General features: G+C 41.3%; 1 protein-coding gene and 2 long non-coding RNA genes across 3 annotated transcripts; 1 reads left to right on the top strand and 2 right to left on the bottom strand.

Moving 5' to 3' along the window:
• Positions 1–25,347: 25,347 nt before the first annotated feature.
• On the bottom strand, positions 25,348–56,096 carry LOC139679493 (uncharacterized). The gene is made up of 3 exons (XR_011699201.1): positions 56,033–56,096; positions 26,622–26,674; positions 25,348–25,507 (listed from the first exon to the last, which is right to left on the bottom strand). It is a non-coding gene; the product is annotated as an uncharacterized lncRNA (long non-coding RNA).
• A 257-nt stretch (positions 56,097–56,353) lies between these two features.
• Positions 56,354–93,508, top strand: LOC139671358 (uncharacterized). The gene is made up of 5 exons (XR_011697721.1): positions 56,354–56,469; positions 58,549–58,680; positions 82,718–82,843; positions 85,980–86,127; positions 91,064–93,508. It is a non-coding gene; the product is annotated as an uncharacterized lncRNA (long non-coding RNA).
• FGF9 (fibroblast growth factor 9) lies at positions 91,285–120,065 on the bottom strand. Its single transcript, XM_071554084.1, has 3 exons — positions 118,996–120,065; positions 112,516–112,619; positions 91,285–94,395 (listed from the first exon to the last, which is right to left on the bottom strand). Exons 1-3 carry the CDS (start codon positions 119,270–119,272, stop codon positions 94,150–94,152), a joined length of 627 nt encoding a protein of 208 aa, XP_071410185.1. The 5' UTR covers positions 119,273–120,065; the 3' UTR covers positions 91,285–94,149.
• Between the last annotated feature and the right edge of the window lie 21,866 nt (positions 120,066–141,931).

Genomic DNA, 141,931 nt, shown 5'->3' on the forward strand with positions numbered 1-141,931 from the left:
GAACTTCACAAAATGAGACAGACAAACACAAAGTGTAGTATCTGGGAGAATAAACCTGAGGAAGGAAAACAGGTAGCAGAGGGCAGCAGCTCTGCAAGAAAAGTGCTGGACTGGTCTTGGACAACAAGTTAAGCATGAACAATCAGTGCACCCTTCAAAGACTAACCATGCATTGGCTGCATGAGAAAGGTAGTAGCAAGAAGACTGAAGGAAGAGGTTGCCCACTGTATTTGGCACTTGTGTGGCTCCATCTAGAGTATTGAGCCCACCCCAGAACTCCATGATATGAGAGATGTTTTGTCCAGGAGGGACTATCTCCAGCAGAAGTGTGGAGGTTGAAGAAGCTGATATTTGAGGAGAGACTGAAGGAGGTGAGTTTTTAACCCGGTGAAGACTAAGGAGGGTTCTAATTGCTGTCTTGAACTACATAGATGGAGGTTTTAGAGAAGACAGACTCACAGTCTTGTCAGAGGATTACAGGAAGGAAAAAGAAGCAACAATAACAGGCTGCAGCAAGAGAAAATTTGACCCAATCTGGTAAGGGTACAAAACTGGATCAGAGGCTCAGAAAACTGGTGGCATCTGCATCCTTTGAGGCATTGAAAATGCATCTAGACTCCTAACAATCAGACCTAGCTGTAGGTTAGAATCACCAAATCACAGAATACCTCAAGCTGGAAGGGACCCATAAGGATCATTGACTCCAACTCCCTCCTCCTCACAAAACTACCTAAAAGTAAACCATATGATTAAGAGCACTGTCCAGATACTCTTCCTACTTTGTTAGTCTTGGTGCTGTGACTGGTTCCCTGGGGAGCCTGTTCCAGTGACTGACCACCCTTTGCGTGAAGAACCTTCTTCTAATATTCAGACTGAACTTACTCTGACATAGCTTCATTCCATTTCCTCATGTCCTTGTTAGCCCTGACTTCAGCAGAAGTTTTGTCTGGATGACCTCCAAGGTCCCTTGCAACTTCAGTTACCCTGTGTCCATATCTCTAAGAATATTTTAGGACCTGTTTCTCATAGTGCAATATGGAGCAGAAGCTGCCACAGCCAGTACCCCAAGGACTATTAAGACACAGAATCTAACAGCTTTCCTGTCTATAGAAATGTCATATTTGAAAATATGCCTGCTTCTTTACTGCTCTTGGAAAACACACAAAATCCATTTTAACAGCCTAACTGGGAAGGACTGGAAGACAGGATTTCTCAGGGTAGAAGGAAGGACCCTGGTGTGTCACAAAGCCAGTAAAATGACCTTTATCTCTTCCCTATCCTCTCATGGAAGAGGATGTAAGTGTGGTGGAGTGTGGAAGGCGTGGACTCCCCCTTGACCCAGGGACTAGTGCACAAACCAGGTGACAAGCAGAGCTCTTCTGCAAAGCCACCTGGTGTACACCACCCACAGCCACAACCAGGCAGCTTAGGTCAACCCAGCCCCTTTCTACCATCACTATGCTTGCTCCCAACATAATAAATAGAAAGGCTATTTTGTCAAGCCCAGCTGTTTTGATTCAAGGGCTCAGAGGAAGCCTGAGTGCGTAAACAGGAAAGCAGGGGCTGTTTTTACTTCACCCATCTATAGCCAGTACATGTGGGTTGACATCACCAAGGTTGACACCAGCTGCACCGAGTGCACCCGACAATTTGCTCCCTAGGCAGCAGTACCAGCACCAGGGCAGGCACAGCTGGAGGGAAGTGCAGACAAACACAACGCCCCACCAGAGCCACTGCTGTCCTGGTACCCCTGTGCCCACCCTGGCTGCCCCTCAGGTCCCTGTCCATGCTAGGGACAGTGGGTCCTGGAGGAGCATCCTCACTCCTGAAATTCACTGATAAGACGTTTTTTTCCTGCAATAGTGCCAGCCTCTTACTGCAGCTTGCTGATCATGGGGGGCCTCACCACAGTCCCCCAGCACTACCACACTGTGTGATGTGAAGTGCTGCAACCGGGAACCTATTTTTAGCCCTCGTGGACTGGAATTGCAGGCTGCACTGCGGATCTCCCTGCAGAAACACTGGTGGGAGGGAAAAGCGGCACCACACTGTAATTTTGTCTCTAGTGATGGGATTTTCTTTCTAAATCCTGAGTATCAGTTTCACTCACTGCTCTAGGCTACAAGAAATACACTTCATCTACACCTTTAATGTCCTCTCTCCTGCCTATATATCACTACATAATAAAATGTGCATCAGTTTTATAGTCACTGTAGAGTTATTATATGACATAAGTGTACAAAGCCCTCTGGCTTATATGACCCCCCAAGATATTAATAAAACATGTCTGCTAGAAGTGGTCTTTAAGTAAAGGTTGAACAAAATTGATCTGAAACCTTGAGATAACTTGGAGTTGTTGTTTAAATCACAGAGACACAAAGTCTGCAGGAGGTGGATCGTCATGCAGCTTTCATCATTAATGTTTTTTCTCTTCATGGTCTCAACACCTTTAAATAGAACACCCTACCAAATAATATTTATGTTAATTTGTTTATTTGCTACCATAGAAAAAAAACAACTGCAACAACAGTGCTAAGGGAACAAGTGTGAATAGTAGTGAAGAAGTGCCTTGGTTATGAGTAATTTCTGTCCCTATTTTAAATATATTCAGCACATTCTGCTCAGTTACACCAGCCTAAATTAGAGAAAGGTGGATTCTATGAAAACTGAGGACAAAAATCTAGCCCACAAGTTCAAATTACCACTTCAGAAAGTAACAAGACGAAGTTATTAATTTTATTAACCACTCTCAGCTTATTTTGCACTTTCCTTATAAAATTTTCCTAACATGTACCTTCGTTACATGCATAAACCGAACATGAATTAATTTTTGCATGTGTTTTACTGCTTGTTATTAACTTGAAAGCCACAATAGTACTGATCTTAACTTATATCAGAGAGTAAAACTACCATTAGCTCTGCAACAGAAAGGATAGGAGGTGTAGAAACAGCAAGTCTGCTCTGTCAGGTCAGTGCCACCTTTTGCTCGGTTTCTGTTGTACAAATCAGTTTGTAGTGAGGAGTGCAGACAGAGACCTCAAACAAACAGATTTACCCTATGGTTTTCTGAATCTTCAGCTTACTGTAATTAGAACCACACTAAGACTTTTTGGGAGACATTAGTTGTTCTGCATTTATCCTATCATTGAGGGGGCTTACTCATTTTCTACCATCTTTAATCTGGAAAAGATCAAATTAAGAAAACAGCAAGTTTAGGCTAGATACTTCTCTGCTATTGTCCAGTTGAGTTCATGTCATACTCACTCCCAGTTAATGCTCAGCTGCCTTTTCTAAATTATTCTTCTGCTTCAATTCCATACAGTCCATCTGCCAGGCAGAAATCATATACAATGTCCACCTAGGTACTGGATAGATTTCAGCATTTACTAACTTTATTTAAACTCATCAGGCATCACTATAAAGAGTCATACAGAACTAACATAAGTCTCAGGTATTTGATCCAGGGTTTAATGTTACAGTTTTCAGCAAATGCATAGGGATTTGGTGTTACATTAAGAGTAAAAAGGCAGAAATTTCTGACAATACAAATGGAATAGGTGACAGTAGACATTGACTGCTCCAGATGTGTTTGAATTTGTTGAATTTATATCATAGACATAAGCCCCCTAAGACATCTCCTCCTAGAAGTTCAAAAGGTATAAACCAGGTATAAACCATACAAAGTCAATGGAGTTACCTTGATGCAAATGAGAGCAGGGCCAGACTCTGCATCTCTTACAAGCAGTGCGGCAGTGATCTTCAGCATTCCACCAGTATGTAAAGGAGATGCCTCTGTCCATCCTTATTGACATCCACTGAGTTTCTGGTAGGTGTTTCCCAGGGCAACTGCTACTTCATGGTTCTCTCAAGTCAGAATGGAGTGATTTCATAGATTTTCTATTTAGTTTTGCGCATGTGTCAAAGTGCAGGTGAAGAAAGTGAAAAAGTCCATGCTGCCTGTGTTGCAGTATCCTTTCCAGCCTCCTACATCAGCCTTTCAGAAGGGCAGTTATGGAGCCTTTTCTCATCCCAGCACAGAGAGACCTGTTGCAGTGACCAGAATCTCTTTTTCCTCTCCTACAAAACAACATGATACAACAAGGTTTCAAGAGCATCTGCCCTGACTTCCAAAAGCCTAAGGCATCTCATGCATCTCTTCTCTGAGTATGGAAGGGAGGAAGAAAATGTCATTTTACCATTAAAAGTCAATATTTCATTTTAAAAACTAAAAACACTAAGGCAGATCAATAGATCTTGCCTAGTGCACTTTTATGGAGGCAATCAGTTTGTTTAGGAGAAAAAGTTGAGAGGCTGAGCACTGAGACCACAGACTAAGAAAAAGGACTCCAAGACAGCCTTTGTTTCTTCAGTCTGTAAATTTTAACATTTCATAAAATCCTGTCCCTCCAGCAAAATCAGCTCATATGTAGGTAAATAAGAAGACAGCAGCACATGACAGGAGACAGAATCAGCTCATCCATACTCATGCAGGATGAAATTTGGAGCATTTCAGTTGCCAATTCATGCACTAGGAAATGAGAGTCCTGTGGCTTTTCTGGGTCTGGGAATGAGAGAGTCACCGGTATGAAAACAAAGGAAGACACAGTAAAAAGCTAGGAGCTACTCAAAAAGTCTTAAGGTACCTGTTTTCAGAAAACAATCAATTCTGGGATGCAAGGAAAGAATTAGAAAGCTCTCTGGAGCTCCACTGAAGTGTTCAGTGCTGTTCCTCATGTTATCCAATGCAAATAAAATGTTAACTCAATAGGCCCATGGAAAGTATATTCAAACTCCCCTTTTCTTTTCCTTTAACTTTCTCTTTCATGCTTTTTTCTTTGATTTCTGAATGAAATTTATGCCTTGCCTTTGTGGTCAACCATGCCAGCCATCTAACTGTCTCTTGAGAAAGAAACTCTTTTCAAGAGTTAGTAATCATGTGCAAAGAATTTTGGTCATAAATACTTCAGGGATGTTGTCAAGAATAAAATACAACAGAAATAGACAAGTTTAAAAAAAAAAAAAAAAGGAGTAGTCCAACAGAGTCAGCTGCACTTCCTTCTGTCACATAGTTCTCCATGTATCCTTCAACACGGGACATTTCATATCCTCAAGAAATACAGATCTTTCTATGTTAGTGGACATAATGCTAAAACTGACATTTTAAAGACACGTATAACCAAACTCCATGACGTATCATCAGTACCACAGGTTAATTATCAAAGGGGTTGAAGAGACATTTCCTGGCTAGGGACATCACCGACTTAAGCCTCTACTTGCAGTTTCCGAAACTAATATATGCCTTCTCTAGCTGCAATGAAAAGACATCTTCATCTGCACTCAAAAGGAAACCATAACTTGGAAGACCACAGCAACACTGTGCTTAGATGAACAATAACAAAACCAAATCCTCATCTTCCTTTGCTAGTAGTCTGGTATTCTGTGGCTCACTCATCAATACAAACACTGATGACATCCCTAAACCACCCCTTCTTCTCTACCAAATAGGCTGTGGGATTCTTTGTCACAGATAGCATCCTACAGCCACTTCACCAACACCCCCTGCCTGGGGAAAACGCAGTATGGTCAGGCAGAAGGACTTTTGTGGGAATTCAGTCAGCCTCACCACAGTCCAGTACAGCTACTGACAGAGGCCAAAACCACGGAGATGTTACATCTTGTTTAAGATTCACCACCTATGAAAGAGCACTTACTTTTTAACAGCAGAGGTTCCTCAGGGAAGAGAAGCCAATTGCTAAGACCCTCTAAGAAAGTATTTAGTATTCTTTTCTACAGTGCAGGTGTCCTTTTCTAAACAAATGTTATTTTATTTCTGGAATCTGTTATATTTCTGCTTTGTATTAGCCTACAGAGACTCATGAAGTATCTCTAGGCAATTTTGAAGTGATGAGTTTATAGGAAGTTTTCTCTATAGCTGTGGTTCTGTCTGCCAGTAACAGATGAAGCAGAGAGATTTTTCCCTCAGTTGTTTGATCATACCCAAAGTTCTGGCTAAGTATTCTACCTAAATAAAGCAGTCCTGTATCATGGGGGTTTTTTTCCTTTTATCTATTGTTATGATGGAGCAGAAATTCATTACTCCTGCCAAGGCTCCATTCAGCATATCATGACTGAAGTCATAGGCAACACCTGTGTTCAAAAGTGGGTTTTGTACTAGACTCTGACTGTGGCAAAGCAGGCAGTCACTACTGTGAGAACCGATGTCTGGAGGGCAGAGAGTTCCTTTCCAGCAACTAATGATCAGAGTATCCTTGAAAGCAATCTGGGAGACCAAATGAAGTGAAAATCCAAAAAACAAATTTACAACATCCAATGCATTTCCAGCTAATCTGGTTCATACATCAAAATCTGAAAGCAGAGCAAAGCACTCAGAAACTATTTTGCTCAAACAAATTACTTTTCTCAAGGTTTGGACAAATAAATAGATGCTCTTATTACATGTTTATATGAATCATTTGATATGATTTATTGGTTTGATTTGTCATTAAAACTACAGACTCTGAGAATCTCTCAACTTCTGTTGTATGTGTTAAATTTTATTAGTCACATGTATTTTTAATTTGGCTCCATAAATGGCTCCAGCTTCTTGAGTTTGAAGAGACCATGGGGGAAAATGCAAGAATCTATTTTAAGCCTATAACCATTTTCTGTTCTGCCAAAGAAATAAGTGACAGCAAATAAATATCACACCATTGGTTAGATACATGTGGATGTTTCTGGAGGACCTTACAGAGCTCAACAAAATAGGAAGCAAAAGACATCAACAGCCAAGATAAAGAATGTGAAAAAATAAGCATAATACCATTAAACTGATAGTAAATGAAAGCAAGGCTGTATTAAGATAAGTTGAATGAACTATTTGATTATACCTTTTCATAGTTGAGAACAAGTTTGTTACTGCTGAATTCACTCCAGATCCATGATCTGCTTCTTGAAATAAAATTATTCCTGATATTCTATTCACAATAGAGAATTAGGCCATTTCTGTATTTTTTCAGCATACTTCAGTTACTAATATCTGAAGTATATGCATTTGTAAATATGGATCTTTGTACATCACACTACACCTTTCCCTTTGTCCTATCCTTCTAGTACAGAGATGCACAGTGTCCCCATCTCCACTCTGATAGGAAAGAACAGCTGTCAAATATCTCTGCTGCTCATCTTCTGTGCTGTCTCAGACCTTAAAAGCAGCCACAATCATTAAGGCCCCTAGCAGTGCCCAGGAACAAACACCTAGTAAAAATCTAGGAAAAAAGAGTGGAGTGCAACCCCACAAATTGTTCTCTTAATTTGGAAGCCACCACTACCTTAAAGACATCATCAGATCAGGAGGTGGCATTTGGTTCTTGTGTTATAAGAAATGCACCCTTTGTGATGTTATAGACACTCTCTTGTTTCCTCCTAAGCATCACACTCAATAATTAGTACTCTTTAAAACACAGAGAGAAGCTCCCACCTCTCAAACAAACCTATCATATGCCACCACTTTCTTCTTCCTCTGCCTAAACCAGTCCCTGTGGTCCCACAACACAAAACTACAGTGCCAACACAACCATGGCCTTCTCAGGTCCACCTTGCAACATGTATCAGCAGTATCATGTATGTGTGGTAAAAATGTGCTGACAGCCAAACCCGTTTGTGGTGAGACATCAACCAGACAACTTAAAGGCTGAATCTTGGTTTACACGACATAAGTAGATATCAGCTTGTGTGTATGCCATTTGGGCTGAAGATTTCACAGCCTTCAAGGTTTCGTCTATCCTTTTTTTCTGATTAGACCACTCTGTGGTCCTCACATGATATGGATGCATGAGATAAAGTGCTGCTATAGTCTTTGAAAGCCTTCTTGTGATGTGTGATGTTATTTTCCTTCAGACCATCAAGCTCCATTCTATTGTTATTTCCACAGAGGTCTTGAACCCCTACTTCACTAGAAACCCTTTATAAACATGGAAAAGTATGAAACTCTGAACAAGTATCTTGTTTACCACTTACAGATAACTAAATCAAACTTGGTGCTTTGTCTCTTCAAAATTTGCCTCATCTGCTGGCAAAGTAAAAAAAAAATAGAAAATAAAAGTCTTACTTCTTTCCATGCCACTTTTATGACCCACTAGCAGAGAAATAACCAGTTTAAAGACACACTCTTGTAAAGGTGGATGTATGAAGCAGCATATTAGATGGGGGATGGGGGAATGTATTTGTTCTTTTTGCACAGTTTTTATTTCATTCAGTTTCCATTTTGTCCCTATCACCACCAAAGTTACATCAGACTTTACCCTACTAGGAATTGGGCTTTCTTTAGCTGGTAGTGCTCCAATTACTGTTATCTTTATCTCTAGAATTGCTAGAATTTCTTAGAAATCCTGTGTGGGATGATATTAGCTTATTTGGCCAATACTTTTTGAATATTTGTTTGTTTTTCTCAGGCAAAAATATTCAGGCCACTCCACTATCTATTGCATGAGAGCTGAGCTCTCCATGGCCTTTGTTCCAGAAGACATTAGGAATGACAACGGCTACCCACAGGACAAACCACCTCCTCCTGTTCTGTCCTGGGTCTATCACCACTTCTGTCATTGATGGTGCCACGCAGTTCCTGTCTCATGACAGAGTAAGCTGTAGAGATACCTGAACAAAAAAGTTTAGCTCTCATTTACATGAGATTGTCCAATGATAAATGCAGAAGCCACTTAGACTCTTCTTCTTCTGCTCAGCTTCCCATTTCATCTTCTTTGCTCCATTTGTCTACTTAAAGATATTTTACTGGATCCACTGCTGTGTCGTACCATGGAGAAAATCTAAGTATTTAGCAGTAGTCCAAAGAGCTGAAGGTCTTGAATACAAACCAAGAGTTAAACCTGCAGCAGGTACAAATTGATATATCTCCATTGATTCCTTTGGATCTACGCCACTACTCTGGTTTTCATCAGGATATCTAGTGGGAAAAATTTCAGATGGGTTGTTTTTTAATACTAAGACATAGCTAAATAGTCCAGCCGTAGATCTCTTCCTTGGAATAGTCTTCATTTGAAACACAAGTTGTCAGTTTGCTTTTTAGAAAAATAATACAACAGCCTTTAAGTTCACTCACAGGTTACTTTTTTTTTGCCTCTGAGGTTTTGGGTCATTAGGTTGTTTTTTCATTCGTGGGATTTTTTTACAAGGTTCATAATTCATATATATCCACACCTTTCAGAAATCACTCTGTTGTTCTAAAGGAACTTGCTTTCAAAATAAATAACTCATCCACATGTCCTGTCCTAGTGCTGGAGCTGCTGGAGTGGAAATCAGAGCTCCAGCCAGTACACTTTAAAGCTTTTTTCACTTACCAAACCACTTAGTTTACACGAATTCCATACTTGCTGTTTTCACCTGTCCAAATTGCAAAAACAAACATCTACAAAAGAGCCAAAGTAAAATCCAAGCATGCATTCAGAAGATAAATGGCACCAAAATGTAGCTGTTTGTGGATGGAGAGCATTTATCCTTGCATTCAGTGGAGAATTATCAGTGTGACAGCTTCCTTTTGTTACTGCTATGTATTGGCTTTGATTACAAACCACCACAGAGCTGAGGACTAAAAAAAAACCTTCCATATTTCCCAAATTATTTCTGAAATACATGAAGGTCAAAAGGTCAGATTCTGCTCCACACCACACCCACCAGCCTGACACCAGTGAAGCAGCTCTCTTGTGAGAGGGCAGGCTGGCCAGTGCCCAATTCACTGAGAGATTTTAAAGGAAACTTTTTGATAACCAGGTTACACCAGCTCATCTGAAGCTACAGGTTGAATAACAAACAAACACACCCACCAAATTCTACTTACGCTGGGTAAAATCTCCCAGTAGTTTAGTAGTCATGGGATTGAGTGCTACAGGTAATCCTTTTAACAATGAGCATGTTTTCCTCTATTAGTTAGACCTCCTATATCTCTGCTCTGATGAAACTGCATCTCCTCTGTAGTCTCAAAAGACCATGTGTTCTTTCTCTTCAGCCTCCACCACCTAATTTCAGATATTCCTCTCCTACTGTAACTGTGGCTATCAAAGCAGCTCTGCAGCAACATCCCAGGTAACATCACAGCTCTGGAATCCCTCAAGATACTACATATGCAGTTTCCTTAATCCTACTGCATTGTTTTTATATTCTCCTCACATTTCCCTAGGTTTTCTCCTTTCATATTTATTGCAAAAACAACAGTCTTTCTATAATAAAGCAGGAAGAAAACTGAATCCATCACTAAATGTAAGCACTGGCTTTATTTCTCCTGCCACTGGACCCCATATGTGCTTTGCATTTCACGCTCCCGTGTAATGGAGGGTTCAGGTGTTTCTGATGTTGCTGCCAGGCACTAAAAGCAGAGTGATACAAATGTGAGGTAAAAATGATCCTTCGATTGCTAACTGCAATTGCAGATAAAGCTGGGAATTCTCCAGCACACACCAAGCAGCTGCTGCTGTGAACAGGCTCCAGGGATGTACTTTGGTGCATTCTTGGCCTGACTTAGTACCTCATGCTAACTCAGTTTTCAACCACAGTCATCCTTGTTCTGGCTTATTACTACAACACTATAAAAATAAAATGTTTGGACAGAACTGAGACTTCCTCCTAGCTGTCAGTCTCATTTGCATAGCTGGCTATCATCCTGTAGAAAGGCTGGCAGTTGTTTCAATCCTATGGTTTCTCTGATTTTCTCTCAGATTATGTTTCCATCTAATGACCTTTGTGTACCTCTACTACAATTAACAGGGTGGTTACTTGATGCCTGAATAGCAAAAGTCAGATTCAACTCAGCAGGAGTCAATCAAAAGAAGCATAAGGTCTTCTGGATTTGATCTGATTAATTGACTTGCTAACTGAGACAACACTGAATTTTAATATTAACAGTGCTCCTAAGTATTTCTCTTGTGTTTTTATGTTTCTTAAAAAAAACCATATTCTTTTAATTTTTAAGAAAATACATGCTTTCATGTGATTAACAAATTTGTAAGTATTTGTGTACTGAAAGGCAATGAATTTGATATGTGTTTTAATTTAAGTATTAACAGGCTTTTCATCATTTAATGGAGTGAGTTGTATCTGCTAAATAAAATGAATGGGAAAAGAAACAACTACAAGCCAGCGATTACAGTCCTTACAACTACAAAGCTCTGTAGCTTGTGAAAATGCTCAGAAAATATGGGTTCCTCATTCTGAATCTTTCTCAGCAACATCCTTCCAAAATATATTCATTCTTGTTAAAGCCACTGTTTCCAGACACTCCAGTGAAGGTCTTCTGACCAAAATATTATGTAAAACTTATTCCTTCATCTTTATTCAATGTTTGCATTACAGCTCTGGATCTTAATGCCACCTCTGAGGCAGCTGATACTTTCCAGAACCATCTTTAAGCAAAAAACAACCAAAAGGCTTCCACAAACAGAAAGCAAAATACAAAGTTAGAAGAGAACCTGTGTGGGAACCATGAACATCTTCTGCAATATACAATCTTTCAGGAACAGTTCTCAATGATTCCCAAGCTACCCAAGTCATCCTGCCTGAACGTTCAGTTCCCACACAAAGGACACCTGGGTGCGTGTTGGAGGACACTCCCACAACCCTACTCTGACCAAACCTGACAACTGAGATCCAGGCTTCAGGTCAGCCTATCCAGTCTTGATTAGGATTTCAGACAACGTCCTCAATAGCCCCATGACATTAATTGTCCAGATGTGCTGCAGTACAGTAACATCTTGATTTTTCCATCCTCACTGATCCAGAACAAAAGATACTTTACATATTATCCACATTGTCTTGGGCAGTCCATATCAATAAATAAATACAGCAACGAAGGTGCTTACAAATAATGTATTGAAAAATTTCATAGCTAGTTGGCTTTCACAGTGACTGGACTACAATGGAATTAACTGCATTTAAAAAGAGAAACATGGTGAGAGTTCAAGTGAGATATGGCCTGAGCTTTTTGGCCTGGACTGCTTTTGTTTTCAAATAATTGTGTTTGCCTCTCAGAGCAGAGGAGGAATAGGAATGTGGAGAGGAGTGATCAAATTTCGTCAAAAAAAATACTGAGGAATAAAAGCAGCCATTACATTAATCCTCATCTTCAGAAAAATTCTATTTCATGTCAGCAGTTGGTAAAAGGAGTGGGTAAAAGGTGACAACAGGGTAATCTGCCCTTTCCATGTCCCTAAGCCTCATGAAAAATCCACTATCCTTGTCTATGCCAAGATTCAGACTTTTAACCCTTCAGCTAATGTACAGGAGTTCCACGTTCTTCAAAGGAGAAAACCATGCTTTCCCCATCTGGAAGCCGCCTTGGCGCCCTGTTAACATCCTGACAACCATTTGTGTCAATGATTGCACTCATCCACACTTTTGACCTGCAGGTAAAACCTCTGAGTGTCTGGTCCAGAATCAATTCTCTTTTATCTTAGTGGGAAGATTTCTGTCAGCCATCTAAAAGTTAGGCACCTCATCCAAACAGGTGGCCCAGCCATATGTGATGGGGTTCATCTCACCCCAACGTAAATGACTAAGCTGGCTTAATTCCAGAGGGGTCTCTCTCTCTCTCTGCACTCGTTATAGAGCAGGCTAGACCACTGGCTTAAACCAGACTTGCAGCATTTTGACAGCTAATGCAAGGTTAAATGGATCCCACCTCCCTGACTTGTGTGGGTTTTGGGCAGCCTCCAGCTGCAATAGCTCCATTTCCTCGAGTGTCCTGACCACTGTATACTGGCCAGAGCAGATTGTACCTACATTTTTTGAGAAGATGCCATGGCATTATAGACCAAACTGACAGCAGTAACATTTGCTTATTGAACCATGCTTGAAGTGGTCCTGAGGCAATTTGTAAACCCATGTTCCCTTTTTAGTCTATTTTTATACAAAATTTGCATCACAGTAATTCTAACACCTTCATTAATATTATCTGACTTGTTGAGGTTACTCACACCCTTTAGTAAAAGGAGCAGAAAGCCAAAAATTTTTAAAAGGGAAGCTCAGATGAGCCTGTTTTCATGCAAGTCATATCTACAAAATCTCTACTGAAAGCAGCACTCACTGACTTGAAAGCCATCTGATTCTGAAACAAATACCTGTCCAAACAAATTGATATTTAAACTGGACCTTGCTATTCCTTTTGCAAAATCAGCCTACCATTGAGTTACATCTGGTGAGCATGAAGTCAGATTATTTTTTTCTGTTCATGAGTATTCCAGTAAGTTTGCAGGTGAACTCTGGTGCAATTTAAAAGCTGTACACTGAATGCACTCTTTTCAGTCCCTGCCAAACTCCAGCTCTCTGAAAGATTAACATATACACAGCATTGAAGTTGTAGGATGTGTCTGAAAGGACAATTCACTGCAGCCCTCAGACCACAGTAGTGCCATAACACACCTTCCAATCAACCCTAAAATTGCCCACAATTAGGCACAAGTAAACAAAGATTGAAGAGAGAGTGGGCTAGGGCCCCAGTTGCTACAGCCTCTCCAGATACAATAGAGAGAGATGAACCCTGCTACAGGGTAACAAATCTTGGATAGAACAGAATGGAATGGTAAGAATCACCTTCTGGAAATGCCTATTCGCTGTTCCCTGTGTAGGGATTGAAGACAACTATTTCAGGATAGACCTCTGACTTTTAGATGGCTAAAGTCTGTCAAGATGAAACCCATCCATCCCTGGACAGGAGAAGCACACATTCCTGTTTTTTCAGCCAGCTTGTTTGTCTTTGCCCTGAAATGAACTCCCATTAATCTCAAAGTAAGTTGTGGCTGAGAAGTAGTTTGTGAATCTGTTTTTTATCTTTACCACCTTTCAGCTCCCATTGACCAGCTTCCAGCTCAGTCTGGGTGCCTGGCCACGACCATGTGCATAGGCATGTTACCAAGCATGCCAGGACTCTTCTCAATATAGGGAGCTCAGCCACCAGTCTGCACAGACACAGCCTTTGGCATCTCACTAAACAAAGGGCAAGAGAAATGTTATATTCCTGGAACAGCCTTGCTTCCTTGTAAGAATATCTCAAGTGGTACATATTTTCTTGGTTTTTTTTCTTCCTGGAAGACTGCTCACTCCGTCTTTATTCACTCATGAGAAAGGGAAGGGAAACAAATGCCATAGGGATAGGACATGAAAAAGTGTATATAATTTGGTGAAGGCTGTATGAGTGCAGAATACAAGTACTACTGGAGCCATAACTTTTACTAAACTTTACATTCAGGGCAATACCCCAAGCTCTGTTTTTAATGTATTATGTTCGTCCTGGATATTAATAGCCTATATGACACCCATATGACCAAACAAATCCGGCCACTGTGGAGAACTCCATGGAAGTGGTTGATTGTGCTGTGTGTGGGCTGAGTTTATGAGCAGGCTTCAAGGAAGCTGTTTGGGGGTTTCATCGCCCTCCAGGGAGTGTCTTGCACAGCAGTTTTCAGGGTAGGAGGGAGAGAAGGGAATTGAGACCCCCTCTGTAGTAGCAATACCTCTGGCTGCTGCCAGCCCAGGGCCAGAGTGGGTGAGGGACCCTTGCAGTCCACCCCTGGTGCTTAAAATACCTGGCCAAGGGAAGCAGTCTCCACCCTTGAGTAAGAATTTAATTCTTTGTTTGCAATTTTATTTCATTCCATTTTGAAGCAGTGAAAGAGTAAGACAAGCTGGAGTTGCTTATTTAATTTTATTTCTTTTCATTTTGCCTCCTAAGCCTAAGGGCCACTCAGTTTGTGAAGACCAAGGGCTTAGATCATCAGGCTTTTACAATTTTTTTTCCTTAGGAACAGTGTAGATGACAAAGTATTAATAATAAGATTAAAAAAAAATTTTTTGCAGTTAAGCAATGCACTGTTTTAAAATCATTTTACCTGGTTATTGAATTAAAAAATAGTCTGTGCTTTGCCTTCCCCAAGAGACCTTGGCTAAGTACTACCTCAGTGACAAAACACACAAGCTGGTAAAGGGACTATCCCAACACTGAATTTACTGCAGAACAAACAAAAGTGACATAAGCAAATAGGTGAACTCCTGAAAAGAGGCCAGGAAGGGCAAAGACTCCAGGGTTTTTTAATTGGTTACTCTGATTCAAAAAGTTTGATTTCTCAACAAAAACTAGCAGTTCATGGCCAGGCAGTAGCAACTAGACATGTTAACAAAAGAAGCAATTTTAAACCATCTGGTCAAGTTATCCAAAGGGAGTAGATGAAAAAGATATTTTTAAAATATATTCTTTTCACTTGTAATGTCTTTTTTCATTCATCTGATCTCCAGATTCCATCCAGGACAAGTCTTTGCATGTTACTGAAATCTAGATGAAATTTCAAAGACTGAAATACTCTGCTGGGGGCTTAGAAGGAACTTGAGTGGTCATAAACCTTGAATGGGCTGCTACATCAGAGGAATTTCATTCACAGAGTTCCTTTGCCATTTTATTAAGTATCTTTTATTTACATTTTGTAACTATATCTTCTGCCTGCACTACAAAACCTCTTATCAACATTTCAACAATAAATCTTCTGTATAATGTGCTTTTTAAATCTTTCTGAAATGAATTCTTCACACTGTATATATTAGATAACTAACATTGTACTAAAACTCTCTTGACTGCACATTTTTCGACGGGGCAGAATAGTTAATTCTTTGTATGCATCTCATTGGAATGTATGTCAGAATCATCCATCATGTGCAGATCAACAAGGTTGTCATGAATGAAGAAATAAGAGTTTTAAATTGCAGTCCTACCACCTGAGAAATATCCTGGCTTTAAGTCTTAGCAGGGTGTTTGCATTCCTGTCGTGAAACCTTGAACATCCTTTTAAGGTTAAGGCTCTGTCTGAAATATGACATTCTGTGGGATTAGCTATATGGATCACAGCATGGCTGATGTATGGATGAAGTGGCATTTTCTTTATACCTTTTATGTTAGAACACTTTGACTCTGGAATTTTACCATCTGAAGTGTATTTTGTTCACAGTTCAGATGAGCAGCATTCATGTCCTGTAAGCAGAAAGTTGTCAGAAGATAAAGGCACAAGGGTGTGCCACGATACTGTTCTATGCAGATAGGCTTGGCTGGACTGACTGCATTTCCCCAGGATGGTCAGACTGTACCCACTACTGTTATAAATGTAAAAAAAACCACAAGCAAACAAACAAAAAAAGCCCCACAACCACCCTAATTTCCTAAGGTGATCAAAAGGCAAATGTTTCTGTGGTACAATAATGGTTTATTATGGTGTGTGCATGACTTACTAAAAAATTTCCACCTTTAGAAGTGGTGTGTATGGGAAGTATGTGAAGATGTCCTGCATAGGTATTTCAGATGAAATTAAGGAAAAATACAAATCTACACACATGAACAGAACAAAATTTAAACAGGGAGTTCTGGATATCCCCAAGAAATGGTATTCCCTCTCTGTATTAATTTTAATTTGTATTCTGAAGTAGGTTTCTTAAAGGCTGCCACAACCAGCAGGGTCAGTAGCAGCCACAGTTAGGCTCCTCAGGTAGAGAACTATGCCATGTTCAGGCAGATTTAGATGCATTCTACCCAGCTCTGTTCTTGCCATCTGGTGTCCTGAGAGACATTATTGGTCCTTTTTGAGGTTTCCTCTTCCTTCTTCTTTTAATAACTTTTAATGTCCTTTTAAGTGTTGGCTTTTTCCAGATGCAAGGCAAAGCATCTCTTGAATTTGGCAGAATAGAATGCAGTAGCTGGTTTTACTTTAGAGTGTTTTGTCTAGCTCTAGGAAGGAACAAGCAGTATAAAACTGTTCTGTTTGAAACTTAGTGTCTCTTTTCTTTCTTATAAGCATGTACCTATTCCTGCCATCCCACAAGACCCAATATGAAAGTAGATGGCACTTAAAAAACAACACCTCTAAACACGGTTTCTGTACAGTAGCTGAGAGGCAACTTGTACCAGCAGATGGACTCAGATATGCTGTTTAGTGTAGTACTTGATGATAAATATTTATAAAACTAATCCTAGACACAGGATATAACTGTAATATTTCTTGCTCTTGCTTTTATCTGTACTCTCCCACTGTCTCAAACACATCCTTCACTCCTCACGGATTTTCAGGATCCTGTTCTAACCTGCTTGCTTCCTTTGCACTTTTTGAAGAGGGTTGAATTTCACCCACTTCATGTGACACTTTGGTTGCTATAATAGAAGATGGAAAGCAGGCAATGCATAGTCACAGCTCCTGAAACAAAAGAAAGCAGTAAAAGACATTAGAATTGCAAAACACGGCAAGAAAAAAACACATTTTTCTCCCCAAGGGAAAGGAAGTACTATTTTTATCCTTATGTGGAAGAAGGTGATACTGCAATCACCTAACACAATGGTAATATTAAAGGTGCATGATACTACTCTTAGGCAGCCTTGCAAGGGTGAAAAAAGCACCTGACAGTCATATGAGAAATAGAGAATGATGGCAATACAAACATCTGCATGGCTTCCACCCTAGCTTGGAAGTCTACTGGCAAAATCCAGAAGACTTTTTACACTAGGTTACTCTTAAGCTATACTCTGCTCTGCTACACCTCCATAAGTCCCATTGTTGAGATAGCTGCTAATTATTTGCACTTCTGTAAGCCAAACTGGAACCGCAAATGTGCATTCACAGTGTTACCTAAACAAGAACCAGTAAAATCCCCCCAAAATGACAAAGAAGCCAAAGGCCATTGTTCAAGCATTGGGGGCATAAGGAGCCATTGGAAATATTCTTAAAAATTTGTTCTATATCATAAATAAATCATAAAGATATGTTAAGTAAAAATGATTGCATTGAAAATAGACTAAAACATGTCTGTAAAATACTGTTATTATGCTACATTTAAATATCTAAAAATAAAGCCTTGTTTATTCAGATTTGATGATAACATTGACTCATCTACCACGCAGCAAACCAAAGATTTCTCTAATGTGTTTGTTTTGCAGAAGTAACTTGCAAAACAAGAAGTTCTTTTAGTGGCAACAACATTCTATAATCGCAGGAGGGCTGTCATTTTTTGGATTGGGAACACAAAATAGCACTTCATGTTTACCATGTTCATAGTCATCAGTCTAAGTACCCTGGGAGTGGATGACTTGAAAGGCTTTACATATAAGCTGCCTTGTATGGCACCACATGTGTTTCCTCATTTGATATAAATAGCTTCTGCTTTCCCCTGGGTTGTTCTTTCCTCTACTTGGCTTCACCCCTTTTGAGGTCAGGGATGTATTGTGCCGAACTCTGCATGATGAGGGAGGTCAGTCATGGCCATTTTAAGATGCATAAACTGGGTCATTGCATGAATCACATTACAAAGAAGAAGACAGTCTGTCTCTCATTTATTAAAAATTCTCACTAACTTTGGTGAAGCTTCTTGTTAATAGCAGGCACTTTAGAAAATTGCAACTGGACTAAACTTGTCACTTCTACTGAGAGTTCATTTCTTTAAGACAGTGAAATATATCCCTCAGGTGCCTGGTGTTATGCTTTAGCTGTATAGCCCTGGACTTCCAAACATTTCTGAATAGTAATTTAGAGGTTTTTTAATTTCTTCTGATTTCATGTGGGAACAAGTGCAGAAGCAAATAAACTGAGCTGATAGAAGGAAGATCATCACACTCCTTTATCCCTTCCTAGACCAAACTAAAATGGCCAGCCAGCCATAACTAAGAGTTGCATGACTGTAACTGTACAGCATCTGTCCCACGATATGGGATGACGCATGGGAAGAGCCAAGCACACTGAAAGAAAAGAAAAGGTTTGGAGATACACTTAACCTGAGACCAGGAGAGATGGATTCATTTCCTGACTTTGCCACAGGCATCTTCTGTGACACCAGATAAACAATGCAATTTCCCTGTGCTCCAGTTCCTAGACATGACATCAGGATAATGCATGAGGACGTTCACAAAGAGAAGGGGCAAGCACAGCATGGTTTCCCATTAGCATCTTGTTGCCCTGCAGCTCACACACAGCAAGTAACACTGCACTTGAGTTGAGCTCTATTTTTTTCTGTTCTGCAGTCTGCTTGTTTTGTTCACTCAGCAGCAGATCCACCTGTGCAGTGGTCAGCCCTTTCTATATGCAGCGCCAAGGCAAGGTCTTGCAGGAAACAAAGAGGACACGCAAAGGGACCCATCTGAAGGCTACGTTGTTATGTAGGCACACACAAGGGCCATGTTTGAGTTGTGATGTACCAAACTGATGGACAAGTGTCTGTGCTAAGGGTGACTAGAACAGTGTCCACTGCACAGTGTAGCACAATGAAATAGGTTATTCGAGTTTGCCTCATGTCACTACACAAGCATCGCTGCATTAGTGTCATTAGTTGTTAGCACCAGGCAGGCAGCTCCCTTCTCCTGGCTCAATTATAGCACAGAAAAGAGGTGTGGGGGTGTAAAATGAGCAATTGAATCATAAAGTGACAGCAGCTACCCCAAATTTGCAGGTTTGAAGAGGCATTAGCCAAAACACCTTCCTTAGGAAAACTGCAGCCTGAGTGCTCAGAAGTGGAGGGTACACACACTCCTCCCCCAGCTCATGGAATGGGGCTTGCTTTGCAGCCTACACAGTGGCAGCAAATACGTGGGACTGAAATTCAATTGTTAAACACCACAATCATCTCATTCAGTCAGAAAACCAGCCTTCAGACTAATACTCCTCAGAGACTAGTTACAAGGAAAGTTTCAGCTTGTAATGTCATTTTGGTTACACACATGAAGACTAGAAAAGGAGCAGCTTGATTTGAAGTGTTCAGCACCTGCAGCTCCTGTTGATTTCACTGGGATTTCTGACTGCTTGACGCCTCTGAAAATGAAACTCATCATTTCATAGCAGAAAAGGATTATTTTCTTCTTCATTGTAACCAGAACTCACATATAAATCATATACAAAGTAGAGGGGGCCGGGGGGGGGGGGATTCTTTAGAGCTGAAATCAGGCAGATAATTTGTAGCCCAAAAGTACAGTTGCCAGCACACAGAGATACAGATAATCCACTTATAGTGCAATGTGGGGTTCCACTGCAGTACAAAAAAAGAAAAGATACAAGTATGATTATTATTATAAGAAGCTATTGTAGCTGCAGAACTGTATACAACATTTAGAAGATTGTTAAATACTTATTTTAACTTCATCTTCTCACTAGTCTCTCTGGGATTATTTGCTTTTTTTATTCTTTCAAGGGTTTTTTTGCCTTTTACAGAACCTAATGTTCAACTCCATTTTTGTACCCCTCAAAAACAGCAACTTCTGATTGAAAAGGCTCTGAGCAGGCATTCATAATTGAATTCCAGTATAATTTTTGAATAAAACCACAGATAGGCTGTTTGTTTTTTCAGGCTAAAATTAGTTAGAGCCACCAATACAAATGGTCTGCATACATGCAAGTCTGTGTAGTGGGCTGCCCACAGCACCCACATGGTGCCAGATATGAACTTAACCTAGTAATTTGGAAGGATTTCAACATCAGACTTCCCGATTTCCCTGTCTAGGGGCTTTCTGAGTAATTAAAGATTGCCTAGCTCTTGCTGGAGGCCACCAGTGCATTAGCTAGTATCAAAACTGAGCTTTGGAAAAGTGTGGGTACCTGTAATTAGTGCCAAGATTCCATAAGCTGTGAAAGAGTGACAGGACTCATGGCAGGGAAGAAGCTGTTGCCACTAACAGGTGCCACTAGCAAAGCTTTGCAGCTGCATAAGGGCATGCTCTCACCCAAAATGGGAAAATGCCAGAGGAAGCTATTGGAAGATGTACACAAATTTTATTAGAAATGCTACACAGTTTTCAATACTGCTTTATCAAAATTAAGGGACATCCTACAGCAAGGTCTGGTACTGCATCATATTACCATAAGACATGTGGGAAACTGTGTAATGTGTGTTTGAGTCTGCAGATGATCTCCAACTAATGATGGCTGCATGTCAGTTAAAGGATAAACATTCAGAATATCTTGAATAATGTGGGGGAAAGTAGTCTTAAAAGAATAGGATGCAGTTCCAGAAGATACAAAATGTTAGAATTAGGGACCAATAGCAAAACCTCAGAAAATAAAAGCCTGATGGGTCATGGCAGTTGAGACAAAAGTTCCTCAGAAGAGTATCTGCAGCCTAGAGTAGAGCACAAGGTGAGCAGTAGCACATCAATGTAAAAAATAAATACACTGAAAGACATTGCTAAATTATGTGTAAAACCTTAATTACTCTTTTGCAGACCTCAGAAAAAAACTAAACGAGAATGTTCTGTATAGTTCTCAGACAGAAAAATCAAGGTAAATAGAAAGCAGTAGAAAGACATCAAGAGAAGGCAATGAGAATTTCCAGAGTCACACAGACTCTGATGGATAGTTGAAGGAAATCATGCTCTTTAGGACAAGTCTGGAGGGAGATCTAATAAAGATGTTCAAAAACAAAGAGATGATTGGAAATAAAAAAAATTGGGTTGATTTCCTTTTCCAATATGGGAAAATTAGGAAGAAAAGCCAAAGAATGTCTGATAAAAGTCTGGGAAGATCTTTCTCATGAGAAAGTTGCATAAGTCAAGAGCAGAATGTCCTGGACACACGTGTAGGATCTTCACCACTGAAATGGTTGAGAGGAGATTGGACAGATGTTTTCTGACCAGATGGATTCTGTCCTTGAATGAGAAACAGAGCTCTTCATTGTGTTCTCCATGGTTTCTGTGGATGGCTAACGCATTCCCAGTCAGCTGACAACACACAGGCAAGAGTTAGAAACTCAGCTTTCATTGACTTTTAGATGTATGTTACCCTCTCAAGCCTGACAGAAACCCTTGAAATTATACCTTGCTGCTTGATATTCCACTCCCTCTAGTGTGGATGTCTTCATTGCAGCAACTTCGCAATGCAGTTGTGGTCCAAATGTCCCTGAAAATACGTTTGTATTTGACTCTGAAGATCCTTAATAAAATAAATCCATATTTTTTCATGAATCCATGGAGCAAGCCTTGGTCTAGCATCTTCCTTGATCTAGCGTCTTCCTTCACTTTATCGATATGACTTTATTTTGTCTAATTTTTAACATGATAATTGAAAGCATAGTTCCTTGGACAGATGGATTACCCTAACATGATTACCCTAACAAACCATTCATTATTGCTTATAAAAATTTAGGTGAGAAAGAAATTCTTCCAGGAACTCAGATGCCTTCAGACTGCAATAAAACAATAATAACATCAAAAGAGAGAGTGTAAAAGCTGGGAAATTAACTGCACAGGGAGAAGATAACTTACACCCACTTCACCGCTTCTGCTGTGAGTGAAACTAAGCATAGACTGGCATGAAAATCCTCTTGCATCAAGGACACTGGGGCAACCAGGGAAAAAAGAAGAATAAAGAGTGCCAATATTGCAGTGGGAACACAAGAGCACAAGAAAATGGAAATTGGGCCAGTACCATTTATTATTCACATATTTTCTTTTTAAAAAATACTGCCTTCTTATGTGGAAAGAGCCTGAGAGTCAACAGTAGTGCTTGTGACCCTAGAGCTGCAAGGAACAGAAAGTGAGGAATGGAACCAATCTGGAAAGGTGGGACAAAGTGCTCAACAGGAACATGAGAGTCATATCTGTGACTGGGTTGAGGCACACACACCTCTGAGGGGGTGATGGCAAGGTCCCCCCTCTATCACTGTTGCTAGGTAGCCGGATCAGGGCTGGACAGGTGAAACTGAAAAATAAAATGAATTCATCAACATAATTTTCCCTTAGCAACTGATACACTGCTCGCTAGAAGAGTGTGGTGCATAAGGTACTTACATAATAATTATAAAGACTTATCTAAATTATTACCAATAATTTTGTTTTCTGGCAGGAAATTACAGATAACTATTAAAGTGAGAAACTACGAGCAAATTTTCATGACGATATCCTCATGCAAGTTGAGTAATGCTTGCAAAGATACACTCGACATCTATTGCAGATGGTGGTACTGCTGTGGAGGGGCTTAATTCTCTGATCAGTAGAAACAGCCATTTCTTATCCTAAACTGATATAAACACGATATCATGGAAGCACAGGTTTTAAAAAATCCTGTGCTGCCATGTGTGTTATTTTCTTTGAATTTCTTCTGAGAATACAGCTGAATTCCTACAGAGGTATAAGCTCTTACCCATTTGGACTTCTGCAGTAAAGAAGGATGTGTTAACATGACATGCACTTTCTGCTCAGGTTAGTGGGGGACTACACCTATTCCTTCTTCAACTCATTGGTGGCTCCCAGCACAGAACACCGTTTATTATCAGTCCTGAGTCATTTGGGGAAGGAGTTTTGGGAGTATTTTCTTACAGACCTCTCAGAAGACAGATACATCTTGCAGGTACATCTCACAGTTACCACTCAGTGGTCATTGTGCAGAGGCACAACCCAGGGACAGTATATACAGCTACAGCGCAAATGGGACCAGTGGGTATCTAAGACCCTGGTGTGCTGCTTCCCAGTAAGGAAGAACAAAACCCATCACAGGTCTCATGATTTCCCCACCTCAATCTCCTTAGCAAAGACACTTTGGTAGCACTTTTCCCCTTCAATTCCTCATCTTTGCTATTCAGCTCCTTCACAACAACCTGGAGAGTCTTGGTGCAAGAAGGCAGCTGCAGGGGCACCAGGTGGGACCCTTTTGGATCAGGCACCTCAGTCACACCCCAAAAGGTGCTTGAGGGCCACCTTGGTGGGCTGGACACCAAGAACACAAGCTCTTTTAGCCCCTAGCAATGGTTTGTCAGCTGCAGGACAAGAGCTCATGTTTTAGCCCTGGAGCTGCCTATAAGCATTGTACATTAGAGAGACAAATCCCGGCATTATAGATGTTATTCTGTTCTGGCTAATGAGAGAAGAGCCCAAATAGCTTCTTTTTAAAAATACAGAACTCTCTAAAATCCATGTAAAAGGGCATTCATCAGTACTTCATATTAGCATAAGTGGATTTTCTCAGTAGTTCCATTAATGAGACCAATATCATGATATTTTTTAATTGCCTCAGAAAGACTTGCTCAAATATTGCAAAAGTTAGCCAAAATCATTATGAAAATCATCACATGCTTACTTCTTTCTGTACATCCATACTATTAGTTCTCCACAATTAGTCAAGATCCTTCTGTTTGTTTTCATGGCTTCCATGAATGCCATGCTGTGTAAGATGCATGAGCTGTTCAGCTATAAGGATATGTTTTGAGATAGTGCTACTCATTATGCTGCAGCATGAAATGTTCCCATTGTCTTGCCTGGCTATAGAAGAGAATCAGCTGATATGGATAATCAATACTCAGCTGTCCAATGTTGGATATATTAGTGACAGGTAACAAATAATGTCTAAACAGTCTATTAACACAAGCCATTAATAACTAATTGGAAAAGAGAATCAGTTCGTAAATGATTCATAGGTAGAAATAAGTTTTACTTGCAGTTTCTAACGTTTACAAGAGATAATGTGAGTTCCATTCTCAGCCACTTTCCAGACTCTGGATTCCCACCAATTCATAGCACAATGTCTGGTTTTCAAATTTTTTTGTAAGAACCACAAGAAATGGGTGTTTATGTGAGATAAGACACCAAAAGGTTACAATCTAAGTGGTTTTCTGCCCTGTACTGAACACTAAGTGGAGGCTAATTTTCAAAGACTCCAAACAAAATATTCCATATTGAACGAATTGCTCTGCAAAATGCAATTTATGCAACAACAACAAAAAAAAAATTGTTGCTGCTACACCAGTTTTTTACAGAGTCCTGCAGTTGCTCTCCCTTCCTCTTTCAGATACAATGCATGTAACTCCTGAAAGCTGAGACAGCAAGAGACACTACCCTTTGGCAAACCTGAAAAGAGTAATATGGAAAAAGTATTCATACCTGAATATAAAAACCTGGCAAACCTGAGAGCAAATTCTGAACACTAACTCAGGGAAACCTCATGGTGTATTAATTTCATGTGATGGAATTGTACAGAATTTTAATGAGCTTCTACTGGGAACACAGGAACCCCCATTTAGTCCTGGGTTGAGTGAATGGTCTGTTCTGCCCATGTATCTGACCCAGCAGACACAGCCTGGAAAGAAGCAGTAGCAAATATATCAGAGGCAGGTACAATTAATCTTATGATAAGTAGCTGTGAAGCAAAACACCAAAAAGAACATTCCTTTCTAGCCCTAAACATATTTATAAAACTTAAAAGACTTTAAAAGACCTGAAATCCAGTACCCACAGCAATAGGGAAACATTCCTGGTAAGATATGCTTTAAGCATTTAATATTTTGCAAAGATGACAACATTCTAGAATTATTTTTACAAGGATGTAGAGGTGATTACTACTTACTGGAGTCTACAGGATTTTTCCACAATGGGATCTTTGGCTGAGAAAATCAATTTCAAAGTCCAAAGTTTGTAACAAGTGATTAAACAAACCAGTGCAATGTCACTATGAGACCAGTGTTGGCATTAGGATCATCACTGATAAATCCAGCTTTAACATGCTTCAAACCTCTTAAAGAAAGCAGAACAATGATTATTTTTCAAATATTTCTATAAAAGTGAGTATTTCATGGAGAAAATTGTTTTGTTAATTTATAATTTATTCCAGCTTGTAAAATCCCCTAGGTATTAAAATATAAATATTTACCTTGCCAAAAGTGCTTTTCCTAAGTTTCTCTTTGGAAAATTAAAAAAAAAATTGCTATATAAAAGTAGGAAGCACAATGGAATAGTCAACAAACTGGTTCAGTTACCCCAGTGCAGCCCAATAGGTTTAGCATGAAAACTTTAGTCAGGAGCTAGTAGGAGATATTTCATTGCATTTATGTGACATTCTTTTACTGGTTTTCATACATTCCAGTTTCATGTAAATATACCCATGTAGACCTAATGCTGTGGTACAAGTAAATGTTTGAAACTACAAAGATTAAAGGCATACCATTAACCTCACTCTTGCCTTTAGCTAGGATATTTTGTGGATTTTTTGAAGCTTTAATGTATTTTTTTATATAATTTAAGAGCAAATATAATTTAAATGGTTCTTTTTCTGGTAATTCCTTGTCATTTGAAAGCTAGAAGCCACAAACATACTATAGCAACTGAGTAGCCATGACATTGTGATACTGAAAGTCTTAAAATAAAGAAGAAAGGAATAAAATTACCCCTTGAACCTCATTTCAATCCAAAAGAGAAAAAAATCCCAGGTTTGTTAACATAAATAATATGTGCAAATATGCATAAGACAACGGCCCCTTGGTAACACTTTTCCCACAGGAGGGAATTCCTGCAAAATTGTAGGCTATGTGCAGATACTTTATTTTCTAAACAAAAATTGCATTATGCCAAAAGACATATACATTTCAACTACTATTAGAGTGTAATTAAATTATGTTAGTTATCTTTGTTTGTAATACAAGAAACAAGAATTTCTGTTGAAAGCACAAGGCGCTCCTAAGTTAATATCCTTTCATCTCACTAAGTGTCACACTGTAGGTGGTCTGCAGTGCTTTCTTTATACAGAACTTTTCACAGGATTTGCTTAATTCAATGCTACTTTTTAGCTTTTGGGTCAAGTGAAAAAAAATAGCAGGAAAGCCACAAGAGGACAAATTCACCTTTCACTTACCCTGTGTAAATCCTGTTGAATGGGGAAAGCAGGACAAAAGCTGAATACTGTGCCTTTGACATAAGGAGAAATACAAATATTTCATGAATAGGGCAACAAATGTCTTTGAAAGTTGCAACAAAGTAACAATTTCAGTAAAAATGCAGAGCCCATTATTTCCTATTCATTGAAAACATATGTTGATGCTGTTGCACATCAGAAACAATCAGAAGTCACTTGATTTCTTCTTTCTGAGACTAAGACAGTAGCTTACCTTTTAATATACAATCAATTGTTATAAAATATCTGGTGAAGCTGTACCTTTCATAGTTTATAGAAAAATTCTTTCTTTAAAGGCAAATTGGAAAATTTTATGCTTTCTTTTCCCTATAAATGTTGCATTTTCTCTGCCCCTGTAGAACTCCTTTGCCTTGCTTACTCACTATTTCCATACTGCTGGTGTAAATGGATACTGTATGTAAGTCTTACAAAAAAAAACAACCAAGGTTTTCTAGGACAAACTCTTCCTCTCCCACTCTTCACTTCCCACCTCCCCCTTTCTCTTGCACCTCTGCATTACATTTTGCTGCCTCAGCTCATTGCCCAGGATTTGACACATCAGCATCAAGGGTTTGCACTCTATGACTATTAGCACAAAGTCTCCCATGCATAAAGAAGAAAACTAAAGCCATGTCAAACACTTCCCATGTAAAATGTGAGACTGCTTTTATTTAAGAAGGGGCCACAGAATTTCACATATTCAAAGGGTATAAATGCTAAGAAATGTAATCCAGATCTCTCTTACTGTATTAAATCTTAGATAGTTTTCTGCAATATTGCATTTGTCTCATTAATCTCATTCTAGAGCTAAGGATTCTCATACCAGATGACCCTAACATTATTGCAAAACTCATCTGTCGACTCTCTGACATACAGAATTTGAGTTTCCTAGAGGTTTGCATAATGCACTGAGGCCTGACGTGATGAAGTAGCAGACTCCAAACATGAAGAGAAAACTTTTTCATTGCTAATGATGCCACTAAAACTAGATTATCAGTCAATAACTCAAGACACCCAGACAAGTCTTCACAATGGCCAAGGCCAAAAGGTCCAGGAGATCCAAAATGGAAGGTCCGTCCCAATGAGAGGAGCTGCCATTGCAGATCACTGCAGCATGATGGGACACCTCATCAGAAGGCAGCAGCACATAGGGAAGCAAGGGAGAGAGAACACACTGTCCACCATCAATCTGACAGATAACCCTGAAGGGAGTAGAGGAAAGCAAATCCATGAAGAGAAAATATGGGCTCAGTGATTATCCCATAGCAGGAAGAAAAAAATTCTGAACAAAGATGTTAAAAATTATGCCTAAGCAAGAAAGTGCTAGTGGCACCAAATCCATGTTTAGCTGCAATAAGAGCAACGACCGAGGATGTGGTTTCAGTAAAGACAGACATTACGTAGAAGGATGAAGCAATGATTATCTAAATACAGCAAAAGAACTTATGGTTCCCAAAGGCCTGACATACACCAAGTTGCACTGTAACCCAAAGCAATTAGCAACCAGCTCAGATATGAAAGAGTTCCACTATTGACAATTTGCTCTTGGAACCATCTGCAACAGGTATACATCAAGTACTGGCAATAGATGAGAGAAGTAGCAACGTAATCTAGAATCCATGGACATATCACAGCTTGTAACAATATGGATAAATGTATGGTTTGCAGTAATATGGTTTTGATAGTTTTGAATGTGAAAACAAGGAAAATGAAAAAAGAAAAAGCAACAGGGAATTGTTATAGGAACCTGAATGTAAGAAGAATACCTTGGGAGAGGGAGTTCATCAGAGAAGGAAAGCATTCCACAGATGATGCCAAAAAGGATGTGTGTTTCATGCCTTTTTGCTTTTTGTTTTCACTAAAATGGCAACCAACACAGCTACAACAACAAAAGTAAAACAAAAAGACACACAAACAAACAAAAACATCGGCCCATGAAATTCAACAAGATGTGTCTAGAAAACTGGCTCATACAAATTCTGAAGGATTATCAATTACCTTTGGAAAGATATAGAGGACTGGTGACATTCCATGTGACTGGAAAAGGGAAAGTGTGGTACTTATTTTTCAAACAGATGTATAAGAGCAGCTTGGAAATAATACACCAGTTCAGCTTTTGGGTCCCCTTACAGTAATGGAACAAATAATTTCCCAAAAATACACCAAAGGATGAAAAAAAAAAAAGAGAGAGAGAGAAAGTGGTAGCAGATTTGTAAACTTTCCTGCAACAACTGGAAACCTGTTTTGTGGATGAGAGAAAGACTATGGGGAAAGAGGATAAGTAGTAAATGCCATATAGCTTGATGTTAGTAAAGCTTTTGACACTGTTTAACATAACATTCCCACTAGCAAGCTCAAAAGTATTGTAAGTGCTATAGTTCACATGCAAATGCAGAACCAGGCACTGAGCAATTTTCAGTGATTCACTGTCAAAAAAAAGAGGTATTGAATGTGGTCCAGTATTATCAAGTGTCTTCCTGAATTACATGTGTGATGGAGTAAATTTATATTGCTATATACATATACATACACACAGCAGAGAGACACATTGATACATTCTTATATATAGTGTGTATCTGAACTAACTGCAGGTGACAACAGTTGCCAAGAGCTGGAAGCTCAGTTAAGGATGGAACTCAAGTCCAGAATTATTTTTCAAAAAACTCAGTACAGATTGCAAAAGATCAGCATATGATTAAATAAGGACAATTACAAAGCTTCATAGGTAGGTAGAAATAACGAATTACAGAAGAGCAAATAGAGAATGAAAGGAAAACACAGTTACGGAAAAGCAAAAGCAGACCATAAGTCAACACATGGAACTTCTACTGAAACCCCAACCTCATTCTGGATATAGTGGCTGGAGGGGTCACTCCAAGGCATCTGAAGTCATTCTCCCACCCTTCTTGGCCCTGGAAAGGCATCAAGAGGAGTTTATGTCTAGTTTGGGGCATCACTCTTTCAAGGAAAACATGAGCTTTTGGTTAGATTGTGAATGGAGTTCTATCCACAGAAGTGGAAGAATTTGTGCTATTTTATCTGAGGGTGGACATGAGCAATTGTAAATTTCCACAGAGGAAATTTTGAAAAAAAATTCTTATGTTGTGGATTACTTTGAAAACTTGTACTACCCTCTCACTGGAATTAATTTGTGGGAGAAGTATCTGCAAGAAAAAATTAAGTGAATTGGTGCTGAGTTTGACCAAGGAAATGGACTAACTGACTTTCTGACATCTATTGCAATCTCACTGTCTGGGATTTTGTATCAACGTTTGACCATAACAATTTATTTATATTTATATCTTCTCCTTAATCTATGAGTGAGAGTCTGATCTCATCTGATTGTTCAATTGGCCCATTTCCTGGTAATTTTTTCTCTGGTGTGTCCATGTACCATGTAGACAACCTTATGGTCTTCCTTGTTCATGGAAGAGTAGCACCTTTTCTGACTTTTTCAACCCATTCCAAAAGAAGTCTGAAAAACAAACTAGATAATCCAAAGCACCTTCTACAGGGCTTGTGAGCCACCATCTGGTCCCCAGCCTTCCAAAGGGAAAGCAGACAGTTGCCTGATATGCCATGAGAGTGTTTGATGGCTCCATGGTCAGTACTCACTATCCCATTTCCCTCTTACTTCCTTGCCTGTGTTTGTTCAGCAGCTCCATTCCTGCCCAGCATGCAACAAGTTCTCTGAGGTGAAGTTGCATTTTCTTCTCTTTGTTCACACAGGTGCCAGCAGGATGAGAGAAATCTCCAGGCACTACATTTAATTCATTATTGTTGGTGATAGTGGCATTAACATTTCCTGATTACAATTCTACACATGTAGCAAATACATACATTCTTATTTTCCATTTGTACAAAATATACATTGGGAAAGAGAGATGATGTTTAATCCTATTTGCAAGATTATTTCAGATTTTAAGATATGAAATATTGTGTTCCTTCTGCATGAAGTACAACATTCATTTGGGGAAGGCAGAAATAAAGGAGGGATAAGTTGTTGTTTTTCTTAAGTCTTCAGTGAACTCTTCTAGGGAAATGTTACTGGGCTTGTTATTCTTATAGCAGACAGATATTAATTCCTATCTTGCATCCACCTGCTTATCTACACATTATAAAGGGGTCCTGCCCACGTTTAATCTACTGGTTAAATGCCAATTTAGTTCTTCTATGCTGTAGGCCACAAGAAGTGTGTTCAAAGGACAGCGCCTCATGTGCACACCACAGTATAAACATTTTAACGAAAGAGAATTTTTTGTAGGAGGAGGAAAAAGTTCCTTTGCTTTGAAAATAATGAATAAGCTCTCATTGAAATGAACCTTTTATGTATATCTTTATGTTTCTGATCTGGCAGCTTTGAAGAGCTGATATCATCAGTTTTAGAACCTGGAGTCTAGCCACTATTCTCTGAAACATGCTTTACAATGGAAAGGACCATTTGAAAGTACATGAAACAATACAGAAGGGAAAAAAATTCAGGTACTTTTCAAAGCCTGCAAACTTTTTATTCCTTTGCAACCTTTAGTCCTAACATACAAACTATTTTGTCTCTTACTTACCCATAACACTGCCCTGCTACTTTCCCACTGCATTAGGATACTAGAGGACCCAATGACAGAGTTTGACTGCAATTTTACTTTTCCATTGGAAGCTGTTTGTGTAATTCCCACTGTATGATGTTGTGCGCTTGTTCTTGACAGAGCTTCCACCGCATCCACCCAAGTAAGTACATACTACTTCAGTTCCTGTCATATGTAAGTATAAAAGAACACTCATGTAAGTCTGAGTGCAGTGAAATCCAAAGTAAACGCACATAAGGGGCTCAACAGAGATGGGAAACTTGGTCTAATAGTGCTGGTCATGCACACAGCACTTCTCACAGGAGTTATCCCAGTTAATAAAATCAACTCTTTTTTTTACAGACAGAGGAACTGAGGCAGAGACCACAAGGCTCAGAGAGCCTCAAATGTTGACCACTGACCTCAAGGGGAGCAAAGACAGTGCTTTTGAATCCTTCCCTCCCTTGACCCATACAGTTTACTTACCGACAGCTGCAGTGGGAATCAGAGCTGAAGTCAGGATCAAAGTATGAAATGTTTTTACAGACAAACTGTACACCATGACTTACTACGTGGACCCAGAGGGCAGCTTTCCAGATTTTGAGCCACAGCACTCTCCAGCCCACCACTTGCACTGATAGACCCTGCTGATCCCTGGCTGAGTTGAGGAGAGTCAGCCTGACCCCAGCCCTGCAGACCCCCAGTTCTCCTCCTCCTGTGGGAGCTCAGTCTTCTGTTACCACAGGGCTTCAAGGCAACCATCGTTCAAAAACTGCTCCAGGTAAAACCAGGGTCTCTAAACATAAAATCGAGCAAATATCCAAACTGAGCTGCCACACAGGTTTAAAACATCCAAGTATTAATAGGATATTTACTTTAATGAAAAGTTTATAATCAATTTCCTTCTCTTTTTATAATAATTTCACAGGTTTCCAAGAGAGTACAAACTGTATCAGATGTGCTGCAGATGGTCTTGTGACAGGAACTCATTTTGAGGGTCCTGAGCTCTGAAAGGCACAGATCCTTTTCTGTACATACTGGTCAGATACATGTCAGAAGACACATAGAAGCTTTCTAAAGCAGTTTTTAAATCTTCCATGGACCAAACAGGAGACAAAAATTGGATCAGATGTCTGAAAAAAAATCACAAGAGGCTGAAGAAAGACTTCTGGTATAATCCAAGGAGACACTACTGAGTCCAGCAAATAACATTCTTCAGTAAATCTCAAAGGCCCTGGGACACAGACTGTCTGCCTCTGCTGACAAACTGAGTTTAACAATACTGAAGGATTCTTCTGCTTTCTACAACCAGCCTTATGCTACTGGAGCTTGTGCAAGTGGAGGGTCATGCAGTGTGGAGCACAGATCTTCTAAGCTCATGCTTTAATTATCCCACTCTCAGCATATGCTTTCCTCCCACTTACACCAAAGGGGAGGGATCAGCAGGCAGAAGGTGGCTCCATAAATTCAGTAGATCAGAGCCATGGTAAATATTCTCTCAATTTATAATTACAAGCAGCATCTAGTCTTGGAATTAACAGTAATGAGTCTCTGGGGACTACAGTCCTCAAATTTCAGAAGTTTGTTGTGTTCACATAACTGTTTAGCATAATGGACACTGGATTATTTTATGTGCAATCAACTCTAATAACAACCTTCTAATCCCGAGAGCAGATGAAGAGATCACACACAGTAGATTTCAATACATAGCACTGTTCTCTTTTACCTAAGACTGTTTTATGTAACCAAGCTCAGCTCTGAGGCACTAGGATTCTGGTCTTGCCCACTAGTTTGGTAAGAATCCAAGGAGGACCCAAGGATCCCCATATAGTTTCTTTAGCTGCACATCCCACAGCAGTTCTGAAATTTGTGAAACTGTCACATACTCTGTAAGAAAGATAAGAGGCCAGGCGTGGCTGAATTCATCATGCTGGTCTCTCCTTCTCAGCCAATCCTGCCTACCACAGTGCTGAGAGCACCACTGGCACTGCCAGAAAGCTATTCCTCTCCTACATGGCATCTTAATCTGTCCAGATTTTTTCCTCTCTCATCCAGATAGAGAATCAGGCCTCAGATGTAGACATCAACATTTGGCCCCATGAACCCCACACAGTCTCTGAGTCCCTGAAAGCCCCCTATTTCCCTCATCCCTTTTTCTCCCCTTTCACTCACAGCGCCTTCAGCCTACAGAAGCATCAGGCCTCCAAACAAATACTGCAAGATGAAAAACACAAATGAACATGAAACCCCCACAGCTAACAACTACTTGGTGATATTTTCTTCCACCTCCCATGGATAATTCTTAGCAGGGCCACTTTGTGCTCTGTTCGGCTCCTGCACACAGTCCATGTTGCTCTTTGTGGGAGGATTATGGCCTTTGCTGGTTGCTTATTTGCTACATGCAACTCTGCTCCCAGAGTGGCTGACAGGATCCAAACAAGAAGTAAAATGGCCTGTGTGCATCAAAGTCTGCTGAACAGCCTCCAGTGTTTTACTTCAGTGTTGTTAGTTCATTTATCTTAAATCTCTCCTAAATGATCATGTGAGACCAAGTTATTCTCTCAGTTTCCGTAAGGCAAATTATAACAGTAATAGATACAGAGTGAAAAAGACAATGAAAGTTGTGGTCCCTCTTCTAACATCAATCTTATTTGCCACCCTCAGACGTTGGACCCCCTGCATCTCTGGTCCCTACAAACAAACAAGGTAGAGGAGCCCAAAAGGCAGCCCTGAAAAGCAGGCGCTAGACAGATGCAGTCCTTCTTACAAACATGGTCTAAGCAAGCATGGTCAGTCACTCCTTCACTGGAAGATTCTATGATTTCTGAAAAAGTGAAGTTTAAAAAGTCCATTATGATTCTGGGATTTCAATTCTATTGTTCCATTGGCCTCACTCAGACGCTCTCTTCTCCCAGACCTCAACTAAAATTGCTCAGCCATGCTTTTCCTTTAATAATACTTACTTATTTTCTATTTTTTTTAAGAGCAAAAGTCTGCTCTTTTTACACTTGTTTTACAAGGCAAATTTGGCATACAGTCCAGTTGCATATCCTGATGTCATCTTATTGAAAGCAGGTGCACACTTTAATATATATGGGCACAGAGACCCCCTTCTAGACCATAAAATAATACTGGGCATGTCCTCATGTGCAATATCTCTAATTTTTTGATTCATAAACCTAAAAGTATGAGATGTTCTTTTGCCTATACACATTAAAATTGAGTGCGAACAGGCAGAGATGGCGTTAAAATGGCTCCATTAACATTTTTTCTAGCATCTTTGTCTTTATGTGATAGTAATAAGAAAAGGAAATGTTGCTGTGATGTTGCACTTTCACTTCTGACAAGAAAGAATCATGCTAGAAAATATTACATGGCAAAGTAGCTTCAGTTAGCCCAACTGTCATCATTTTATTTAATCTGGAAAGAGGTGATCCAGCATGCAGTCAAACAGAAACCCTTCACTTACTATTTAACATTCTTATTGCATTAATAATATAAAATGGACAGTATTGAAAAAAAATTATTCTGTCTGTAATGGAATAGACATGGTCCACATGATGTTGCCCTCAGAGATCTATTGTATGGTGCCTTTTTTTTTATTTTGATAGATCTATATCTACAATGAGATGACCAGTGGAAGTTAGAAGAGCATTTTTTACTTTCTAAAAATGAGGGGGGGTGGGGGAGAGAACATCCCACAGATATTAAATTGTTCATATATTTTCATTCCTATTTTCTTTGTTTCCTCAAACCTTTCTAAAGGCCAAAACATTTCTATGCAGTCTGTAACCCTATTTAGCTGACATTGTGGCTGTGCCTTGTGCCAGGCCATCTCCTGGTCTCCTGGGTCTTCTGGAGCATGGAGCAGTTTGTCTCTGAAGCACTTGTTTACGTACCTGTCTGTGAAAAAAACCAATATATAAGGATAATGGAAAGAAGCTCCATGCAGGGCTTGCCTCAGTGTAGGATCAGGGTGCAGCTGGAAATGAGAAGAACCCCAAGCTCAGATATGTCTGAAGATATTCAGTAACGTATTTCTCACTGACTCACAGGACATCTAAATACCTTTGTAAGCCTGTAAGGACCTCTACACCAGAAATTGAAGCAGACCAGAGGTGTGCCCTTGGGCACTATAATTCAATTGTCCCATCTCTTAAACTGTTAGCAAGGTCTCTCATACCAGTCCGGCCTGTGCCACCTAGCTGTCCTCGAGAGGGCAAGAAAGCAGCTCTCAAGGTGTGGAGGAGAAGAGAGAAGAACCCCATTTGCACCTGCCCTTCAGTGACAGGTATCCTCAGGCCTAAAGGGTTGCTCTGAGCACAGTTACAGCTTGAGGAATTCAGGAGGAAGTTGATCTGGTACATAATATTTCTTTTTTTACTTTATTTATGGGGGTTTTTTTACTGAAAATATGTTTGAGAGCTAGGAGATGTGACTGACCAATAATGCCATATAGTGCCATAAGGTTCAGAGGTGATGGGCAAGGACAGTGTGCCCATGGAGCTCAGAGAATAATGACAAGCAGTTGACTTTATCTGAACAAAAAGGGGGCTGAAGGGGATCTTTGATAAATAGCTATCAACAGTTGAATGAATCAACTAGTGGTGTAAATGTCTCCCTGAGTTATCCAGATCAGTATGGGGGAAGTGAGCCCAATACAGAGTATAAAAAATAAACACCTAACAAAAGAATTTTGAAGAGAACAAGGAGTTGAAGTGATTTCAACACACTCATTCCTTCCTAGAATATGGGGATGTCCAGAGTCATAACAGAGTGTCATAGAATCACATAATCAAAGAATATCTCATATTGAAAGCGATCCATAGAGATCATTGAGCCCAGCTCCCTGCTCCTCACAGGACTACCTAAAACTAAATCATATGATTGAGAGTGCTGTCCAGACATTTCTTAAACTCTGTTCCAGGGATTGTCCACCATCTCTATGGTTTCCTTATGCCCAACCTGAGCCTCCCCTGACAGAGCTAATACAGTTAAATTATGGAGACCGGTGATGGTATTGCGACTGGTATGTGTATTGCAAGTGCTGTAATTAAAACTGTGATTTACATTAGTATTATGTTTTCGGTATATTTTATACCTTTCTACTAAATCAGAAATCCTGTGTAATATACTTATAACTAATTTGATATTAAACATTAGTCCCTTCATGTGTGGAATATCTAAGAGAAGCTGGTCAGAGAGTATTGGACTCTGCCAGGAATCATAGAATCATAGAATCGATTGGGTTGGAAAAGACCTCCAAGATCATCAAGTCCAACCCTTGGTCCAACTCCAGTCCATTTACTAGATCATGGCACCCAGCGGCACGTCCAATCTGTGTTTAAAAATCTCTAGGGATGGTGAATCCACCACCTCTCTGGGCAGCCCATTCCAATGCCTGATTACTCTCTCTGGAAAGAATTTTTTTCTGATATCCAACTTAAATTTCCCCTGGCAGAGCTTAAGCCCGTGCCCCCTTGTCCTATTGCTGAGTGCCTGGGAGAAGAGACCAGCCCTCACCTGGCTATAACTTCCCTTCAGGTAGCTATAGACAGTGATGAGGTCACCTCTGAGCCTCCTCTTCTCCAGGCTAAACAATCCCAGCTCCCTCAGCCTCTCCCCATAGGACTTGTGCTCCAGTCCCTTCACCAGCCTTGTTGCTCTTCTCTGGACCCGCTCCAGCACCTCAATATCCTTTCTGAACTGAGGGACCCAAAACTGAACACAGTACTCAAGGTGTGGCCTCACCAATGCAGGGTACAGGGGAAGGATCACTTCCCTGGTCCTGCTGGTCACACTATTTTTGATAAAGGACAGGATCCCATTGGCCTTCTTGGCCACCTGGGCACACTGTTGACTCATGTTGAGCTTCCTGTCAATTAGTACTCCAAGGTCCCTTTCTGCCTGGCTGCTCTCCAGCCACTCTGTGCCCAGCCTGTAGCGCTGCAGGGGTTTGTTGTGGCCAAAGTGCAGGACCCGGCACTTGGCCTTATTGAACTTCATCCCATTGGAATCAGCCCATCTCTCAAGTCTATCCAGATCCCTCTGCAGAGCCCTCCTGCCCTCCAGCAGGTCGACACTCCCTCCCAACTTGATGTCATCAGCAAATTTGCTGATGATGGACTCAATCCCCTCATCTAAATCATCAATAAAGATGTTAAACAGGACTGGACCCAACACAGGCCCCTGGGGAACACCACTGGTGACTGGCCGCCAGCTGGATGCAGCTCCATTCACCAGCACTCTCTGGGCCCGACCCTCCAGCCAGCTCTTAATCCAGGAGAGGGTACACTTGTCCAGGCCATGGGCTACCAGCTTTTTCAGGAGTATATTATGGGAGACAGTATCAAAGGCCTTGCTGAAGTCCAGATAGACCACATCCACAGCCTTCCCCTCATCCACCAGGTGGGTCACCTGGTCATAAAAAGAGATCAGGTTGGTCAGACAGGACCTGCCCCTCCTAAACCCATGCTGGCTGGGTCTAATCCCTTGTCCACCCTGAAGGTGCTGTGTGATTGCACTCAGGATGAACTGCTCCATAATCCTGCCAGGCACAGAGGTCAGGCTGACAGGCCTGTAGTTGCCAGGGTCCTGCTTGCAGCCCTTTTTGTGGATTGGGGTGACATTCGCCAACCTCCAATCATCTGGGACCTCCCCAGAGAGCCAGGACTGTTGGAAGATGATGGAGAACGGTTTGGCAAGCTCTTCTGCCAGCTCCTTCATCACCCTGGGATGAATCCCATCTGGTCCCATAGACTTGTTAGGATCCAGCTGGCTCAGTAAGTCGGTCACTATTTCCTCCTGAAATACAGGAGGGGTATTCAGCTCCCTCTCCCTGTCCACCAGCTCCAGAGGCCAGTTGTCTTGAGGGCCACCTGTCTTACTGGTGAAAACTGAGGCAAAGTAGGTGTTAAGTACCTCAGCCTTCTCCTCATCTTCCTTAACTATATTTCCCCCCAAGTCCTACAGAGAATGGAGGTTTTCCTTGCCCCTCCTTCTGTTATTAATGTATTTATAAAAGGACTTTTTGTTATCCCTAACTGAAATAGCCAAATTTACTTCAAATTCCACTTTTCTTTCCCTAATTTTTTTCCTGCATGACCTAGCTCTATCTGTAAATTCTTCGTAAGTAGCCAGCCCTTTATTCCATAGTCTGTAAACTTTCTTTTTATCCCTGATTTCTTGCAGAATCTCCCTATTTAACCAAGCTGACCGTCTTCCCCTCCGGCTGGCCTTTCGGCACACTGGGACAGCCTGTTGCTGTGCATTCAAAATCTCCCTCTTAAAACATGTCCATCCCTCCTGGACCCCCTTGCCTTTAAGGGTTGTTTCCCAGGGTATGCTCTGAATCAGTTCTTTGAATAGGCCAAAATCTGCTCTCTGCAAGTCCAGGGTAGAGGTTTTAATGGTGGCTCTCCTTACATCCCTGAGGACTGAAAATTCTATTATTTCATGGTCACTATGCCCCAGGCGGCCTCCAACCACTACATCATCTACCAGCCCCTCTCTGTTTGTAAACAGTAGGTCTAGTAGGGCCTTCCCCCTGGTAGGCTCATTTACCAGTTGATGAAGGAAATTGTCCTCTATACACTCCAGGAACCTCCTTGACTGCCTCTTCTCTGCAGTATGAAGCTCCCAGCAGATATCTGGCAGGTTAAAGTCACCCACAAGAACAAGGGCTGGAGATTTTGGGACATCTGCCAGCTGTTTGTAGAATAATTCATCCCCTTCATCATCCTGGTTGGGCGGTCTGTAACAGACACCCACAAGGGTGTCAGCCTCGTTGGCCTTGCCGCTGATTCTGGCCCACAGGCACTCAACCTTGTCACTGCTGACCTCAACTTCAACAGAGTCAAGAGACTCTCTAACATATAAGATCATATTTTTTCTTTGAGCATAACAAAGACTGCAGTGCCATGAAGCACCATCGGTGAATGTGGGCTTAGTTGTATCAGCTGTCAAGATGCATGCACTCCTTAATCCTTAAATCATACTAAATAGGGACCTATCTGGGATTTTAAGTTACATATGCATAAATGCAGGCTCACCAATGCCAAGTACAGAGGTGCAGTAACTTACCTGGTCCTGCTGGCCACACTATTCTTGATACAAGCCAAGATGCCATTGGCCTTCTTGGCCACCTGAGCACACTGCTGACTCAGAACAACCTACTTATCTAGAAAACAAATGGAATAAGGTGCTGGTGTATCACTGAAAACTTGAGGAGCACAGCCATGAGGCACCAGCTCACTTCCCTACCACATCATTTCTGTGCTTACAATTCCTTGCCTGCTGTACAATTCATGTGAACAATACTGGACTCTTCTGATAACACCTTGATAATATCAACTGTCAAATAATGAACTTCTTAAAAGAGCTCTGCAGTTCAACATTTGTTCTTCCATTAAAAGCTGCAGCTTTCCATCTCGTGCAGATAACACACAGAGCGAACAGCACAAGATTTTATCCCCTGCTTCATTACTATCATATCACAACAGTCAGGTGGAAATGTTTTACTCAAAAATCTCTGTTATCCCCATTTTTATTTTTCATCTTCTTTTCCAGCATCAGTTTTTCCCCTGGTAACAGAAGAGGTATGTGTAAATAATTTGCTAACTGCTCCGTTGTTAAAAAGTGCTATAGTTCTTCCATATTTTTAAGTGTAACAAAAGAAATAGCAATTATACAAAAATTAAAAATGTTTATTTCTAAAAAAACTATCTATCTGAGATGGAGTAAATCAAGATTGAAAAACCTGTTACTGTGTACATGCATAATTCATGAGACAGAAAAAGTAACATCCTTGATCTCTCACCATACCTTTTTGATATCTTTGCTTCTTAGCCATGGTAGAAACTCATCCTCTAAAATCCTGTGAATTTTCTATTTGAAATTTTATGCTATGTGAGAAAATGCATTAAAGTACAAACCTACTCAAAGAAATGACAGTAAAATCACCACCTTCTCACTCTGTTTATCTTCCCCATGCATGAGTTCAGAGACATCTCTTCTTCCATTACTGATAATGGGAAATTTTTTTCCTATGTTTTATTCCTTTTATCACTGCAGAGGTCATACTGGTAAGATAGCTATACATCATTAACAGCATTACAAAGTCAAGCACAAGCTCCCACATAGAGTAGGAAGATAGAAATATAAATGGAGACAATGGGGTGACATAACTCAGGAATCTGAAAGGAGAGTTTTGCCTGAGTAACATTTGTCCTGGAGCTGAGGAGGGTCAAGACAACAGTACTAGTTAGCTTTCACTCCCCTGGTTGATTTTACAGCTCTGAATGTCAGAGAGAGCAGAGAGAGCTTCTCTCTTCAGAAACTGGGAAGTTTTTGAAATAGAAATATGTGAGTTGCAGTAATAAAAAATACCAAGAAACCCCTTTAATCATTTTTCTGATGAAAACTGAACACTCCAAAGTTAGACCTGAGACTGTCCTGGTCAACCCAATTCTCTCTGTTTCCAGAGATGATCCCATTTCTGAACCCAGCAGAAGTGTCAGGCAACAATGTCATGGGCAGCTGCCTCAGTGTACCATCTCTCTTCCACCAAAAATAAATTAAAACAAAACCAAAAACAACAACAAAAAAGCATTTCACTCTTTCTTTCTGTTCAAACTCCTCTTTCTTCTCCTCTCCCTTCCCTTCTTTCCACCAGAGTGCCTGCTTAAGTTAGTTCACAAACAGGCCTGATGAGCCAGAACAAAGTAAACAGCAAGAAAGTGACCAGGAGTGATAGAAGAGGGTGGAGGAAGGAAGGACCTTACTCTTTCAGCAACAGTAAATGTTATAACATTCACTACCTCACAGGGAACCACAGCCTAAATTAGAACTGGACAGTGGCTATCCTTTTCCATTAACTCTAGGCAGATCCTAGAGCAATGAGTTAGCTCAGACATCCAGTTTTCAGACAGCTACTCTTGGGTGACATCAGTTCCCACATGGAGTATTTGATCTGCCAAGACAGGGTGGACTTGTTTTGGTTTTATCACATTTTGACCAGGGACAAATCTTTGGGTTCCTTTCTGTCTATCCTCAGTAGCACTGCAGTGGTAAAGAAAAGAGTAAAATATTTACAGAGGACCTTGGGATTTTAGCCTAATAATTCTAAGGCATTCTGAGTGCAATCCAGGCATCCCCAGGGGGACACATAGAGGTCTGACTGTGAAGTCAAATCTAGTTTCACTTATTTCTATTTTTATTTATATTTTTATGGGGAAATTAAGCCCATACATTCAACAGAGTTGAACAAGATCAGAGGAACACATCCACTGTTTCAAGGGAGGAGAAGGTTAGTGTCAGAAATGAAGGTCTGCTGACTGGCAGAGTATGTGGTACAGTCAGATAATCTGTAAGAGGTGGAAAATTGTCCTTTTGATTGCTCCCTTCAAGACCACTGGTCTGTGCCCATTGACCTGATTCAAGAGAGATTTCTATGGAAGTACTGGTGGAAAATAAGGCAATGAAATACAGCATCTTTTCTAAGTATACATTTGCATCATAGAGTTGGATTGTCTAAAAAGCAAAGCAGAAAAAAGAACTGCATGTCAAATCTGTACCTCTTGAGGCTGCCTCAGCATAACTGGCTCTAACTTTCTAAGCATCATGGGAACTTGGACTCATAAAAAGATGTTCAAGGTATTTTTATACTTAACAGTAGATGTACAAAAAGACCATTTTCATCATGCATGTGAAATAAAAAATACCAAGAGATTAAAAATTGAAAGTGATGGAGTTCAAGTGAGCAGAACCAGGAAAAATACTAGGTCCAGGAATTGCAACAAGTACATCTTGGAGAAATCAGTCTCCTTTTCTCTATAATCCAAGTTAGACTGAAATTTTGAGGAGGTTGCCAGATACTACATGGTAAGTGGATTGTCCTGCAAAGCCTCGTGTGGTATTTTCTGTGACTCTTCTATAAAAGATATTTGCAAAAAACTGACTGAAAATCTCCTGTGCTGTGGAAGATAGTGCCAGGGTTCCACAACTATGGGTCAATGTGCAAAAATTATTTGTGATTACCCAAATCAAAAGAGGTCATTCTTTCTGGAAACTATTGCATTTGTTGCTAATAAGCCATTGATGTCATTGAACACTGCAAATATCTTTACCTTCTAAGCACAAGCTTTTAAAGGAACCGTTCACAACATGTCTTGGTAAGAGAGATTTTTCTTGGGTTTTCTCCAACCATTCTCACTAATACACTAAGTTCTTCCATCCATTACTTTAGGAATAGGCAACAGGCTTTAATCTAGAAGGTGGTTTCCTGTCCCTCCATTATATGGTTCTTTAGCAAATCTTTCTGTGTTAAGCTTTGTTTTTATTACTAACTGACTACATTAGAACTTGAAAATTTTGTACAGCCAAAGTAGGTGTGGTTCTATTTATAAATCAAGGGCAAGTTATGCAGTTTTCATAAGGTGGTTTTCATTGCATATTTGAAATCTGGAGGTGTTTCAGGAATGTATCATAAAACCACCTTCCATAAACTGTCTCTCAGGAAACAGTAATGATAACAGAGGCAGACAGATCTCACTTTAAACAAGTTACCTTGTACCCTTGATATACTAAATTTCTGGAATTTTTTTTACCAGATTGAAAATCTTTCCAGCTTTTTGAAGTCTTATCAGCCTAGTTTTCAGAAGATTCACTTTACTGCTGAGATTTCCAAACACTCAACACTGTGAGGCTATACAGCCATATAAATCTTACCTCATAGGTTTTACAGATTTATGAAAATCCTAATTGTATACCATGTACTGGATAAAAGTAAAAATAATTCCATATATAAAATAATAAAAGTACATGTATTAATTAAGCTACCAGACCCCAAAATGGTGAACTTATAACTGTCAGAAAAAGATTTGACATCTGTGCATTTACCAAATGTGAACTGTAACTTTTCTGGATTTTACCTCACTTATTATTTTCACAGAAAAAACGTGTGCAAAGCTTCATGTCTGACAATGTGGGTGTCAGAAGCCTGAAAAGGGTGAAACAAATTGGAAAAGTAGAATGAAAATATATAAAAACCTGTGAAATTACTATGTTCCCTGACCGTAGGCAAGAGCTATATTTAGATCTGGTAACCATATAATGGGATACTGGTCAGTAGATGAAGGACAAATTTCAATACACACTCATTACTTTAAAGAAATTACACCTTGGAGTAAACCTTTTATATTGAAAAAGTAGAGAGTAAAAAAAAAAAAAAAGGCTTTTGTGCAGAAAGTAGTTTACTTAGCCTATATCCTTTTGTGTTCATTTTGCTGTTGTTGAATGTAACTGTATAAATAAGGAATGCCTTTCACAGCTGAGATTCTTCATTTTTCCATCCTTTGGTGAAGTCAGTTCACAGCATCATGACTGGTGCATATGTGAAGAAGCCCTGGGAAAGTTCTATTGTATTTAACTATACTGAAATATTTTTCTAGCATGTTAAATACCCAAGGTCTAATAAAACCTATTTACCATTTGACGTTTATCTCCCTTGGGTTTTTTTTTCTGGTGGGAGACCTTGACAGCCCAGAGGAATGGCTAGGATACCACAGATAAAACACAGATATTGATTTTTCACAAAGGAACATTTCTTCCAACTCTTTCTAAAGTATTTGACTTTAATGTGTGTTAATTGAAACACAGCACACATATAAAGTACAAACTAATTATATTCCTTTACATAATTCCCTCTTTTTACATTGATCTCATAACCATTCTGATTACACCAATATCTATTGGAAACCATCTGGATTTGTAACACTAAATACTAACATCTGTAAATCAGAAAATCTGAAGTAATAAAAGTAAATTTTCCAGATTCTTTTACAATGGACAGGAACTACTCCTTTGAGGAACTCTGTGTTACTGTTTAGAGAAATTGCATTTTGGACTTTATAATACATATATCAATACAGCTTGAAATTGGTATATTATGAAAGACACTATGTTATAGCTGCTTAAAACCACTAGTAATGAGACAGAAACATTATTAAAAAATATAATTCACTGGAACTGAATCTGATTCAACAGGGTCAGTTTCCAACATGATGCACTAAATGTGGAGACAACAACAAGCAAAATGTCGAAAAGGAGGTGGTTTATCTCCCCACCTCTCTCCCCCTTCTCAGCCCTGTCTGCCTTAGTCCAACTTGGAAAGTTGGCTTAATGAATTGACATGAAGGGCTCTGATAGGAGGCAGAGCCAGCTCAGGGTAAGAGTCAGGAGCAGACAGTGAAGAGCAAGGTGGCTGTTAGGAACTGAACTCTTGCCTTTTGGGTAGGGTAAACATCCTCCACTGTGAAGCAAGACCATCAGTTCTCTGACACAGTAATGCAGCTTACACACTACACCAGACCTGGGCCTTCAGAGCTTAGTTCCTAAGTAAAATCACAAAGACTTATGGAGGCATAACTTCATTAAATTAAAATGCATTTTTGTCTCAATGTGCCTTACAAAGAATTTGGTAACCTTATACTTCCTTGCAGATGGGGAAAATAGGGTAGAGCAGGGACCAGAACTCATGTCACACAAAAGCCAGTCCTGTCCTCTGACTGCCAGGCCAGAGGGAAGCTTAGACTGGATATTAAGAAAAATTTCTTCATTGAAAGGTTTGTCAAGCATTGGAACAGGATGCCCAGGGAAAAGATGGAGTCACCATCCCTGGAGGTGTTTGCAAGATACATAGATGTGGCACTTAGGGACAGGGTTTAGCGATGGACTTGGCAGCACTGGGCTAATGGTTGGACACACAGGGACCAGGGTGTGCCATAAGACAGCTCTATTATTACTGTAAAGAGAGAAAAGGGCAGAAGTGTGTCATGAAGTAGGAGTCGAGAGGATGCAGACTGAAGAACAAATATTTCTGCCATCTGAAGGACCAGACTTTTTCATGTGAACAGTGAAGAGATTTCTTCACCAAAGATTGATTCCATCAGCCACAGCTGATCATGTTTTAGACCTAAAAAAAAGCTTTTAACAGAAATTAGCTTGCAAAGCAGCAACCATGAGGTACAATGGGAGTTTGAAAGCAGGTTAACAGCTCAAGTGTGACGGAGTAGTAGGGAAGAACGACAAACCCCACAACTCAAGAGACTATAAAGCTCTATTAAATGTGCCAGGTACTTTAAGGTTGTTTCTAAAGGGTGCCCTTAGGAAAAGCTGGCACATGAATAGGCAACAGCACAGGCAGAGGGCTGGCAGATTGACTCAAGATAGATCCAAGCCACAGACAGAGAAGTAACATATGGAGAAAGGGCCTGAGACAAGATGAGGGCATTGCGTGGAAGAGGTGCCTGCTCACAGGCACCTCCCCTATGACTGTGGAGAGGGAATCAGCCCACACTGAAGAGCAGATGTGGCTGTTTAGTCATGTTTTCAATAAGGAAGCTGAAGGAATGCTGGGTTTATGTGTAAAGGACTAATGAGCCCTTGAGTATACCATCTACCAGGTTTCACATTTTGGTGGGACTGAAGGACAAATGGAACCCCAGTGACAGAGATTACAAAAGGCAGGAATACTAAATGCCAGCCAGGATCTATGAGGGGGTGCTGTGTCATCTGATGGAGACTGTGAGTCATCATGAGGGTTTTGAAGAACTAAGTTTGGGATACTAACTACACCAAAGGGAATAATGTGTATATGGTCATCACAGATGTTTTGATTATTTATAAATGAAGGAGAAAAAGGGAGGACTCTCCAGAAATCATATGCCAGAAAAAAAACATAAAAATTTAAACATTGAATAAGCACATTAGGATACTGGGAGCAAGTATGAAAAGGAGGTACAGAAACATAAAAGCTCTCAGAATAACAAGGAGATTGTGTAAGTGCAAGTTGAGTTTGACCTTGCAAAGAGAATGAAAGGGAATGGCCAGAACAATTTATTTCTATAGTAAAGAGCAGAGAATGAAGTAGTTCACTATGCATTGACAGGACAGACTCTAAATCTCTAAGTAGTCCATAAATTTCCCAGATCTATGTTAGTATCTTGTCTTTGTTTCAGTGCAGTTGACAGTGCAGATCTGCTCCATGATGAAATGGGGAGAGGCACATGGTCATAAAAGTGGTGACCTCTACAAAGGTCATGGCTCTGAGCACTGGCAACAGCCCTTGTTCTTGACTTAGGAGTGGGCAGGGTGGAGAACACGAAAAATCTATCTTCTGCTAATATTTTCATCTTCTTGAGAAAACTGGAACATAAGAATGCACAAATAGCATGGGATTCTGGCAAATTCATCATACCAAGAAGTCCAAGAAAGTAGAAAGCTTAGTACTTAATGTGAAGGGAAAGGAATGATCCAGACACTTGGAACCTGATGGTTTGAATTCAAAATGATGAACAACTTGAAAACAAAATGTATGAAGGGAATAATTAAAGACATGGTAAACAGAAGATGGGATAAAAGGTTACCTAAAGTATCATACCAGATTCAAAAGAACACTTGCTCTCAGAGATTAAATAAAAAAAAAATAGATTTATGTGGGAGATACAATCTTTTTTTGTAAAATTAGTCTGGAATAAGAGGGGATTAATACCAAGGTTGCAAGGTGCACCAGGAAGCAACTAAACACAACCAGTAAGTGGGGAAGTACCTTGCTACAAAAATGTTGGCTTGCTAAAGAAATTTTCTGATAACAGAAATTTGGAAAGCATTTTTATTAGGGAGGAGAATCTGAATAAACAGGAAGAACTAGATGACCTTAAGGAGTGAAGCAATTGAAATGGGATAATATTTAATGGTATCAAAAGGCATGTTCTGTACCTAAGGATTTATAAAACAGACTTATGCAATAAACTAGGAGCACATCCATTCTAAATGTGAGGAGCACACCCTGAATGTCCTAACTATCCACAGGATCTGTTGCCAACAGATGTGCAACATCATGCAACTATGACAAAGGCTGCGCAGATCTAAAATATACCAAGAGGCATCTCTAATATAGTTAGGAAAGTGTCAATGCTATTGCTAAAGTCCTGGGAGATCATGTTTGGGCTATTGTATGCTGTCACGAGGCAAGTCCTCCACCCTAGATTAGGCATCTAAAAACTAAATATTTTAGTATGAACAAGTCATCCAAGACTCCTTTATATATGGTGAAAAGAAATCCAGAAAGCCATTAATCTCAGGCTATAACAGTGTCTCACACAAGTCTAAAGCAATGGCTTCTGGAGGTTTCTCTCCTCTTTGAGTATAAGGTGTGAACACCTCACATGTGTGAAAACAGGTGAGGTGATTCAGAGTCAGGAACAGAGGGTAATGAGCACTGTCTGACCCTTTTCTCCAAGAACAAAATACACAAATTGACTAGACAAAACCTGAAAATATCAAGATGTTTTTTCACAGCCATGAATGTTTACAGCCATGGTGAAAGAGATCTAGCAGATTTTAGGATAAAGATCAGTGCCAAAGGAGACTAGCAAAGAAAGGAACAACATTGAATGACTTCATGCTGTCCTATGGTGCTACATTTAAACCTTGCTACTTATCCACTCATTGTTTAATCACATTTATGATTTGCCAGCTATTTAGAGATAGCCATTCAATGGTATAGACAACTTCATGATTTCATGGTACTTGCAGTATATTTATAGAGTTCTCCTTCCTAAAGTAAAACACTGTGTATACAAAATTGTCCTAGACTAGCCTATTCATGTTTGTCTGTGGCTGACAAACCACAGTGTTTGTCAGGTTGCTAAAGTCATCTTTGTTTTGCCGTTATCTTTCTATGTCCCTCCTCTAGACACAACTTGACTAAAATTCTGTCTGAAATATCAGTACCAAATTGTTGTGAAAAATACTGCTTAATGCACTCTAAACAGACATATTGCCCATGACAATAAACATAAATCTTTGAAAACACCCTGCTGAGTAAATGACAGAACTTCAAATAAAACTGTCCTGCTTGGTATAAGTTTAGTCCATTATTATGAATTGTGTACCAGCACATATGTTTCTCAAATACTCTGTTTCTGCACATATATTTCTCAAATACTCTTATGTTCCTGCATTATTTTGCAATCTTGTGACCTAGTCTAACATTAAATCAAAAGGTTCAGCATCTGAGTTTTATCCTTGCCTGTAGAACACACATACCATTCATTATCATGGCCAGGCTTCGCGAACGAAGATCTGGAAAGGGCTCTCCCCATGTGGGTTTGCCCTTCCAGCCTGCGCAGTGGATTTTTTAGGTGAGGCACAGCGTGCCCAGAATTGGCCCCACCTTTTGTTCCAAAAGTTCATCTGCTACAGTCGAGCGAGCCTGGACGGTGACAGTGAAGACCCCAGGACTAGAACCTACAGTCCCCAGTATCCCCAGGAGGTCTCCCATCCAAGTACTAACCAGGACTGACCCTGCTTAGCTTCTGAGATCTGAGGGGATCAGGCATCAGGGTGGCATTTAACTGCCTACATGTACCACTACTGTTTCACAAATAGGAATAAAACATTTAAACCCTCATGCTATATATCTACATAGCCACTTACATTCTGCCTAATTCTTAAATATGACATCTAACATGTGACATTAAGAATCATTAGATTCGTGTATCCTTTCAATATCTAATGATTTTCAGAAATAATAAAAGGGGACACTGGAAGATTTGGTTATGGTCACACCCTTCCCAAGCTCTTACCACAGAACTGTCCTTCTTTGGCCAAAAGACTGGGACTGAATCACATACCTCCTGTCCTTCTTTCTTGTTAATGCAAGCTCTGAGATATAAAACCAAGGACAAAGTCTTCTTTCTAGATATACAGCAGAGCCCTTATGAAGACCCCCATGGGAAGAAAAATTCCCAGAAAACAGACAATGTATTTGCTGTGGTAGCTTAAATATTCTGCCTGAGAGTGCCCATGTGCCATTTTGCCTTCCTGGAATGGCTGACCCATAAAATATCTGCCAACCAGTTACAACTGATGGATAGAGGAGCTATGGCATGACCTCAGCAGTAACAAATGCAAGGTATTTATCCTGGATTTTTTTAGAAAACCAAGCATATGTGATTGCAATGTCAGGCTCCCCTGATAACGCCTGAAGTCACTGGCAAATTTCAGCTAAACCTAGAAAAGCTTCAAAAACAAAGTTCCTGTAAGTCTATAAGGGAGTGGTGGTGAGATGAAGCAGGGAGAGAGCCCCAGCATCATCCCTCTGGAAGGGGAAGGGCAGGATGGCACTGCAGGAGAGCTGCAGCATTTTGTGTCAGTTGCTGGGCAGCAGCAACCTTTAGATGGGTATTCTGACATCCAAATTCCAGTACCACCTTTTACTCTTGGAAGCCAAATTCAGATTTGATCTGAAAAGATGTACAAGAACCAGTCAACCAGTGGAAAGATCCACTTGGCTAAAATACCCTACAGAAAGCTGCAGCCCAAGCACAGCAGGCGCCAGCACCTTCAGTGTGACCTGTTTCTCCTCCTTGGCAGCAGTGGAGGAAGAGCAGAGAGTGACCTCCCTGTGTTAGCATCATTCCTTGCTAAGGCCATCCAGCTGAACCACAGCAGGATAAATAACCAGATAATATGAATGTCACTTTCTCTTTCTTTGAAAGAAACAAAATTCATCCCCTGATGATGCTTCCCCTCAAGAAATAATTCTCAGTCACTATGATAATTGTAGTTTCTTCCAAAACTGACTTCAAATGCTACAACATACATCAGTGACATCATTTCAATAATGGCAACCATGGAAGACTTCTATGGAGTTCTAACTAAAAATAGACAAAATTGTTGTAAGTCATCATGGTCTAAATTCCAGTATAAATAAATTAATACTAAAGGGTAATCTTTCTGTACTTCTGTTTTTAGTGAACAGTCACTCATCCTTCTTTCATGAAATGCTATGAGTCTGCTGAAATAGATAAGTTTTCAGAGAATGGGGTACAAAATTTTCGCTAGGTCAAGGCAACCCTGTTTTACAGTATCATCTGTGAATGAGCAGATTCCAAGGAATGTTTGAAAGAAGAATCCTTAATTCCATCTCCAGTTTAATGTGACCAGCTCTTAGGTGTTTATGGGTATGTTTAAATTAATCAGAGTTCTCCAGACCTGCAGAAAAGGGAACACTTCTGTGTCATCTGGATTCTCATATGATCATATTCTCCGTGAAAGGAGGGAAAAAGTTTTATTATTTCATGCAAATATCTCTTTCTGTGGAAACTAAACATAAATGGTTTAGCAGACCAATATTGCTGTGACTATTTCCAGTTTGGAGCAGACTCCTGAAATTTAGTACATATACCAAAGGCCAAAGGGGGATGAGATGCACTGAAGAGGTGGAAGGAATGAATAACCCAAGTACAAGTCAGAATTAACATGTCATTTACACAAATTAATATCCCTACTCCCAGAGAGAGAATTTTTTTGCAAGAGAGGGAAAAGGGTGCTATTTTGATTTATAGAGATATTTCAGAATTCAGGGCTTTGTTGCACTTTAGCCGTGAAAGGTTGTTTAAGATATCACTGCTTTCAAATATTTCAGGCCTTTCTTCCTTGAAAGTTCACATCTTCATAACGATATCTAGTAATGCTTCATAAAGTATGTGAGAACCAACTGAGATAGAAGCCCAGACTGCAAACACTGAGATGAAGATCATTAACACAAAAAAAAAAAATAGAGCATATTCCTCTCCCAAACAAAACATTGATCCTTCTTACTTCCTGATTCACTAATCAAACATAACAGAGGGAAAACAACCAGCAATATTTATATCTGCATACTGGATGCTGCCCTCTGGGCAAAGGGCTGGCTCCTTCCCTCAGGTGCCACTTTCCTGGCCCCATGTCAGACACTCGAAGTAAACAAGGAAATCCTTAGGGAGAGGCAGCAGGGGGCAAGGACAGGGCTGGTGCTGTGCTGGCTCTGCACCTGCCTCACACCCGGCACCTCTCCCGGTCCTGCCCTTTGTGCACCCAGGCGTGACAGGCTGGGGTGTTTCTCTGGGCAGCTCATATCTTAGTTCTGAAGGCAGAAGTCTTTTCCTGCCTTGTGCTTGCACAGCACCTAGCAAACAGTGTCTGTGTTTCAGTAGGGCTACTGGAATAAAAACTTGAAAACAGCAAGTAGCAATGCAGCTGCAGACACTCATCCAGTGTGTTTACTCTCTGGGGCTGGTGATGTTAAAGTTCAGTGTGTTACCAGGGAGTTCCTCGAGTGTCACAGGTCCTTGTTTGAAAAATTAGTGTCTAATCCTAAAGGTGGCTCACTGGATTTCAGTATTAGGCCCTTAATCTCCTCCCCTAGCTCAGGAATCTTCTCACCCTACACCCAGAGAGATGATCAGTCATTCCTTTACTCAGAGTTACCAAATAACATCCAATTTTTTAGTAAGATGTCAAAGTGTCTGTCTAAACATCTTCTGGTTTTGGCCTGAAACTGATATGGGTTGAAAGTCTCCAGCTCTTCCCTAAATCCTGACAGTTAGCTAACAACAAATAAAAAACAGCCCAGTGATTTACTGTGTCGATCCTACATTGTTGTGCTCTGTGTTTCTTTAAGAAAGGTGCGAGTATATGTGTAAGAGTCTTGAAATACAGTGGTTGCCATGGCAATTATCTGTGTTTAGAGAGTGGAGGGGAGTAAAGTTCCATGTAAGTGGTCAGAGTAGAGTGCAAGTTAAACATGCCTCTTTGCAGGTCTAAATTATGTACTTTTCTCTCCCTGCCCCCTGCCCCAAATATTTGTGAAAATATGCATAGATTGCCTGATGAGCTCCAAACTATTCTTGCAACAATGCCAGCTTTTTTATTCCCCCCCTCAATATTCCCACTCGCCTGTAAATCCTGTGAGAATAAAGCCTAAGACTGCAGAATTGCCCTACCATGCTCCCTTCCAAGAGTTTGCTTATCTGGTTCATTTCACCTCAATGGGACTTGGGTGCATTACTCTTACAAAACTAACAAATCCAAAATATAGGCATTGCTAAATGACTGTAAGTTTAATTGGAAAGGAATGTTATATAAGTATAAATCATCTGGACAAATATCCCTTAGCATTTATACTGTGCTTTACATTCTCTAACTACTCTACAGATTTCTTGCCTTTGAATAAATGTGCATTGTGGCTGCAGCCAGATCATCTATTCTCTGTAAATCTTTGTCCTCATGTTCTCTCTTATTTTCATTTATCAACATAGATTTTTTCCCCCCTTTCCTCACCTACATGATAAGGATATGATTCCCAGCCTCCACGTGCATGCACACAGGTTGTGTAGTTATTTGCCGGGTATTCCACTCTCAGTGCTGACTCTAAGGCCCGGCCCTTCATATGGCTCTTTTGCTTTTGCATAGGAATATTCTAAAGCTTAAGGACAGTGATCGCAACCAAAATTGTATAGTTGATGGCTACCTGCTCTGATTTCACAGGAATAGTGTTCACCTCAGACTCCAGAAAATAAATGGTAATTTTCAAAGTATTCAGAGGTGAGACTCCATTCTGCCACTTCCTGCACCAACTTCTCACAAAAGGGTCTATGTTGGTAACAAAACTACAACATCTACCTTGCAGAAGCCCTTGTGTAAGTAGCAGCAGTAACACTAGGAATAAGGCAATCTTTAATCCTTATTTAGAATTCACATAAAAATACTGATGTGCTCCACTTGAACATCTAGCAAATTCAGCAAAGGAACTGACACCATGACAGTTTGACATAGCTGCTCTTGCAAATGTGTTGCTAGAGGCTTCTTTAAATATTAATAGATAAATTGCAAGATGGAAATACATTATTAGGTGCTTTGGAAAAAGTGAATCCTGAGGCTCTGCTGGTTCCCAAGCAGCTGCTAAGCAAATGAGCCATGGGTTCCAGCAACTTTGAACTGGAAATGGAGTTCTATTTACTCCTAGATCCAGCAGTGCCATATTTGATAACACTGAAGTCACTTCATCCCTCTGTTTCCCTCCTTACCAGTGTTTTACGAATTATAATAATCTTCCTCTGCAAAATAATAGTGCGTTGATTTAAGTTTTTTTAAGTGAAGTCAGGTCTAAGCTCTATAAAAGAATCAAATTATTTGGCCTTTGTCTCAATGTGTTCAATTCAGTTTTACACAGCAATTAGTGACATGGATAAACAATTCAGTTGACGAGGCAAGGAAAGCCAAAGATTACCAAAATATTATCACAGTTAATTAAGGTGTGTGACCAACATGATGCTTCCATAGCAAGGTGGGATTTTTAGGTAAATATACTGCCTTCTGGTAGGCAACATGGAAAGGGAAGCATTTTAGGAGAGATCTAGGCAAGAGGAGGGTGGTGAGCAGACTATAAGATGTGGGAAAGGTCTTTTATGATTATGGCTCTACTACTATCAGCAGAGTAAATATGCCATACTGGTAAATTATCTCATTTGCCACTCTGCCAGGGACTGTATTTCCAGACCCTGAAGAATGCAGGTCACAAGCATCACACCAACTACTCTCTTGCACAGAAAGCGCTGCACCAGTATGAACTTCTCTCTGAGCTAAACCGACCCAGTAATACAACTGGTCAATTGAAAGGCTCTCCCAAAACCATCATCTCAGAGAAATCACATTTTACAACTATACAATGCACTTTCTTCCCTTCCATCTGATTTACTGCTCAGCTATTGCTCTTCAGATTACTTTCTTTGTATATCTACCTGATTCAGTGAGCATGGGAGCATGATGCAGACTCAATGGACAGTCTGATGAAGCTTGGTGGAATTGTTTAGAGTATCTCAGAGTGCATTAGCTGCTTCTCAGGGTCAATAAAGACCCTGCCCCATAGATCCTGCTGTTTAATGGTTCTATAATTACAGTAACATTTGTGAAAGCTTAGCAATAAATAGCATTTTCCATGAGGCTAGTTCTGTTTCAAAAAGTAATCACTTGCATATTCAGGGTATGACTCTTTTCTCCATAAGCTGAAGTCACACCATGTCCTCCAATTTGTTCCCATAGCAGTATGCAGCAACCAGCCATATTCTAGTCTGTGGTTTAACCCACTTTCTGAGGACACAGGTTAAATCTGCATTGTTCTGCTCATGTATATGCACAGGGTCTGGAAATATTCAAGGAAAAAGGTGCAAGAGCATAAGATGGGTGGAAAAAGACAGTGTGTCAGAGAATAAAATCAGAAGAACACTGTCCTGGTTACCAGGCAGTCCTCCCACCAGCTGGGGGTACCTCAGACCTACCAGATCCATTTTAACAAGGCAGGTTAGAAATGCAGAAAGTGTCTTGGAAAGGGAAAAAGTCCATCTCGACTCAAAAGTATTCTGCACATTGATGTGATTCAGTGAAAACCTGTATGGCTAACAGGTTCCTTAGATTCAGGATGAAACGAACAATGATCATGTTAGCACCAGAACATGTGTTATCTGGTCCCGTCCACCATGTGCCCATGAATTCCATCCTCCCATGGTTGCCAGGGCTGTGGATCAGTGTTAACTTTAGTTTACCCTCACTCTTTCTCAGCACGCACAAACCAGGGATCAAACCTTATGTGAATTCTGTGCTGGCAGTTAAAACGCTGCTGGATAGACCTTGCTCCTAGGGGAGCCTTAGGAGCACTATTTACAGGTAGTTCAGGTCTCCCTACCACACTAGACATAAAGCTACACACAGCCTGAGTTTACCATTTACTGCTCTTTCATAAGCCTCAACAATACAGAAAATATTAGCTATTACAAAATAACCTGTAGATAAGACCACAACATGAAGAATATCGTATGATTTCATTAATTATCAGTTTTGTAGAGTCATGAGCATTTTGGGCCAATCTTGAAAAACATCTACAGTGTCTTCTGCAAGCATTTGCAGCCTTGCACAATAACTTCTCTTTTTTTCCAAGACTCTTCTCATGCTTGAAAAATGGTTTGCTGGATTGGGGTCCAGACACTTGGGTATTCTGTAGTTCATTCGTATGCTATATGAGGTAGTTTGTACTAGATTTTCAATTCAGTTGTAGAGCTTGGTTCATTTCAGTAAACTTTCTTCATGGAATAGGTAATATAAAGCCAGAAGCATTACTATACCATGACCATGAAACAATGAGTTCCTGCATTTCAGTCTACTTTAGAAAAGAAATTGCGTCTGTCATTTGTAAATTTTAAAATAAATTAAATGCAGGGAGGAAGGTATTAAAGAGAAACTCACTCTTTCATTCTGTGAAGAGAGTGTGACAGCATATGGTAGATAGTGGGTGGTTGTTCTAAACATAACATGTATGTGTCCAACCTAAAATGTTTTATTGGTTCCTACTTATGAAAGCAGCAGCTAAAAATGACTGATGACTGTTCTTTCTATATCAGCAGCATGTAAGGGCCCAAGGAAAAGAAAAATCGGACTTCAAATTCATAAACATTTTTAAACAGCCATAAAACTCTGTTTAAGATACTGTTTTAGCCAAAGTATCCCAAACTTAATTTTTCCTCTTTGTGAAACCATAAGACTACATTATTTTTAATTATTACTATTATTTCCAAATAATCCTAAAATATATCCAGAAATAACCTTCCCTTCCCCCAGGGTTACTGTAGATCTCACTGGGACAAAGCCCTTTGAGAGTACAGGTATCTAGTACTAAACTTACCCAGGTTAGTTAAATACCAGGGAAAGTGTAAGTCAAGACTACAAGACTCCCAGATCTATAGGAGAAAACAACTTTTCCCCATCATCATTGCAACCAAGTATCTTATAAATGTGAAGTTTTCACAAAAAGCAAAATCTCACCACTGTCCCTTACTTTTTACCCTCTGAGAGTTATTATCATGGAAGGAACTAAGGCTGAAACTGGGAAATTTTACACTGTGCTCCAAATAAGTCCAGTTTGTTACTAACCTGTCCTCCTGTGGCAGCGATTTCTGTGTCTGAGGCCAGCTGCCAAGCATGCTCCCTCTTCCTCCCACACAAGTTTCATCCCTGTGGTCAGCTGTTTCTTGGAAGCTGAGGAGTATAACTGATATTGCAACTATCAAGCTGCATGCAGAAATGAGCTTACACAACTTTGTGAACATGCTTTTCTTGCCCTCTCCACCCACCCTTCTTTAAAGCTATGTATCTGTTGGTAAAAACAGGATTCAGGTGTCAGTTATATGGGTGGAGCTCAGGTGTTTCTGCATACATATGTCCTAATCCCATTCCAGGGATCGGACTGTGCCCAGGTGACTATCTCCATTGAGTGATCTCAAGCCAGTGGCAGAAGGGGTTCTTCTGTTGAGCCTTGTACCAACAGCAACACTGTGAGGGACCTCTCAGCCTGAAGAGAGTCTCACCAGGTAACCTGCTTGCTGGGAAACCAGGATATTGTGCATATGCATTTTAAGCCTGTCTCATCTCTGAATTTCACATCCCACATAGCTGAGTTCCTTTGGAGACTTGGGGTTCAGAAAGCCAAGTCTGCTCCGGTGGGTGTGGGATAATTCTCTGAAGTGCTGGCTGTGAAAAAGGAGAAAGCCCGTTTTGTGACTGTTCCAAAGCAGCACAGCAAATTTAAGATGGACATGAGCTTTGGAACAAATTCAAAATTATCTGGGCTTTGTGGCTGGTTTTTGGGGATGTTTTTTCAGGTGGGTGGGTTTGGGTTTTTTCGTTCTTTTTTGTCAATATGGCCCAACCCCAAGCCTTTCCAATTAAAGGACTGCAGGGCCATTCATCAGATGGTGCCCCACCCTCAGTAGGACTGGCCTGAGAGCTGCATAAAAGGATTCTAGAGAAAAAATTCAGCTTTGTGTTTGTACAGTCTTACGCTTGAGAAAGGAGAAAACTCCCCTAACTTGCTGTAGTAATGACTTACATCAGAATTAGAGCATAAAAAAATCACTCATGTCTATGCTACCATGATTCGTCCAAGTTTGGAAAATGAAACACCTCTGAGGCACTGAGTCTTTTAATCATTATTCTTCTAAGAACCTCAAATCTTCATATTTGTTACTTTAACCTCTCCAGCCCCACACGTGAAATTTTTATTAAAACAATTTTTTATTATTAAATGTTGATCTGAAAAAACCTTCAGATATTTTGAGTTTTATGAATTCTGTGAATCTTAATTTAATTATTTATGAGGTATATAACCTCAAATGCCTGTGCATGTTGCTTAGAATGCCTGCAAGATTCTTGCCTCAAAAGATGCTAATCCATGTAAAACACAATCTCTAAGTGAAAATATGCTGATTATTGTAAGGGAAAAATGAAAGAAAAACAGTCACAACAAAGACAGGTGTGGAAATTTTGTTGCAATATCATTCTGCAATCCCTGGTAATACACACATCATCTTATATACTTCCCTCAAATGAATTAGATAACGTTAGTTTTATATAGCACCTTTCAATTATTTTACTGATGACAAATATGTTTACACAGGGGATTTCTATGGAGCTACTCGGGAAACTTTACACAGCATCGCAGTACACTAGGGAGATAAATCCTGAGTCTACAGAGCCAGCATTATCCCTACCTATTGCAGGAACTGGGAAATCAAGTCACTTAGGATGTAGAAGGAAGCATCAGGTCACAGAACACCTCAAAAGACTGAGAAGAAAAGAAAGGTCTTCTAAGAGTATTCATCTTCTTGGAAACTAATTCCCCAGTTACATAATATTCAGTGATAGGTAAAAGAATCTTTTCCCTATAAAATTCACTACACTTTGGCCCTTGGTAGTGCAATAATGAAAACAAACAGAATTCAAACTCACTTTATTATAACTCTGAGTGGTTAAGCACTAAATTTCCAGTAGGGTTAGAAAGATGGTTTTTTGAGAGTATCTGTATTTTTGGCAAAGAATTTGCTCCAGTGCTTTTCTTTAGTGGGATTAAAGGAGTTGTTCTATATTAAAAGTTTTGATGGATATTGAAATTAAAGTCATACTTTGTTAAATTATTGTAATATAGTACATGTAGTTAAATATGTTTTAAATTAAATGGTTTGGAAGGAAAATCTACAAAACTATTGTCAAAAAACATTCTCTTCAAAAGTAGAGTTGCAATTTTAATACATGATATTTTGCATGCCTTATATGAATTGTCCAGTTTTACTGTATTAAAAGACCAAAGAAAGCATAGAAAGTATTCATGTGGAAAGTATTCTCTTTCTTTGCTTTTAAGCATTTTTGTCTAACTAGTTCAAATACTAATTGAAACTGCATAAAACTGAAAGAAAAGCACTAAACACCTGTAAACAGAGTAGAACTTTAGAGGTGACATTTATTGGAGGTCCTCAATAAAGCAGAATTGTTATTATTTTCAATGGAAAGGTTATGAATCAGCATAAGTTGCCCAACTGAATGAATGTAGTCAGCTTCTCTCAAACCAGTAACAGTGGATGAGGCCTGACATATGTTTTGTTCCCTTTCAATAGGTTTCTCCAGCACCCAACCATGACTTATTTAAAGTGAGAGTACTGGCACAGTTACAACAAGAAAAAATAATTTCGTGGTTTTATTGAATGGACTCTATCAATAACACTTGGAGAAACAAATTAATATAGCAGGTATTTAAAAGCTAGTGATAACAAATAATGCACAAAGTCACAAATTTAATGTTATTTAATGATAAACTGCACAAAGAAAATGCATTTATTTCTTCTGCCTGTTTTCCATTGAGGCACCTAGTGTAGTGCCACACTGGAGATGCTACATGGGTGGGATTCAGATGGGCAAAGAGTAGGCCCATAGAGATGCCAGTGGTTTATGCAGGTCAAGGAAGCTGTAGATCCAAGGAAGATAAGGGGTGGAGTTTGGCAAGGCCTGCTTTTGGGAAACAACCTGATGCAGCAGTGTCATGGTTGCCTTCAGCACAGAAAGGAAGAGCACATTAATGAAATTCACTGCTGATTATGATGCCAGGAGTCATCTCACATGCATAGGAGAGACCTTCTCCTTAAATGGGCAGGGACCACTCAGAAGGTCTTTTCTCCAGCTATGAGAAACATGGACATCAGCATTTATAGTGGGCATTGTGGCAGAGTCAGTGGCTCAGCACTTCCAGTGTATGGCTAGCTGCTGCCCTGGAGAAGAGCTACCTCCTGCTCCTGCTTCTTTTCTTCTTTCTTTCTCCTGCTTGAGATTCTTCTTGCCACAGACTCTGCCTACCACAATATCAATTCTTCCTCTCATCTTTGCAGCCACTTTGGTCAAAGGGCTCTCAGACATAACTGACGGGCACTTAGAGGAGTATTTGTGTCAGTACTTCCCAAGCCCTCTCCTTTATCAGGTACTCAGAGTGAAGCACATGCTTAAGTATTTTATTGGATCCAGGCCCGTTCTCATGCACAGAAACCAGACAGGGCCAACTAGAAGTGGTCAAGAAATGACGGGACAGTGCTCACCAGGAAAGCATGTGAATTGCTGTTAAACAGGCAATAAATTGCAAAAATTCAAAAAACACCAATGCCATAATCCAGCTGTTAAGTGACCAGATTCCCAGTGTGCACACACTTCCAAGAAAAATTAAAATACGGACATGAGGCAAGCAGTTGCCTAGTGGACTGCTGAGTGCACACGATTTATGTCTGAGTAGTTAGTATTATATTACACTCACTAAGTAGTATTCAAATATCAGCAGCTGTGTCTTGTATCCATTATTTCCCTTCTCCCCCAAATATAAACCTTCCTCACCTTTTTAATTAGAAAAGCTGTTTATTGACTATGACATGGAAATATTTTATGTGTTGTTTTCTAAAAGTGTCATTATTGAATAAGCAGGAAAATATGTTTAGTGGTAAATAGAGATGACCTTTAAAACAATGTCAAGCCCACACACCCCATGATTTGTGCGTAGGTATGTGTTACTTTAAGTTGCTGTATATTACCAGTAACGTGACATAGAAAGTTGCTATGGAAAGTATCTTTGGTTAAAGAACTGTAGAGCAAATAAATAATTAAAAGCTAATATGCATAGCCAGTTTACCTAGTAAACTACTAAATACAAACCTGTTCATGGGAGGGCTGACTTTATATTCACATAAACATGTATAAAAATCAATTCTTTTTTTTAATCATGAAAAAAATTTTATAACAGTTAACTGAGGTCAGGACATCTCTTATTTTCTTGTCTGACTCATCCATCACTTGTACAGCAGCTTTCTCATGCATAACTGAGGAGCACCAGTGTCACGTAAGGAGAGAAGTTGCACCGAGAAACACAGGAAGAGAGACTGATTTCACCTTTATAAAATAATGTAATTTTTTAGAAAACATCTACAGAAGAAAGCTCAACTAGGTGTGCACACTAGCCTTTCCGCAGGCCATTCCAGTGAAATGTAGAGTCTGTGTGGTGTTACTTCAGGAAATCAGCAAATATTTTTGCAAGTTGTTGTTATTGATGCCATTTGTTTCAGTTTCATTTTGTATTTAGAGAGGAGGGAGGAAACACAGAAAAGGAAAAGTTGTCTTTAGGGTAAAATGCTTAAGTGATTAATTATTTCATAAGTGTCATAAATTTTTTCCCAAGAAGTCCCAGCAAGTTTCTTTAATATAGATGCAAATAAAACTGGGTAAGAGACCTTGAGTCACACATTTCACATGCTGGTGGCAATCCTTAATCTGTAAAATTTTTCCAAGAGTCACCACAAGGATATCCAGCCACAAAGTCTGTGCTTCTAGGCACCTCTGCCAGCAGAGATTTCTATCACTGTCAAGAATATAGCCATGTAACTCTATGGCCCTTTTGTTAGCTGCAATGGACAGTACCTGTTTTATTTGTTTTACTTTAACATATTTTAAAGATCTGTAGCTGGTTGGGGAAAGTAAGGTAGCATTTTTGCCTTAGATGTTGTATGGGGCTTAGGTAAGGGACGGGACTCTACCTTCCCAGGACCATGAGCATGTAAAAAGCATGGGGGAAACACAGAATGAGGCAGCGGAGAGGTCAGGAGAGCTATGGACTGGTATTCCTCATGTGATGACATTTTGCAAAGTCCTGTTTGGGAAAGTGCTACAAGCAACATGGAGCAGGCATACCCACCTAAGGTGCGTGATGGATGGATGGATGGATGGATGGATGGATGGATGGATGGATGGATGGATGGATGAGGCTCAATGTTGTGACACAGAAAGGCCATGTGGTGATACAGAAAGGCTGTGTGGTGACACAGGAAGGCTGTGTGGTGTCACAGCACCTCCAAAAGTTACCAAGCTGGTGGTATGTAACCAAGCCTGGAGGAGAAGGCTTCAAGCCTTACTTTTAATAATTTCCCTGTTATCAATCCTGTTCAAACCAAATTGGATTTTGAGTTTAGGAGCTGTTTCCATCATTCTGATGTGCTCTTTGTTAGTGAAGGCTTCTAGAAAACCTGACCCAAGAGCTCTGCCTGAGGCAGGGTCTGGCCAGAGTCCTTGGACTGTGCAGCAGTGCTCAGAAAGCACTGTAGGGATGATGATATGGGAAAGGAGACCAGGCTGAGCTCCAGCACACCTGGGATTTAACCAGATCCTTATGTAAGGAAGGGAGTGCCAGGGTGTGCAGGTCTGTGCAGACAGACTTCGAGCTCAATGTAGCCATGACGCAACAGCTCAATGTTTTACAGGATATTTGTACCATGGGAACTGCACACGGAGGGCAAGGGTTGATAGGAAGAGGTAACAAGATATAAATAAATAAATGTTCTTATTTTGTAAGTGTGAGATGTCTGCGGAAAGAGGGGCAGCAGGACTCTCTCATAAGGAATGTCCAAAGGGCAGTTCAAGGCAACCCTTCTCAGGCTCTTACCCAGAGATTTGGTGGAGAATTTTTCAACTGAGTAATTGTTTGCTGGAAAACACTGATTTTACAAAATCGCTATTTTTCACAGAAACTTACTTGTTCTGATTAAAGTTTACACAGAGAGGGGCTCTGAAGCACTAGATGAAATCTGGGGACAGAGGAAGGGAAAGAGCCCTTGCAACATGTTTATATTTAAAGCAACAAGTTAGCAGGAAAAAAAAAGTTTGGCAGTGTAGAGTAAAAGTTTGAGCATGAGTTTTATTCTGCATGAGTGAGTCCAGTGACAACTACGAGATCCAAGAGAGCTCTTTTTCTGTGCTTTTCCCAAGAAAATCAACAATCTATCTTGATGATATGTCAAACTGGAACTTCTTTTAAATTTCAGAGCTTCATGGGATAAGATCATTTCCCTGCAAAGATATCCAATCTCTGGTAGTTTTCTTTCCACGCTGCAGTGTGAGTGTATCTTCAACTGGGCACCCAAAAGCCACAAACAGACCATTCCCATGAGAGAGCATGCTAGCTGGGGGACACACAGACCCCCCACGGTGGGTGCCCCCAGGTCCCCACTACTCCCCGGAAGCACATAGTAGCAGTAATTTTCTGACAGCTCTGCTTGGTCATTTTGAATGGCTGCAGGTCACAAGGAGCAAAGGAGGAAGAATTTTAAGCTGTAGGCTGCATCTCAGCAGAGGGGATAGGAGAGCTGCTTGTACTAACCCTGAGACAATGTAAAATTGCTCCAACTTTCCCAAACTTAAGAAGAAAATTTGGAGGGGCGGTTTCTTGGTTCTACAAATTAGCTGCATCTTGAATTGCCCAGGTTTTCTGGTGGGCATCATGAACTACACTCAAATGCAGATGAGATGAGCAGAAATGAGTCGTAGGCACGTGGTATGCCTCTCTTCTCCTGCTGAACCTCTGCTCCAGTGGGAAGCAGCAGGAAGGGGCAGAGACGCAGGAGCAAAGTCCAGAAGCAATGGCCATACCCTCCAAAGTACAGCTCATGGGAAATTCAGCAACAATCTAGGAGTAAAGCTTGAACCTTGACTTCTTCAACAGCACAAGCTGTGAACAATGACACATGGACAGCAGCTCATCCTCCTGTGTCTGTGTGCCTGTTAATAGTTTTAAGCAGGCCCATGGCCAGACCATGATATTCTTCAGTTGATAAACAGAAGAGATCCACAAAACAAATTTGGAACACTGAAAACCAACTGGTCTGAAATTTTTCACTTGCTCCCCACCCAGACATTTTGTTCTTCATCATAGTTCTTGTCTCAGTCATACCAGAGATTGTGGACAACCCAAGCATGTCCTCCTATGACCTTTGTTGCCCTTGCTCAGGACTTTGCTTCTTGTGCCTTACACTCTGACTCCCCCAACTGACTTCCAAATACCACAGTCTCTGTCATTCTTTTCAAACTTCACTTCCCAGCAGAAAGGCCCACCACAGCCACTGAATGACATTGCTTTTCTTCTAGAAAAACAACCTCCTCTACAAGTCCTTCCTGTCTTAAGTTTCTTCTCCACTGCTGCTTCCACACCTAAATTTTTTGCCTGTTTTGCCTCTGCCTGTGCTAAATTATACACTCTGCTGAGAACAAGACCTCATTTTATTTGCTTTGTAAAGCATCCACATACATGGATGGAGCTGTATAAATAATTAATACATGCCTTAATTTAAAGATTATGAAGAAGAAGGTGGTGATTGCTGCAGAAAGATTAATGTGAAAAAATAACCGGACTATAATTTTCTCTGGCGACATATGAAAGAATTAACCCAAAGGAGGCCCCCTTAAGTACTTTTGCAGATAGTCCGATGAATTCCAGGTATGGCTTCGCTTTGCATTCTTCATTCCTCTTTCTTCTAAGATACATCTGCCTATCTTACATGCAAGTATACATATTTCCTTGCCTGATCCTCTGTGAATAGTTTCTCCATGCCATTTCATGCTGCAGCTACTGCTAAACAGTGTAATTCTTTTCACAGTGCAGGCAGGGTAGCTAAAGGGCTCTTGCAGAGATCTCAAGTGCTACAGTATATACCTCTTGAGCTGCAAGTTGATGCAGAAATGCTTGCTGGCCCTAGGCTTCTTATTTTCTAAATGTATCCTGAACCCTTGAGCTAGTTCCTGCTGGGAGGTAGAACAGGCAGATAAGAACAGGCAAGGTCTGTCAGCAAGTGACACAGACCTCTCCAGAATAATTTGGTTGCCCAGAGTTCTGGTCAAGTTAATGAATCTTGGAGAGGGACAGGACTCATTAACAAACAGTAGCCAGCCAAGCTACACTGCTTTCCAGATGCTAAACTCAGTACTTCTGTACCTACCAGTTTTCTTGGATCCAGCTTGGATCTGCTGGAACCTTATGAGACTTGAGGAAACTCAAGTGTGTGGGAGCGGTGTGTGTATCAGAGAGCGGAGATGATTTACCCTCCAACTAGAAAAACTCCAAGAACTCCTGGTGTGACTGTTCAGTGACCACTGACAGCAGCAGAAGACCCTTTGTTTCTTTTTTTTCTTGGGGTCAGCTCAGTGTTTCTTCTGTACAAGAAGCTCCAGGATCAGAGGCTGGATGAGCTGAAGAGACTGTGAAGAAGGGGGAACACAGAAAGGAAGCACTGCAGCTGGGGCAGTCAGATCCAGGCAGTGCAACACAGCTGGGAAATAAAAGGTCTCTGGTCTCCCTTCAGTCTTTCTAGCAATGCCTTATAGGGAAAAACTAATTTTATAATGGCTGGAGTTTTCCAGTGCCAAAGGAGAATGAAGGAAAATTACTTATAAGCCAAGATCAGGCTTGCACCAGACATCATGGTAGCAGCAGCTGAGTAGAGGTTGTATACTTTCCATCCATGGTAAAGCCTTCACACTGAGCAGGACACAAAAGGTCTGCACCTTCAGAGCTGGCAAAAGAGCACATACAAGCCTGAGGTTTTGTGCCTCGGGTGGTATGTTAGTCCTGGTACTCAGCTGGATTAGGTATCTCAGTGAGAGGCAGTTGTGCCTTGTTTGATGACTGTGATGAAAGTCAGAGGACAGGTGAAGCTGGCAACGAGAAGGGCCACATCTGGAAGGCTTCCAGGTACCCCAGCAAGGCCTTGCACCCGTTTTCCTCTGGTTCCCTACATGAGCACATCATTGCCAGTTCCTGTTTTCCTTCTGTTAGTGCCAGCTTGTTCCTGGTGGAACAGTAAAACGTGAAACTGAATACAATAGGGGAGTACAGGGAATCATGCAAAGCACTGGGGGCTGCTTCCAGCTTCACTAAAATTCATTTGTCTGTTTTCTGGGTGAGACCTCCTGCAAACTCTAATACGTGCAGATACATAGCACCTACACACACACCTTTCTGGACAGAACAGAGGAGCAGATCTTGCTCTAGGGAGCAGGGATGGGTGGCACCTGTCCACCTCCTTGAGACAATGTCACCACAAATCTGCCTGTTTCCTGCCTTTTTTGAGGATGGAAGGAGGCCCGGCACCTCACAGAGGGGCTTCTGTGAGCCATTATTTAACCAGGTGCTTGGTAACTCACCCTCTCCTTCCTAGCCCCTTTGAGGCTCTCATTATTCCAATGTCATAGCTTGCTTTTTTTCTTACACGGGATTTTGATCTTACTTCCAGATCTTTCTAAAACTTACCTCTAAAGTCACAAAATAACCTTCAGTATTTTGAATACAATAAATCATCTAGGACTGCTGACTCCACTTCTTGCAGAAGACATTCAACTTCTTTTGGTTTCAGCGGGAGCTGAGGATATTCAGTGCTTTGCAAAATCAAACCTTAAAAGCAGGCTTAATGGTAGTGCCTGAAGCTCGGCTTTCTCCTTTGGTTTACATCAAGTGATAATTACCATTCGTTCTCTTTTCTATATATTTGCAATTCTTCACCAAGGATATTGGTTTCCTTGCTGGTGTAATGTACCCCATTCCATTTATCAACCTATTAAGAAAAGATGGGTACAGTAATTTCTTATGTGGATTAGGTGTTTCAGATAACTCCCAGATACTGCTTTTCTATTTTGCTGATTTCTGTGCTCACCTGCAAGCTTTCCTTGATCCTTTTCTCTGCTTGGCTCCTGCACATAAAAAGGGAGACTCAGTTGCCCAAACACACATTCCTCAGTAACAGTTTACATTAACGTCTCTCTGCTTATCCTGTAATTGCAGTGTATGTACTCTGGCCTTTTGTATTTGTGTTTGAGGAAGTAGATGTATCTCGTGTATACCTGCTTTATCTATCATAACACCATGAAAACAGAGACACTTTGAAGTACATATTTGGAAAGTGTATAACCAAACTGTTCATATATATGATGGTTAATCACTTCATCCATGGGTGAAGAACACTGCCTTGAGAAATGTTTGGTGAACAGGGCATTCTGTGTTACTACTTTTCAAGATCCAGAAGACAGATTAAGCTATGAAGATTGTTCTTATGTATAATTTTTGGCCTTTTGGTTTACAATCAATGCCAGTGTTTGGGATACAAAAGAGTCATCAGCAGTAAGTAACGGTTTCTGATCACACAATTAAGTTCTCATGACTACACAATAACTGAACCGTGTTGCAGTTTCAATTAACATGATGGTCTCTGTCTCCAGTCCAAATATGTTGTCTAAATCATGGTGCATTAAGTTAACTAAATTGAATAAATAGATAATGGCATTAAATAACTGCTAGGGTGAACAAAATGCTTTTTAAATTAAATGAGAGGATCAATGCTCCCTATGTGCTTGGTATATTGTGCATTATAGCACGCCTATAGAACTGTTTAGTATAGAAAGGGTCAACTCTGCAATGTGCTATATGTTTTGGATGCTCTCCAGACAAACCCTAAGCTCAGTCTTGATTTCAACTAAATTAATAGGCCTCCCAAAAATGCATCTATGTGTGCACTCTTCAGGATGAAAACCATGGTTCCCATAACATTGAAGGATCCAGACCTTGACAAGGAAAATTTCAATATTGCGGTAGTAAGCACCACAGGCTAACATCACCTGGAGCCAGGGAGCAGGAGTGAATGAGGAAGGGACCTGCCCCCAAGAACAGTCAGTGTGCAGGCTCCTGTAGAAGTCAGAGATTTGGGATCAGATCAAAAGGGATTTAAGCTGTAGCTGAAAAACAGATGGGGAGTTGGTGAGGTGTGAGGAGAGAGAGTGCAACTAATCCAGACAGCTGGCATGGCAGAGAGGTGGGCCTGACCACCAGGGGTAGAAGGGAGAGAGGAGGGAGCCAAGGGGTGGCTACACAAGGGGTGCTGGTGGGCTCACATGAGTGTGCAAGGCATGGGCACAAGAGACTTCAAAGCCTAATTCTTAGGGTAGAAAATTAAATTGCTGAAGCTAATACTAATTCTGAAGACCTTATCAAGCTGGAGGTGAGAACCTCAGATCCCAGTGATCTTGTGAAGTAACATTGAGACTCCTGCTTGTGCACATGGCAAGGGACCCTGCAGCATCCACAGCAGCCCGGCATTTGTGGGGCTCTGGAAAAGTGCCCAGGAAGGAGCAAGAGTTAGGAAACCATGAAGTGTTCAGCATTCAAACAAGTGATCATCAGAGCATATGTTAAAGCTAGAGAGTGGATCTGCAGAAAGGCAGTTTGCCTTGTACAAACAAGATGTCAGTTAAAGAATCCTCCCGTGACCTGGGTGCAGTGAGCCAGTGTGCAGTGGCACAAGAGCCAATGATGCTGTAGCAGGGACATAGAAGCAGAATATATCTTATGCCCATGCTGGCATGGGGATACAAAACAGTGTGAGAAAAATCATATGCAAGAACTTCTCTGCCCACAGGGAGCTGCCTGGTGTGCCAGCAAGCTCCTGACACAAAGAGTAGATCTTACACAGCAGTCTTTCAGCCATCACTTTCATAAAGCAGCCTGGTCCCCTGTTGATTACGGAGAAAAGCTAGAATATTCTAAATCAAAAGCTTCAGAATTCCAGCCAAAAAAAGACAATATTTGCTTGTATTTGATGATGTTTATGGGTCTTGTGGTGGTTTGGGAGTGCTGGGGACAGACAATGCAGGAGCAGCAGACAGGAGGCTGAACCACAACCCCCTATCACAGGCATGTGGGCAACACGGCTGCACTCGAGGGATGGTGCCTGGTCATCTGTGCACAACACGAGCCGGCAAAGCAGCTCATGTCTTTGGCTGTCCTGGGCAACAGAGTAAGCTCAGTTAATCACATTTTAGTGGGTGGAATGACGGTTTCCACTATTCAGTAAATACTAACTTCAGTCAGCATGGACTTAAAATTTTTTTCCTCCTTTCCCTTTCGATCAGGAATTTACATGCCATACAATTAGTCTGAATTCAGTATCAAAGGCCCTGCAGAGTCAAGAAAGCCTTGTGAAGACTTATTAAACCCCTCTGAAGGGGACCCTGTACTATGGTTTCCTTCAGTAGTGAAGACTGGATTCAGTGACCTCAGAGGTTGTTTGTATCTCTGTCTATTCCTTTCTCATTCCATTCTATTTCATTTTTAAACACAAATTCTAAATAAGCTTTTGTCCAACAGTTAAAATCTGCTGAAAAATGTACGAAACCATACACAAATTAGATCACAGATTGTGATCTAATTTGTGAACAGGACTTCAAAATATGCACATCCCATCATCTGATCCACTAGCCAATTCTAGTCCTTCAGCAGTAGCAGCAGAGCACTGTAAGAACATGAAAAGGTATCTTCTTGCCCAATAAAGTAACACGCCAAAGCTATAAGGAATTGAAAGACAACAGTACTGTGAGGATGCAGTTGAACCTGACTTCGCCTCTCTAGTATTTATTGCAGCAATGATATAACATGTGTTAGCTCAAAAACTTCAGCTAAATCAAATCAAACTACCTCTTCAAGATTCTAGTTTATACTATTGCTTTTGATGAAACTTTCTAGAATTTCAGGATCCAAACACAGCTAAATCCATTCTAAATAAAGTTTTTGTTGGCTGAAACTCAGCATAAAAATTTAAATGTTTGCTTACATGTTATTTTAGCATTCTAGAGTATTTTGTTGGAAATAAACAAAACAAACCCTAAGAGTCTGAATTATTCATGGTTTATGGCAGTAAGATTGCTGAAAGCAGTATAATTAATCCAATTTTCACCAGTTGTGTGGTGTGAAGTAAAGCATGTATTCTAAGCTGTTAAATCCTTTTTAGTAGTATAAAAATCAAACTTAAGCAAATTTTCTTTAGTGCCACCTTGATGTAGAAATGTTCTTTTTAAATTAAAGCAGTTAAACTCAGCACTGAAGGGGTTTTTGATATGTAACTTTACTCCAATAAATTTTAATGGCTGTTACTTTTCATACATAGCATGTGGAACTTGTTAATTAAAAGCTACTTCCTTGTGTTAGGTCTTGATCATGTTCCAGCATCTCATACTTAATGTGCTATTAAAATCACTCTTTGACAGCCCAGACCTGGGAGGTGCTGAATACCATCAACTCTCAGTGAACTTTCTATGTTGCTTTGCACTTTGGAGGTTTTACATGGTTTAAAAGTCAGGCTGGACTGTTATGATTGTCCTGGCTGGATGAACACCTACTCCCTGCCTCTGCATATCCCTGAAGGGCTCAAGTCCAGGGCTGTTCCCTCACTAAAATTAAATTTTGATTAGTTAGGAGCAGACATAGAGTGCATACGTGTTAGTCACACTTACCTGATGGCTCACCAGTTTTGCTCCAGTATTCTCAAAGGAAGAACTGCAAATACTGAAATCAGACGCCAGAACTTTTGAAAATAGAAGTATTACTTTATCAGCTATAGGGAAAAATTTTGGGGGAAACAGGATACAGAGAACTGTGGTACTCTTACCTTCCTCCACTGGTAGGTTAACGACATTTATATACTTTGGCTACTGCAGTGACTTATTGACATCATCTTGGTACCCTCTGCACACATGTAGGTCCTCAAAGTATACTGCTCTTCTGCAGACACGGGTGCCCACGGTCAGAATGTCCTGTCCTTGACATTCAGATTTAGGTCCTGATTGCATAAACCAAGGGAGGAGACTCAGCACAAAGCATAGCCAAGTTCCCAAGATGCCTCTACCTCCTCACTGCTTTTCCAGCATTCATTGCTGCTTCTGCTCTTTTTGCACCCTTTCCTTTCATCTAGAAGCAGAGGGGAAGTCAGGCTCAGGTATTAGCTCATGTCAGTGTATGGAATTCCCAGACCATGCCAAAGTAACCCAGCTCTAGTGCTCTGGACATCTAGCTGGAGTCCCTGCATAAAGCTTAGTGCAGAATTTACCCTGATAGTTCCTCAGTTAAAAGCAATATCTTCCTAAGGAGACTAGAGGTAGTATATTGAGGTTTCTAGTCTTGATTTAAAGCTTTCAGGTGAAGCCTTTCAAATTATTAATTGCCCATTGTCATGCTCCTCACGGAATCATAGGATGGTTTGAGTTGGAAGGGACCTTAAAATCATCTAGTTCCAACACCCCTGCCATGGGCAAGGACACCTTTCACTAAATTGGGTTGCTCAGGAGTATATATTGTTTTAACAGGTTTCTGTAGGGGTGACTCTGAGTGCCTCCCTTAAGGAAAGCAGTTTAGAGTTCTCCCTTAAAGAGAAGAGAGCTACCTGTATTGTGTGGGGGGTTCTGTGACCAATGAGATGCTTCTATGTATGTGAGGTGAATGGGCTAGCCAATAATGTCATGACATGTTGGATGTGAGAGGATATAAAAGGTATGGATGTTACTGAGAATAGATCTACTACTGCTATGATCTACTACTTCTACTACTACTACTATTACTAACTACTATAGTCTATGAGCTATGAGGAAACTGTCTGTGAAACTATCTTGAATAAACTCTTGTAAGCCTTCTGATCAAAGCCTTCTGATGCCTGCTGTGTCTGAGCTCTTCTGACCATCATTCATGTTGCGCCCTTGCTTGGGGTAAGGGGACCCCAATAAAGGGTGACCCCAATAAATGGTGGCCCACAATAGGTTTCATCTTTCCATTTCTCAATTATGTAACCTTAATTTTTCTACTGAATTTTTCTACATGGCTTCCTTGCCTTTTGAAAAAGGAAAATCACGTAGTACTTTATCTTGTGGTGCTTTGTGCTCTTCTCATTTACCCTTGTGGATTTTATACTTGGTCCTCCCTGTTGATGCTCAGTGATTTCCACTTCACCATCTCAACCAGGTCTCACTGTGAACCTGGTTCTCTAGGCATTCATGCACAGTCCTCCCATCCTCAGGTCCCATCTTGGACTTAGAGATACCAACAGTGGCACAGTGAGTGCTTCATGTGCAGACATCTGAAATACCACTTTCCAGCCCTGTTTCCTTCAGCCACTGCAAGCTACAAGGTCCAGTTATTCGCTGGGCTGAAGAACAGTGGTTCTGACTCTGCAACTTAGGCTTAGGGATGTCCAAAGGATTGAAAGCCAGATTCAGTTTCTACTCCTGTGCTACTTAATATGAAACTTTGGAATAATTAAACAGAAATTCAGGTCTTTATCTCAAATCTTTTCCTGCACAGATAAATAGCTCTGCATGAAAACTCCTTTAACTAACTCAAACTTGAAGGTAACCGCAATTCACACCAAGAACTGAATTAAAGACTCTTTGCCCATGCAATTTAAGGAGAGGGGCGTTGATCAACATCTGCAGTCTGCCTGTGTCCCTTCTTTCATCATTCCTCACTTCTGAGCAGTTTGGCTTTGCTTAGTGGACACAGTGGTCCTTGGCTCTGCACACAGTGGTCCATCCCCAGGTAGGAGCCCACCAGCCTCTGTGCAGATCAGCGAGGACTCTGCTGAAATGAACTCCTTTGAGGCAAACCTGCGGGTGAGTGCTAAAGGTCAGGATGCTGGCAGGAAAGACATGTACCAAAACATAAAGGAGCTTTTCTGTGGAAGTGCTCTTGGACAAATATACTTAGTTCTGAGGAAATGCCAGACTAGGCAGCCAGGGGATTGAAAGCTGTCCCATTAACCAGGGAAGAGGCAGCAGCTCTGTGTGCCTGTTGCCCAACCAGCCCTGAGCTGGCAGCACCTGACAGGACCACCTGAGCAGCAGGACATGCAGCTGCATAGCCTCATTGGCCTAAGGATAAAAACTGTTAGGAGAGCTTGAAAGTGCTAGTGGGATCACTGAGAGTGTGCTAAAAAGTGAGTTCCCAGCATTTTCCTACAGCCACTTAGCAAAGCAAGCATCATCAGACAGCAGTATTGGCTTACTACTGAGCTGCACTGGATTCAAACCCTCTTCCCAGTGACTGGGGGGCCTTCTGACACCCAAAATATTTTACTTGAAAGGAAAGAAGTTAACAAAACGTATTACACCTGGCAGGTTAAGATCAATGCTATCGTTTTTGCCAAACAAAATGCATTGTAAAAGATCAATAAACTGGCAAAGGAAAACGTACAGCTAGTCATAAAGAAGCTTTTCTGTGGAAGTGTTCTTGGATAAATAAACATGACTTCTTGCAAACACTGTGTACTCTCCAGATGTAAATATTCAGAAGGTGTGCTGGAAAAGCCTGAGATGGTTCCAGCTCAGCATTTTGTTGGTAGGAGATGGTGAATTTTTAGTCAGCTATGAAGTACAACTTAATGTGAAAAAGTGTTTGTTTGCCTAACCAGATTTACTGCTTACACTAACATGCTGATAAGAGTATTCAGAACAGTAAAAGATACTTTGGATGTTAGAAAACACCTTGTGCAACATAGTGGGATTAGATACAGAGCAGGACACATGTTGGAAGGGAGAACAGTGGGGGAGCCATTTACAGAGTTCAAACAGGGGTAGGACGGGCCTGGTTCTGCAATATTTGCAATATTGGTATCATTAGAAAATTATAGGCTAATTTTGTGGTTTTCCTTTTAAATTTTGGGTTTACCCAAGCCTGGGAGTTGTTTGAAAGCAGGACTTACACTTGCTGTGTGAAAGAGGGAAAATGTATTCATGGGATGATAACCCTGCTGGGCTGGGAGGGTAAGCTGAGATGTTGTTCCAGTGTTTAGGAGCTCACCTGAGGGGACAGGTTTAAAACCTCTGGGTTGTTCCAAAGGTGTAGAGGAGGCATGAGGCATCATGGGAACACACCAGTCCCTGTCACCAAAGCAGACATCTCTCAAGGGCTGGCACCCTTGCCATGGCCCCATGGGGAGTTTCAGGGCAGGGACATTGTCCTGTGGGCAGCTAGGCAGTCCAAGCTTATTAAACCCAGTGGTTGTTTTCCTATCTTGTCCACAGAGTCTTAATTACTGTTGCTCCAGGCACACCACCACACTCCTTCCATGAAAGCTTGACAGAAAGCACCTGCTGGGGTTAGACAGTTCACCTCCCTCCTGGTTTGGGATTACACCTACTGTGTGCTTCCTGGCTTTTATTTTCCCCCGGAATAACTTCAAAAACTCTATGCAGTGTATCTTCTGCCCCCTCCTCTGCAAGCCTGGCACTAGGGTCTGGGAGAAGACACAGCTCTCCTCTCAGAAGCTAGAATTGCTCATCCTCTAACCTCTCGGCTCAAAAATCGGAGTTTGATTTGCATCTTGATGGAGACTGTGCAAAAATAACTATATGTGTTCAGACTCCAAACCAGCCTAAGATACTTATCATACAGTGGTCATCTGCAGTCTGAGGCTTAAACACAGGACGAGTGTAAGCAAATCAGAAATGCACGCCAGAACCTTGTCCTGCAAATGACACTGATGTCCATATATGGCCCTTCATCAAGTTTCCTTCTCCAGCAGAAGGAATTAGATGTGCATGGCATTGGGCTCACCCTGGGACTGGGAGCCTACTTTTCCTCTCTGAGCAACACACAGTGGTTCCCAGCAAAGGCACTGCCAAAGGTCTGAGACCACTGGGGTTGGTGTGTGGGCGTGAACCACTGCAGAGAGTCCAGCTGTGCATGAAGCCCTTTAAGGAGGCCAGATTAGGTGTCATATAGCAACACACCCCAAGGGAATGGCTGGATTGTCTCTGACTCCTCTGCTCTGGCCCTAATTGTATCTGTTTTCCAAGACACTCACAAGTATTCTTGTGACCAGAAATAGAGGTCAGTCATTATCCTGCACTGTAGAAAGCTCTGACAAAAGACTAGCACAGTGTGAAACCTGGCCCTGAGGACAGACCACAGCAAGCTGTGAAAATGAGGCTCTGGAGCTCTCAGTGTCCATTCTTCTGGATTAACTCCTGCCAGCTCGAGTGGTGCCATTAGTCCTACTCTTCCTGCAGCAGCAGCTTCCAACTTGCTGCTGTGGGCCCCTTGCTCCCATCCATGTCCTGCCTTCCATCCCAGCTCACTCATCCCATAGCCATGCCAGGACAGAGCCAAACAGCAGCAGTCTCCCTGTAGAGCTCCCCACAGAGCTCTCAGGCACTGGGTGCTGTGCTGCTCGGGGCACTGCACCCCACAACCATCAGCACCCGGATGAGTGCTGCTTCTTCTGCTTGTTGGGGGAGGTATGCGCCATCACTTCTGTATTTGCAGAAAACTAGGGAGCGAGGAAACTAGCACCATTTTAGTCACTGTAAATAGTTTTGCCATGCTGTTTTGGAGCCCAGGAATTTCCCCCAAACACACTCCCACACAGAGGCATCCAGGAGCAGGTGGGGAAAGTGTCTCCGTGAGACAGGAGACTGAGTCAGCCGCCTTGCTCAAGCAGCCTGAGATCTTCATCATAGATGCCAGGGAAGACACAAGGGCCCACCTCAGGCAGCAAGTGTCCAGTGGGGAGGCCAGGGATGCCTGCACACAGCTCCAAAGTCCTCAGCCAGCAGCCCCATTTAGTGCTGCGACAGAGCTCAGTGTATCCAGGATAACTAAAGCTGCTGCAAAGGGCACGATCTTGCTCTGAAAGATCTAAAACCAAGTTCCACTCCTATGGGGTAGGCCATGTCTCTGTTGTAAGGATGGCTGACCTTAGAGGACAGAAGTAGGAGGGAAACTTGATAGACATGAGGGCAGCTTGCTTTTCTTCTTGCCATGTACCAGAGTGACTTTTTATGTTTTTAAATCCATTTTTATACCAACCATTTCCCTACTGATTCTCTGCTGTAATAAAAAAGTAATTTCCTTTTTTCTTTTAGTCAGAGACCAAAAATAGTCACAAAACTGTAAGAAGAAACTCAGTCTACTGTTTGATAGAAACACATTATCTTTATCCTATGCTACCAGGTGTTCCTCTTCAATGTAAGATGAAAGTTTGATACTGTCCTGTTTGTTTCCAAGATGTGAGGACTTCAGCCTAAAGGCAGGCTCAGTATAAGAAACTGCTGAAAAATGGAAATATCTATCTAGACTTGTGGATTTAAAAGATTTGCACGTCTTCTTTCTCTCACAAACTCACATTTGAATCAAAATGAATTTTTCCTCTCTCTTTTCCAAGATTAAAGCTGAATTTAGGGAAAGCCTAAAGGAAAAGCATAAAATAGAATTAGCAGAAACACAGAAAGCACAGTCCTCACAAAGAACAGCAAAAGCAAGAGAGTAAAACTGTTCATTTCTGAAATCCAGGTAACCTTCATGCACTGGTGGTACATTCAGTCCATTTTTAGATAGGTGCTTCCATCCAGCTCACAGTTATTCACAACCCACTTGAACATTACTCTCCCTCTCAATCTGGAGGGTTCTCCATCTCCTCCTCCCCACCACAGTTATGTGACCTTTCATTGCCAGGACAAGCTGCCTTCCTCCATCTCAGTGCAGGTAGAAATCACCAGGGATACCATCCATTAACCGAGACTCTCCTCCCCTCCTCCTCCTCCTCAGAAAGCTGGCATAGACTGCTGTCTCCATCCTTTTCTCCAAAGAAAGGCTGTCCTCCAGAAAATGTCTCCACCTCACTTGAAGCATGCCCTGGAGGTACCTGCCTGAAACAGGCTGATTTGTATCTCAGTTTGAAGCCTGACATAGCCTGAAGCAGACAACATGAACCACCTCGCTCCTATTTTTTCCCCTCGATCATATACTGGTAAACTTCAGACATCCCTTTTATACTACTTTAAATCATAGTGTTCAAGATTTTTTAGTTTATTGACTGGTGCCACAAATTCTTTATATATTGTGACATAAGAGGCAGTTTTTGGCTCATTCCTCACTTCTTTATGTTTAGGGCAGAGAAACAAAGGAAGGGGAGGGTGGAGTAGTCTTACACTGTCTATTTAAAGGCAGCAATGGCTGCATGCAAACCAAAGCACACAGCAGTGGGAATCTCAAGGCTGAGGAAAGCAGTTGGATGAGTGTCTTTGGTGAGGATTTTTTTTCCCTAATGCGTAGAGAAGGAAAAGAGGTACAGAATTCACACATCATGCAAGCTACAAAAATTGTCAAGAATGTACTAATGAGAATTAAATGCTGGTGGTAGGTGCTCTCAGATGTCATCTGAGAAACCAAAGTGGTGAGTACCAGAAATAGGTTGCCAGCTGTCTCTGGTCATATTCTTCATACAAGAATGCTAACAGTTTCCCCCTCCTATACGCCCAGGGACAAACTCTGCCATCGTGTAAATTCATGCAAGTCTCAAGCTACTCCAGGACTGCACAGCTGTAAAAGGAATCTCACAGTTTTATTAAAGGCTGAGAAAAAACATTTGGTAGTGCTGCCTGCTGTCAGCTACCACCTTTCTGGGAAGCTCTAGCAGTCCAGCCTGGCTTGCAGCATCTCAGCCCCCACAGCAGGCTCAGCACATCCAGCACTTCAGGAGGATAGTATTTTAACTCACCACGCTGTGGCCAAAAATGCCCTACACCACGCAAAAATGAGATGGGCGCCAGGCATATTGACTGGAAGTCAGCTAGGTTACTCACAAGTGGATTATTCCCTTTGTTTGCCTCTCGCTGATGGTGCAGCCTCCTCCTTGCTGTACTGCAGCTCTGCTGAGCTTTGCTGCTGCATGGGTGAAACCCACTCCAGTCTGGCAGAATGCAGAACCCAGTGCTGCCTTCTCCACAATGCCTGGCACAGTGGGTGGAGCTGTTTTGAGGTGTGCACCCTGTGGACCTGCACCCACACACGTTAATTCCAAATATTTCCAAAGTTGTTTCCAAAAGCTGCATTGTCCTCGATAATGACAATGCCAGCCACATTTTCTCTGTGACAGGCCATATATTTAATTTTGGAAGGAATATGCTCTGATTGAGGGCTGGACATCATGTCTTCTTACAAACTTACAAATGTCTCCCAGTAATTGCATCTCTGTTTGGAAAATTGCCTCACTGAAATATCCTCTATCCCTAGCTTGGTCCCAGTCCTCCTCTGAGTACAGTTTTACCCAAGACAATGGTGAACAGTTATTGGAGAAAAAAAAACCCTTCCTCTCCTGAAGTTTCACCAGTTATTTCTGCTTCACACCCCATTTCTAAATAATTTGCCATCTCTGACTATCCCCTTTCCCTCTACTGTTCCTTAGAAGACAGACTTTTTGCAACTAGAGTAACTACTCGAGTTTCAGTGTCCTACATGTTGTTTCCATTGGGAAGAGAATGATGCAAACAATATTTAATTTTTGCTGCAGTCCTGTTTATCCAAAGACTGCACATAAAGCCCTTCTGCCCTGAACCCAGCAGTACACAAACCTCAGGAGATGGTTTCTTTGCTCACTGACCCGGTAATTATTCCATCCCCCAAGGCACCCCAAAATACCTCAAAGGCTTCCCCACTCACCCACAGCCCTTGACCCCCTTCTCCAACAATGCCCCTCCAGTTTCCTTTCTCTGTCCTATACAGGCAGCCACTGTCACATAGGTTTGTCCACATAAGCTTCCTGGGCAGCCCCTTCTCACCAGTCCAACAGGGATCTTAAGCCTCTTTGGTAGCTCCTGTTGTTTTGACAATCTGTAAAGCAAAAGTCACTTCGCTCTCACTTTAAGCTTGAATTGCACCTTGTTACATCCACCAGGAGCAATTAGGCTTCTTCCAGGTTATCAATTCAAAAAATATTGTCTGTATTTCATTGCTCACCTGTCTTTTGCCAATGGCTGTGTTTATTGGAGCTGTAATGAAGTTCTCAATACCTCAGTATTGACTGCAAAAGGGACAGCAGTACCACAGCTTGGTACAGGCTCAACACTCTGGATGCTGTGTCAGCTTCTGTGGAGTCAATCTGACATTTTTAAGGCAATAAAGGAAGCCTGTACTCTGCAAGCTGTGCACAATGAGCAGGAACCTTTTCTTCAATAAAAACCTCTAATAAATGGGAATTGGGGAAACCATTGCAGAGATGTTCTTTTGAAGGTGGAAAATGCTGCCTCTTAAAATTAAATCACACAAAGCTGGACAAAGAAAGATAGCAAACCACGTGCCAGACAAACTGCCACTCAGATAATTCATTAGTTTCTAAATATAAAAACAACACACTACTTACACTGACAGTTCAGTACATAAGCAAGAAGGGAATGATGTATAACACCACACTGAGCTGAGCCTGCAGAAGCACACACTCATCTTAGTTTCCTTTCTGTAATTATTTCTGAAAGAGAGCTGCGGAGAGGGGAAAACATGTCCAAAGAAGAGTAGCAGCAGCACAGAGGTTGTTCAGCTGAGCCACTTTTATCCACAGGGGTTGTCCAAACTCACAGCTGACACCAGTGACAGAGGGACTTCTACCCCCTTTCCATCTCAAGACAACATGTTGCTCTGTTCCTTTATACAACTGCTTAGAAACACTTCTATAAAAATGTCTAAAAGCCAATGCAATAGCTTCTGATATACTTGGCCACAAAGATAACCCTAAGGCTCACTCCAAATTTATCCTGAAACCCATTTCTGGAGAAAAGCAAGATAGGAAATGTTCATGTTTTCTTACTCTTATCGTCCCACTCTGTTCATTCAGTACTGCAGACAACCTTCTTCAGTGTTAACCAATGTTTAGTACAGGACACCCTACAGATTGACAGGTTTCTCACATTATTCCAATTTCCCTAGTCTCATGCAGACAAAGGGTAAGTCAGTGAGAAAAAGAAAGGAGCAGATAATTTTCTTACTCCTATTTCTGTAACCTCAAATTTCTCATCTGACCAGCCCCATCAGAACACCATTCCTACACTGGGCTTTCATTTCCTTTTTGAATTATAATGAAATCAATTCACTTGTGTATGAAGTTATTGTTATATCTAGTTAAAAAAAATTAAAATCCAAAATTTTATAAAAAAACAGTTTTCTGGAAGATCATGACCCAGAATACTGAAGGTCACATAAAAAACACACCTAAAAGCTCATGGAACTATATGCACTTTTGTTTGAAATTTAAAGAAAAAAATTAGATCATAGGAAACCCTGAAGATCTCTATCAGCTATAAGTATGTTGATGCAAAATTAAATCCTTTTCCTTTAGGGAACAAAAGGGTTCACTTTCACCAGCAGTTCATGAACTAGTAGATTTACCCCCACGCTGCTCCAGCCTCGTCATTCTTCCTCCTCCTTCAGGTCTCTATACATTTTCAAGGCTGCACTCTGAAACTCTGAGAAGTAAAAGCCTGATGGTCAGTCATCTGCTGTGGCAGCTAAAACTGGGTTAAACCAAGAACGGGAGCTGAAAGCTTCAAGCAAACTGGGAATAGTCCTACTTTAAAGTGACAAAGGAAGGTAATACATTAAAGTGGATTTTACTTGGTGCTGAATTTTATCATTATGAAAATTGATAGTTCACAAAACTGCAATTACAAACATTCCTATTTGTCCTGTTTTGTGTCCCTATGCCAGCCAAACCCAAAAACACAGGTTACTATGAACCTGAAGGAAGCTGAACATGAAACCTCTGGCCATACCTGCTCTTAAGTGACCATTATCACAGATAGGTTCAGGGGCTCAATGAGACCACTGGGGTTTGGAGGGAGAAGAAATATAGCAGCTTTCTGAATATCCACCTCTCTAAATTTCTGAATATTGTTGATATTTGTCAAAGTGTAACATGGCAAAAATATTGAGAAGTTATTTTGATCAATTAGGTACCTCCTGCATTTTGTGGCTCAGCATTTCATGACCTGTCTGGGCTAGAAATATTTTGGTACAGCAGGACAAGTAATCTTCAGGATGTTTTATCAGAGCAGAAATTAAAAACTTGCAGCATTGACTTTCTAGAATTTTTTTTCTAGTGAACAAAAGTGAAAAACAAACAAACAAACAAGTTTGGTTTCATGGTTCCTTTGAGCAGCTGGATTCCCCACCACTATGAATTTCAAACGCCTGCATCATGATTTGAACATGTTCCTATGACAAGTGGTTTCCACTAAGTTAACAAACAGAAGTACTCAGCCCCGTGCTGCAAATCTATTCACATTCCAAAGGACTTGAGTAAATGGGCACTGGGTGGTTATTCGCATACTCTGTCTAGCAAAACAATGTTCCCAGCTTACTTACACAGAGCAAAAGTGTTCTAGGAATTTGCAAGTGTGGTGTTCTTAGAAACAGTGACCTGTGGCCACTTCTCTTGAAAGCATAGCTCTTACTGGTGGTTTGGGGACAGATACTCATGGGGAACATTAGCACTGGAAAGGTCAAACAACTAAGGGGTGAATAGATTCAGGAGAGCCATAGTGCTGCCCCTCCCCTGGGGGATATCCCAGTGTTGTTAGCATAGCTCTGGATGCAGAGTCATTGATATCAGGATGTCCATCTTTCTGTCCATCTAGCTAGAGATTGTAGGTGAAAAAGGGTAAAACCTGAAGATCTCATACAGGAAATATCATATCTATACTAACAATAAGGAGAATGGAAAATAAGGTCAAATGGAAAATATGAGAAATCAGACTCAGTATGGACTAGGTAGGAATGAACTCTTTGTAGTACTGAGTCCTTTGTGCAACTCAGTCTCCAGATATGCAAGTATCAGCTCCCTGCATTTCCCTTTTTGCAAATGAAATCACATCAAAGTAGGACACATCAGATACATTGCAGCCACATTCACGTGGTTTCCACCTTAACGTGACTGTTCAGCCTGTGAGGGGGAAATGCCACCTCCTATTTCCTTCAGTTTTAAAGTAATGTCACATCAGACAATAACTCACAAATTTGCTCTTTCTGGTCTGCCATAATAAGAATAACAATACAATTTAACATTTTGCAACTCAGTCCTTTAGACTTCCTTGTGGGTTGCAGGAACTTACAAAATCCCCCTTTCAGTTTCCTCATCTTGTTTTTCCCCGTGGAAGAAAAAGGTATGGAAAATGAAAGTAGCATGCATGGCCTTCCATGAGCTCAGACTCCAGTCTTACTGAGGATGTCTAACCTGAATATTGTCCAAATGTTACATATCCAAAATATACTTTTCAGACAGGACTTACCTCTTGAACTCTCTAGCTGAGCTGAAGTTTTCTCACAAAAGATTTTGATTGTTATTTTTCTTCCACTAATAGCAAGTGAGGATTGCTATGCCTCTGAGAAGTAGTCTTTTCAAATTACAGGGTCTTAAAATGTTAAAAAATCTGATAAAAAGTAATCCTGGTTGCTGAACAAAGTCCTTAGAAAAGAGTTTGGATTTTTTCCACATCCATTGTACATGTTTTTGGATTCAGTGTGTCAAGTTCAAAGAAAATATGCCCTGCTTTGAAATAACAGTGACCATTGTGTATGTTTATAATTAAACTGGTTGGTAGAGCAATTTGTTTACCTCTTTTTAGGTACAAAAAAAGAGAAATTCAGATCTTGCTGAAGCCAACGGCAAGAACTCTGATTGGCACAAAACAGCAGCAGGCGCTTACCCATAATCTATGTCATAAAACCATAACTGGTCATCTCCATTAGGACTAAAGTAAGAGGAATGTTGTAGGTCAGGATGAAGGTGTATTTGCAGCCTGTATAGTTTCTGTACACATTAATAGTCCCTCATGAGTATTATGTTCACATTTTTCAGAATGTATTTGTGGTATTTTATTTGCTAAAGCCTGGTCAGGAGGTCACTGCTGTCTGAGACAGACAATTATGACAATCTCTGGCCTAATCAACAAAACTAAACAGAGTCTGAGCTTGCTCAGGTTGCTCAATAAGCTGCACATTGGTTAGGAACAACACTGCCCATTGAGTATCTTTCTGTATTTGTCTTAGTTAGGAATTAGAGAGAAGAAAAATCTCTTTGGGAAGGATGAGAAATGCTGAAAGCACACAGTAGCTATAGCAGCAGAACTGTATGGTTTCTTTGCCTTTTTTAATAACCCAGTAGGCGAGGAAGTTGAGTTTACAGAATGGCAACTACCTAACCACAGGGAACTTGCTCAGCCAAATCCTGACTAACACTGCTGGTCTTTCCTGGGGTCAGGAGCTCCACTTCTCCTTACTCACTGCAGCAGCAAAGAAAATCAAAGCTGGCATATTAGACAAGACTTAGTGTTATACCTGGCAGCTGTCATAATGTTTGAATTTTGTGACCAAATTGTCAGCCTAGGTAGGTACTTTTTAGTGGAAAAAGAAAGGCAAGCAAAGGGTGCCCTAAGCAGGAGCCGAGCTGAAGGCCATCTTTCGAGCCTGCAGGATCCTTCCCAGTATCCCTGAGATGCCCCATCTGCATTCTCACTGCTGAAGCTCCTGGCTCTGCCTCTGTGGTTCTCCAGCACCTCAGATACTGCTGGTTCAGAGGGGCTGGGTGTCAAGGACCACTTTGCATGCTGGCCTCAAGCCGCAGGCTTCCCTGCATAGAGATGAGCCCATTTCACACAGGCAAGCTCTGAGAACAGCAGCGTTGCCCATCTTGTTGGACTGCAGCACTGCCCACCTCGGTGCCGCATGTCCAGGCTCACAGCTACTGCCTCCCCACTAACTGCAATGTGGAGCAAGCAAGTTTCTGTAGCACAAAAGCAATAAATGTCACATGAAGGGAAATTACATTTTGACCTATTTCTCTGTACTTTGCTTTTCAGCCACCTCTTCATGCAATTCAGACGAGTCAATCCAAAAACTGGCAGTTCAAAAACTCCAGTAAAGCCAAGGCATTTGAAACAAAATAGGAAAAATTCCCCTAAAATTCCCCTGGTCCAGTTTTCAGGGTAAGTATGGACACTCTGTCAACTGCTTCTACTCAAATGTGTGTTGTCCTGAACGCAAACTAAAACCAAACCTGCTAGATGCAGAGTAATTAACATACAAAATTTATGGGGGTTTTGCTTCAGAGAAAGGATTTTGCTACTGAAGGTCACTTTCTTCTGAAGAAGCCAGAAAGAGCACACTCTGCTGCATCATACTATGCTACATCACACTCTGCTACATCACACTCTGCAGTGAGTGCAGAGATTTAGTCCTGTCAACCAAGCACTTCCAGCAGATCTCCATCTTTGGATATGCTTAAATAACTAGACATGATGTTCTAACCTAATACTTTAAAGCAGGGACAAGGAAGACGGTTCAATTATTGCATCTCATGGTATAAAAAGAACTTTGCTCATTGCAGCCTCTTTATTTTTAATAAAAGAGATAGGGCAAGTCTGCAGTGTGCAAAAAACAGGAAATGCTGTGCCCAGTTTTGCACCACATGCAGTTCAAGAGGGATAGCAAGAAACAGAGGTCTAACCTAGAGAATTACTGATATAGTTACAACAAATGACCTGCAAGGGCAGATGAACATTCTACAGCTACCTGAAGTACAGGGATGATGAGACTTGAACCAAGATAGGAGCAGAAAATAAAACAAGGGGACGCCAAAGGGCTTCCAAGACTATAAATAAAATAGCTACTTAGTGAGCTGAAACAGAAGGGTCCAACTGGCAGAGCCACTGCCAGTTTTCTGTTTCTGGTCACTATTAAGTAGCTATGCATTTTACTGCTTGCTGTTTAAGTCACTTTTCCAATTACTTAAAGGAGTGAGAGATGGACATTTTTGTCCAAAAATTACAACACAAATTGAAATATTGGTTCATTGGCTACTGTTTCAGTTTTGCTTGCATTGATATGGTTTGTGCAGCTTATTTCCAAAACTGTTGTAGAACTTCTTTGTCACAAAGTGAGAATTACTTTTGTGTTTTCACGCTTTTTGGAGATGTCCCCATCTTGTCCTCTCAAAACCAATGACCTCCTCGAGGAGGGATGGAGCAGGCAATTGCATGTGGTTTTTACTAGGAAGGGCAAAATACAAAGAAAAGAGGAAAAACCTCAGCGATCTGTGGACTTGCCTGATAGCTTGAAAAAAATAACACTGGGACATAAATTTTCCCATTTATCTTGATCAATCATAACTCTGGGAGAAAAGCTCGTTTTTAAACCAGATGTTAATTCTGTAATTCAGGGAGCTTTTGCTGAGAGACAGCTCAGGGATTGATGCCAGCATTGGAATGGCTTTTGTCCTGCTCACCAGTGCCACTGTTTGAGTGCACAGAGGCTGGGAGAGGGGGTTCTTCCTCCTGTACCACAGCCCCTACCTCTAACATACCAGGAGGGATATGTTAAGGCCAGGGTGTGTGCCCCATCAGGCACTGTGCACCCTGCCTGCTGCTGCCCACAGAGACAAGCATCAGGTCCAGTAGTTTTAGAAGAAGCCTGAGGTTACAAAGTTGCTCTACTTTGTGTGTTGGATTCTTGATTTAGGCCAATCTAAAAGCATATGTATCTTACTCTCTTGTTAGTGTTATTCTATATGATGCTCACAATGTTGTTTTCATGCTACAATACTTATTTCTGCAGCAGGCTATAGCTCTAATAATAAATCCTAACTGGCTGTTGGAGACAAACCAGTGAATAAGCATGACTCTAGCAAGGAATACCTCTTCAAAAATCATAGAATCATTGGATTGGAAAAGACCTCCGAGATCATTAAGTCCAACCCTTGGTCCGACTCCAGTCCATTTACTAGATCATGGCACTCAGTGCCACATCCAATCTCAGGTTAAAAACCTCCAGGGATGGTGAATCCACCACCTCTCTGGGCAGGCCATTCCAATGCCTGATTACTATCTCTGCAAAGAATTTTTTTCTGATCTCCAACTTAAATTTCTCCTGGCAGAGCCTGAGCCCATGCCCCCTTGTCCTATTGCTGAGTGCCTGGGAGAAGAGACCAGCCCGCACCTGGCTAGAACTTCCCTTCAGGCAGCTCTAGACAGTGATGAGGTCACCTCTGAGCCTCCTCATCTCCAGACTAAACAATCCCAGCTCCCTCAGCCTCTCCCCATAGGACTTGCGCTCCAGCCCCTTCACCAGCCTTGTTGCTCTTCTCTGGACCCGCTCCAGCACCTCAATATCTTTCCTGAACTGAGGGCCCCAGAACTGAACACAATTCTCAAGGTGTGGCCTCACCAACGCAGAGTACAGGGGAAGAATCACTTCCCTGGTCCTGCTGGCCAGGCTATTTTTGGTACAGGACAGGATCCCATTGGCCTTCTTGGCCACCTGGGCACACTGTTGGGACATGTTGATTCATGTCTGTGAGGAGCAGCACAATGGAAGAGAGGAAAACCTCAAGGCTTCAAGGGTATTCTCCCTCATGTCACTATTCAGCCTGATTCCTTAGTTTCATCAGTTATAGGGATCGTACAGATTTTAATTTCCTTCAAGCCACAGCTTAGCTCTAAACCCATTTATGTAAAGAAAAGTTAGGAACCAATTGACTGCACCTTCAGTAGCTCTCTGTGGCTACCTGGGAATTTTAGAAAGAAGAAATGCAGACATCTCCTGGCACCAGGCATGGCCCTTGCTCAGCAGACACCTTTGTTGTCACCACCATAGCCCAGCACACACCTCGGCAAACCAGGCCCTGCAGTACCCACTTATGTCAACAGCAATGCTGTCACAGACCTCAGAATGTGGAGGAACGGTCCCCTAACCCTAAACAAGCCCTCTTCTCTCATCTGAATCTTTAGTGTCATTTGCATTATAGAATTAACTCTTGAGATGGCTCACTCATCGAAGGTGGGCAAGGTATGACCTTCTAAAGTTGCTAAGAAGCATCAGTCACTTCAACTCTGATAGCTGGAAAGTGAAGAAGAGAGAGTGTACTTGGGGAAGAGGGGCAGCACACAAGCAAAGCAGGGAGAAGAAACAGAGGCATTTGTATTTCTGTGATATGGATGTCTCTGTCCCTGCTTTCAGACTGGGCTAATTTCCCCCTGGCAAAACCAGGAACTTCCTTGTGCCCCTTCTTAGATGAATCTTGGTTTTTTCACATCTTTCTTTGCTGCCTCTCTCTTCATCCTGCAGGGACATCATTTCCCATTTCAGAGAGACCTCCTCTGCAGCACAGACAAGTGCCTCAGTCTGCCTGAGCGAGAACTTTGCCTCAGTGGAAGTTAACCCTGGAGCCAGGCAGCAGCAGCTGAGAGGAAGCTTTAACAGGCATCTGCAGAAGGTGTGTAGTAAAAGCACTGCTACAGTGCATTAGAGGCTTTGCATATCCATGTAACAGCTGAATATGATCTCCAAAACTACATTTCTGTGAACAAACCACATTTTCCATCAAGAAAGAAATGGGTGTTCAGCTGTACGCTACTTCATGAGCTGTGGAGCACTTACCTGACTATTATCTCAACTGAAACTATGACTACAAGTAACATGGCTTTGAATTCAAAGTTTCAACTCAACAGTACCTTGGGTGATTTTTAATTGTTTATTTAAGCACTGAAAGAGAGGAACTGAAAATAAACTGGTTCACATGTAGTGTGAAGCCTGTTGTTCATCTAGTTGGGGGAGTTATTTAACATGTCACAGCCACCAAATTTATATAGCAAAGAGAGTTGTCGACAAATAAGAACATGGCCTGTTTTCTGTGATGCTGCAACAGAAGAGGCAGGATACTCCTGAGATGAGTATCCTGCCTTAATCGAACCAAGCCTGCCCGTTTTTCTTACAGAGAAGGAGGGCTATAAGATGCTTCTACCAGTGTACCTTTGTGTATATGTACCAAAACAAAGACAGTCCAGGAGGAGAACACCAGTCTGCTCAGAACAGTCTTCAGGCATACATCAGCATTGCAGTTTTCAGATAGATAATAAGGCCATAAAAATAGAAACATTAATTAAGTGCACAGAATATCAGCTGAGTGGGAATGATAAGAGGTGCAAACTCTACTCAAGTCAAGCATGAACTCCTTCATGTGGTCCTGGAACAAGAAAGGTAGTCCCTTCCTTCCCAAGGAAACTCCTAGTGCAGTACAACAAACCAAAAGACAGCAGCTTCCTTTCTATGCCAAGCAGCAGCCTAGCTGCTACAGAGGTTGAAACAAGCAGGAGATGTTCAGCTTGGAAACAAGCAGGCTGATTTCAAGAAACAGAAAATGCCAGTGGTTATTTCAGTGTGTAACAACATCCTCTTAGCAGAGCTTTTATGGAGTTCGTTGTACCTCAACTTCATAGATATTGCAAAAAGCTTTTGCTAGGTTGACAGACAATTGGAAAGAAATGAGACATTCTAGAACCCCAGAAAGACAGTTAAGAGTATGAAAATCTCTTAAGAGGGATCTTAGCATAAGCAAGTTCACATTAGCTGTCCTTCAAACCCACTTGAGATAAGGGGTAGCAACACGTACTTTTCCTTCACTGTTTCTTCCAATTTTTTTTACTGGATAAAGACCATTTTGATTAGAAATGAGATTACATTGGACTCAATCACAGTTATAAAATACGGTATCTGCCTCAGCACCGAAATGCCACAAAATCATATTAGGAAGATTAAGGTGATAGGGAAAAGCCATTAAAGAATACTGGTTGGAAGAGAGGGGTTTTATTAAAAAGAAAAGAACTAGTACAGGAGAGGAGGTGATACAGCAGCCCATTTGGGAGCAATTTCCATGCACATTGAAGAGGCCAAAAGAAGTGCATTCTTCTGAAGGACAGTGAGGTGGACAGATGCCAGTGAGGAAAATATCCTTACTGGAACTGGGACATGTGCGTGACTTTCATTCTTCAGAGAACAGCTCAGATCTTACAACTACAAGGACTGATGCTCAAACTATACATCTTCTACAGGCATATCAAACCATTATAATTCAATGAGTTGCCAGCACAAAGTAATACAAAGCAGCTGATCAAGAGATTCCAAGTTAATCAGGTAATGCCTACAAGGGAGTTTAGACATAAACAGATCTTAATAGATAATACACAAAGACTTGCACAGAATGCTCTGTGAAAGGAGCACTGGCAATGGATATACCTTGTCTGAATAAACTGACACTAAATATTGAACACCATTCTCATGATTGTATTAGGGACACAGTGAGATAAAGACACAAATCATCCTGAACAGGAAGATGTAAGCACTGACTTCACCTGGAGTCAAACCAAACAATATCTTAAAGATTAAAGAGCACAGAGAACTGTTCCCAGCCAGTCTTCTGCTTCCCAGGAATGAATATAAGATGGAAGCAAAGTCTTACCATGCAGGCTCTTTGTGAAGGTTTGTGAAATTAACTACAGTCTATGAATAAAAAAGATGGATTGTGGCAGCAAGAAGAGAAAAGGGAAAACAAGAGTCCCAGCTGAGAAGATATTGCCTTGCCTGCCTAAACATAAGATGTCCAGAAAGAGAAAATTTGCTTTACCAAAGAGATATATAAATTAACTGCAATTATTTCAGTGGGTAGGCATTCATAACAAGCTTAAAGATTTCTAAAAAACAATAGAAATCATACTACATAAGAAATAGAAAGAAATATGCATTCAAAAGCACAGCTGTGAGGGAGAATTTCAAGACACTGTTTCAATGTTTACATCTACTCTCTCAACAAGGGCAGAAATAACAATAACAATTCTAACTAAAGTTACTATTTGCAGAGGCAAGGGGATAGTTGTCAATAAAATGAATGAGTTCCGACATTACAGAAATGCTCTTTTCACCTAGATTTACTGCCTCCAACAGTAAGATATACATAAATCCAGGCCCTCTGGACATGAAAAAAAATCTACAGGGCATATTTTGCATATCACCATAATTTGACGGTCTGTGATTTCTCAAGAAAGCAGAAATGTGAGAAACATTTTGACAGTTCAGTTTAATTCCAGAATTCTTTTAACTATACTGTAGTTGGTACTTGTGAGTACTGCACATAAAAATAATTTCCCTCGACCTAAAGAAAAAGGAGTTGGGTTTTGGTTTTTTTATATGAGGTGAAACCCCTCCACATAACTAAGCAAAATGCAGCTAAACTTTAATTTACACACAGCTCTCCATGATAGGATATTTGTGAACAAATGTTCAGGAGACATATGGGGGTTTTAAAAATCTGTCATGAGTTTAGCAACATTTAAAAAGATCTCTCCTATAATAACAGCAACATACAATATATTAGGGAACAAATAATGTTGTTGTCCTCCATGTGATAGCTACAGACAAGGTTATCCTATGGACTCTAACAGCTACCCTGACCAAAACAGCAGCATCTTTGCAACACATATGATGCCCTATCCTACCCCAGGATCACATGGTTATTTTTCTGCCCCAGGGTTCAGACCAGAATAACTCTGAAAAATTATACAAAGACAGCTGGACTTCAGAAATCATGAATGAAAAATAAAAGAATCTTTTCCAATGTCATTGAGTAGAAGAAAACACACACGCAAGCTATTAAAGATATGTGACCACTAGGGGAAAAGACAACAAGACTAGGCTTTATAAATTATTTTGCAGGTGGAACTTGCTTATTATTTTCATTTAAATTTTCCTGAATATCAATTAATATTTTTTGCTCTCAAATTTCTTGGAACTGAGTTGGGAAAACACCTTGCAAAATTGCACTTTTTGTTTATAATGACTAATTGTCTTTCTTATCCTTGATGGATAATTGTTTTCAGACATGAATTTAAGATGCCACATACCCTGCACACTTCACAATACCAAAGAGTTAAGCAATAAACTCCAGGGCAGGCTGTTCCAGCTCCTTGACAAGTGGAGATGAGGTTTTACTACTTGAGGTCCAGATGGCAAAACCTCCATGTAGTGTTATGGTAAGGTGAAAGATAACACCAAGACAGGATAGAACTGACCTCTGAACAACCCATGGAGAGCTCTAACAGTTTAGGAACAGAGATTAAATTCTGGAAAACAGAAGTCTTCTGGTTTTTATTCTCAGATCAGCAAATGATTTGTCAGGTGGAATCAAATACTGAGGGCAATGTTGTTGATTACTTCTTTGCCCAAATTCTCTACCTACAAATATGGCTGCCTGCACATATACAGCTACATGAGTAGGGGGCTGAGTTTCCAAGATTTCATCAAAATTTCAAAGAATCTGGAACCTCACAATTTCTGCAGTTGCAAGGAGCCTTGTACATTGCAAGGTTTGCCCCTGTACCTCACAGAGACCTGGTGAGAATTCACTTGTCGGGACAGGATTTCACACAAAAAGGTATTCAGCGTGGCTCCCAGCCCATCTATTTCTATTCCTATAATCATAAGTAGCAGAGCTGGACCTTATAGTCTCTTCTCTACTTGACACAACAGGCAGAGCATAAGCTAAGATGATGATGCAAGGGACTCGGAAAGACATGCTGCAGAAGCATCTTCTCTTACCTCCTGCCATATTCTGTCTCCACAGAAACTTAGACACTGCCTCAGAAGCAGTCTCTTCAACTCACTCCTATTTGTACATTTATTAAACATAAATTTGTCTTTTTTTTTCAGGGGGACAGTAGCAATGCTTGATTTCTTAGACCACAATCTCATCTCCAGCCTCCACATCTTACACTCAGTCATTTATAAGAGATACCTTTTGGTTTTTTCCATCCAATTAGCAAGCAGTTGAAGTTCAGCACTGACTGGGAACAATTTAAGGCCATTTTCCTAAGATTTTTCTCTTTCCACTCTCTGCACTGCCCAGCTCTACCAGGTTTCATCCACTCCACTTAAGTTTGGGAGCACTGCCTGACATGTTACCAGATGCAGCTCAAAAACAGCTCATAACAAAACACTGATCTGGATCTCCATCACTTTTTTGCCCTGCTGCTTGCCCAGACAGACCTGCTTCAGGTGAAATGCTAATACAATTTTTGACAAAAAGAAATCTTACTGTATTTCTCCAATTTAGCAAAAAGACATGGAAAATATTGATGATTTTCACCTTCTTGGGATATTCTCACATACTTTCTAGGAATAAATAAGGACATCTTTTTGCCATCCCATTATTACATACGTGCATGGTTATAAGAAAACATTCTGAAGGGACATCAAGCAAATAATACCAATTTTCAAAATTCTATAGCAATATATTTATACAAATTACAGAATTCTGTATGTATTTACACACCATTACAGAATATCAAGTAAATAACACCAATTCTTCCTTTTTCCCTCAGATATTTTTTCAAGTGAATTTTAGTGCTCGAGGAAGGTGCCAGATGGACAGCACTGGAAAATGAAGACTTCTGTTTGTCCACAGCACAGGAGGAAAGGCTCCATAAGCCTCCCTGCTTTGTCATGCCAGATCTCTCCAGCCCTGTTTTAGCAAGACCACACAAGGAGCAGGACAGCATCCATATCCCTTCACACCTTGGCAAAGGAGCCAAGCAGCACCCAGGTGACAATGGTCTTGCCCAACCCTCATCAGAAAATAAACAGAAATAACTCATTTTACACCAGTGACTGAACAGAATCTGTTGTTTGCCACCTGAAACAGGACAAATTTGACCCAGTGAACCTGAAAGGAGTGGCAGACTGCCAGCTCCTGGGCCTTCCAGTCTTACAATAATGCCTAACTTAAATTACATGTTTCTATATTTACATAAAGTCAGTATTTACACACCATTAGGTTATTTGAGTAAATCGGTTACAGTTTATTTATATGGACTGCCATAAACTCATAACATTTTTCTTGAGTTTAATCCTTTCTTTAGAAAAATACAAAAAAAAATAAATAAAACATGTTAACTAGTAGTAATGATTTGCCTATGACTAAAAATCCAAGTCAATTTAACATTAAGACTCTCACTGTGGCCTAGTACTGTGGCCTCAACTCAAAGTATTTTTAACCTTTGCAAATAATTTCCTCGTGTATGTCAGATTTACTGAAACAGCAGAGGGTTGTAACCTGCCTTCCTTGCGGTAGGATTGATCCATTTAACATTGAGCAATGAACCCTAGTCCTTCCCAGAAGCTCCCTTTCTTCTCCTACAGTCTTTGCATCTTCGGAATCCAACTGACCCGCAGCAGTCAAACTACCTGCAGGTCTCAGGAGATCTCAAGGATTAAACAGGAAGGCTGAAGTTGAAGGCCATAAATTCCCAGGCGATAACAGTCCCTAGACCAGTATGTCTATCCTACAAATCAACTAATGTAATTTACGTATCTTTCTCATTTATAAACAATTATAGTAAAATGCCATGTTTTATTTAAGGTTACTGATATCACCGTTTGAGACATGGCCCCTCCTACCTGCTTGAGTACAGAAAGGGTATATTTGTTCAGGACACTGAGCCAGAGGCTATTCCAGAACAGAAACTAAGTTTCAAATAATGTAAATCAGATGAATAACAGTGCCTTAGAGCAGAAACTTCTTAATTATGAATAGGCTACAAACTTATGTATTGCTCCTCCAAAGCACATGTGCTCTCAGCCCCTGTGCCTCTGCAGACCTTCAGGGGGTCAGGACTACCCCTGCTCCTGACATATCCAACGGTAAAGGCTACTCTCAGTGGCACTGGATTAAAATCCTAAGGGACACAGCAGCTATAAAATGCATTTATCATATGGACCTGAACATGATTTTTGTCTCTTTTTCTTTTCTTCAGGGTGCTGGGGGAAAAAAGCGCCTCTTCTTAAGGGTTCATTTTCAAACAGTTACTGCTAATCAATGTGTTTGTGTGCTTAACATAAAATGCTACATACCCTTAAATATTACATACTGTTAACTCACTTATAGTTCATGAATATTTGAACAAACTTTAGGAAAACAATAAAAATAAGTCTAATACTGTCCCCCTCATTGTCATTATTGATAGAGATTTATTAGTTTCATTTTGCAAGTTTTACTTTAGGAAGGGTGCTAATATCATGTATTATGACAGTTCACACTGAAAGCAATTTTCCATAAAAGATATTACAATGACCCCTATGGAACTTGTATAATTTCATAGTAGATAGTCAAGTGCACAAATAAACATGTTTACAAGAGTGATCTTGTTAACCTGGTTCTTGCCCTCTAAAATCTTTATGTCCTATTTGTGGAATCTTAAAATTAGTACAAATGTTGTTGGTATTATGTTGTTTCTGGCATTCTCTTTAGGAAAAAAAAAAAGCATATTTATCATTTAGCTTTGGTATAATCTGCAACAGGGTTTAACTAGTAGAATATATTCCAACCCCTGTGTTCTTCACAGCTGTGAAATTTACAATGATGTAAGAAGTCATTTTATCAGAGACGAAACATTACAGAGACATTAAAAAAAAGTTGAAGACCCAGTATTCTCTTTAACCCTCTGGGGTAAGCTATGAAACAAGCAGTCAGAAGAGTGAGGACTCAGTGTCATGAGTGGTGTGCATAATTGTACAATAACATGGGCACAAAAGAGATTGTCGCCTTTAGTACATGAGGGTCACTAGAATTTATTATTATTACCTTTTTATTGTTGTTTTTTGTTTTTTATCCATGCACCTTTATATTTACTTGCATGAATTTACCACAGGTTCATAGTGGCCTTTGCCATTTTAATGCTTACAGAGCCTAAAGCTTCCAAAATGCCTATCCGGCCTGTACATATTTCATTAAAAATAAACTCTATATAATAAATAAATATATAAAATAAATAAAATGTTGCCTTTGGAATTTCTATAAATAAATTTAACTTTTTATTTTTATTTTTTTTTTACTAAGAGGTCTTTGCTTTAAACTCAGTGGGGTGAAACCCAGAGAGCGATTAACTGAAAAGTCTCTTGTTTAAGTAAGACTGCACCCTCCATGCCTTTGTAAATGCAGCGTACACTTGAGCAGGCCACCAGCCAAAAATCCTGATGAATCAAAGTATGGCAGCTATGCTGATATATGACGAAGTACAACTGATCAAAAATTTAAAAGCGTGTCTATTCCCCAGCATGCATCAGGCCTTCCTCCTCCTCACCCTCCTCCTCCCTTTGGCTCCTCTCTCTCACGCTCTCACTCCCATTCATCCTCTCCCTTTCTCTCTCTCTCTCTCTCTCACTCACTCTCTCGTGCTTCCTCTCGTACTAAATCAAGCGAGTGGGCATAGGCTCTCCTCCAGGAGGACAAACCTTTAAGTGCAGAACAAAATCAGCATGTTCCATCCAAGCCTCCATCATACATTATGCATGCGACAAAGTTTGGCAACAGTGGAGCTGATGTGATGACACAGCTAATCAATAAGAACCCACTGCATGAAACCTTTATAGTGGTTACTTTTTAAGGGCTCAAGTGAAGGAATTGTCTTTGTCAACTTTGGCTTAAAATATCCTTATATAGTTCTGGTACTTTCTCAGGGTCCACTGGTCTAGGTAAAAAATGTGTAAATTTTTGATGCCGTTTAGTCCTAGTCCCTTCTCTTGGAGTCCCATCTTTATTTAATGCAACGTAGTATCGTCTTCCAGTGTCCACATGTTTATATAGATTTGATGAATATGTGTTATACCAGTTTTCTTCAAATTGCTCTCTGAATACACACTCCTGGGTTAATTTTTCCTGTGGAAATAAAAAGAAAGAGCAGTAAGGAGATAGCCACTAAAACAAGCTACTTGTTGAAGAATTACTATTTTCATGGCTTGGAATCAGTACCTTGCTAAATTGCAAATTAACTATTTCAATACTTGTAGTTTTAACTATGTAAAGCTGTACTGCTGGGTATTTCAGTAAGCAGTCACAATGGCGAATACCACAATGTGAAGCAAAAATGACTCTCCCAAAACCTCATTCCCCAAATCAATGCAGCAACTCCAAAGCTGAAAACAGATATTTTAGCTTTTGATCCTTCACAAACAGCTCACAAGACCCAACTGGATTTGTTAACTAATTGCTCTGATCATGAACACAGCCATTCAAACAAAGAGATATAAGTAACAAAAACCAGAACTGGTTTGCAGAGCTCTAAGAAAATTTAGGGTCTTAGAATCTCTGTCCTTTCATTGTGTGGAGAACTCCATGTATTTAATTAATTTTAAAAGATACAAATAATAAATCAAATAAAGTGTAATAAATTATCACAGAGCCACAACCCAATAGAGGTTCAAACAGGAATGCAAACCTTGGATGCTGAGATGAAGTTAGGCACAGAAAAGTCCTCCAAGCTTGCCTTACCAGGATGGTCCTCATATCCTGTCCTAATGATAGGATCCACTGAAGACATCAACCACTCATCAGATGCCCCTGGCCACAGAATTCCACTCCTTCCAGTTGACCCACTTATTCAGTCTGTTTGTACCCCTCTACAACCTTTTGCTCTAAATAGATGATGTTTGCTTAAAATCCAGCCACCTGATAACCAGATTTATTTTAGGAAGGACTCACACAAGTGACTGAGCAAGCACACCGGAAAAAAGGTGGCGAGCTCTAGCACAGGAGAGCTGATGGAAAGCTGGTAAAAATAAGTTTGAAAATAGCCTTTTCAGCTGGCACAAAAAAATATAATAATGATAATTCAATACACTTTTTCGTAACAAGAGTTCTCAATTCAGTAACACTCAAATTGACCAAACCTACAGTTTCCAGATGACAAGCAATTTCTAATTATTACAAAGCTCCATACAATACATGTGTTTTGCAGACATTAAATCTTTAAAAAGTCCTTTTAGATAGATGCATAGAAAAGGGAAACAGAGACCAAGAATCAGATACAGCAAAGCACATATGGCACCTAAGCTGTAAATACATACCTGAACACAATTAAGGAGCCACAGCTCAAGCTCCAGTGCCCCCCAGAAGCCACTTTCCATGACTTAATTCAGCAGCTTCCCAAAGTCCACCATCACCGAAGCTTGCAGTTTGCCTTGGGGCTGTAGGTGCTTTTGAGGCCACCTCTTCTACTTAAGACTCAGGTCACAACCCTTTCCCAGAACAATGTGTTTCAGCCCAGATGTTTTGCTGCTGCTTTGCATGGCAACCACTGTCCTCCAAGGCCATGGCTCTGCAGCTCACCAGGGCTGGGGACTGGAGTCTCAGCCAGGTCCAAGGAGTCCTACATGCCTTACAAGAGCCACCCAGGAAACATCCCATGTGGGGTAAGCAAACCCCCTGCAAGTGGAGAAAGCCAGCCAGCACCCCTCTGAACCTGTACAGACTGGGTACTGAGCTGCAAAGCCAGGGTCCTAAAGTTTGGGATTTGGAGGTTTCTCCTAAATTCAACCTATGGCAACTCCAGCAGGCAAGAAAGGCAGCAAGTAAGCAGCTTCTGATTTCCCCTTTGATGGGCACCGGGTACCTCTTTACATGACAAGACCAGGTTTCACATGTTGAACACTTGAGTATTCACTACAGCTGTTATCATACCCCTGTGTGGATACAACTTATTTCAGAGGCATTTTTGACTATAATATTTTTAATACTCAAAGTAGCTCAAACACAGCAACACTTTATATTGGTTATAGGCAAAAGAAGCACAAATCTGTTCACATTAAACTGCTATCTATGGGCCAGACTCTGCAACCTCCAACTGATAATTGTTTCTATGTCCTTCGCCAGCTCAAAAATGCAGCTGCAATGAGTATTACCAGAGCAGCAGCAGCTTTAAGTTACACACATTGCAGTATCCCCCTTGTGCAGCCTCAAAAGTACAAACTATTATGAAAAATAATCTGTTGCAATAAAGATTATCTGTTAGTATAGGTTTCACTAGTGTTTTATTTTGCAGAAGGTTTAAAATCACTTTTTTTGCTTTAAAGCAGAAGCAAATGCTAAGGAGTATTATATGCTGGGCCTATATATGTCCATGGGAAAGAGAAACCAATTCAAATTGTTTTCTTGCTCTCAGAAGGCAATAGGATCACATGACAAGCACTGCAGAAGCACTCCCTGCTAAAAATAGCAGCATTTTAGGAAGATATTTCAGTCCTGTCTTGAATTCATTAATTATTCACTTCATCTGCATTTTTTTTAGCATCTTCATAAATTTCTATCTTTGCAAGAACAGTACTTCCCCATGCCCTGAAGGAGAAATTTTAAAATAGCCTCCCTTTATCTGGCAGGTTTGATGGATCATGACAGTGCTGTGGTACACGTAACTAGCAGACCTTGAATCAGGGGGGTTGCATTGTACTGCACTCTGGATGAGTTAAACGTATTTCAAGCTTACAGATACAATCTTTATTTTACAAGCTTATCCTGTTTTTACTTACTATTCACTTACACAGCTACTTCTCTTTTGCCCTTCTTCAAAAATTGCAGAAATTCATGTAGAACAGTAGGCGTATATTTAATCATGAACTTGACAGAACAGTCAGGATGAAGGTCAGATACGTAGGAGCACTAACAATCTGCCTTTCAGAGAAGTGAAATAATGTCTTTATAAATTTATCAAACCTTTTCTTTCTAGGACACCTAGAAATTCTGGGTGTAGTCAGAAATCACTGGAGTAAATCACTGTCAGCAACTTTGGATCAGGTCCTGTAAGTATCATGCGACACTATAGTCCCATAATATCCTTCCTCCATGCCCTGGGAGATCCTTACGATAATGGCTCGTCTAGTACCAAGAGAGACAGAAAATAACACCCACCAGGACAGTCATTTAGGCAGAATCACAGAATTGTTTAGATTGGAAAAGACCTTTAAGATCATCAAGCTCAACCATGAATCTAACACTGCCGAGTCCACCACTAAGCCATGTACTACCACAAGCCTGCGTAACATTATGGGCTTACACACATGTTTTAATTATGCATGCCATTATTCAAACCCGAAATGAGCATAACACAGGGGTGAGGCTGGTCCATCCTGCCAACACCACGTTCTTGTCTCACCGCTTTAGGATGGGAAAGTCTTGCTGAAAGCCAGCTCTGCCAGTACAGAAAGGATATGGTGTCTCCTGATCACAAGGGCTTGCATTTCTGCTTCTGGATGTGACTTTTAGAAAGTACCTCTACAAACAGTACAAAGTAAGATTTAGCCCTAGAATATAGCAATTTTTACATACTTTTATTCTAGCAACTGACTTCTCTATCAGGTTTCCAGTGCAAATATTTTTTTGCACCATACTTAAAGTTGCTAGACATCTTTGTCAAATGCTGACACAAATACCAAACATACCCAACTGGAACAGCTATGGAAAGTAACCTGCATTCCTGTGAAAGGGGAGGCTGCCTGCCTTGCTCAAATAATTTAGTTCAGGGCCAAATAAGGAGGTGACCTCAAAATTATATCAATCAGATGTTGCACCACATTCCACATGTTTTCTATGAGGACCATTCATAGGGTATTCAAATAAAAAGTAATTGATTCTCATTTCACTACATTTCCACTTTTCACCTGATCATCTTTTTAATCTCATGGACAAATACCCAAGACAGATTTAATTCAAAAGTCAGCGAATGCCTGGTCAGTATTAGCAAGCCCTTTCCCTTCCTACATTCTCCATCATCTAACAAGGGATAAAAATAATTATGTTATCCTTTTTCCAGGCAGATCAATTAAAAGTGAGATTGTAAAGTAATAAAGAATATAGTGACAGCCATCACAATGCAAGTTTTGCTAGATTTTTTAAAAATAGCACCTCCTGTGAAGCATTTCATTTTAAGTCAGTGGAAACATGCAAAACACATGTACACTGCTTAGAGAATGGTTTCATGACTCTAAAGAACATAAGATATTTGTGCTGCTTAGTAGATGAAAGAATAGTACAAGGTCCTATACAAAACACTTCAGTATACTTTATTTTAAATAACTCTATGGTGCTAAAACTCCAAATAATTTTTAATCTTACAAAAAGAAACCTCTTCAGACCATCATTTCTAAAATCCCAATATCTCTCATATCTAGCAAACTATTCTGTTTTATGCCAACTATCATTTTTCCTTTTACAAGCTGCTACACTGATTAATAAAAGACAAGAAAACACCTAATGCAAAACTCCAAACAACTATTAACAAGAGCTATATCTGACATAGTCAGCACTTCCTATATATCTGCCGCACATTATCACCGTGTTAAACCATTCTGTCTTAATGAAATAATGTTTAAATAAATAATCTCCTAAATAATTTCATGCAAATCCCTCATTATGGCTACATGGCATTAATAAAAACTGCATATGTATTGAAGAGAAAAAATAAAAAACCCCTGTTCTCTTCTGAAGTGGTTTGCTCTGCTGTTCTGCCTACCAACACACACATTTTACATGCTGTTAGCCCTTCCCATGCTGTAATGCAAACAGCCTCGAGAACACACTGTGTTCAGCTAATAATTAACACTCATCCAGAGCTGTCATAAATAAAGTTCTAGTTTAGCATTTGCTGTGGTATTGTCTGAACTCCCATGCTAAGCCTGTTAGCTTCTGGCTGGGTGAACAAACTCCAGCCACAATGAAAAGCCAAATACAGTGTCCAAGCAGCTCCACTTTCTTTTCCAAATTACCACAATGTGAGGCAAGCCCTGCACACTGAGTGTCTGAGTTTTTGAGTGTCACAGAGCTTTCTTTGATGAGGTTCTCCAAGCAGTGTTTTTTTAGAATGCTTTGTTTGAGAATTTGACAGAACATGAAAAAAAAAAAAAGTAGTCTGTCAAAAGGACTACTTGACTGTGTTTTTTGTGTTTGTGTCAGTACTTCTCCACAAGCCTTTCAGACATAAACCCTGCAGGGCCAGAGGAGAGACAAAGTGAATAGTCAGGCACCCATGCTGCCACTCATACACATTTCATATTTCACAGCACTTTCAGTAAGATGAGGGAAATCAGGCAAGGTGTCCTGGCAAAACCACAGGTAGGCAATTTCATTCTTGCTGCCTGAGATCATATTGTACTTTCACAGAGATGGAATACTCATCTTCCTTTCTTCTCCTGAGGCACTTAGTTAATTTGTATGAAGGGTTTTTCTATACATAAATCCCCACTTACAAAATAAAGTGTGACTGTTCTGTGCTGCTGCCATGGAGCAGCTATAACAGTGCTTAAAGAGTAGTATCTTTCATACAAAAAATCCCGGGACCCATCAGAACCTGGTGCCCTTGGGATCATGACCAAAAAACACAATACCTGTACAGATACAGACACCTTGGTGCTTCCACGTCCCAGTGCAAAACGCAGAGCTTCCTGAACAGAAAGGCAGAGCTTCCTGAACAAAGCAAGCAGACTCCAGTATCAACAGTAAAATCCCAGGAGACTATCAGTGCAGGAGGGATTTTATTGCTTCATGTATTTGCCCTGCTGCCCCTCTTCTCCCACTCTCTTGCTCTCCACATTATCATGGACCTTCTATTGAGGGACCAGACTGGCATACAGTACTACACACCTCCAGGGCTGTTTATGGAGCTCTTCTGACATAAGCTGAAGGAGGACAAGATGCCAATAAGGCCCCCATTCATTTTTGCCACTGCCAATTCCTCAGCTCTTGGTTTTACTGATATCCTTTGAGATTTCAGGTTTGCAGCATCAGTCAAGCTTTAAGCATGCCCTCCCTGGACATGAAATCATTATAGGAGGAGCAACCCCATTGTGCCTGAGCTTGCAGCTGCCAGCATAGGCTGCCCATCAGCAGCCATGCTCCTGTCCATAAAGGCTTGATTTAGACCTGTCCAGCCAAGTGCATGAGATGAAAACACATTTTCACCTAAACACGTAGATCTGCTTATGATGCTCTTGGAAGTCATGACAAAACTCTGGGGACATATCTTGGGCCACATAAGCTGTTACAGTGTCATTTCTCTGGAAGCTGATGAGCTTCTTTCTCCACATTACAACAGAGCAGGACCAAGACAGTCAACTCTCACAAAACAAACAAACAAGCAGGTGTGTTCCCCTCCTTTCCACGCCAGCAGGACTGGGCCCATGCTGTGCAGTTTACTAGTCACACTTCTGACCTCTATTTTAATTTTGGTTCCCCTGGCACAATCAAGAAGTGCAGTCATCAATGTTATCTAAGCATCTAATTCATAACGCTTGGCTGAACCCTTCCAAGAATAAGAAAGCAAGGTGGTATGCAATCTGATATGGGAGTCAGAGCCAATTTTTAAACAAGATGAGGAAAGAGTTCCTGCCAGCTTAAATGGAACATGGATCAGGCTTGCAATGATAAAAAGGCAACAAACACTTTAAGACACTAAAAGAACCATTTCAGGCATGCTCAGATTTACCAAAAGGTGTAACTTGACCTGCCCCAGCTCCCCACTCTACAAATTCTCTTCTATCAAAAGACAACACATATGTCAAACTAGGTCTGTTATCCTACAGCTATACACACACACACACACACACACTTGAGCCTGAATATTAGTTAAGCTTTTAACTGAATGCAGATTTTTAAATAAAACATGCTTTCCTTAAATCCAGCTATGATGGAGTATAGCATGTTTTGTCAGTATTTTTTACTTTGTTTTGTGGTTCTCTAAGCAGAGAACACAGGCTTAAAGGAAAGATGGCCCTCTTTCACCAGAAAGTGCTGCCTATGGCAGAACAGCAAAACTCAGATGCTGAAAGATATTGCAAACTGGGGGATGAAAGGTATGTAATCTGCATAAGTCTCTACATTCAATACCACCCAAAATGGATTTATCCATGGTTAAAGAAGCATTTCATCTCTCAACTACAAGGTGCAACCATAAAAACATCAGAATGCTCAGGGCCTCTCACAAAACACTTTGCCACAGGGACCAAATAACTATTATACATATGTAGTGATATAAATGTACACAATAAAAAGCACTTCATCTTTTATTCTTTCAGCAAGATGATTTTCCAAGGACTGATAAACAAAATCCCACCTCTGTATTTTGCTATTAATTTCATTCTTGGCACTAGCTCAGAGGACAAAGACATTACTGACCACATTGTCATTCTGGATGGTGATCAGCAAACAAACACAGCATCACAGGCTATCACATTTTGGAATTATTCAGTTCACCTCAATGAAATGCCACACATATACTGGAGTCTTGGGAACCAGCAAACTTGCCAGAGAGATTTTAAAATCTACAGTGCTTTGGTGGGCACAACAGCAAAGGGTTGATGGAATCTTTACCTGGTGTGACTCAGTTGCATATTCAGCTTAAACTGTTTAAAAAGGACACTTTTTAATTTCCCATCTTTTTCAGACAGGAAGAAAGGCCAGCATTTCAAAGACCTGCTGCTGAAGAAAAGATGTCAAGTTTCCCCCTTTCAGACAGCAGTGCTCCTCTGTTGCAAACACTTCTCATAAATGGTCTCTCCAGAGATGACTCTTCAGACACTTACACCATTCCTTTTCCCAAAGGCAATTCCACCATAAAGTCATGGATTCATATACACAATTTTTAGTATTTCACTTTCTGAGTAAAACAAAAGGTTTTTCCTTAATATTTCTCAGAAAATCCAAACATCTTTGGTGTTGCTATCCCCTGACTTTGGGAAATGCTGGAGGAAGTCAGGTGGCTCTGCTCCTCCATGAGACCCCTACTCTCTCACACACACACACATCAGTGGGCCTGTCTTTCAGTGGGTCAAACTTCAGTCATGCAGTTAATTTCAGCTTTGATGAAAGAAGTTGTCATTCTGTCCGAAAAAAACCCCAATATATATATAATCACAACTTGAACAGAACTGGTGACTGAACTGCTGAAAGACCAGGCTGTTGGTCTTGCAGGTACCTGCAAAATATGGACCTTCCAAAGAATTCAGGTTTTCAGAGTATAAAGGAAAAAAAAACTAACACCTTTTTTTTCTGTTAAACTTCACAATACTTTTATATTCTATAATAACTCCAGAGATTTTCCTGAAGTCTTCCCAATAAGTTTCCTGTTCTGAGTCTGATTATACACAAGATACTATCCTTACAAAGGCATCAGCAGGTCAGAATCCTCCTTGCTATGCAAAAGTATACTTGCTAAAAGATTGTCTTTAGATTGCAGACACTTGCAGGCAGGAACCTTGTCTAGATTTAGGTTTTTAAATTTTGAATACAATAGAGTTCTTATCTTGATTGAGATCTGCTGACACAACCATAAAATTAATTGGTGGGTTTACAGGAGCAAATTCAATCCTGATTTCACTGAGGTCGATGGTATTTCAACCATAATAGAATCAAGACAAAATTTCTCCTCAGTCACAGTTGCCTCTATAATTGAGTTAATTTTGAAGAGCCAAATTTAGCAGATTAAAGATGCACAGCCTGGGCCAGACCTCAAAAGTACACAGCATCCACACCTGAAGACAAGTTTTACCTCAGCAGTAGTCTGTGGTACACAAATATAAAATCTTATCTTCAAATCAAAAGTAGCAGCAGAGGTCTGCCTTTATAAAAGGAATGAAAAGGAAAAAAAGGGCTTTATAGAAGGGAGAAATATGGATTTGCACTGTAACAAGCTTTATTTCTTAAGCTTTTTGAATGCAACACAAATGAATTGCATTACTGCAGATCACCAAATCAGCCTGAGCACATTTAAACCCCAAAGCAAACCTCAACATAGACAAAATCTCTAATGAAGTCCCCACAGGGCAGACTTTGTCTCCTCTGTCTTTGAAAATGATGAATGGCAAAGTGGGAGAGAGTGCCACATTCACATCCCCCTGGCTCCTGAAGCAGAAACAGAGCACATCAGATCTTTATCTGATGCAGCGAATAATCCCCAAGCACATCTCAGTGTGTTACTGCTGCTGACGCTCTTTTAGCAGGTCACTTCGACACAGTATTCTCAGATCAGCCAAAGACACTGAACCTTTTCACACCTCTGGATAGTTAACAGTGACTGGGAGCTACACACTTGCAAAGAAAAGAATCTGAAGATGTCCTGCTTTTGCTTACTGGGTAGGATTTGGGCTTGTGATGCAGTTATGCCACTTTAACAACTGCCTGATGCCAAAGCACAGTGCTCAACCCTTCTCCCATCCCACACTGCACCTGATTCCCCACTGAGTGCTAGTGTTTGCCCAAACAGGCAACACTAAAAAAAAAAAAAAAAAAAAAAAAAAAAAAAAAAAAAAGTAAAAAAGCAAGCTTTCTTCTGCAGTTTTAGAACCCTAAACTGACTTCCTGACATGTCAGATGAGTGCCAGTGTTGGAGCAAGGAAGAAAGAAGAAGCATGCAGTAGAAAGCAGGGAACCAGAACTGCCCTTTCTGAAAGGAGGTTTCTGCAAGGTGTTAGGTCATATTGCATGCCAACTCCCATTTTCCTAAGAACACAAAATTCTAGACATATTTAGTTGGGGAAAAGCAGATCATTAAACTGAGGTTTAAGTAGGATCTTGTTTTACTGAAGCATAGCCTTATATCTATACACACCCACACACATATATAACACATAATTTATGTAGAAGATACTCTAATACTTTGCTATCCCAGGCATGTAGTGAGAATCCAAGACCAGCAGAGAGTGCAGACCAAGGTAATGACATCACTTAGGGTTTTCTCTCATATAAAATTATCTTCAGACCTAGGAAGCATATGAAAAGAAGTCTTCAGTGGAATATCGAAGAGCTGAGGAAAGGTGTAGTATCCATCTCATAGACACTATTAGCAGGTGTCCCTCTTCGGTGAAAGGTACTATGGTATGAAATTCTGATTTAAAAAATACTGAAGCCATAGTTTTAGAAGAACCACAATAGTTGCAGTTTCCTGCAGAGCTTTCTCCCTGTGTCAAGCATATGAATTAAACTACCAATTCCTTGTACACCAATACCCACATCTCAAAAGGCCTTTCTTTTCTACAGAGTCCTTCATACTTTGCTGAGTGGGCTGAAGTTTCTGCTCTCATCCCCAGTGCTGGTACCTGTGGGGAATACTATTTAACAGTACTCAGCTTCCAGCAAAGCTGCCCATCCAAATTCCAAGGCTATGTGCAAAGGTGAGGTAGATGAAGTAGCTCAAGTTTCAGGGCTTTTCTTAGATTTATGCCCTCCACAAAGGAAATGTCGACAACCACAAAGCTGTTTCCTACTGTACAGTGCAGAGAAAGCATTTATGCTTCATCTCCCAGCTCCCTGCCAAAATCCCTCTGGCCAGCCTAAAATCTCACTTTCTCATAACCCGAAACTTCACCATTACCCAGCCTAAGATTTCTTGTGACCCATTCAAACCAATCTATTCCTGTACTCTATTTCAAGGACTGATTTTTTCCCCCTGGTGTTAAACCTCAATGTATTTACAGAGAGCAAGAGTATATGCTCTCAGTTTTCATTCTGCAGGCTAAGTCAGTCAAAATCCTTCAACTCTATCATTTGATAGCCTTTTCATCTCTCTGATCATCCAAGTGAGCCCTTTCTGCACCTGTTTTGGTTTCAATTTGTCTTCTTTAACACAAGTGACCAGCTGCATTGTGCATTTAGACTGCATTCTCCCAGTGCTGTATGCAGTGGCACTGACAGAGCTCTTCCTGAGCCTCACAGGTAAACATTTTAGGCATTTTAGGTCATCAAGGCCCTTCTGTGACATTGCCTCCTGTGCTGAAAATACTTCCCAGCTTTGCAAAAATTTCAATAACACACCACTACCTATTTATGACAAGATGTTTAATGTACCTAATAAAAACAGGGAATAAAAGCAGTCCAAGGACCAATCCATAAAAACTCCACTAATGCTTCACTCTAATCTAATACCTTTCAGCACTCCCCTTTGCTGTCTTCTCTTCAGTGTGTTCACCATCTATCACACAAGTCTTCTACTACCACTCATTCTACCCACTGTAACAAATGCACTCTCCTGTGGGTCATACCTAAGAGAGCCCTGCAGATTAGCACAATTTCCCATTTCTAGAAAAAGAAATTCATATGAAAATAAAATACTATTTTTTTCTGAAACTATTTATCCTGCTTCTGTACACTCATCTTGTACAGATTTCCAGGTCCTCCTTTACTCTTTCATTTAAAAGCATATTCCTATGCTCTGAGCACAACCCAAGTCAGACTGACAGTCCTCCAGCCAAACACAAACAATGCAGCCAAAGGTACACACACACTCAAGGATGGAAAACACCTGCACTGCCTTGTAGAGAAGCAAACATTCCCTCTCCTGGGCGCACTACCACCTTTGTGCTACACCTTCTGGTGATATGGGAGGGACCCACTCTGATTGAAGCCCTTCTGCTTGGCCAGATTTGTTTTCCAGTTTGCTGCTTCAATTCCACAGGCAGCAAAGAAACCCTTGTGCCAGGAACAAGGAGGGGATGGATCGTTGGAGGAAAGTAGCTGCTTCTTTTAGCAGTGGTGTTGACTGCCACTGCTCCCTTTGTTCATCCCACAACAAGGAATTCCCCAGACTCATGTTACCGCTCCAAGAAGTATATCAAAAATAAGGCTAGTCCAATTAGCATCCACATTCAGACTGTATTCCATTTATATTCCCACCTGAGTACACCATGTTGGCAAAGATCCTTGTTCCCTTTTCATTTCCATGTCTTAAATTGTTTTCACTTTACATTTTAGTATACATTTCAGGGCCTAAATCAGCTTTTCCATTTTATGCCCATGCAATTTCCATTTTATCCCCATGCTTCTATACCTCTAAGACACATGCTTTTCTGCAACCTGCCCTTCTCACATTCCTCACAGACCCTCTGCCAAGTACTCACAGTCTTTTAGTCTCCAAATTCTTGGTTTCAGTTTCACCCTTGCTGGGATACCATTTCCACAGGATTTTTTCATCTCTGACAAAGTTTCAAGTTTCCTTCACATTCAGAGCCATAATCACCTTTTTGAACTGGGCCTCTTCAAATTTCAGAGTTTGCCCATCACATCAGCTACAGGCCTGCTTCTTACAGTCTCCTGCTTAAGACAAATTTACTCGGGAAGATGCAAGTCGCTGTAATAACTAAAAGACACCACCAGATTTTTGATCACGAGAGTGCCAGGTTTTCCTGAGGAATGCTACTCATGTGGAAAACCAGCAACTCAGCTGCCATAGGAAATGCCCATTGGAACTGCTCTTTGCCTCTTATTGTAAATAATACTAATAACACAAGCAGAAGGGTGTTAAAGCTGGTTCTGCAGCCATTATTCCTCCTGGGATCTGACCACTCTCAGCCTAGAAGTCTGTGCTTTCACTCAAGGAAATTGCATTTAATTCTCCTTCCAAAAATTGCATACTGCAACTGTCCTGTTTCCAGGCTCACCTCAGCCATGGAACCCACATATACACTGAAAAACAGATAATCCAGATTATTATTATAAAAAAAAATCTATCTAAAGCATATGGAAAAGTTTTAGATCAGAAGTGTTCAACACTAAAAAGAAAGTGTGACGATACTGCAGGGTAATTTATTTATTTATTGAATTCTTAGATACCTGTAATGATTATATACTTGGCCCAAATGCTGTTCCAAACATGCACTTTCAACCTGTTTTTTTTCTTGATGTTGTTTCCGTGAACCTTGACCTACCATTTGAAGGGCTGAACAATTCCCTTTCCTTATTTGCATGGGAACATAAAAGATATTTTTAGAATGCAGCCAAACAAATCCATGCCTACATCAAGAAATTCCCAGTACACTATGACATTTTGTTCCTTTTTTGTCAAAAAATATTCTGTCCTTCCAGAACTCTGGGGACCCAAACAAAAGCATAAAGCGCTGCAGGTGCAGCCCTGCTGGGACAATAAAGAGGCATATCATCACCTCCCTGCACACTTATTGGGAAAACATGTTTCTTCAAGGACGATTTTCTCTCTCTCTCTCTATCCTCCTCCACTCTATCCCTAGCGTTTCAGGAGCAGAAGGCAAGTATAGTGTCCCAAAACAAGCTTTCAGTTAATTTTCTGAAGGACAGCAATTTATTACCCTGTTAAAACTGTTCTTAAGTATCACCTTGCAGCACACACCCTGTAAGTCTGAAACCCAGAAGTGTGGAGTTCCCTCCCTGGCTCCTGATCTGGGCTCTTCAGCTCTGTTCTGGCTGCTCCATGGCCACATGAAGCTTCTCTGTTTACTCTCCCATGATCTCTTCTTCCATGCACTCCTAATTCTTTCCCCTTCCACCACTTCCACTCCTGCCTTCCTCCTTCCCCCTGCACAGCTACCCTGGTAGCTGCTCCAGATCTTCCAACTACCAATATTCCTCCTGACCATCAGCCCTGAGCTGTCTTTTGCCACCTGCCAAGGACACAAGGAGCAATGGAGGCACCAGCATTTCATAGAATCATAGAATGGTTTGGGTTGAAAGGAACCTTTAAAGCTCATTTAGTCCAATCCTCTTGAAATGAGCAAGGGCATCTTCAGCTACATCAGGTTGCTCAGAGCCCCATGCAACCTGAGTTTGAATGTTTCTAGCGATGGAACATCTACAATGTCTCTTGCCAACCTGTTCCTGTGTCTCACCACTCCCATCATAAAAATTGTTTTCCTTTTATCTAGTCTGAGAAAAGGAGTGGGGCAGGTCCATGTCCACAGGAGACCGATGGAGGAGGGATGCCAGCAGTGGGATGTAGCACATCTCTCTACTGCAGAATTGCCCAGGCCAACCAGGGCAGCTGAGGCAAGGGCTTTTCATGGTCCTGTCATGCTTGAGGTACCACAGGACTGCCTCCAAGGACAGCCTGCAGTGGGAACGATGGGCATTCTGTGGTGTGGGTACACATCACTGCCTGCCACATAGGTGCCAATTTCTAATATTCCCAAGGACAGCATGACAATGGGGACGGTCCATGAGAGCATGAAGGTCTTGAGACTGATGAGAAAGACCACCCTCACTCCTTAGAATGGCCCTGAGAAGCACAGTGAACAGACATTTGCTAATGTTTTGGCCAGAGATGTTGGCAAGAGTGTTTGGCACTTGGGAAGGAAAAGGTCTTCACTTCTTCTCTTAACAGGCTTTGGGTCCTATCTGTAGTTTATATTTTGCCTCTTCTCCAGTGACAAGCACAGTAGCTGTTGTAAAACATGATGAGTCACAGCTGCAGGCAGCAAAGGAAAGGCAAGGTAAATGGAGAGCTGGGACAGACAAGACGGAAACCTGCTGACACTAATCAGCCCCCAAGTCATTGCTAGGTAGCTACCACTGGCTTCTCTGCAGTACTACATACACATATCTTCAGCTTTCCCTGGCTAAGTCCACGGCATGAGGAGGAACTTAAGAATAGTCACACTGTTTCACAGATCTCCCTGAGAGCCGCATTAGAGTCACTTGTTCTTCTGACCAGAAAATGCAGTAGGAACTGCCCACTGTAAGGGTGAAAAGTTTGGAGAAGTTTGTCACCCAGCTAATCTAGAAGGAAAGCAGCACTTTGAGAAGGCCAAGAAGAATATATCTGGATCAAGATACACAGAAACTGCCTTTACTACTGCCATCTTTCATGAAAACTGGCAGTGATCACCCACCCTGGCTGTTCTGCTCCGCCATATGTCCCATCTCCAGTGGCACCACAAATGCTGGGAAAAACCTTCCTGTGACAAATGTTTCAAACATACAACAGTAGAAGTCTTTTAGGTCTCTGATTAGATTTATATCTAATATAATTTTCATGCAGTAATTTCAATATAAATATGATAGTGTCACAGACAAAGGACACCTGTTCCAACAGTGTCAAGAACTGAATGCCGCACAAGTTCTGGATCTAAGCACCTACTGAGATCTATAATGCTGATGTAGGGCAATAACAAGTATTTCCTAGGCTGCTATTTAGTTTTGTGGGGGAAACAGCTTTCCCACATTAGGAAACACATTCAGTGTCATAATTGTGCCTGCTCCATGACAAAGCTGGTGCTATTCACAGCCCTTAGAAAAGAAACCAAGACAGAGGGATCCAACTCCCAGCACAGCAGCACAAGGACAACTTACTGGTTCTAGAGAACAGTTCAACTCAAGTGGCTGCTTTGCTTAATGCAGGTGAAAAACTGTTCTAACTTTTCACAATCTATCATGTACCACTCTCAAAACTAATTTTGCCTAAACTAATCTTCTGCTTACACCAGAGAGATAATTCTTTACTGGATTGTGCCTGGCCTCTTGTTCAAGCTGCAGCATTTATTTCCTCAGAGAACTTATTTCAAATAACTGATTTTTTTTACCAAAACCAAAAGCAAAACGCTGTCACTTAAAAATGTCCAGCCAATTTTACACAAAAATCTGCTCTGAGGCTGCTTATATCAGTGTTTCTAAGAGAGCTGACAGTTGCTGAAATATAGGCACTAGGATTGCTAGTGTTGACAAGGCTTTAAAGCATCATCACACTGAGTAGCCATTAGAGGTTATATTTCATTGGAAGTAATGTAATTCAATTACCATCACTCTTTAGTATGTCCCATCTCTGGAGGCTGACAATAAGCCGTATCATCCATCAGATTTTAACCTGAACTTTGCATTCTAGCCTCACTGATTGCCGGTTCCCCATTATGAACAGCTTCATATTTTTAGTGTCATTTCTTAGGGAAAAGAGGTTATCTAATTATATTGTACATCCATCTGCCTGCCTCTCTCTCCTTCCTTAGCTTTTCAACTAGTTTCAATCAGGAGGCAAAGGTCTTCAAGAAAATTAAGTTCCTATCAGTTTTGCAACTAATCAGAGCCAGAGTAAAGAAGAGAAATCATCTGCACGTCCCACTTGGGAGTGGCGAGCTATGTAATCCCTGCAAACTGACAATCTGGTGAGCATGGACAACTAATACTGTCTCTTTCTCCATACAAGAAATACAAAAGGCTAAGGAACTGGTGCTATTGCAGGGACAGGTCAGCGAGACCCATGTCTTGTCCTGTGAGACACAAACCCCTAGAAAAGCAGGCTCCTTTAGAACTGCTGTTCATGGAACAACTATTTTATAAATGCAGTGAGCTTAGTGATTTACAAAGAATTTCTTGTGCATATTTTTTCAGCAAAGAATGTTTTGAGTAATTCACTCTGGCAGTCAAACATATTGCAAATACAAAATGCAAATTGCACAGAAAAGTAATGCAACTGTTTGTTTTCCCAAGTCTATGCATTTAAGCTCTATCAATAAGCATATTTTCTTTCTCAGAATATCTGAAATGCAGAGTAACTGATTCCCTGTTTATATGTTTAAATGATTACTCTTACTGATGATTATCAAAATTACTGATTCATATTACTGTTGTTCTGACTTTTTGCTGCCTAACTCCATAAAACTACTCATGATTTTGCTAGTTCCTTATCACATTAATCAACTGCACAAGGATTGTGACTTATGACAACTTATTTCTCAAAGACAACTTGTTTACATTGTCATTCCATCCATTCCATTTCTCACTCCCTTTCCATCCTTCCAAACTTTGCCTCTTCCATATTTTCATTTATGTTAAATCCCTTTTCTTTGGCCATTCCCATTCACTGGCTCTTCCCATCTCTGCATCTCCCCTTGTCTCATGTCCCCACATCCTCCATCCCAGTCTTGCCCCTCATTCTACTACCTCTTTTTCTACCTCCAACATACTGTGTCATTATCTGTATTTTCTGGCTTCCCCCTGTAGCCTGGTCTTTGCTCAGAAGATAGTCCTTTTCCTCTCTTCTACACAAAATTTTACTAGAAAGAGATCAGTGAACCTGGACATCCTGCTGGTCTTTCCTGGTTTTGCTTCTTTGTAGCCCTCCATAGATCACATTTATGGAAGCTGGACTTCCCTCTTACTCCTTCTGTTTCACCTGCCCACTCACCACCAAAATCTCATGTTTCCTCCCACTCTCACTGCAGCCCTCACCTTTTCCCAGTTTGTGCCACCCCACTATGATGTGGGTATCTTCAGCTACACCCAAAACCATTCACTATCACTTTAACCTCTTTTTGAGTGTTTATCTGCAACATTTACATTATCAGGAGACCATTGTCATCTTCTCCTCTGCTTCTAAGGACCCTCTAAGAATGCACAGCTTCAGTTTGCTTCAGACATTTGCTTACTCTTCCATCTTGCCATACTCTTCCTCAAATATACCAGCTCCTCTAGTCCTTGTAAACTTTATAGGTTGATATTTCACTGCTAGAGCAGGTTGCTTTCTGCCATTTGGGGAGCTACCTGCTTTATTTCAGATTCCCCCTGCCCACAATCTACTTCAGTGTACATCTGATGTCAGAAGTATTCCCAGGATAAGGGCCATGCCATACAGACAGTCACACACAATCTCCTTTGCTGGAAGACAGCCCATGTTGCTGAGAACAGTCACCCATCAGTTGCAGGTAGGCTGGCAAACTCCTACATCTGAAATATCTGAAATTACTCCCCCCTCATACCACACTCCTGCTGCCATCCCTTGGGAAGCACAACAGAACTTTCAGGACAAGACCATCAAGTCTTTTGCTCTCATTCCTATACTTTTCATAACTTTTGTCGCACTTCTCTTTCTCATTTTCTCATCCACATATGCCACCCTTTCCATCACGGTCTACCTTATTTCGTCAATTCCTAGAAAGCTCTCTGCCTATGCACAAAAGGAAGCCACTATGTCTTGGTTTAGGTCTCTACAGACAGGACACATTCACCAGTCTTACAGTGCATCCTTTCATCTTTAATGACCAGCTCTGGTCATCTGTCTCTATTGCTTGTATCCAAATTGTCATTCATCTGCATTATTACCCTTTCCTGATTTTGCCACGTTTTCCCTCTCCCATATTCATTATGGCACCCACAGACTCTTGGAGTAGAAAGAGCACTCATACAGCACGTACACCTGGTGTACCAGGAGCTTGCAGAAGCTAAGCAAGTGTTTCCCCCACCAAATGTAAGGATGACAACTGCCCAATGCTAGTGGGAACTTACCGAGCCATATAGTTCCCCTTTCTCATTCATTCCAAGGTAAAGTCCACTGTCGACTCCTCGGATGCTGACCAAGCCCACTGCTATACTGATAAATTCCAGTATACCTATAAAATGAAGGAAAAAACAAATAATGTACATATTGTTTCTATTGAAAAAAAAATTTTTTTCAGCATCCCTGAGTGTCAAGCAGCTATTTTCAAGGCTGTTTTCCCATTTTCTGTGTTGTTTGGAGGAAGATGAGAAACAAATACAATACTTAAAGCCCCCTGAGTGCCTGTTAGAATGATGCATTGCCAAAAGCAGTGCTGTACCAAATGAAAAGATTACTCTCAATCTTTCTCATCATTTCCAAACACAGATCTTAAGCTCAGTTATACTCTGATTTGAGAACGGATAATACATTCAGAGAAAAAAAAAAAAAGAAAAAACATTTTAGATTGCCAAAATTAGTTGAAGTGAGGAAACTATGAAATTTGTCTTGCAAAATAAATTCTGAAAAAATACTTCAGGCATCAATGAACCAGGAAACAGGGAAAGATTTACTCACAGTATGATCTTCCAGAGGCTTGAGAATCAAAATCCTTAGTATAGTCCAGTTTCATGCATTTCTGTTTAGACAGTAATCATTCTCTCTGATATGTTATTATTTATTCATCTCAAATTCAAAAACTAAAACATCCTAAACTTAAGTAATAGTGTATACATAGTTAAGTCTTTCCATGCACATAACAGCAAGCTGACACTGATATTTGTACACTTAGAAATAATAATTTGTTTTGGCAAAGCTCACAGATTCAGCATCCATGTGCACAGTACAGCAAGTATCTGTATCAAGCACTGGCTCATGTGGATCTGAGGGTTTGGGGATTTTCTAGCAGCCTCCCCTGCAAATTGTTTACCTCTTTAATGAGGATGCTAACAGGCAAACCTTGCACAAACCTAGAAGTCTTGTGTAAAAATGGAAATTACTTTCTGTTTGGTAGTGCTCACCTAAGACTCACAGCAGCTATCCAGCAACATTCAAAAGCACACTGCTCTGTTACACTACTTTCTGAGTCACAAAATAAAGCATAAAGTAACATTTTCAATAAATTTTGTGCATTTTCAGACCTAAGCACACCATGTAACTATTTCTAAAACTTATTGGAAACTATATGTACATGAAATAATAAAATAACAGTATAGTATGTGTTGAGCCTCACGTGGCCAATAAAAAAGCACTTTCATGGATTTTTTAACAATTAATTTGGCATCTCCCACAAAATAGTTGTGCATTAATCAATAACAGCCATGAATCGCATAAATCTAACACAGCACAAGTTGAAGCCAATAGGGAAAATTTACAGCCAAGCTAATGTAAAGATGAAAAGTATTCCCTGTAAGGGACTATTGATCATTACCTTATATATTATTCAGTACTACAAACACCATAGTCTTATTGTTTTGATAATCCTGTCTTAAGGTCTGGGCATCTTAAATTATTCTCTACGTATGCACAAATAATTATGGGGGAGAAATACTCAGTAATTATAAATTCCTTTAAGCAATATAAAGTGGCAGCATGCTGTTTATCTGGTATATGTAGTATCTCAGATACAATCGATCCATTGAAACTATTTAAACATTCCCATTATATCTGGACATGTAATACTTCCAGATTTCTTACAAAGGCTTTTCTGTAAAGCTTTTACCAAAATATCATATTACTTGATACGTGTTACCAAGCAATTTTAACTGAGGTTAAATCTTATGTTAAGTGTATATTATACAATACTATAGCTAAGTTAGTGAGTCTGGCATCTTTCATATCAGTCTAAATGTAGTCTTTAATTGCTGTCCTCATTTCAAGTATGTGGGCGCATGCTGCTTAGTGCATAAAAGAATAAAAAAAGCACTGTTGCATCCTATTGTAAGTGCAGAAGATGAACTTAAGGTACTTGGCATAAAGCATCCACATATTTGAGGTCACAATGGAGTTTTTTTTTAAATTTGAAATATTCAGAAGCCTGTTCCCAGCAAGTTTTATGTGCCATATTAAGTCCTTCAAGGGATTATCTGGGGCTAAGCATACAGTCTTACAGAAGTCTTGTCAGTTTAAGGATTGCATGATTTGTCCCTACAGTTCTGTGAATATTTTTACTGTATAGTTTCTATAACATACAGATAGTACTTCGGACCTGAGCCAGATATTAAAATAGATAATCCTCTTCAAAATGAGGCTGAATCAAATGAAAATCAGGACAACTCCAAACTTCAAAAGCTAGGGCCCTATTTATAGCTAAAAATAGGGAAGGGAAGAGAAGTAGTGAGGAAGTAACTGTCTCAGTACATGCGGTACTGAATTTTTTCTCACTGGACACTGAATATTTTCTTTAATGAAGCCACTTCAATGCAAAGACCCATTCTTTCACAAGAAGGTTAGAAAGAAAGTTTTGGGGAAGTTATTTATTCCTTACATGTCCCCATCAGCCCTTCATGCACCTTCTTCTACATGATCCAACTTTGACCGTGCCTGACCTGAAGGCTGGTCCTGCTCTCCTGTCAGGCTCACAGGTGAGAGGAGGTGGATTGTTCACAAGCGTGAAATTTTAACTTTCATCTACCTTAGCTCTGAAGAAAAGGCCTACAGAAGCATTTCCCCTGGCTTTTAAGTAACGAACATCTTTACAACTACACGGGTTTTTTGATTGCTGCTGCTTTGTCCTTTGCACATTTTTGTCTTTGGCTACACACAGGCTTTCTTTACATCGATGGATTGAAACAGTTTAGCTTCTCCCTAGCACTCTGAACACACCGAAGACGACAATGAAGACGGTAAACATGTATCTCTGCCAGCCAGTTCTTTCTACGGCTTCCAGGGGAAACGAAGCGCAGGGGAGCGGTGAGGGACCCGCGGGACCCTGCTCTGCCCGGGCTGCCGCATGTCCGGCTATCGCCCGCTCCAGGAACAGCAGCGGAGCCCTTCCTGGGCGAAGAAGCCGCCGGTAGGACAGCCCGGTGACGGGGCGAGGGAAGGGGTTTTCCTGGCGCCCCTCTACCCGCGGTGAGTTCTCTCCTTTCCTCCCCCTCTCCGGCCGAGGCTGTTGCGCGGAGAGACGCGGGGCTGAGCGCTCCGCCGGGATGCGTCCCGCCTGTCGCAGCTGTCACCGCTCCGCCCACTCCCCCACATGATGCCAATTAAAAGACGGGAGCGCAGACACAGCTCCCCCAGGCAGGAGGGCCCTGCTTCAGTTTCAGGCTCCTACAGCACCCTTTCCCCCCCGCCCCCCACCCCAATCCCTCCCGTCTCCAACACTCAGTAGCGGGGGAAAGTGTCGAGGTTGCTCGGCTCCCTTCCCTTCCCCTAAAAGCTGGTCCACGATTCCCAGTCCCGGGGGCGAGAGCCTGCCCAGCACGCATCACCTTCCCCCGGCCCTGGTCTGCTGACTCTCCCCGGAGACAGCACCGGCCGGGGGCAGGCTCGCCCTCCCGCATCCAGCAGCAGGAGCGAGCAGCCGCAGGGACCCCCCGGCCGGGGCCGCCCCCGTGCCCTTCCTTTGCTGAATCCGCCCCGCCAGCCCAGCCCCGGAGCAGGCAGGGCGGGCCTCGAAGGCAGGCGTGCGGGCGGCTGCGCGGCTCCCGCAGATGATGAACGCAGCGGTTCCTTGTAGCAGCAGGTCCCGGGGAGCGGAGGTCACCTGCTGACAAGCTTTTTTTTTTTTTCCTTTTCCTGCATGCTCCTATTTTTTAAATGCTGTGCATGCAGTACTTGTGCTGACGCACAGAGACACGCCTCTCCGCTGTTAAAGAGTTCCTGAATTTACAACAACTCTACTGTCTAGCCAATGCCCTAGACTAAAGGAGACTGCATCAAAAAAATTTATTTTGTGACCCAGGAGAGATAAGGCTTTGATCACCTGAAATCACATTACGGGGGGGATCGAGCCGGGCTCATCTGGGGAGCTTTTCTGTTAGAGATGGACATCTTGCTGCAGGAATTGCGAAATGCCAGGGCTCCCAGAACCGGGCGAGTATAGACACACAATATGGCTCGGTTTACTGTATGCAGTAGGCACACATCCAACATAGCATCACAAAAGAATTACTCTTATCTGATGTCTCTCCAGAGGTGTGTGCGTGTGAGGGGAGGGGGATTCCCACAGGGCAGAGCTCAGAGAAGAGTTGACGCGCAGACCCCGGTGTTTTCTCTTTGTCCTCCTTATTCCTGAAGGAAAACTTCCTTCTGACTCGCACACCCACATTCACACACACGCGCAGGTTTCCCTCCACGCTCGGAGACCATGTAAAGCCCGCTCTCCCCAGAGCGGCTCCCAGGCTGGGATGCAGACCTTTCCAGGATCACCAGAAGACTGTACAATCACCAAAACCCAAATAGCATCTGCTATTCGGTGACCTCCCCGCGAACACAACAGCAATGTCACGGCATCAATACAAAAGCACTGAGATCCTCTTCCCTTCCCCAAAAAAGCCGGGAGCCTCAACGCATCCCAGGGGTTTGCCATGTCTGCTCTGCCCGACTCTGGAGCGAGCAGGAGCATCACCGGCGCACTTCATGGGAGAAGAGTTATCACTGGGGCGCGTCCTCGTGGGGGTGAGAGGGATATCAAACCGACAAGGTCAAAAAAAATAAATCTATTTAAAGCCAAGGCGCTACAAGGGGTGGAAGAGCTGCCCCTCGGAATTGCCAGTTCCTACAACTGCGGCTGGATAGCCATTTTTAAAAATAGACGCCGCGAATAATGTGGTCACCGCCGCCTCGCGAAGGGAACAGCTGGCGGCCCTCCTCTGGGGGCGGCGGGGCCCCGCGGGCTGCCAGCCCCCCGCCGCCCCGGCTGCCGGTGCGCAGCGCCCTACACCTGCTGCGGCCCCGCACCGCGCCTCCCCCGCCGGCTCCGCACGGCGCCGCGCCCGCCGCTCTGTGCCCGCACCGCAGCGGGAAAGGGAAACCTGAGGCGGTAGCTCAGCAGTTACGCACGGCGTCTTGCCTGTGCCAAGGAAAACGCCTAGCTGCAAAATCCCCCCCATTCCCTTTACTGTGCGGCTTCCCGAAACACTTTCCGCACTTTTTCTCGCCAGCAAGCGTGGATGTTGCGCCCCCGGGAGAGACGCGACGCTCCCGTCACCCCGCACCCGCCTCCGTGGACCCCGGGCGCGTGGGCGGCAGGCACAGCCTTTAAGCAGCGTGAGAGTGTCAGGGAACAGAGAATGGCGGGGGATGGAGAATGAACCTGCGACCATGCGGGAACCTCAGTCCTCTCCTCCTCCCCCGCCCCCCTCCCTTCTGAGTCCTTCGGAGATCATCTCCTACAACACCGGCATTATCTAAACAGCTTCACAAAGCAGTAAAATACAGCTTAGATACTGTTCAACATCTGGCATTAAAATACAAAGACAGAAATCACCACAGGACTTTGTTTTTACGACCGAATATAAGTGCTGTCAGGTTAGTTCACTCACAAGTTAACTCCTTCCAACAGCTGAGAGCGTGGCGAGCTAACCTGACGTATTTTCCTCATCCCTTCTTAAGAAAAAACCCAATCAATCAGCTCATCCAAGCTGTTTTAGTTACTTTCATGCATTCAATCTGCCGAGCCTTTAACAGACTCCCTGGCAGCAAAGAAGCTGCAGGCCCACTGGACTCGCGTGTGCGTGTGTGCAGGCACAGGCTCTCCGGAGCGGCCGGGGCCAGCAGCCCTTCAGCCCTCGCTGCTGAGTCACAAATAGCGTCCCCTGGAAAGGAAATCCAGGGAATGCTCTTTCAAATTCGCTGCCAGCCTGACACGCCACACAGCTCGGGAAAGGCAGATTTTGGCGCAGGATTCCCGGCGGGTTCCGGACCCCACCTGCGCTCCCTCCTTCCCGGGGCGCCGGCCACCGGCAACGCCGCACAGCTGTGGGTGCGGGTTCGGGCTGACGGTAAGCACCGCTGCGGGGCGGCGGGCGCTGCCGGTAAATCCTCGCCGAGCAGCGAACCAGACTGGGTGTGCAGTTCGGGCAGTTACTAGGGCAGGTAATCGGCAGAGAAAACGAAAGAAAAGCCCTCGTCAATTTGCGTATAGGACGAGAGCCACTCCCTCCAGGAAACTCGGTGAATTTTAAATTGTGGTGGTTAATGATTAAAAACCCTTTAAACTCGCGAAATCAAATCATTCAGCAGAAACGTCCCGAGCAAAAATTCCACCACCTCCACCACCACCTCCCAGTACGAGTCTGCTCTTAAGCAGAACTTGAGGCTACACAAACATCGCTACTAAACACCCGGCGACTTCGCCGAGGGCTCCTGCTCCGCCGCGGTAGAGCTGCTCGTGTACATCTGCACCCCCGGACACATTCATTTTTTCCCTCGGCAGATCAGCCATCAGCACAAAAGCCCCTTCCCGCCCGCCTCGCACCCCCCACCCCACCCTACCGTCCCCCCTCCCGCAGTTCTGCCCCATTATTTCATCACATGACCACTAAAGGGTTAAGGATAATACCTACCAAATCTGCTGTGGTCTTGCCTGGTTCCCTGGATAGTACCATTGGGGAAGATTTCTAAATGAAATCCAGTCCTGCAGTATAGCTGCCTCCGCCTGAGGATCCCCTTTAAATGGTCCAAGTCCGTGACCGCAGGCCCCCTGGGTAGCCCACCTGCCTCAGACTGACCCAGGTGGTCACTTAACAAAACCGGACTATCCACCGGCAAAACGGGCACATTCCCAAAGGGTACTGCATCCTGCACACCGAAATAGTTCCCAACTTCACCTAAGGGAGCCATCAGAAGATTCTGCTTTTAGAGAATGAGAATAAACAATAATGATGGTGCCAAACCCAGGAGATATAAGATTAGGTATATTCCACTCCTCTCCCCTCCCTAGCGCAGTTACAGAGAAAATGTTCTTTCTTCAATCCATTAAATGCATAAATAAAAGTAATATTCTGTTTTGACTGGTACAGGTTCAAGGTCAAACCAGTTAGTCTAAGAAACCACCACTTTATACTCAGACACTGACATATTTATAAACATATAGATGTGTATATCTATATAAATGCATATATCCCCAGCTCTTAGCAAGCAATACGGTCTTCAGCCCATCCAACTGTAATAAAGAAAAAAATCCGTAGTTTCTCCATTTGGTTTAAGATAAGAATGACCATAGCAACTTAAATACCTAGGCGTTACAGGGATTTTTTTTTAAGATGCACAGGCTACGTCAGGATTTATGGATTCTGATTCCAGAAAGGCATGCGCTGTTTTTACTCTATAACAGACTGCATACATCAGCATGAATCCTGCAAAGGGGGAGGGGGGAAATCTCACGTTGTTGGCTGAGATAAATCCGAAAAAAAAGGAAAAAAGAAAAAGCAAAAAAAACTTTTGACGTCCAAATCTATTATCCAGAATTCTCAGGAGGTTCAGCAGATGTCCACTGGTTTAGGATTATTGACGATCCACAAGCAAAGCAGCAACATACAAGTGCTTGTGTCTTTCTTGGCTGGCTCGAAACAGGTGTTGCTTCTGCAGGGCTCCCTGTGAAATGTTGTACTCCAGCACTGAGCTGCAGCTCTTGACTGTGGATCTCCATCCAGCACGCAGAGTGGCGCAGGAAGAGGCATTGGGCTGGGTTTAAGGTAGTCCTGATTGCTGCTGGAAGGATTCTGCGAGGTCCTAGCGCTCAGCCCTACCTGCTGCAATACCGAGCCGCTTCCAGCGCTCGTCACGGCGCGGAGCGGCTCTTGCCGCTCTGCGGCAGCGCGGCGCTCGCCGGCAAATAAATAAATAAGTGGGCGAAACTTTGGGGGAGGAATAAAGCGACGCGATGCTAAATATACCGCGCCCGCCCGCTGCGGGAAGCGGGCTCCTCGGGAGATGCCCGCATAGCCCGAGTTCCCCGTGACATTGGCGGGGGGAGCGGGGCGGGCAGCGCCCTGCCCGCCCAGCCCAAGACCGGCCCGGGGCCCGGCCCCGCCGCAGGGGAGGCGGAGGCGAGCCCGCCCCGCACCGCAGCGCAGCCCCGGCCCCGGCCCCCTCTGCCGCAGGTAACCGGGCTGCCGCTGTCCCAGGCGGGGTTCAAACTCAGCTCCGGCGGGGCGCATGAAGTTCGGGGGCTGGGGCGGGGCTGGCGGGGGGGGGGGAACCTTATCGGCCACGCCGCATTTTTTCCCTTCTACGCTCTGGTCCCTCGCCCCGGTAGTCCGCAGCACTCCTTTTCTGCCCTCTGAGCTGCCGCGGGGGCAACTTCGGGGATGCTGCTGCGGGTAAGAGCCGGGGCCCTGCCACCGCCCGGAACGCTCCAGGGGCGAACCGGGACTGCCTGCGCCCGGGCTCGGCCCCAGTTTTTAAGAACGCGGTGAAGGAAAGGAAGAAACTGCCAGGAGGCTGCATCGGGGGAGACAGGGGTGCGATGCGAAGTACGTGTTCTCATTCCCATCGACCCCCCAAAACTAAAAAAAAAAAGAAAAATAAAAGGAAAAAAAGTTATTTAAAACTGTCTGGAAAGACCCGGCGAGGGAAGAGAGGGTTTCTTTTTCTTCTTATGATGCCGAGGATTGGTGGTGTTGTGGGTTTGCCCTTCGAAAACAGCTGTGTCAATCAGCAAAGGGACAGAGAGTCTCCTGCCTTTGCAGAAGAATTCTTGAGCAGAGTTTAGGGACCAGGCATGATGCGGAGCCTTCTACGAGGGGGAGGACACTCCAGCAGTCCCTTGAATTGAGAGCAAAACCTGAAGACAGGCTCTTCTGGGAATATTGAGGAGAGAGAGAGACATGGAGAAAAGGAGAAGAAATATAATATCTTGGAGGCTGAGGGGAGAGATTGCACGGTGTGAATGATGATGTGCACCGCTGAGGTACCAGGGTCCAGGAAGGTCATTGGTGGAGCCTGGAAACAGAACTCTAGAGAAGGAGAATTTTGCAAGGGGGTTAATTAAAAATAATCGACTCTGTATATCCTTTTATTCAATGGGCATGCAGTGGAGGGGTTGACTCTCCTTGCCTTCCCACCAGAAAAGTCAGCAGTCCAGCTCTGACTGGTGCAGCCTTTCTGCATCCCCCCCCCCCCTCCCCCACTTGCCAGTGTGACTAAACACGAGAGGAGGGAGAGAGACTAGTTTCCATGTCTAGCAGGGAAACTGCAGCAGGGACAGGCTGTGTCCTGAATCCCCACGGACCTTTAGGGAACTGACACTCACCAGTGGCGCATGAGCCACCCCCGTTTTACTTGACTCCATCAGCCTTTATTGCACTTTGAAGGACAGGATGCAAAAGCTTCAGAGCAGGGTCACATCACTCTAGTTCTATACAAACCCACAAAAAGAAACAGTTGCTGTGTGTCAGTCCACGTATTTCTACGTGCAAGAGCAGAAACCCGCCTAAGATCAAAGAAGGAAAGTCGTTTGCTCTTTGGCAAATAGTTTTGAAGCATTTACCCTGTATATCAGGTTTAAGGACACTGCTCTCTCACACACACTGGTTGTATCAGCGTGAACAACTGCAGAATGACTTGGGGAAAACTGCAGAACTCACCATGTCAAAAATCATTATTCTTTATCAACTGGATCATGGCAGGACCCAGAGGCCCCATTCAGGGCTCACAGTCCCATTGTGTCGGATACTGTAGACACATGTAATAAGAGAGATGGTCTATGCCCAAAGAGCTTATGATCTTAACCCATGATGAAAGACAACAGGTGTATAGTGCAGACCCATGGGGGAAGGATAAGGGAAAAACAGCCTTGAGAATAAAAACCAACAGGCCTGGCCAGTGACAAGTGTTTGGTGTCAGAAGGAAGTTTTAAGGAGATTTGAAGGAGAACAATAAAGGAGCTTTACGGTTATTAATGGGGAGATTTTTCCATGCATAATGGCTAACTTGGAAGAGAACGTTAAATTGCTTGTTAGAAAGTTGGACTGCTGAAAAGTGAAAGTCTGTGCCACTGGCAAAACAGAGAGAATATTGCTGAGTGACTGAATGGCCTGGTATCTGGTGTGCTCTCAGTTTAGAAGCAACAGGAAAAGAGACTTTCATCTCCTTTCCAGTGCTTTAAAATTTACATTTCTGGTCCCAGTGAAGAGCATTATATGGAATTTAATTTTTTTTTCTCTAGTTAAGGCTTCGTAGTATTTTCTATTTTGTGCTTCACACCAGCATACCTTATGAAAAATATCTGAAAGTAAAGAAGAAAGTATTGGTATAGTTGCCGGGATTTTTAAAGGAACTTAAATGAAAGCCCACAGGTTATTTGCTATAGGAAATTTAGTGTTATAAAAGTGTTATCAAAGTTGAGGCTTTGATGTCTGAATTACTCATAAGTATCAAAGCCACACATGAATTATGCAGGACATCCCCAAAATCATACCCATCTGTGAGTAGGTGGTGTTCCAACCCTGCTTCACATAAAATGTATGTGTGATGTGTAATGTCAAACTTACTCCTTACAGAAGTTTGGCATTGCTGATAGCTGTGGCTGCATTAAAAACCTACACTTTTATCCCTGAGACACTGAGGCAGGAACATCCCTAGCTTCCCTCTACTCGAGATTCACACCCACTTCCCTTATACCCTCCTGGAATTAAAGACTGCATCTGTCACAGTGAGTCATCAAGAGCTTACTCATCAGCTTTATGCAGGATTTTAACTCCTGAGAGCAGAGTTGGTCAGAAGGATCCTGCATTTCTTGGGGTGTTCCTGGCACACATTGTTCTCACATGTACCACACTAATGTGACTCCTCTGTCAAGTTTTAGATATTATGATTTTTTTAGATAAAGCTCTTTCACCTGTGCTCTGCCAACCAGTTCATACTTAAATTATCTTTTTCACATATCAATTTTCAAGTGTCATTTAAAAAAATAAATCAGCCTGCCATAAAAAAAGAGGTTTTTTCTTGGTTTACAGGTTTTTTTCATTGCCTCAAAATGCATAATTTATCCAAGAGTACAAGATCTTATTCTGGACCTTCAATGTATCTAACTAATTTATTTCCCATCCTTGCAGACAGAGAACTGAAAGACTTACATTATTAAAAAGAGTGGTGTGATGACTTACCTGTGAAACACATGTCATTTGCCCTTTTTACTAAAATGTCTTGAGGCAGGAAATTTTTAAAAGCTGCTTTTTTGTAAATCGAGAATAATATAAAAAGTAATGGCATTTTCAGCTTTCTTGACAAATAAGGACTTTCAGGCTATATTGAAGAATGATATAAAGATTATTAATTAATCTCATCTCACTTGAGGCTGCTAGAATGGAGGCATCAAGATATAAACTACTTTAACATAGATAAATAGGAGCAATTTTAGGGCACAAATCATCTGACCTATTCCAGGCGTCTACTTTAGGATGACATGACTCATGCTCTAAAGATGCTTAATTCTTCCTCATGTATGAAGGAGCCTATATTAGATGTAGACTTCTACATGACAGAGGTCTAGATAGGACTGGATGGATCCCACCTGTTGCATTATACATGTGATTAAGAATTTCCCCAGAATGGGTGGTGAGGGCACCAAACTATTAATATGGCTGCACATATTCACACTCCAAAGAAAACTCAAGCCACCTCAGCAAAGAAAAATTACTGAAAGTCATGATTATGAGATATTAGGTTGCCTGGAAACAGACACAGCATTTGTGAAAACAAAACAAAACAAAACAAAACAAAACAAAAAACAAACAAACAAACAAAAGCTGTGTGAGTCAGGTTAACTGGATTAACATAAGAAATGCCTACAAGTTTAGAAAACTTGAGCTAGAGAAATGTATTTGCTTTCTTACTTCAGAGACTGTAGAAAAAACAGCAGTATTTATGACCAAAAAGATTCCTATAAGAATTCCACAAGACAACAGGAAAGGGCGTGTTCCCAGTTCACCAAATTTTCACACTCGAGGAGTGTAAAACATGCAGTTTAGATGGAAAACGCCAAGAAAAGGTCTGTGTCACCATGCAATACACAGCAACAGTGGGATATCTAACATGGACTTTTTATGCTGTTATGGTATTTTGCTGTGTACAGGAATTAGTGAATTCACATAAATAAGCATTGGCAGAATATGATCTTTGTAACCATCTTTGGGAGGAAGTTACCAGGGTCCATGTTATTTTAAAATACCTTAATTTAAGCACAAAAGTAATAATAGATACAGTTGAGTGTATCAACAAGGTGTCAACACAGGGTCTTGGAATGTGTCCATTGGTGATACTTGAAGGGAGATAGGGTGATGTAAGCACCAAAGCTGCCAAATATGTTTGAAATTTCAGTGATGTGTTTATTTGTACATGGCTTGTATCTCCTGGTTTTGGTAATGAATTGATTATCCATGAAGTTGCAAGTCCCTCCAGATCAAGAGCCAAAGTACTACTGAAAGGAAGGAGAAAAGGGGAGGAAATCAGAGTTGCCATGTGTGCAGGTGACTGCAGAGGCCTCCACATGGCAAGGAATTTGTGTGGCATGGCTCACAGAACTACTCACTGTGAGAATGTATTTGCCACTGTCAGGACTTTGCCTCGTGCACCTTTCCTGCCCAAGCACACACGGTGCCTAATCAGGTCTCTGCCTTCTTCATGCTTCCATGCTGTCAGTGCTTATCTGTGGATGCAGACTCGGCAGGGTTTGCCGACAGGCTGCAGGGCATCCCTGAGACTCTTCCTTTGGCTGAACACTTCCTTTGTAGACAGTTCATCAACTGAAGGATGAGGTGGCATTTATACACCAACCAAGGCTTGACCACAGCTGGATGCTGCTTGCCAGTGCTAGATTGGAGTTGCAGGCAGCAACTGGCTTGTCGTCATCTTTCCGGGACAGGGAGAAGGTGCCTCTCGGCACCTGCCCAGCTCTGCAGGAGGTGCGTGTGTGCCCCCACTTACTGCTCCGTGTGCCCTGCGGAAGGCAGCGCAGCAGCCCGATGGAGAAGGTCCGTGCCAGCTCCATGATGGTTCATGCCCGCTTCTCTGAAATGGCCAAAGGCCTTGATAGCTTTCCCAATTATGTTATTAACTCTCCATCTACGGCATCGTGGCCATCCAGAAGATTTCATCCCGAATCGTCCTGAGGCTGGACCTGCAGGGGACACCCGGGGGGTCTCCCCCCAGGAGTAGGGCCGGCGCGGCGGGCCGGGGGCTGCGGGGCAGGGGCAGCCGCCCCGCCGCGCTTGTGCGGGGCTCTCTTGCCCTCTAGCGGGCGAAGCCAGCGGGGCGGCCCCGCCGTGCCCCCGGCCGGCGCTGCCCGTGCCACGCCAGAGCCCTTGGCCCGCCCGGAGCCCCGGCTCCCGCCCCGGGGCACCGCGGCCACCGCGCTCCGGCAGATGGGCAGTGCCTTGGCTACCGGGCGGGCGTGCTGCGGGCGGCGGGGCAGCCTGGCTGAGCGCTGCAGAAGGAGCGCTCCGCCGAGAGTGCCTGGCCAGGATGCCGCCACCACCGCTCAGCCAGCCGCGGGGAGGGGGACCCAGCCCCACGGTCCCAACCAGCAGCACGAAGAGCTGACGAGCAAGACCATAATGGGGCAGTCAGAGGGAACACTCGTCTTCGCGATCCCCTCAGCGGGTCATGGTGGCTGATCATGTTCCCGTAGCTGGGGACCAGCTGAGCAATGGACGGGGAGCCAAGGAGGAGCACAGGGCTACACAGTCCAGTTGCTGGACAGGCACCCTGTGCCCACTACTGCTGAGGAAGAGCAATCTCTGAGGATAAGTGGGCCCTGGGCATGGTCTTGGCACGCAGAGACCTGGAGGCAGCTCTGCAGTAAGCTCACAGCTGAGTGAGGTGGAAGTGATGCTGGAGGCTGTGCTCATGTGGGATGTTTTGACACACCATAAGATGGGTTCGTCAAGTTGCCTAGCCCATTGTTCACTAAGAATTTTCCTTATCTGCTAATGAATTAGAAAATAATCCAGTATCCCCATCTCCAGTATCTTCTTCCTTCTCAGATCCAAATCAGTAAAAACTTAGTTCTTTCATACATTATTTTAAATATACTATCTGTATCTAACAAAAAATCTTACACCATCACTAGGAATTCTTGCTGTACAAATGTTTTAGAAAATTTGCGTTTCTTTTCAAAACTGTCACTGACTGACTTCCTGCAGTCTTCAGCTTGACTTCATCACATTATCACTTTTCCCATTTTGTAAATAAATTTTATACTTTTTCTCCATTCCCATTTTTAACATTTTCAGTATTATATATTGCATTTTCACTCTGATTGTTGCTGTAACAACATGCTTAAAAGTTATTCTTTTCATGAAATACAGTTTTTAGCCACCTAACAGAATCCAGAATTTGAGCTTGTTTTCTTCCTCTCCAAAGTTTTCTTCCTCTCGCTCTCATTTATATATTCCCATTCTTTGGGAAACACTGATACGTCTTGGGTGACTGTCCTTTCTCATTGTGGTTCATTGAGGTAGGGTAGTGATGACAATGTCCTTGCTTTCCAGTAGTGAATATACTTGAGTCACTTGGAATGTAGTCACTTGGAAACCTCCACAGTTACTATAATCCTTCGCATGCCTGTGTCTGTTTCATTTGCTTAAATGCTATCCAATTACTTTGTTGATAACTAACATATTTTGCGTGGCTTTGCCTGATGATTTTCTTAATCATTCTGTTGCTATTTCACCAATAACTCAACCATATGTAACTGCACTCTGATTCAGTGATGTGAAGGGATAGAAAATAATACAACCATTTGCTTTAAATAATTACCCTGGGTATGTACTAATGTTTTCGTTTTGGCTGGCCAAGACAAAAGCATCTCTGATTAAAATCTTGCTTGTTTCTTCTGAACTTACAGCTTTTGCAGAAAGACTAGAGACCTGTCCCTATTGCACAGGGAGGAAAAGGGCTGCTCTGGAGAAGCCAGTATTTGTGGGGAGTGGAGGGACTGTAAAATTCCTAAGCCACTCTCCATAGGGGACTGCCATCTTCTGTTCAAGCTATTTCTATTTGCCCAATTTGAATAAGTTTACAAGGGAACAGGGAAAAAGGTGAAGGGGAAGGAAAGAGACTGCACTTTACAAACTGCCATCAGTGTAATGTTTTCACATGCTGTTGCGAGGCACCAGAAGTATTTTATACATTGTCCCATGTGCTGGTGAAGAATTGGAAATGCCTGTGATGCAGCAACTACTAAGGTGTTTCAGATAAGGAGTTTTTCTCCAGTTCTTTGTCATGAACAGCTGCAGTCCACGTTTGTTGTTACACAGGGAGTTAATAAACAGTAACAGCGGTCTCTTCTAGGTTTAAAGTAAGTGAGAATCAGGCTTTCCAAAAGGAAAAAAATTAACAGCAGTGGTTCCAAGCTACTACACAGCCCTCAGTGTGACTCTCCCTTCCTCTCTCTGGCTCTCAAGTCATTGCTTTTATGAGGGTCACCAACACACTTCTGACTACCAGGCTGTATTTTTATCCCTACCTGGGATATCTCCTCCCTGCGGAGGGAGCAGAACAGAAAAGTCTCCATTCCTCTGCTCCCACCCCTTGAAATTCATACTGGGTTTCTGCACCCTACCCTTAATTTCTCAGAAAAATGGGACAAGGAGATGAAAAGCTCTTTACTGACAAGAATTTGCTTCTTTGCCTTCATAGCTGCTCTTGACAAAAACCAGCTTTCCCACCCTGTTGTTTAGATTTCATCAAAGTCTGCAAACCTGAAATCCACCATAGGAATTCCAGTCCCCTCCCAGAAGCTGTTATTCCAAGAGAGCTTAGAAATTCATCAGAGGGTCTGAAAAACACATCAGCCCTGGGAATCCACAACTAGGATTTCACGCCAGAAATAGATGCCATCTGAACTACTTTGCTTTTTCTAGGCATTGCAGTGAAATCACTGACAGGCGGTGGGGAAAGAAATTGCTCAGGAGGTTCCTGTGTTTCCTCCGCTTTAAATATTGCTCTAGGTTTGAGGAGGAGAATTACAATTACTGTCAGGGATTCTCACAGACTAACTTTACAGGAAAACCAAGCACTGAGAACTCCCTTCTGCAGATACAGACAAATTGGCTGTGACTATCTTGCCCTTACTGCAGTAGCACTGCAGCCAACAGAAGTATGCATGCAAATGTTGAGACATCAGGCAGGCATCTAGTGTTAGGTATCCTGCTTTTTTTAATGGGAGACAGGCACATGAAGAAATACATGGCAAAACTGAAGGAAAATTGTCTTGCCAAGCCTTGTGTTATGCTATTTGTATAAATCTTGATATGAACAAGCAGAGGAATTTGCTTGAACTTTCTGGAATTCATACCTTGTATTCTTTGCAATCATCTGAGCGTTCCAGCTCTGTATCTGGGAAGCTGGTTCAGCTGCTCTGCTGGGAACTGCTAAGGAGAGCTCTGATATACACAGCTTGCAAGCTTGCTCCCTTCTTTAGAGAGATCCTCTCTGGTTGTATCTGCCAGTGAGGTAACGGTGATGACACCGCAAACCCCATTACCCAAAAAAAAAAAAAAAGTGGATCAAACTCCCTGCTTAGGTAAGCTGTTACAGCACCACTCCATTGCTGGAGCTCTGAAAATTTATATGAACACAAGACAAGCACATTTGAATCTTTTATTCTCTCAGGTAAAAATTTGTCTTACAGTTCATCATTGCAAACACTTGGCCATTCTTGGTCACAGCTTACATAATTAGAAAACTGTGGAAGGCACCATACAAGGACAGATGAAAGCAAAACCCAGGTACAGCAAGCACAGGGAGATGAGTAAAAGATCTAAGAATTGCTTAAACATTACACAGTCACACACTGAATTTCTGGAAAGACTGTTTGCAGTCCAACTGCTCAAAATACTCCACTCTCAACTGTAAAAGTGTGAGGACAGAGAGCTTAGTAAATGTTCTTGAATAGTCTTCTCTGTAGAAGACTACACTAAATATCTGACTGTCACTAAGTATTTTCTGCATGCAGATTTTGGTCCAGTACTTGCCATATTTTATTTATAATTTAAGTCATATGCTGCTTTCATAATTTTTTGTCTAGTCATTTTAAACACCTTTGTACAGTATTCAGACAATAAGAGCAAATCTTGCAATTTTCCTTGGGTTTAAGCAACGTCTATACAATGCAAAGTCTATGAAACACTTCAAAATCACTTTGAAACTTTATTTCACAGCTACTAAAAAGTTAAAGCACTAGCATTGTTTATTAACAGTGAGAATGAAGCTTATTTCTTAGCATTTATGAAAGGTAAAAATAAATCTGTAAGACACACAAATGCCACACTTGAAAAATAACCATACTGGTAATATTTTTTAAAAGAGTCAGTCATTTATAAGGATGTTTTACAAGTGGAGTCTCTCTCCCAAAACAGTGAATCAAATAACTTCTATTACTGAAATAATTTTAAAATTCCCATTCGGTAAGGGCAAATATTCAGAAAATAGTGCCTAAATTAAGACTGAAAGGCTAAGATTCTCAGATCTGTCTGTGGTGTCTCTTTTGTGCAACTATATTCAAAACCTCTGAAAATGTCTCACATGAGCACTCAGTAAGTGAACTGAAGAAAGTACATGGAAAAAATTAGGTCCATGAAGATCTCTTCATAAAATCCTAGAATTGTTTAGGCTGGAAAAGACTCCTAATATCATTGAGTTGAACCATTGAGCCAATATACTGCCATGTCCACCACCACTAAACCATGTCCCTAAGTGTCACACCTATACAACTTTTAAATACCTTCAGGGATGGTGACTCCACCATTTCCCTGGACAGTCTGTTCCAATGCCTGACAAACCTTGAAGAATTTTTTCCTAATATCCAATCTAAACCTCCCCTGGTTCACCTTAAGGCCATTTAGTCTCATGCTGTCACTTGCTACCTGAGAGAAGAGGCCAACACTCACCTGGCTACAACCTCCTTTCAGGTAGTTGCAGAAAGTGATAAGGTTCCCCCTGGGCCTTCTCTTCTCAAGGATAAACATCTGCAGCTCCCTCAGCTGCTCTTCACCAGGCTTGTACTCCAGACCCTTCCCCAGCTACATTGCCCTTCTCTGGACATGCTCCAGGACCTCAATATCTTTCTAGTAGTGAGGGTCCCAAAACTGAACACAGGATTCGAGGTGCAGCTTCACCAGTGCCAAGTACAGGGGGATGATCACTGCCCTGGTCCTGCTGGCCACACTAATGCTGGTACAGGCCAGGATGCCACTGGCCTTCTTGGCCACCTGGGCACACTGGTGGTTCATATTCAGCTGCTGTCAGCCAGCACCCCCAGGTCCTTATCCACCAGGTGGCTTTCCAGTTACACTTCTCCAAATCTATAGCATTGCGTGGCGTTGATGTGACTCTTCAATGTCTTTAACTATTTATTTACTTATGACCTAAGTAAGGATAAGGATTTCAGTGCCTGATTTTAAGCTCCTGGATGTTTTAAATTCATGGCTTCATCTTTTTGTAGTAAGACTAAACTTCCATTAAACTGTGGTATTTTTTTCACATGAAAATTTAAAATAATTGCTTTACATCATTTCATACCTCCTTAGCCCTTCTGAAAATTATGTCAACCCAGTCTAAATCACTACAGGTTTCCTATTTCATAGGATATACAGCTATGATCTTTGCTTTAGAGTATTTAGGTTGTCACATGGGTAATCCCACCAGGTTATAGAGAACAGATATGAGCTGCCAAGAAGGCTAATAAGCATGGTACTTTTTTATTCATACTACCTTTTTATTCACATGATTCTAAAACAATCTGAGAAGAAAAGCTGGTGCAGGCAACAAGACAGCATGCAATGCAGAACATGAGACAAAGAACATTTCAAAGTTCAATACTAAATTCTGCCTGTAACTGGCCTTCCTAGTAATTCCTTTCAAGAGCAGTTCTTAGATAAACTAATTCTGAAAGTAAAATGATATTTTTTGCATCTGAGGCTTTGAGTCTCAGGACTTCAGATGCCCTTGTCAGGCTGCAAATGCAAATCCTACTTCTGTCCACCAGCCAAAAATATTAGGCAGCAACCTCAAACCTCCTGAGGCAAGATTCACAGAAGTGGCTCCAGTTGCAACTGCTCTATTGTATGGAACTGCATGAGCTTAACCCATCTTAACACAACAGGGAATATAAACTACTCAACACAAGGTCAGTTACATCCAGCTAATTACAAAATATTTATTCACACTAAGCTGGAGAGAAACTTTCAATGAACTCCTTCTTGAATATATTCACAAATGCAGGCACTCCTGCAAGTCCTAATGTTGATATTTAGAATACATGAACTGCTGAAAATTAATATCCATTAGGCTGCATTTACAAAAAAACTGTTCCATCTTCACTGAGAACCAGACTGGGTATCTATTGACAAAGAGTTCCTATCTCATGAGAGATACTTGTCCCAGTCCACCAAACAAATCACCAGCTTAGTCTGACAGGCATGGATTTCTCTCACATTGCAGGATGCTGTCTCATGCTCTTCGGAGGACATCTGTTCCCAGTCACTACAGCCTAGCTGGTTCCCTTCAGTTCCAGCATTTCAATAGTACTAACTGCTGCCTCATGGCAATTACTGTTGAGTCTGCAGAAATTCATCCAATCTCATTTTGCTGACAACATAAACTATGAGATTGCAACGTCATGTGAGCTGCTTTATGTCCTGTCTTCTGGGGTTTGTTTTTCTCCCTCTGATTGCTTATAATTATTGAAAGGTTCTTACACTTCTCTGCTTCTTTACCTTTTCAGGAAGATGCATTCAACTCAATTCAATTATCTTTGATCTCCTTTCCAGTTCTGCTCTCAGTATGGAGCTATCTCATCAGCGCCACATTCCACCACAGCCTTGCCTTTCATCTTAGTCATGCTTTGGTGTGGCTGTTTGATGACTGAAGCAAGAAATACTTACTCATGTATGGAGTCCTCAACCACTGAATCACTGATTATTTAGTGCAGAATTCTAGCATTTTGCCCTTAATAATAATACCCAGTGATCTTGCACTGGGTATTATGACATTTCATCTTGTTCCTACCCTTCTACTAGAAGTCCATTTAGCTCATCTTGTGTAACAATCTGATCCTCTTCAAATTTTTTTATCAAATTTGTCATCCTCAGACTATGAGATTCCTCAAAGAACTATGTATGTAAAACAAAGATTAGTGGTATATGGAATTTTAGAGTGAGACCCTGTATCTTTGTATCAGCTGTGGCCCCTGTGCCACAACCTCTTTGCCAAAACTACCTTCAGCACCAAGGGCCCTGCATTGTAGCACACACATCTTCTGAAATGTGAGGATTTAATGTATCATCTTCCTCCTCCCCCTCCTGATGTGAACATTGTCAGCTGTGGAGGGTTAGAGCTACAGCAGAGCCAGATGAACAGTTGACTTACTGTGTCCTGTCAATGATGTACCACATCCGTACAGAGACAATCCCTGCTGAGAAAAGTTCTCGGTAGAAATGCTCAAACCTCAAGTTCTTCCTTCAATTGAGCTTTTCAATATTAAGTAAAATTTCAGAGATTTTTTAAAATTTTCTTTGTATTTGTGTGGTCATTATTCTCAGTGTTTACTAAATGGCAATGTACCTTCAAGAGAAGAATACTCTCTGATAGTTTGATTCTCTGGAATATTTCTTTTTTATTGTTGTTTAAACCCTTTACCAGTTTTAGTACAGCTAACATTCTTTAACAAATGATTAAAGAGAATCTCAACTTCATATTTTAAGTATCTGAAAGTCTATAGATGTCCTTGGGAAAAACAAAAACCCTGCTTAAGCTTAAATTGTGTACACAAAAACTGGCAGCACCTTTGAGAATTAAAATCTCCACAGTACATATGAAACTAATGTGATCACAAAAAACAGGCTGTTTTAACATATATCTGTAAATAAAATACAATCTGTGCCACAAACTTAGTCAAGAGGGTTAGGGGACCAAGACTCAGAGGGGAATAACATGAGCACAGGAAAAGATGTGCTTTTGTTGGGTTTTTGTTTGGTTTTGAACAGGTCTTTTATTGAGCTCTTTGACATGAAACCTTGATCCAGAAGCCTTCCAAGCACAAACCTCACAGGGAACTCAGCAGAAATTTGGTGGATGCAGAACTTACAGGATTACATCTGGTACGCAATGTACAGTGGCAAGTGTTCATATATGCACTTAAACAGCAACATCTACTTCTCTAGCAGTGACTCAGAGATTTGTAGGCAGAGTTGCACTGCTATTGTTATATAGGCACGCTTTAAGTCACCAAAATAGCTAAAAAGAGAACACTCTTTCCCCTGAATTGAAACTTTGAGCTGAGGTTCTAATCATTTCAGTTTGTACAACATGTAAAAGCTACAGATAGAGACAAATTAATTCCTCTTCTTCCTTCTCTCATCATCATAACATTCCTGATCACAACATTATTGGATATTTTTCAGGCAGCTAATTCAATGCCCACTGGCAACTCTGCTCTTTCCTCTTCAGGCACATTTTTAATGTTACCCCATCTGAAATTCATCTTGGGTAAATATAATAAATTTGAATATAAAACTCAAATTCCCCAGTTATTAAATTAGCTTCTTTTCAGAAAGCATGCTGAATCTAAAGGAGAAAAAGTGGCAAATTATACCTGACAGCTTTAATGCACTTTGTTGTAGTTTGGGATTATTATGTAAATTCTCTCCCCTGCCACTTAACTGCCCAGGCCAGCAGTTAACAAAAGAAGTAGTTAACTGTTGATCACTTGGGTGGGGGCAGGTTTGTCTCTTTTGGGTTTTTTTTGGATATTCTTCCCAGTCTTGGCTCCACTGAACGCGGGAGTGGGGGCTCCGAGGAGGCAGGCTGCCCTGCTGGTTACTGCTGGGGCTTTCCTGTCTGTCTTGGTGCTGCCGTGCCCGGACTGCTTTTCTGGCCACGCGGCTGCTGCTCCCTGCACCTGACTGCTTTCTGGCCGCGTTGCTGCTGCTGCCTGCCCCTGCCTGGTTCTGGCTGCGTTGCTGCTGCTGCCTGCCTTGGATTTGCTTCTGGTTGCTCGTACTTTTCTGCTTCTTGGACGGGGAACACAGGGGGAAGAGACGGAGTCCATCTGAAAGCTCACTGCCCGTCTGTCTCGCTGGAAAGGGACTGAAACTCACTCTGCAGCCAGCCGGGCTGTGACATTGACACTTAAGTATAACTTTTCCTCCCGGAGGAAAACCTGCTGGGTTTTGTTGTTGTTAGGGTTTTTTTTCTTTCTCTTGTGGTGTTGGGGAAGTGGGTTGCACTAGTCTGTTTACATATATATATATATATATATATATATATATATATATACATCAGTTATCCTTCTTGTATTAAAATTCCTTTTCTTAAATTTGATAAAGAGTGGTGTGATTATCGTGGAGGAGACCCCTCCCCTGCTTGTGGGTAAACATTTTGGTTTTTTCCCCTCAAACCAAGACACACTTATAACTATATGAATAAAAGATGCTGTGATTCATCATACATAATAAGTCTAGCAAAAACTTTGAGTGAGCCGAGAAAATAATACTAACAGCTTTGCAAAACTACTCATAATTTAAAATAATTTGGGTGGCAGGGAAAATATGCCAGGTTCTGAAGACTACAAAGTGGTCCAAATTGCATTAAATTTTCTTTTGTAGAATTTCTCTTTTTGTGTAAAAACACAGCAGTAATTTCTACTTTCATAACTGCCAACGTAGTATCAAGTACAGAGAAACCAGGCAAGATACCTTTTGCTAGTAAACATCTCACCATTCTTCTGATGAAGACGGTATAAATCCTCACTTTGTATTCATAAGCCTAACAGACAATCTTTATGACAACAGGGTTGTGTTTTGTACAGTAACAATATTGTAACTCCAGAATGCACAGGAGAAGGCAGGACAGATGATTTTAATGTCTAAACCCAGTTCTGTAGGACATTAATTATTTGTTCAGGCTAAGCTGTTTCTAAGACTAGAAGATGAAGATGATGAACAAGGAGTTAAGTTTTAGGCTGTAGTACAAAAGATAAATACTGAAGTCCAGAATAATTTTGCTAGTGATTTCAAGCAGATTAAAATCTTACAGATTAGACTGTCTCAGAGTCTTAGGGAATATAAGAGACTTTTAACTTGTATCATTATATACAAAGGAATTAGAATGAGGTGCACTAAACAAATCATAAGGTTAACAGCAGCAGTTCCCATCATGCTTAAGCCATTGCTTTCTTACTTCTTCTTGCTACTTGCTTTTATTGGACCTCAGTCTGCCCCATGTCCATTGTAATTTATACATGTCTGTTGTATAAATTACAACAAACTGAAAACAGTGGAGTTACAGCTAGGAAAATTTAAAAATTACATGTAAGGTGGATTTAAGAAAGTGGATGAGTAGTGGCATAAGACAAGACACAGACATCCTTCGATTTAAAATCAAATGTGGAGGCCAAAAGTTCAGTAATGCAGAAAGTTTATTTTATTTTTTAATTTGCAATAATCTAATGGAAACCATCCAAATAAAGCAGTAATTACAGAAAATATGTTCCATATAGCATTTGTCTTTGGGGATTAGTTCCAGCTCTGTCACTGCCTTAAGATCTTAGGCAAGTCATTTCAGCCTAATGCATTCCATGGTATAAAACAGAAGGTAATCCACCTCCAGTGACCCTCCACAGATGCTGTACTACATAGTACTTGGTGAGATACCCTAAACTTTCAGAGCAGCAGTCACCTGTTGCTCTCTCTGCCAGGATTCTGTTACCTTCCCAACTACCAGTGGCAGTTGAGTTTCTGGTGATCAGCAAGTAAACCTAGTTGCTGATACAGACAGTATTACTTACAATAAAATAGAGAATATATAAAAAGATATTAAGGAGGAGCATAGACTAAAAGGAGAAGATGCCAATAGGCAGAGATTCCATGGGTGTTAAGTAATTTAGGTCCTACTCAATCTGTAACCAAGCTGCTACCCTACAATTTATTCAATATAATAATGCCATACTTATTCCTCAAGCTTGCCTTCCATTTCATCCATCCAGGTCTGGTAGGAGCAGTAGGTTGTTTTGGGTGCTGACATGTTATCAGGTGTAACAGACCACCGTCATGGGTAGATTTTGGGGTACGATCACACCATGGATAGTCCCTGGATTCCAGCACATTACCTACAGACTCTGCTGGTCCTCAGTCCTTCACTAGTGCCAGCTTCCTGGAGCTTCTCAAGGCTTATGGAGTGGGAGGCTCCTGACTGACCTCAGGTCCTCTGAGTTAAAATGGCTGCTGTGGAAATAAACAGCTTGCTGTCAACAGTCCCCTCGATCCCTTCTCACAGAGCCTCACCCAGGTAAGCTTAGTGGCACCCTAGCATGCTCACTCCTCAGTGACTGGGAATACCACAAACACATAGGCAGGTGTCCTCTGGAACACTGCATCATTTACCTTTGTGAGCTCTCTCTGCAGCAGGTGACAGGAGTAATGTCTGAACTGACAGAGGACATAGGTATTTTCATCCAAGTCAAGACACAAAAAAGGCATAAATTCCAGTGCTCCCAAATACAGATGTTCATAACCCTAGTAACAAGTTCATACACAGGAAGGGAGGGAGAATATCACAACTTCTCCCATGCAACAGCAGTAAGATATTCTTCCCTCAGCTGCACCTTGAAGTAACACATCCTTGCTTTCATCTATCATCAGGGTGGCACCCCATAATCAAACTGTGTCTGACTATTTCCTCTGTTGCCAACTCTGACAGCAAATGTGCCCAGCAAGTTTGAAATCCAGATCTGCAAGGATTCCTTTTCAAGAATTTCTGCAGTGATCATAAGCAGTAAAGTAGTTGACAGTACAGATATTTACAGCTGAACAAAAATTATCTCAGTTCCCCTTTAAGCCAGAAAGACTGATAGGGGTATTTCTTTGGTCAAGATTGAACTGAGCCACTTTAAACACCTGTTTCAGACTGAGACAAATTATGACAGAGATGCACACTTCCCCCCATTAACGAGAGCATGAGGTGATACATTCAGGTGCAGACACCTATACATATACATTTATTTTTAGTGGGATGCATCTTAGCCATGTCTTACATACCCTTGCCATTCAGCACAAACCTCTGTGACACGTGGTTTAGTCACACCAGCCTCCTCTCCTCAGAAATTACGTTACAGCTGATTTCCTGTGGATCCTGATCAATACTGTGGCATCTTCTGTGCTACATAAAAGAGAGCTCAAGGACCAGATAAGCATCATACAGGTGTTCTAGCTGTTCTCTGAACTGCTCCAACTAAATCTCTCCATTACAGATCAGATACAGAGTCTACACCTAAGCTGCAGGAACATGCGACCCATAAACACTGTAAATACCATGTGAACAGGAGACTCCATAAGCCTTGTGAGGATGAGACAGTCTGTGTGTCTCAACTTTTTGCTCTGCAGAGTACCATCTCCCTTAAGTTCCTTCAAGTCCCTTCTCTTCTCTAGAAAAGGGTTCTGCCATGGACAGGAAATCCTCTCTGGGTGTACTCAGCCAACAGCTCCTGCCTGAATGGTGCCAAGTAGAGACCATTCCCCAAAGACCAGCTTTGTCCATAGTTCCTTGGGAGACTTTTTTAGTGCCACTATTACTATGCCTTTGTGAGTGGATCCAACAGTCTCTTTTGATGTAGCTACAGACTGAGGAACCCCTCACCAGCAAATATACCAGGACTGCCCACAACATTGACACAAATAGTAAAGCTGTTTTTCAGCTCTGCAAGCACCAAATGGAGACACCTGTGGAAAGAGATTCTGCTGACTACAGCGAACTTTGTACTAGGACTTTCAACCTTTTCATGAAAGGATGGCAGAATCTTACAGTGAAGGTATGTGTCTACCACACACTTGTCCTATTAACTTGGATCAGACCCTTTACTAAGTTTAGTCACTAAACAACTAAACATACATATTTGGAAAATAATCATACCTTCCCCTGCTTACACAAAAATAGGGGTAATAAAAGCTCATAAATAGTATTCCAAGCAAAAGGAGAAAACACTACTTGATATAATGGAATATATTACAGAAAACAGTAATTTAGAGTTTTATAATTCCTTTCTTTTTCACAGAAATAATTATATATACTTCACCATCTTCAGCAGTATTAAAGATGTTATAATTAAGGTAACTTGCATTAATAAATCATAGTAGTACTGCAACATGTCATTAATAGTAGCTTTAGACAGAGGTCTGGGAAAAGAAACAAGAAAGAAGGTATACAATATGTCTTCAACATTTCCAGAAAACATATATTTTAAAAATATTTTACAGGTTAAAATACTGATAATTCTATAATTGTTTATTTAGTAATACTGTGAAGTAATGTCTTTGCCATCTTTACAGTATTTATTTTCTGAACTTCATAACAATAATTATTTAAAATTATATCAGTCCCAGACACATTGCATTTAAAAATATAAAGTCAGAGTCCCTAATAAATCCTTCTGGTTTTTCAAGTAACACAGATAAAATTAGCTTTGCTAATCTTGACTTGTTTTATTGTAGCCTTATGTACAATTTCTATCCCTCTCTCTTTTTAAGTACAGAATCTATACAGTGGAAAGTCTTAGGCAACCTTAACTACAGTTGTTGCTGCCAGGTCTTCCTATAAAACTCAGGGTGAAATACTAGTATAATTAAAATTGATTGCAATGCCCACACTGATTTCAGATAATGAAAGAAAAGAGAAGAAACGCTCCCTGAAATACAGCAAGGTCCCTGCAATAAAATTTTATATTTACATGGGAAGCACTAGTAACAAGATTTCAGGGAAACCTACAATTAATACATTGTAGGCAAAATATGTATATAAATATGTCCATATAGGTATGTGTATTGTAAAAAACAGGCAAAAAGTCAAAATGATAGGATTTCACTTAGCTATAGGTCTATCTTTTAATCAGTGCTAGCAACACAACAGAATAATGTTTGGAAGGGAATAAAAATTAAGTACAATATGTTCAGCTGGATACATGAGGAAAATACAACCGCTAAAACACGTAATGTAATTCCATTACTTAAACGGTTTTCTTGTTGCCAAAATGCCATGGGATCTTATCATTAAAAGATAAAACAGCAGTTGAACAACAGTTCTCATCGAATAGCAAGAAAGCCTCCAATCTTCAAGATTTATGTATGCAGCTAATTTTATGCAGTCAAAGTAGTCTTGCTTCAAACCACAGGACTTTTCAAAATGCTTAAAATTAGGCATAATATATGTAACTTGTCACAGAATTGAGACCCACAGTCTTACTTGCAAAGCCTTAGCAAATATATTTTTCTATTTAAAAAAAGTACATTCTTTCATGAGAATATCAGTTTTGACCTGCATTTTTTATTCACATAAAAGCAGTGTTTCAACAGTCTGCATAACATTTCTTTTATGAATCAGATATTTATCACAAAAAGATCACTGGCAACTTAGAAACAGTATTTTAAAATCTTTCCAATTACATTACTGGTACTTTTCATTCTCAGATTTATTTTTTTATAAGTAAGAATTTTGTTTTCAAACTTTTTTTCCGATTTTTCAACTTGATGTTAAAAAAGTAATTCTGAAGTTTGAGGGAACTTTTTACATACACCAACAAGGTGTTTTTTCAGCTAACTATACACAGAGTGTGGGAAGACAGTGTGTTAGAAAGGTCAGTATAAATGAATGCTATGAGAGGTATTTGGGGACACATATTTTAGATAAATTTTAATTCTTTTCCTTTTAAATGGACTCTATCATGATAAGCTTTCAAGTAACTCTAGCAAGTTGAAAATATTTGAAGATAAGCTATATTTATAGTGTACTCCTAAATGCAAAGATTACTGTGAACCCTTATTTACAACAGAATGGTGTTATCTAGCCACAAAACGTTCACATTTATTTTCAGTTTCACTAGTGGATGAATGTTGACTGTTTGATAATTAGTTCCATTTTCATCAGCTCCAAAGAATACAAAACAACTGGACTTTCTGTAAACTAACAGCACATTGCTGTCTTCAAGCTCCTTCATCAGAGGAAGGTATTTCAGCTTACTTGAAATTATTCTCTTCTCTGTTGTTTGGGTTTTTTTCTTTCTTGTGGAGAAGGGATGGGTAGGAATTACAGAAATACACATCACCACTAGAGGTTCTAACTATTCTATGAATAACAGTCTTTCTAGCATACAAAACAGCTTTGGAAATCCCTAGTCAACTCCTAGCCTTCATCATGAAGACCTTGGTACAGGACATTTGAGACTCTAGACAGAGATCAAGGTATCAGCTGGCAAACTTTAACAACTATCCAACCTGTACTTTTCTAAGATTATTTTGTGTTATCACTTTTAGGAAAACTTGTCTTCCTTGTGCTTATATCCTTACCTGCTTCAGAGTGTTTGCCTTGTAATCATAGTCAGACAGGTTGCTTTCATGTCTGTAAAAGTGAAATATAAACAATATTCCTAAGAGGACCAATGCAATTTTGAAGGGGCTAAAGAAAGCCTGGCTCTGTGAGATCTTTTGTGTCAGTCTTCTGTCTGACTTTGGGCAAAATATAATCTACAGTCCACTTCTTGCACTACAAAACCAAGCAGTGGTATTTCCCATCTTTCCATTAGCTTGTCTGTTCAGCTCCTGCAGGAAAGTATCAGAATACTGTTACCACAGTGCCTAGTCTACTAAAATCTTGTATTAGGCTGGAGCTTACTGTCAGATGTACTTAGGGTAAATAAGTCATACCACGTCCACGCTATTTCTCATGAAATGGGGACATGCATATAAAAGATGGCTCACCAGCCCCTGCCTCAGTTTGCAAATGGCTGTTCATCGCCTTCCCCAATCCAGTTTATGCAGCACTTGCAGTCCTGCAAGACAGATGAGCAGGATGGGTGGCCCTGAGACTAAGGGACTGGTTCCAGCACTCAGCTCTTACTAAGAAAGGGCTTAGATAGAATGTAACACAAGTTAATTTCAGCTGTTGCAAGAGTAAATGAATGCTGGCACAAAGCCTAATGCTCTTGAGGGAATTGGAGTTCTAGCAGAGAGTGAATCCCTGCTGGAACTTTGCCTAACACTCTTAAAGGATACTAAGATGAGGCAGTGGACCTTCAGGTATGTTCACTCACCATTTGTCATTTTTCGGTTTTCACTTTGTAACAAAACTTAAAAAAGAAATTAAGTTTCTGCCAAACACGACTCCCTCAGAATCACAGGACTTACAACGCTTTCATGGTGGTATGTTTTTGTTTTTTGATGTAACTTGACATTATATTCACTATGTCTAACAAGAAATGACTGCATTCAAGTATTGTTACATAACTATTCAGTGGAACACGGACTGTTAAGGAAAAAATACATTTTAAACAGTTCAGAACATATTTTATTAGTCTTTTCATTTGCTTTTTCAATTTTTCATCAATGCAAACACCTCTAGTACAAAGTCTGAAGTAACATACAGAAAGCACTTTTAAAAAAACCAGGTATGTCAGCTAGCTAAATGTACTGATTTCTGCTTCCAAGAGCCCAGGAATAGCAAACTGAGCAG

Source organism: Pithys albifrons, chromosome 1 (genome assembly GCF_047495875.1).
Source record: "Pithys albifrons albifrons isolate INPA30051 chromosome 1, PitAlb_v1, whole genome shotgun sequence".
Lineage (NCBI taxonomy): Eukaryota > Metazoa > Chordata > Aves > Passeriformes > Thamnophilidae > Pithys > Pithys albifrons.

What these genes read in the sequence shown, in the direction of transcription:
- FGF9 (XM_071554084.1), bottom strand. Translation starts at nt 119,272, where the DNA reads ATGGCTCCCTTAGGTGAAGTTGGGAACTATTTCGGTGTGCAGGATGCA. An exon ending in GCAAGACCACAGCAGATTTG is followed by an intron (nt 112,620 to 118,995) that starts GTAGGTATTATC and finishes TTCATTTTATAG; the next exon opens with GTATACTGGAATTTATCAGT. An exon ending in AAGGGGAACTATATGGCTCG is followed by an intron (nt 94,396 to 112,515) that starts GTAAGTTCCCAC and finishes TTATTTCCACAG; the next exon opens with GAAAAATTAACCCAGGAGTG.